Source organism: Nelusetta ayraudi, unplaced genomic scaffold, assembly GCF_046127955.1.
Source record: "Nelusetta ayraudi isolate G7.1 ecotype Tasmania unplaced genomic scaffold, CSIRO-AGI_Nayr_v1 ptg000022l, whole genome shotgun sequence".
NCBI lineage: Eukaryota > Metazoa > Chordata > Actinopteri > Tetraodontiformes > Monacanthidae > Nelusetta > Nelusetta ayraudi.
Window position 1 is genome coordinate 3736879 of NW_027466072.1, and position 110497 is coordinate 3847375.

The 110497-nt window shown below is 45.3% G+C and overlaps 3 protein-coding genes across 4 annotated transcripts; 2 read left to right on the forward strand and 1 right to left on the reverse strand.

The window, feature by feature from the left end:
- The first annotated feature begins 4170 nt into the window (after positions 1–4170).
- Positions 4171–65797, forward strand: plce1 (phospholipase C, epsilon 1). 2 transcript variants are annotated; one of them, XM_076028149.1, is made up of 43 exons: positions 4171–4745; positions 5277–5693; positions 6232–6444; positions 26954–27123; positions 27223–27365; positions 37608–37762; positions 37855–38022; positions 43392–43537; positions 43627–43774; positions 43857–43967; positions 44068–44177; positions 44297–44407; positions 46446–46574; positions 46659–46795; positions 47588–47694; positions 47912–48036; positions 48112–48256; positions 48340–48498; positions 49034–49148; positions 49236–49398; positions 49495–49617; positions 50267–50403; positions 50502–50740; positions 50911–50972; positions 51111–51276; positions 51376–51483; positions 52246–52362; positions 53082–53240; positions 53938–54073; positions 54285–54326; positions 57066–57184; positions 57804–57921; positions 59517–59645; positions 59777–60067; positions 60387–60550; positions 60802–61063; positions 61283–61401; positions 61830–61958; positions 62036–62233; positions 62619–62885; positions 63956–64168; positions 64766–64990; positions 65659–65797. In XM_076028149.1, the coding sequence occupies exons 1-42, from the start codon at positions 4209–4211 to the stop codon at positions 64943–64945; spliced, it is 6987 nt and encodes a 2328-aa protein (XP_075884264.1). In that variant the 5' UTR covers positions 4171–4208; the 3' UTR covers positions 64946–64990; positions 65659–65797. The 2 variants fall into 2 exon arrangements, with proteins under 2 accessions (XP_075884264.1, XP_075884265.1); XM_076028150.1 differs by lacking the exon at positions 54285–54326.
- A 4053-nt stretch (positions 65798–69850) lies between these two features.
- On the reverse strand, positions 69851–78388 carry adam9b (ADAM metallopeptidase domain 9b). Its single transcript, XM_076028152.1, has 22 exons — positions 78209–78388; positions 77849–77946; positions 77600–77676; positions 77414–77492; positions 77252–77328; positions 76433–76631; positions 76268–76330; positions 75903–75974; positions 75614–75783; positions 75420–75504; positions 74155–74285; positions 73700–73871; positions 73506–73595; positions 73210–73399; positions 72937–73048; positions 71949–72129; positions 71759–71845; positions 71546–71651; positions 70739–70880; positions 70542–70635; positions 70411–70451; positions 69851–70283 (listed from the first exon to the last, which is right to left on the reverse strand). Exons 1-22 carry the CDS (start codon positions 78270–78272, stop codon positions 70163–70165), a joined length of 2451 nt encoding a protein of 816 aa, XP_075884267.1. The 5' UTR covers positions 78273–78388; the 3' UTR covers positions 69851–70162.
- A 390-nt stretch (positions 78389–78778) lies between these two features.
- LOC142889424 (poly(ADP-ribose) glycohydrolase) lies at positions 78779–98459 on the forward strand. The gene is made up of 17 exons (XM_076028153.1): positions 78779–79219; positions 79316–79404; positions 79493–80169; positions 80315–80437; positions 80538–80624; positions 80849–80923; positions 83564–83656; positions 84449–84603; positions 87120–87199; positions 87318–87378; positions 87485–87560; positions 89155–89302; positions 93619–93697; positions 94262–94370; positions 95929–96034; positions 97395–97523; positions 98188–98459. Exons 1-17 carry the CDS (start codon positions 79110–79112, stop codon positions 98373–98375), a joined length of 2385 nt encoding a protein of 794 aa, XP_075884268.1. The 5' UTR covers positions 78779–79109; the 3' UTR covers positions 98376–98459.
- The last annotated feature ends 12038 nt before the right edge of the window (positions 98460–110497 follow it).

A 110497-nucleotide genomic window follows, 5' to 3' on the forward strand; every position in this document is an offset into this window, starting at 1 on the left:
CGATGGATTGGACAACCCAGTACATAATACATCAAGTGTAGTAGAAGGAATTGAGGCTTTTCTTGGTCAGTGCACTTTTTTAGTGTTTGTGACCTGGTTCCCGTGTGTGTGTGTGTGTGTGTGTGTGTGTGTAGGGTGAGGGGGTGTGTTCGTGGGTGTGTCAGTGTTTGGAGCCCAAGGCTACACTGGAAAAGACATTTGCTGTCACAAGCAGGTTCACAGTTCAGACAGTAGCAGGAGATGTAATGAACTCTGTGTGTGCAGTGGTGCTGATCTTTTTGTATTTAAAGGGTCGTGGGGGGTGTCATCCTGGATCAGTCCACAGCTGATCTGATTGGTTGCTGTGCTGTGTAGAGGATTTGGGAAAATTTCAAGAAAAACTGGCGACTGCTGTGGTGAAGACGAGCACTAACTGAACAGCTGCATCCGATCAAATCTCAGTCTAAGTCCACCAGTTTGCGCTCAAAATAACCACAGAGTGAAAATGCTACCCAGCTGATCATATCAGAGTATTTTTAAATGAGCTTGATGGCAGGACGCAGCTGTGTATTACGTCCTGAGGCACGGGGTCTGGAGAGTGAGAGCTCCAGCGAGCCGGGACTTGTCCTTGAATTGCCCTTGTGACGCGCAACAGAACAGGTTCACTGACGGACTTTAACGTGTCCTCAGGCGACACCAGCGTTCATGTGACATTTAGAACGTTTGCGTCATTAGTGGCCACATGACGTACAAAGTAAATAAAACAACCAACAACCTTTCCTGTTGTACATTTGATTGACTTGGTTGATTATTCTGGGAAATTGGGAAGAGTAGGGTGTGACGCATGATGGGAGCCTCATCGCGTAAAGGTGCCGTTTAATTCATCAAAAAGATCAGACAGATGAAGGGATATGTAGGAATTGGGATCTAGTTGCTGTAAATTTTCATCGACTTTTCGGCCTGTGCAGTCAATCCAGTGAGATGACAAATGCCTGAGGTTTCATGCTGGCTCTAGCGGACTGTGAGTGCTAGTATAACTACTATCTAGTCATATAATGCAAAGTGGTGCATATACCACACGTACTACATGCAAAGTGGTGCATGTACCACACGTACTATGCAAAGTGGTGCATGTAGTACGTGCACTATTGACATATTTGGAATAAAAAAAATTATATTGTAGAAATACAGCAGATAATTTTTCCAAACACCTTATCGTCAACGGTTCTTTTTTTTTTTTTAGCTATCAGTTTCTTGCTGGTTGTGGTTGAACCGAACTGCACGAGTCAGCAGTGTGAAAGCTGGACGTCATTGTGAGCTCCTATGAATGGGCCGCTTGTCTGCTCCATCCACTTGGCTAAAGTTGTGTCTGTGCAAATCTAGCAGTGAGCCTTGAAATTAGACTTTCAACTGAAGCGGTCGGACACAGCAGTGCATTATTGCGGCCTTATTATGGCCTGCGTGTGCTGTTTGGAAGATTCATGTTGTCTTTAACTCTAAAAATGCGCCAACAGCGGCCAGCAGCAGCCTCTACTGGGTGCAGCCATGCTTTGGTTTTAACATGAGGGTCGGTTAAATACTGTGGCTGTGCACTCTGTTATGTTGGCATCGTGGCTTTAGTCACGGTTCCTTCATGGACAGGTATAGTTCCCAAGTGTAAGAGAGTCTAGTGGACAAAGTGGACTTGGGAACCGAGCCTGGGTGTGTTTCACTCTTGTTACCATTCATGAAATGAACTGCACTTTGTTTGCACTGACATTTGTTTTCCTTATATTACTCTCTTATCAAAGGTGTCCTCATTTTTATTCCTCTTGATCATGATCAGCAAAAATTTGCTTGTGTAATTCACCCCATCCAATCACTGTTAGATACATAGTTGCATCAGTGCGACCAGGGTGCCAAGGTCGAACTCACATGTGCCCTTCCAGACAGTGTTTACACTGACAACAAAAACGACTGGCCTGACCTGAAACTAGATACCAGTCATCCAGTGCAAGTTTATTATCACATTATTAACCAAGCACATTTGATGAACTGAGCTCCAAATATGTTTTTGCAAGAAATGTCCCGTACGCCCTTTGAATTCAATCCTATGGTCTCTGAGAATGCCTGCTGCTCAATCCTGCAACAGGTTTGTAAGACTTGAAGTGAGAAATCATTGGGTTTGTTCTTTTATCTGCTTCATAACAACCTCAAACACTCATCGCTACATACCACCTGTGCAATGAGATTTTGCCGTGAGGGTGATTGGGGTGAATCCTGTTGGGCACTTGTACACCACCAAATAGTGTTTCCACTGACATCATCATCATCATCATCAGTGGGAACTGAAACTGGGCACCGGCCGAGCGTCGGCTGCGCTGCATCGTCCCAGTCGGTTCAGTATTTTCTCATCCGCCGGCGTGTTGCATGAGGTGCTTTGATCTGTGTAATGACTTCCCCGAAAAGCTGCTTCAGTTGGAACGAGACCTCATTGTCAAACAGTGGCTCGATTAAACCTCGAGCCCACGTGCGCTCCGTTAGTCCACGTTTACACTGTCAACACATCGGCTGCCACTGAAACTAGATCAGCTGCTTCTTCCCTCAGATGACACTTTGCACTTTGAACACATCAAAGTGAAACTCAATCCAGTGCACTTTTGAATGGGTGAATGAATAGTTTGTTTTCGTTTACAGTGTAAAATAATGTAATATTATGCAATCATCTAACAAAAATGAAAAAAAAAAACTTCCAAAACAAATGTTCACATTGTATACACTCACAATAAAAGTAAAACAACTCTGTTAATGAAATAAGGAGGAGGCTGAAGCTGAAGCTTATTCTATCCTTTGCAGTCCATAAGATTACCCAGAATATCAGTAATCCAAAATCAAAAAGGAAAAAAAAAAGAAACACAACAAAACAAAACATGGTTTACATTATTCTTCATAATTGATTCGCAATTTAATAATTTATTTTTATAATCATGATGTTTTTTGCCCTTCAATATTTTTTTTAAAACTCAACAAAGATTTCCACATTTTCCAATCGTCACTGATCCCATTCCAAAATTTAACTCCCAAAAAAAGAAACCCATCTATATTTAACATTGGTTCTCATTCTTTCATTCTTTGTAATCTGTTGCGAGTTAATCGTCCACCAAGTACACAGCTGTGAAGTGAACTTCAGGTCTGTTTGGAGGAGATGGAGAGACCCGCCTCATACAAACTTCTTGTTGTCGTCGGTGTCCCAGAATATTGAAAAGTTTTGAAGGGGCGAAAATGGTGTTTTTCCTTCCTGCTCCAATGTTGTTTCAGTCGTTTCAGTCACAATGACTCATGTTGCTTGTATGTGTGTGTGGTGATTTTAGTTGAATAGTTATAGATAAGAAAGTTAAGGTGGTGACAGAAGACGGCTCAGAAGGAACCGGCAGAACAGCCAGAGCTCTTGATGCTCTGTTTAAATTGTTTCTCCCAGAGTTGTTTTTTTTTTCTAATGAAACCATGCTTTCTCCTCTTCTGTTTCTCAGAACCTCAGTGTGGACAACGATACCCATGATGCAAGTCGGAACCAGTCAGAACTAGCAGCCCAGAACACACACACACACACACACACACACACACACACACACACACACACGCTGAGCTGTGACTACTTACTGTACTATCAAGGAAATTCCATCGGCCCTCCAGGATCTCCACCGCAGCTTCGCTATCTGCCCGTTTGTACAGCTGCTCCAGCTACTGTTGCCCGATACCAGCCCCCTTTTCCAGTCAGAGCGCCCTCTTTCTTGGTTATGCTGCCTCGGTCACTTGAGAGGTTGGTGGAAGCTGAAGAAACGGTCGCTCTCTCCTTCACAGTCCACTATGACACACTGACCAGGACCTGAAGTGGATTTCTGCCATTGCCTGAGTGAGGTACGGAAAGTATAGTGCACATCCTTGGGATGAGACAAACTCTTTTCCTCCATAGCCACAATTAAAATTGGAAAAAAAATCCTGCTTCTCATTTTTTCATTTTTATTGTTAAAAAACATTTTTGAGTCATGATTTTTACCGCTACTTATTTTCTATTGCTACCTGATTACTGCTGTTATTGTCAGTAGTAATTTTTAAAGTTTTTTTTGAAAACCAAAATGACCACAAGCCCAAGTTTGTTACATACTGTTATATTGATGCTTACTTGCCATACATTTTTTCGTACAGAAAAACAAGGGATAGACTGAGCCTCACCGGGGGGGGTCGATGCCATGGCGACCGACGGGAATCTGACACGGATGGAGGCTTCGCTCACCGCTCGGCACACTTCACCTCCAGCCGCTGCAAGAAAACCCGGCAGGGGAGTCAAGCATGCCAACAACAACCAGGAAGTCCAGCGATACTCGAACCACCTGTGGCTTTCAAAGCAGAGGAGCAGCCCGTCGCTCCTCTGCTACAGAAAGCTGTCGGACGACAGCAGCGATGGAACCGTTTCCAACGAGGAGTACGACTGTCTGGACTGCAGCGCTAAGGTCCTGGGCGCCGCTCAGAAAGCTCCTCTGGAGCCGCCAGCCCTGAGGACAACCAGCTCGGAGGAGCGACAGGGCGGGGACCCGGCCAGGAACAGAGCCGTCAGAAGCCGCTGCTGCACCAGTCCAAGCAGCTGCTCTTACCACAGCTCTGCGTCCAGCTCGACCTCCAGCGCCAGCCCTGCTGACAGTCCTCACCTGACCTCCAGCCTGGCCCGAGCCAACCCACAACACTCCCGCCGCTGCAGCCTGCCCGTGTCCGTGCTGCCTTTCCACATGGTAGTTATAAACCTTCAAAGGCACACACACACACAGACACACACACACAGACACACACACACACACACACACACACACACACACACACATATTTTGTATTGCATTTTTTGTCAGTAGGGTTCGCAGATTGGTGCAGTGGTTCACCGTGGGGCTTCACAGCAAAATGCTCATAGCTTTGATTCCGACTCTTTTTGCATGAGTTTGCATGCTCTCACAGTGTCTGCGTGGATGATCCTGCTCCCTCCCGCTGTGCAAAGACTGGCATGTCAGGCTGACTTTGAACTCGTCAGTGAGTCTGGGTGGTCGTTTGCCTCTGTGTGGTGACTCGTCCTGGTTATAACCCCTTCCCCCAGGACAGCTGGGATAGGCTGCAGCACCTGAGCGAGTGCAGGATAAGCGGAGATGGGAAATAGACAATGAATGAATGTCACACGCTGGGCCTTTCAGTCAGCAATGATTGTGCACGTTATTCTGCTACACATTGAAAGGTCAACCTACTAAATTCTATTGAAATGTTTTGTTGCTTTTCAGACGTCGCCCTGCCTCTCGTCTCGCTGCGGCATGTCCAGCCAACCGAACTCTTTGGGCTCGTCCCCGTCTGGTTCTCCCCTCGTCAACCACCGGCAGCACCACCACAATGGGCACTCGCATCGGCACCACCACAGGGACGGCTACTCCAGCCTGGAAAGGCTGAACCGAAGGCCGAGGGTCAACAAATGCTCGCGAGAAAAACTGGTTTTGCGGCGGGTGTCTCTGCAACCCGTGACGATGAGGAGTTTCAGGAGCGAGGAGACATCAGGAGACACCAGGACCTGCAGCCACGATGGCAGCAGCAGCAGCAGCGATGAGGAGGATGGAGGCGGTTTCTCGGATAGTGCAGAGTTTATCAGGAGCCGTAAAGAGCGCTCAACGGTCCTGGTGAGGCGGTTCTTCAAGAACAACCAAAAGGTATCCGTGTTTATTGACCATGTAGAGATATAAGCAGATACCCTCCCTCACTGATTTTACTGTCCACAATGCCACATAGCAACAGGCGTTCAGTTTTTTCCCCTGCACCCACTGGCTGGCAGCCGAGGTTCCTCCAGGGAAATAAATCCTGCGCTTCGCTTGTGTTGCGGCTTTGTTTTTCTCTGCTGTCTCGGCAACTGGCAGTAACAATGAAAAGAGAAGTTTGGAAATGGGCTGTGACACCTGTGTGAGGACAGACGATAAAGTTGAGTTGTAACAATAGACGTGCACAAACTGGACTATTAACTTTCCCCATTTTATGTCTTCTTGGATTGGAGCAACCGGTCATTCTTTACAATGAAAGGTTGTTTCAAAAAAGTATTTTTGTGACCTAAAACACCATTAGAATCTGCCACAACACTCTGACGAAATGGCATTTAAAAATACCTGTGCACCTGTGAACTCTTCCATCTTTTGAAGTTTGGCAGCCATAAACAACATGTGCAGAAGAAAAATAAAACACTCTGCTTTTCATCAGGTGACCAAGTCGGTGTGCACCGGTACCAGAGCCATCGTCAAGACTCTGCCGTCTGGACGCATCTCAGAGGAGGTCTGGGAGCTGGTCGACTCCCATGGGTCAGGGCGACCCAGCAAGAGGGAGGTGTGGCCAATCTTGAAGCGCCTCGTGGGAGGTGAAAAGTTCAGGGTCTCCAGAGAGATGCTGCGTCTTGTCAGAGTGGAGCTACATCTGGTAAGAGGAGGACGATTATGATGAAACAATCTCTGCTTTTAAAAATATGAATGCAATGCTAAAATTGCTCACACCTTCTTCTCTGGAACAGGTGTAGAATTTAGACCAGAGACCTTTTCAGGGTTACATAGTTTCAAGTGTCAGTGCGTCGCTAAAAGTGTTTGTCCGCTGTGTTGGAGAAAATCTGGAAACACTCTGCAGACGGAGATGTTCCACCTTCACCGTGTGCGTGATTTTGCATCAGCAACAGCTTGTCCAAAGCTAGAGAGGGCTCTTATTCAACGTGTCTGTGAGTGATGTGGGATTTCCACAGATGAGAAGGCGTCAAAGCTTTTTTTTTTATGTGGTTTTTGCATTTCAAACTGGTTTTGTTCTGCCAGAGTGCTGATACATCAGTGCAGAACAATTGAGCCTGGCGTGTGCTGTTCCATGTCTGGTGTGGAAATTATAGGAATAATTTGCACAGGGCATAGTTTTGACTGAAGATGAACAGACACACGTGCGCACACACACACACACACACACACATACTCACACTCACACCAGACTGGCTCCTTTGTGAAAGGTTGTCCCTGCTGTGGAAAAAATGATTGATTCCGTGAATTCTGCTTCCCATATTACTGAGACTAAATGACTGGCTGTGTGTGCGTGTGAGTGCACGTGCACGCCTGTGTTTGAATGGCCCGAACAGGCCTGGCTTCTGCATGAAAGTTATTGCTGTGGAAACTGGAGAGCGTCTCTAAATGAGCAGGCCAGAGGGACAGAGATACTGGTGAGGGCTGATGGTGGATGGAGGGAAAAGAGGCCGAGTGAGAGTGACGACGTCTGGCTGCCCGCTTATCCCAGCAAGAAAAAGTGTGTTAATCAAATATAAAAAAAAAAACCTCCCCTTGCAGGAGCCGTTTAACTTTAGTCACCCTTGAAGAACAGATTTTCTGCTTTTACAACAAGCCAGTATTTTGTGAGGTTGTCAGTGAGTGCAGGGGGGTGGAACCCGTGTGAGAGGCTTTGAGGACGAGGATCCACTGCTATCAAACAGGATGCTCTGCCTGTTGTCTTTACTTATCGACGTACGGCTTTTTCCTGTAAAAACATAAAAAACACGTGCACGCCAGAACCCATTTCCTTGGAGACGTGTCGCTGCTGGCTGGCAGAGTAAATGTGGTGTACTTGTACTTGATGTGAAAATAACTATCAGCTGTTGTTGTATCGTTACAAAACTTGCATCCATTTGTAATTTTGTCTTTGCCATTTAGCAAAGAATTCCAACACTGACTGCTCTTTTTTGTAGCTTTACATATTCTGGCTTCTTTTTTCCCTCATGTTACCTCTCTCTGCAGTTTCCCATCTCTTGGGATTTGCTTGCTTAATGAGAGTCTTTTCCTAAGCACAGGTTTCCATTCGCTGTGGGGAAGCAGTCCATTAAATTAACAACATAAAATTGCAGGAACCTCTGCCAAGATAAGATCACAGATACTCTGGTCTCATTACCGATAGAAGGTTTTTCCTTTAATATCCCCCAAAAAATCAAATACCCAGTCCCCACAGATATTAGAACAGGGGAGCCATCATGTGCATCTGCCTTTAATATTTTGACTTGGAAAATTCACACGCATGATCCTCAACAGGGTCAGGTTATGTCAAGTTCTCACGTGTGGAGAAAAGTGCTTATGGACCGAGTCTGTACAGATGCACACATTCATGCTTGTGCGCACACTGCAGCGAGGTTCCCGACTTTGCCAAAGTGTTTTTATGACTCCTTTGTGGTCATGGTATACGGGCCGAGCTCAGTCCAGGCAGGGCTGCTTTAATAATGCGCCCATTGAAAGCGAGGGGGAGCTGCCAGCACTTCCCTTGTCAAAACACCATGTGAATTACTCCTGCAAGGGTCAGCAGAGGAGCTCCGACAACACTGAGCAGAAGCAGAGCTGCTCCCCAGTCTATATTACAAAAATATTGTCCTGCCGTGTTGGAGCACTGTGAGTAGGTGGGAGTCGTTCGATTAAAAGAAAATATACAGTGACACTTCTAATATCTACTATTTTGAAGGTCTTGGCATGTAGTGTTTTCTAAAACAAAGCTCTGCTTGAAAAAACTTAGCCCTCTGTTTACAGCCTAGGTTTTTCCTTCCTGCTAAAACTTTGTGACATCACAAAGGGCTGGTTTTACGGCACACTTTTTCTGAAAGTCTGGTCAAGGCGTAAAAGGGTGGAGTTTCCTCACTCACTGGCAGACTACAACCATATGTTTTTGACAATGGATTTCACATAATGCACGACAGCGTGAAAACAAACGTGTCCACTGTCGTCCATATCCCGTTTCTCTCAAACTTAAAAAGTGCTGCATGTTGCTGCAGTGGATGTCGCATTAGCATTCAGTTTGGATTTCTTCTTTAAATGTGTGGGCGTGCGATGGGAGCTGCATTGCTTATGCGGGGACTCGAGGCCGCAGCAACGGAGAGCTGTCACTAGAACAGCAGAGAGTGTTGTAGTCCGCACCAACACCAACCGAGACCAAGACATTATCAAGACTAGAGAGTATCGAGATCGCGACCAGACCAACACATTTGGAGTTCGAGACCAAGACCAGAGCAAGACTTTATATATCAAAGAAAAATAACACCAAAACAGAAAAAAAGTCCAGTCCAAGACGGGACAGAAACCCTTGAAAAGTGGCCTCGAGACCGAGACCAATTTCCAGTACTACAACACCTGCGTCTGGAGCCGCAAACGAGTAAGAGCAACACGTCATGCTGCACCCAGTCGCTGGCTTCACTGCGGTCGCTGAAATCCCTCTGGTTGTTGACATGACTGACATCTGTATCAGTCATTTTAAAGTATGTAAGCCGCCCCAGCTGTGCAAGCACACACACACAGACACACACACACACACACACACACACACACAGACTCCGCCCCCATTGATGGACAGTAGTTTAGCAATGACTCAAGTCGGCAAACACCAGGCTTCCCAGTCCTGCTCTACTGGTTCTTTAGTGGGACCGTCTGCTGCTCGCAGTCACTTCTGCAGTGACGGCTTGTTGCACACTTCAGTTGTATAAGCAGATGAGGATTTATTTTTTCTCTGTCCGCACACACACACACATTTGCATGAGCTCCAAAGCTCAATATATATCTTCTTGCCATGATGCTTCTCTCTACTTGAGCAATGAGGAAACCAACACACGTGCACACAACCATAATACAAACCAATACATAATAACGCACGTTAAGCAGACACGGCTGTCATCACACTGAGGGCTTTTCTCAGTAGGTGTCGTGCCCCCGCGTGTTTATAGCCACAACTAATGAGCGAGCCAACAAAAACCGCAAGATTATATTATGAAGGAGGGACTGGAGCAGAGCAGCAGTGAACGTGAGGGAGAGCGAAGGGGAAACGACAGGGTAACACACTGTGAGAGGAAGAAAGAAACGAGAAAATGAGCTTTAAAACGATGGAAAAAAAGAAGCAGATCTGCCGTGGAGGAAAATTGAGGGGGAACAACGAAGCAGCAAGAAGGTTTCTGCCTGAGGAGAATCTATGAACCTTTTCTTTTACCTAATGCTTGGAATGGCACTCTTGTAAAAGAGTGTTTGTTTGATTATGACACATAGTTGCTTTTTTTCTTGAGAGACCCCTATTGGTAGGAATTTTTGCAGTTGGCACGCTAAATGACGTGTGAGAAATAAGGTGTTATTCCAGGGTAATGCAGCCTTCTGGTGCCATTCTGACTGGATTTAATGAAATTACATGGCAGGTTTGGGTGTCGAAATTGAATGCAAAGGACCTTAATGATAGAATTTTTCCAAGGATTTTACTTAGAAAGTTTTGAAACCTCTATACTTTTATCCTGGATGTAATATCTTTAATCCTAATATCTTTTTAATTCAAGTTTCTCTTCCTCTGGTGGTGCCCAACAAGCTGTCTGGAAACAGTGTCTTTCCCATAAAACATGTGTTTCATTGTTCAGCTTTTTAACCATAAAACACACACACACACAGACACACACAGACACACACACACACACACACACACACGCACACCTGGATTAGAGATCAAACGGCCACTAAAGCCAGAAGCATTTTATTGTTTGCACCTTTTTTTTTTGCCCCGCAATTAGAGCACCGCTGAGTCCTTTAATTTAACTCCGGCCAGGGTTGGTGTCAAGCTGTGTGGTAAGTGACCCTGCGCTTACATGCACAGTCCTATATTCACTTAAATGCTTTTAACCCTGGCGAGGGCTCAGTGGGAATCTGTCTGAACAAGCGATGCTCATAAATACGCTGCTTTCCCACATCCCAGGATGTAGAGTCTCTGGGGACCAGAAAATATTCTTCCCTTTTGGGAGTCTCTGCTTTTCTGTGTTTTCCGTGTTTCCCCAGTGTTGTCTCGTCATTCCTGTCCTAAATCTCAAATTCTACCGTGGGAAATTGACCGAAAATGTGTTTTCCTAAAATGGGACTCATGGTGTTATCTAAACAAATATTGTCAAACACATACTTTTAACCTGTGCATAAAATCCTGTTCGAATTGACTGATGGATTGGCTTTCCAGGCGGTTAGTTACCTGGAAATCCAATCAGTGCAGTGCAATAGCGCAGCTGCAATCTTGGAAGCGGATATTTGCTCTACCTTCTAACTGCAAGGTGAGCGGCTTCAGAGAGGCCTCAGACATTTGACAGGTTTGTAAAACTTGTTTGCCTTCATTAAAAAGGAGGCATAAAAAGAGAGCAAACAAAGCGGCCGGTTTCACAGGCATGGATTTATAACTGCAAACAAAAGTCAAAGTCAAACAGTAATTTCAGTATGTTGGAAGCTCTTTTTAATCTTGACGTTTAGTGTCTGGTGCCAAAGCCGAACACCAATATTGAGATCTATAAAAGTTTATGTAAGCCGCTGGCACCGTATAGTTTGGCCCAACTGTAGAAAAGTAAATGGACTGCACTTAGACAGCGCTTTCCAGCACCTTCACGGAACCCTAAGTTATCTTCTTATATTATCATTTATTGTCAGTAAAGCTGAAATGATGAATCAATTGAATTACACAACAGTTTGATCAAAGCTGAATTGAAGCTTTTTCCCCTTAATTTCACTGCTGCTAAACATTGGTTCCACTGCTGCGTTTCACACCGACGCTTATTATGACGCACGTGACACCAGGGTAGATATTTTCTTGTATGTCTTTTTACTTTAGACTTTTTGTGGTTGTGTTCAAAAAATGGACTAATGGTGGAAAACTTGATCCCTCTGATCCCTCTGCATAGTGCCGAATGTATTTCGACCTTAAAAACTGGTACTTAAGTGTGTGTGTGTTGTTTTGACTGCCAGTGCCACTAATTCACTCTAAGCGAAGTTCGAGTGACTCTGCCTCTCTGGCTAATTGTTGTAAGATGTGTCCCTCCAACCCAGCAACACTGAAAAAGTACTGCAGTTGATTAAGAGCCACCGTGGCTCTTAATCATGTGGCTCTTAATATTTCCGTAATAGAGTTGTCTGGAAGAGGAAATTAAACGCTGTTGGCCTCCTGATGTTGAAGAGATTTCTTATAGTTTCCATCCACTACAGTTCATCAAGTTCATCAAGATAAGTTGTAGGTGGCAGGCAGGTGTTATTCACCACGGCGCAAGATGGAGTTATGTGATAAGATGTTTTTGACAGCAGCGCTTCGTTGCCCTGGACCATCTATTTTTTTTTCAAGAAATGTGGAACGTTGCTTCACACGTTCTGTGTGTTTTCATCTGCTGCTGCTTCTGCCGCTGATTCCTCGATGCAGAGCGCGACTCTTCAGAGTGACGGTTAAAGTGGTGTGATTTTTAAACCTCAGCCTGCATTTGCTAAACCTACACTGCGCTTATTTGTGCTCATCCTTGTGACGAGACGACGACTTTGTCACCACCCTTACAGCCTTTGTTGCAACATTTCTGGGTTTAGGTTTAGGTTCTGTCGTGGCATTTTTAATTCACAAATAGAAAGTATTCAAAAAGACAAATGCAGGCGGTTGAAAACCCAGCGATAGAGAAAGATCAGAACATGTTTTCGCCAGTGAAACCTGTGATTATCAGCTCGTTGGAGAAATTTCTTCTTTGTTTCTGCGCTTCTCTCGTGAAGGCGTTAAAAAAATAATTAGATAAGATATCGGATTAAGGGGGGCTCTATGGAAATTTGTGTACGTACTTGGACACACAGGTTGTGTGTCACACTCTCTTGATCTGGTGTCGATCACCTTAATGTTCTCCCTGTGTGAGTGCTGGGCCACTACAAAAGGAATGTGCCGAGCAGGCCACTCTCACTCAGCTGGGTGTTGCAGCTTAGCCAGAGATTAGTGTGTGTGTGTGTGTGTGTGTGTGTGTGTGTGTGTGTGTGTGTGTGTGTGTGTGTGTGTGTGTGTGTGTGTGTGTGTGTGTGTGTGTGTGTGGTGGGCGGTTGTGTGTGTGTTTCGTCAGATGTCTGCTTCCACAAAAAAAAAAAACAAAAAAAAAAACAGGTAGGGCAGTATCTGGAGGACATATCTGGAGGGCCTTTGTTGCAAGCTATGTCTCTGGCAATGGTGCATATCTTCAATGATGTCATCTCTGCCCAAGGTACTGGGTGTATCCATCAAAAATATCGACAGTGTTAATACCGAGGTTTGGTATTGGTATCGTCACGTGCTGAGAACAATGCTTTTGTTGCAGTTTGTCTTCTAGACATCTGGCAAATTATCCCAACTTCCTCCTCACATCTTCTCCTTCAGTCGGTCTCGACCAGGGGTCACCAAGGTGGTGCCCACGGGCACCAGGTCGCCCGCAAGGACCACATGAGTCCCCCCCCCCCCGCAGGCCTGTTTGAAAAATTGCACAACTCGTTAAGCTGTGTTTAAAATTCAATTTTATCCAATCTTGTTAAGTCATTGTTGATTATTGTAGACTCATTAACTTGATAAGTGTCCCACATAGAGAAGTATCATTATTATTATTGATAATAATAATAATAATAATAATAATAATAATAATAATAATAATATATCACTCAGAGAGTTTGTTATTTCAGGAGACTGTAGCAATCTGGTAGCCCTTCATATGACAGGACCTGTGAAGTCGCTGTCAGGGCCATAAAGGTTGGTGACTCCTGGTCTAGGCAAACAGCCTGGTCCCCCAGCCACGTGTGTAATGTAAGGTAGTTTTCGTTGCGTTGCTGACACTGCTAGATCTATATTTTGTAACATTATTGCTTTTTTGTGATTTTTTTTTTCTTTTTTCTTCAACAATTGTGTAGCAAAAGCGGAATTATCTTATTACTTTTCGTCATATTCAACTAACTGAAGGCAAAGTCACAAAATTCCTCGATGTTCATGACATTTCAAGTGTCTGTGATACTAGCCTTGTATTTACTTGGTTTCGGATCAATACCTCAATCCGCAGTATCGGCCTACTCGGCCGTGGCAGGGGAGCCGCTTTACTGTCTGTTTGATTTCCCCACTAGTCAGTTTTGTTTTTTGTTTTTTTTGTCTGCTGCACTTGTTTTTTTGAAAATCCCAGCCTGCTTCTGTTTGTTTGAGGGAAAGGTGTCAAAAATGCATGTGGGTGGGTTTTTCCCCCCTGCTTTGTTTGGTTAAAATGTGTGTGTTTCCAACTGTGAAAAGGAGGACAATATATGTGTGTGTGTGTGTGTGTGTGTGTGTGTGTGTGTGTGTGTGTGTGTGTGTGTGTGTGTGTGTGTGTGTGTGTGTGTGTGTGTGTGTGTTACGGCCTCTCGCATCCCTGCGATATTGTGGGAAAGTGACTGGCAGCGTGCCGGAGGTCCTGGTCGCTGCAGTGGCGCTCCAGAGCAGCAGCGGCTGTTGAACTGTGCTGCACACAAAGTACACAACCCGGCGGAGAATCTTGACCTCCTCGTGCAAACGCACGCAGCAGAACACAGCGTTTGTTTTTGTGTATTTATATCCGAAGAATGCATGATTTCGTGGCATTTTTAGTACTTCCTGTGAGCCGCACTGGAAGAAAGAGGAAAAAAAAAAAGATGAACAATCCCATGGCTTCCTCTCCAACTGAGTGACTTGTTTCTTGTGTTTCTTGTGAGCTCACCCAAGTTTCATCATCCTCGTGTAACAAATTGCGCAGCCAGACGTGCTGGACTATGTATCACACTGTTGAGGTTCTCCCTCAGACCTGGAGCCGCACTGCAGCTGATTAACCCCTGAAACCACTGACTGGTGTCACTTTAGAGAAGCAGCAGCTGGAAGGACAGCAACGTTTCAACCTCATACTGTAGATGTTTGGATCGTGTTAAACCTTTTTCTTTCATTCATTTTCTGATTTACCAGCATGAAAATGCATTCACTGCACCGCTTTGCACTGAGAAGATTTCTCTTGTCCTGCACTTCTCAGCGTTTTCTGAATTTGTTGTCTGTTTTTGTTAATTTGCTCATCAACTATGTTAATCTCTATCATCTCTTAAATGTGTTTGTTTAAATTGAACATTATTTAGCATGAGCAGTCGCCAGCTGTGATGTATCTAAACACAGCCTTTGCTGCCATCTGTTGGAAAGGAATATATATGTACACATACAGCTGCATTGAAAGTCACCACCCAACACCCGCAACATTTCATCTCTGAGAAAAATGTAGAAAGCGTTCTTCAATAATTAAAATAGCGTCGCTGAATTTTCTGTACTGCTTCAAAATCTTCAACTTTGAAATGTTGTCCTAAACACGATCATCAGGAGAGTAATTCAACACTTTTTCCTCATCAATTGTGTCTTTTCTGTAAGTATAGTGAAATGAAGCAATCTGATTTCAACCATCCTCCAGCTGCTGGAGTGACGTGTCATTGCTGTGGTGAGACTGCACAGATTGCAAACCGCTCTCACTCTGTGGTTGCATGTCCCCCAGGGGGCAGCACAGCTTTTTATATAGACACTCTCTGGAATTGGCCTCTGTGTTACAGACTGCAGACTGCGCTGCACTGAGCCTTGCCGACTGACCTTCATGTCCTCAGCATTTTGGTTTTAAGTCGTAATTGTGTTAGTTTGTGCATGTTGGGGATTGTTTTCTTTTTGAAAAAACGCATTTGCCTGTAAACTGGTAAACGATCAAAAGAAATGTAAAGCAGGGGCTGAGAGAGCCGGGCCAGCTGTTTGCTTTGTTTCACAAAAACCACTTGAAAAACCAATTGAGTTTCCCAATTTTATTAAGGAGACTCAGTCAGAGACACAACGGTCATTAAAACCTCCTCCGCCGCCGCCTCCTGTTGTTTAGAGCGTCTGCTCTGTTACGTCACCGTTCACAGAGGTGGAATCAACGGACGTTGGATCCATTTCCTCCAAACGTTTCATTTTACTGGCCTGATTTTTAAATTCCACTAAAGAAAATTTGCCCTGCTTTGTCAGTTTCTGTCATTTCAAGTCATTGTGAAATTCCATAATGAGACAATTTATTTTTTCGTCGTAATAAAATACCCGCTTGCCTTCTGCAGCAACATAAGGCCGATAAGGTCTTTTCATTTAAACCTTTTATTGACTCACAGGAGCAATTTGCACGAGCCAACCCCCTGAAAATGGAATAATGATCTGCTGCTTCATACGCCACTGTCACATGTATCCTTCTTTATGACGAGTAATTACTGACCAGTGCCTTATTGCGTTTTGATACGTGCAGTATAGTTTATTGCATATACGCTTGTGTCATTTGTTGCCTGCAACGTTGGCCTTTAATTAGGGATTGGCATGGAAACGCAGGCCTGGGCAAAGCCAATCACCTGGGTTCAAGTGGCCATTCCACCGTCTCTATTGGTTATATGGCCCCACGCTGCGTCTGCAGCCAACGCGGCTATTTCTGGACAGTCGTGACACTTCTGAGGCAGTTTGGGATCAGTGGGACAGAATCCGACTTTGCACAAGAGTCGGTTATGAGTCGCCACTTGTTGTCGGTTGACTTGGTAATGTAGATGGTCGGAAGTACAGAAGACAAGAATTACCTTGAGTTGTTTGTCTGCAGGTTTTAGGTGCAGCAGCAGTAATCCAGTCATGTTTCTTCTCCTTTCATTCTGATATCCCTTCTTTATTGATTTCAGATATCATGAAACGCTAATTTATACAAACAATAATTGTGTCAAAATTATGCGTCAAATATTTTTTATCACCTAAGAACAGTAGATAAGTAGATATATGAAAAGCAGGACTTCAAATTGCACACAGTAATTTGGTGACAGTGTATAAAAGGTGGCATCTTTTGAGCTTTTTCTTTTTTTTTTTTTTTTTTTAAAAAAGACAACTTTCCTCCTTAATTTGATCAATTTGACACAATTTGTGTGTTGCATGAAGTCCTTGAGTCCCCCCCCCCAGCTGCATAGATGGACAACTGCAGGTGATTGGTGATATTTTGAATTTGTTTTGACATTTGCAGGCATTTTCATTTCCAGGAATTTATGAACCTGGATGAAAAATTCTTGGTAATCAGTGCGGTTTCACCAAAGTTTCTGAAAGTTTATTCAAATCAGACTGGTGGCATGTGGTGGAGTGGTGACGGTTTCTTTTTGGTGGAAGGTTCAAAAGGTCAGGTTGAAAAATTATGATTGACACACACATTGAACTCCAAATAAACAAAATAATTTTATGATTCGGGACTGTCGGGGTGCATCCACTCAATGCAAGACAGTATTGGTGAGGTGTCCGTGCCCTCTGTGACATCACACAGGGCTGATTTTCAGAACTGCCAGCTTTGGCAGAAACCAAAAATTTAGCAAAGCACAAGAAGCGAAGGACAGACTTTTTTGTTTTGTGCCACGGCGACGCTGTTCTCTCGCTGTACGAGACATCAAAGAGACGGATCGATTGAAATCTGGTGTGTTGCTGCGTCTCCTCCAACTCAACATGTTTACAGCCTGCTGATAAGATCTCCTGTCTGTTCAGCCAAATATGGGGATCTCCGTCGCTGGGGATGTAGCAGGGCGAGCGGTGAGCGTCCTCTCTCCTCACTCACTCCCTCCATCCTCCGTCTTTCTCTCCCCACGCCGGTCGCCCTGCTGGTGAGATCTCTTTCTCTCTCTCTCTCTCTCTCTCTCCCTCTCTCTCTCTCTCTCTCTCTCTCTCTCTGGCTCTCACGCTCTCCTCCACTCAAGCCTCAAGCAGCTCTCACTCCTGCAAGTGTGCGCAGTGGGACTGGAGGTCGGCGGCTGTGCGTTTTGTTTCGTTTCTTTTCTCCCTCCTCCCCCCGCATCCTCCCCCTCCATTTTTTTATTCTCTGCAACACAGCAGCAGCGTCTCTGCGACTCCGTAAGTAAACTGTTTACTACCGCCAGTGCTCGCTGCACTCGGAGAACCACTCCGCCAGCCGAGAGGGAGCATCTTTATCATTCACTCTGCGGAACTGAAACTTTCAGGTTTTCACCTCTTTTTTTTTTTCTTTCTTTTTTTTAAAGCGCTGGTGAGTTTTAGAGCGACAAGATTTAAACCAAAAGTGTTGTGTGAAGTTTAGTTGCAGGGGACTTGATTGCTTGATGCTTTGATGCTGTGAGATCTTGTGCGAGATCTTTGCGTCTTATTTTCAAAAACAATTTTTTTCCACCTGTTTTTGTACCAAAGTTTTCCTTTCGACTTCACTTTGGAGCAGCTGATTTAGGAAAAAAGAAATCTCTCCAAACTCGCCGGCAATGAGAACTTGTGTTGCTCTCACGTCTTCTGCTCTGAGGGCTGCGAAACATTCATCAGGCTTATCTGTGGCTGTCTCACCCGCTTTGTGAGCCGTGATGTTGGAGAGTGCAGGGGCTCGTTTTGGTGTGACATCATGAGAACTGTGAGTGGAGGGGGGGCGGGGGGGGGGGGGGGGGGGGAGTGTACTGGTGTGGAAGGGTCCCGCCGGGTGCTCTGGGTAATGGCTTCCAGGTTGCTCCGGCCCCTGAGATGACCTCCTCTCCGTAGTTTCCCTCAGTTCTGTCCTATCGGATGTAACACATACATCGAAAGTCATTTGCTCCTTTGCCAGATTGCACACATTCCTGTTTCCATCCTGTGCTCCCTGTGGAGTTGGTGGCTGCAAGAATAATGGTTTCTGCACGGGTTCTGTTCGCTTTTGCGCCGCTGCGTACCTCGTTAGTGGCTAATTATGGACAGAAACAATAACAGCATTACCTTGCATTAACAGCACCTCATATGGAATATTAAAGGTGTTGTTTTTGGCTTACAAGGAGACCTGGAATCAGTTAGGGGCTGTGATGATGCTCAGTTTGTCTTTTCCTTGAATTACATTTGCTGTACACAAATGAAATTCATTTCATCCTTTCCTGTTGATTTGTGCTCCCGCTGCACTTTGTTGCTCATTTAAAGCTGTGTTCTTCACTCCTCGCTGGTATTAAAGACAGATGACAGCCAGTGAAGGATTCACGGCTTCACGACTCTCCGTCATGCATTCTCGTCGCCGCTTTAAAAAGGGCAGCGCAGGGTTTGTTCTTTGCTGCTCTCTCTTCCCTGTTGTTCCTCGGTTTGCACTCACAGTAATGCCTTAAGCGTGTTAAAGGTGTGAGGCAGTGCTTGGGAGGCGGGCCCTTCCCCCAAGGACCTGGGCTCAAACAACTCCTTGTGAAATTCATTAAGCGATTATGATTTAAGTCGCCGCTGGCTTCCGTCTTGGTCTCCTCTGTTTTCCTCTGTTTCTTCTCTCTTCTGCCCTGTTGACGTCTCTCATTTTTATTTAAAACCCTGTTATATCCTCCGCTACTCCATCTTTTGCTCCGTTGCTCATCCTTCTCCTCCGTCTCTTCCTGCTCCGGCCAACTTTCCTTGTTGATCTTATTTCATCCCTTTCGCTCCCTGCCACCCCCCCCCCTTCCTCTTGTTACAGCTGTTAATTCATCTGCACAAATTCAATTTCATCATTCATTTTTCTTCTTGCCCTTATTCTTTTACAATGCTCTTCATTAAATGGGGTAATGCGTGCATGTATTTTGATTTACATATGAAACTAGATGACAGTTAGAATTCTGGACCAACCACCTCACAGTGTGCGCTGTTATGAATAATGTCAACATGCTTTAATTGGTTTTATACAAAGTTATATAACAGCTTTGGTCATAAAATACTTAAATGAGTCACTTTATACACATTAGTTAAGCTTTGATTTGAAACACATTTTGATTGGAAAACCTGCTGATTCCACTTCTGGATGTGCTGTTTTCACGAATACATGTTGTTATTATTATTATTATTTTCATCATTCCTGGAAAACATTCCACACACCCACGCACACTTAAAACATCCATGGGACATTTTCAAGAGCCGAAAATTGACACAAGTTTAAAGTCATAGCTCGCTGGAACTAAGATGTGAGTCAGACAAAGAGAGGATCAGACTCAAGCTGCAGACTGACAAACCCCGCTGGGGATTCTCACTGCCCTTGCAGCCTGTTTCTCCACAGTGGAGTCACACAGACAACCCGTCTTTTCTCTCCTGACTCCGTTTGGTCATTTTCGTCTCTGGAGCACGTTTTGCTTTCAGAACTTCACTTATTGTCTTTGCCTTGACTCGGTACAAGAACATGTTATCTCGGTGTGTTTGGGTTAGTGCCTCCAATGTGGCTCGCAGGAGAGTCCAGCATAAACGCGAGGCCTTGAAACTGCTGAAGCTGCATAAAATTTGCAGCAAGATGGGAAACGTTCTTCTAGAAAACTCTGACTTTCGTCTCTGTTTTTGTTTTGGGCTGTTTAACGTGCGTCCAGCTGTGTGCAGTACAATACAACCGTTCAGGCCATGTACTTAATTTTACGAGCTCATACTTCAGACGCTTCTTTTCCAGGCAATACAGACGCCCTGAACGTAGCGTAAATGTGGACCACCTACATCCTCAGACGGTCAATTTTATGTCGCTGCTCGTTCAAAGGTTTAAAAAAAAAAAAAAAAAAAAAAAAAAAGCGGCTGTACAATAAATTATTATATAAGCACATGCTTTTTGAGTGCACACATGATAGGGCGTGTTTACATGGAACCGACATCTGACTGCACACCGCAGATTCTTCTCAGTCAGCGGTGAGTCAGTCCAGGCTCGCTGCTGCAGGAAAGCAAACTTCACCCTCTGGAGTCGGAAGAAAAAACAAGTATGGCATGATGTCAGATGCCCTGCGCAAAGCCTGATGCTGACCAGGATTAGGATTGTGCACGTATACATACATGTATGCAGAAGAAACGGGCAGCTGGTTGCAGATCAGACGGAACTGTTTGGACCCTTTCACGTGGTCTGCTTGGCATGTTTGGACGGGTTTGCTTTACGTCCTGATTTGTTTGGGGTCCAGAAGGGGGCGTTGCCGAGTGTGGTCTGACTCCTGAGATACCAGAGCTGCTGAACATACCTGACGTCTCGCACGGTTTTCCAAACAGACGCGCAAAGTCCATTCTAACGTGCTCGTCGCGTTGGGTGGGCACGGTGCGCAACCCTTCCCCACCACTCCCCCCGCCTCCCACCCTTCATACCCCCCCCAAAGAGCAGCTTTTCTGGCTCCATTTTCACGTCGTTAAAGCAAACTCACACAACCCAAGTAGCATGACACATTTTTGGGAGCGCTGCGCTCTCAGGGGTCAGGGCCATTGCAGTGATTTGCACCATCTTGAGATTCAGACCTGGAATCTAAAGTGAAGTGCTTCAGTTTGCTGAGTTCTGTCTGCTGTGCCAGAATCATCCTTGGTTCGCTAAAAATACTGAGGAATAACGTCTTAGCTCAGGGCTTGTAGCACGAAAAAAAAATACTCACATTGCAATTCTTTGTTGTGTGAATGTGTTTAATTCTACTGGATGGTAAAACGATCTTTCGATTACACTTTCAACCAAGTGTTTTGTCCAGACGCCTAAACTAAGACCTAAACGCTGACATGATGTAAACTTTCTGATCATTTTATTTGGTACAGCGGTTGAGCGATAAGATCTAAATATTTGATTAGCCAATCACAGGACAGCCACTTAATTTGCTCAGGCTTGTAGACACGCTTGTGACGACCTGCTCAAGTTCAAACAGAGTGTTAGAATTCACTACAGAAGTAATTTAAAGTGACTTTGATCTGCTAGAGACTTCACGCAATTAACTGTAGGCTTCAACACAGAAAACTCCCTCACTGTGTGTAGCAACTGTGTGTAGTGAAAAAACAATGTTGATGCCCAAAGTCAAAGGAGTGAGAAAACATGGGTCCATTCTGCTTTGCATCAACAGTTCAGGCTGCTGCAAGTGGCTGCTGGAATAGTAGGAGGACATTTTAATATGAGTCAATTTTTATTAGTTTGTACAACTGCTGTACTGGAGGTACTGTAGGTGCTGTAGGTACTACTCCAGTCACTCTTGTATGATACTGCGTCATGCATTTTTTTAGCCTTGTTTTTTTTACTGCACTTTCTTCTATCATTTATGTTATATTGAACCCTTTTCTCGCAGTTCCTTTCTTCAATGTGCCACGTTTCCGACCGTTCCGCTTCTGAATCCAATGCAGATTGTGGTTCATTTTGCAAAGAAAAAAAATCAACAAGTATTTCAACACGTCTAAAGCATTAAATTAACCGGCGCCCTGATCTATGGCAAAAGTCAGCCTTCGCCAGCATAACCGAGGGAGGGCTCAAGACTGACGTTTCCCCCCGTGACCTCGACTTCAGTTCCACAGACCAGAATAACAGCGTTCTTCAAACACTGACCCCGCAGTGACCTCAGCCTACCCCGGACCCTCCATGATGCGTCTAAAAATAGAAGTCAGTGGAAATGACGCGTTTCGGTTTGATTTCTTGTGGGAGATCATGTTGGGAAACTATTACTGGTTTGTGTACTCCTATGCAATTGCCTGCTCACAGTAATTTGGATGATATCATCTTTATCAGACAGGCCCAGAACTTGTGTGTATGTGGCAGTGACAGTCACTACTTAAACGCACGACTGTTGCGTCCTCTCAGTCGACTGCCTGACCACCTCTTATCATATGGTCTCATCTTCGCAGTACCAGAGAATATTCAGAGTGATTGAAGAGGTGTGTGTGTGTGTGTGTGTGTGTGTGTGTGTGTGTGTGTGTGTGTGTGTGTGTGTGTGTGTGTGTGTGTGTGTGTGTGTGTGTGAGAGTGTGTGTGAGAGAGAGAGAGAGCCTGAGACAGAGAGTGCTGGTCTGGGAAGTGGGTGTCACTGTTGAAGTATGTGTGTGTGCGCGCGCGTGTGTGTGGCGAGCCAAAGACATCAAAGTGTGGAGGTGGAGATGTGGGCTGGTGGGTTTCAGGAAGAGGGTCTGGGGCCTCTGCAGCAGCCTCCTGCGTCGCATACCTCAAGTATGAAATACATAACGGCACTCGCATGAGTCACACAGCACTCGCATGTCTGGGCTCCTTGTGCATGTCAAAACTTTTGCTGTGTGTGTGTGTGTGTGTGTGTGTACATTCCAGCTCAAAGTTCAGCTGATCTATGCGGTGCCCCTGCTAATCCCTTCCCAGAATGGCTGTTGCCAGGCAGAGAAATTACCCAACGGGCCACTAAAGGGACTTAATGGTAAACTCATTCATGACTGCGGGTTATTCGGATTGCTGGCCAGCAGCGTGAAGTCATGGCTGGTTGGTGAAAGTACGTCTGCGTTGTCCGACGCTGAGCGTTAAGAACCGAGAGTGGAAAACCGCCCTGCGGCTAAGTCGGCTGAACAGGAAGTGACAGTGAACAGTGTCGGGTCCGGTCCCTGGTGTTTGGCTGTTTCTTTTCATCATTTTGCTTTGCTGTTTTCAAGAATTCTGTTTTCTATGTTTGCGAAGCCAAACTGGGATGGGAAATTGTAATGCTCTGCCGCATTTTTAGAGGAAAAAGTCCAAAAACCAACAGTGGCCGGACACATGACAAGTGTCATACTTCTGTTTGCTGACGTAAGAAACAGGTGTTCCCTCCGGAAAACAAAGCTTTGCTGTGGCCGGCTGCGCTGGAAATAACCTTTGGCATGAAGTAGCAGCACAGCGTCCACAGCACAGCCAGGTACACCAGGTGCCAGAGTTGCTCAGTGGCACAGTGGTAGACTGGGAGGTCTGATCCCCAGGCTAAAGGGCCTTACACACCGGCAACAAATTTCCACGGAGCGAAAAAGCGGCTGTTATTTTTTCGCTCTTGAGTCGAATTTTGCGGAGGCAAAAAGGCAAACGGCCAGACCTCTGGCCAATCAAAATGATGCTGGCATGTCGATGACATGCTGACCTTACCTCAGATATGTAACTAGTCGCTGTTCCGGATCAATCGACTCTCTTTAATTTGTTCTCTCCCTCTGCAAATGTGGAGCCAGTTGACGGAGCAGTTCCTTCAAATTGTCCGATGGGAATTCCGAAGTACTGGCGAAATTCCGAAGTACTCACCCATTTCCTCTCTCAAGAACAATATTGGGTGCACCCAAAGACTTCTATTCTTTTTCTTTTTTAATTCAACCATCACCAGGACATCATCATTTGTGGATGTAGTCGACTCCACTGTTTCTCCTTTGGTGTGAAAGAAAGAGCGCCAAACTTTATTCTCCTAGTGAATTTTATACGCATATTCGCCTCGCACTAGGCATTTTTCCGTTGTTTATTCACGTCGCTTCACTTATTTCCCGGTGTGTAAGGACCTATAGACTGTAACGATGGTACCCACAGCCCCCCTGCTTGGCACTCAGTATCTATGGTTGGACTTGGGTTAGATCACCCAATGATTCCTGAGGGCAGCGTGGTCAGATGCTGAGGACAAACTTCACATCCTTCGGGCCGGAAAAATCAGTGGGACTTAGCTTTGACTTTGGGTTTGCATAGAAAACAATGACGGCAGACAAATTGAATGGTGGCAGTTTTCTCCTGAACATTTGAAAGGACCTTTTTAACGTGAACACTTTTGGCATAAAAAGTTGTGCTGCTGCTGTGTTTTCATTTGCTATTAATAGGCTTTTATTCATACATGGTGAACAGGTGGCCAGATTGGATCTGCTCAGTCTTTTGTGAACCCCCCCCCTCTGACGTTACAGCTATTACAGGGACGATGTGAGATGAAGTGATTCATCAGAAAGTGTGGTTTCATATGAACACTTTCTGCTTTTATTACTGTCTGGCGCACTGTCGTCTCACACAGTGCGCACATGTCAACTTCAATCTGTCTCACTGGAAGTTACAACCCAATCAGCGCTGCTGTCTGGAGGGCTCATCATTCACCTTCGCTGAGCTCGGGCTTGCAGCGTTTCCTGTACAGACTCTCACACTCACAGTGTAACCTGATACATTGAGCTGCGTTAGTGGAAGCTGACTTGTAATGCAGCCACTAACCGGCAGCGTCGAGACTGTAACTTGCTAGAATGAACGCGATAGACGTTGGCTGACCTGTTCTTACGCAACTGACCCAGAATGCAAGAATGCACTTCTTTCGTGTCATGTTTGCGATGCTGCCTTTAACGAAAAACACGACCAGGAGACGTGATTCACCCACAGAAACATTCAGAATGGAACGATCGTTACTTTTCTGAAAATGTGAGGCTCACCCCTTTTTTATTCCTTTTTTTTCGTCGGCATGTGGAATAAATACCCTGTCTGTTCTGTATTTTATTAGTTTTAAGACGGCTTTGTTTGTGTGCCCTCATGCATAAAGACGGCAGCTGCTCTGAGCCAATATAACGCAGCACTGCAATGTTCTTTAGGGATCTTTTTGGTGCCCCGAGTTACACAAAACTTTTTCTGCAACAGTTTTCTCTTTTATGAAAACAAGCCTAGTGTTTATTGTTGAAATTGACCAACGCAAATTATATTGAAATATCTCGATAAATTGCACACGTATAATGAAAATAAAAATAAAGAAAAATTACATTAACATAATTTATTTTCTGTAATCATGCACAGAATCAGTAAATAGAAGCTAGAATTAAAATTTTTGAAACAATTAAGAGCCTGCCATCTCAATGTGTGTTTTTTTTTGTGCGTTCTCCACCCAAAACCTTCACATCGGTTGCTAGTATGCTGCTGCATGCACTTGTCTATGTGTTGGGCTGCTCAGCTCTTCTAGCTGCCCACTTGTTGGCTTTCTCACTGGCTAAACGTGCAGTCTGGTACATGTCGTTTTCCCTGGGGGTGACCCTGATCTGACAACGGCCTGGCCTACACCCCATCCAGGAAACCCATCCCAGTGAGGCAACAGGCTGGCAATCTATGTGCACGCTTCTGCATGCGTGCACGTGTGTGTGTGTGTTTGCACTGTATGCCGACCGGCCCTTTTTTATACAAACAGGACAGATCTTGGAGTTCTTACATCGCAGTCCTTGCCGTCCTTTACCTGCCTATTTTCCACCCCAGCACTGTCACAATTTGCTGATGTTCCCACCTGGACTATATTTTCTCATTTCACTCACATTACACTTATCCCCACTTTGTCACTCCTATTGATTTTGTTTGCTTTTTTTTTCAAGTGCTGCTGGAGTGCCCACTTACAGTGCCACAAAATGCTGCCCTAATGGCTTTTCCAAGATCTGCCCCAGGGAGGCTGCTGCTTTGGTTCCCTCCAAAATGTAAAAATTAGTTTGAGCTATGGAGTATATTTGGCATGTACAAATGTTTGGAAAGGCAACAATCCCTTGGAACCCTTGAAAAAATTGAGGAAATGATGGAAACTTCTGGTAAAAGATCAAATCATCTACATAAATAGTGTGTTCTTTTATACCTCCAAACTCAGAGTTCAAGACATTTAACATCACCAGGAGGGCCCCCTAAAGTCAGAATCTGGGTTGGGAAAAGAATGGCTGTCTTTATCTTTCTAGCTATCTCATGTTCTCTTGGCCACCGTTATGGGTGGATGTGGATGAACAATGCCGACAGATATCAACCTTCTGTTTTCCGGCTTGCCAATGGAACATTGTGTGTTTGCTGTAGCCTCTCCGTACCTGCCTGTCGCTCCTGCTCTTTTTCTTCACAGTGAATGCTCTTCCTACCAACGGAAATGAATTGCACCAGCTGGAAACAAGCCCATTTTCCTGGGTGACCGCATTTTGTCGTGTCAGACAAGATGATCACAGGACATCATTGAGGACGGACAATCATTCGTCCCCAATGATGTTTCATCTTTTGCTCTTTCGCTTCCTACCTTCTTCGACAGGACCTTGTGATTTTTCTTCACTAAGGACCTGCGTCCCTTGGTCCCAATGACACTTTCTTTTTGCATGTGTGTCTGAGCGGATCTCTCCCTGCCTCTGCTTCCTGTCTATTATGCCCCCTGGGGGCATTTTTCTCTATTCAATTCTCTCTTTTCACACCTTGAACTGCGTTCCGTTAAGAGGAAATTGCTCCCGATAAAGGCAGGAACACGTGTCACTGGCAATGACCTGTGAATCAAATGCAATAGAAAGGTACAACAGCTCCGGGTAAAGGAAATTCTACTGGGACTCTGAAAAATCGTTTCCATTTTTACCTCTGGCTGCTTTTTTTGTTTGTTTTTCCTGAATCATCCTAACATCGTCAGAAATAACCAAAATAAAAGGTTCCTTTCTCTATCTGGTCCCATTATATAAATGAACTGTGGGATAATTGGCCAACGTCTTGTGTCGCCAGGTGACCCGCTATGTCCAGGACAGAAAGGAGCTCAACCTGACGCATCCGGCTGAAAAGCTCCTGCTGCGGAGCCGCGGATGTGCGTGTCGGAGGTCTGCACTCGCTGCTGGTGACGACCCCGCCGGAACAAACTGGTATCACTGCTGGTGTAGCACGTCTCACCCGCCCAGGTAAACATCTCCAGCCACAACCGCCTTTCGCAAACCCATACCAGCGCCATCCAAGTTAGGAGTTGATGGCAGTGCGTGCCGATTCCCGTTCCCTCGCAGGTTTTACCGCGCTTGTCTCCAGAGGACGCCGCTGTGCTCCCTGCTGACCGGAGCCCTGCTGGAGGCCACGACAGCTATCGGCGCCCGCACCGCTCTGCTGTGCCCTCTTCCCCAGGGGCTGAGCAGCCAGGCTGTACTCAAAGGTAGGTGCTTTATGCATCAAGAGGAAGAAAGAAACTAAGATTTAGTTGAGTTGGTGGATTAAGTTCACTATGTCTTTCCTTACTTAGGTCTGCTATGGTTTCTTTTCTGTCCTTTATCTCCCGCTCTTGCTCTTTTCCCCACGTGGCGTCTTCATCCCCAGCGGGTTTCGGTTTTTGAAGGAGCACGTCTGCCCCTGCCCTGTCTCATTTACTTTTCTCTTTATATCCTTTGCAGTCTTTTTTCTCCCCACTCTTCATATCCAGCGTATCCCCTCGATTGCCCATCGCAGATCAGACGTTTGTTTTTTTTCCATGAATAGAAAATCAAAGTCTTGAAATGAAATTTCCAATGAAAAGCAAAGAAAGAACGTGTGTGTTTAGCGTTTAAGCTGTGTCAAGTTTTGTCGGTAGATGGCGGAACAAGCAACACTAGCTGCGTTTCCATTACCCCTGGAGTTGCGCAGAACCTAAATATCGCAATAACAACTGGTAATGGAAACATCTAAACTTTAAAAAACCTCTAAAATATGGCTAAAAGGTTTTGACGCTCGTGTTTTTTTAGACGTATGGATATAGAGGTATGCTGCAAAATTGTCATGGAAACCCATTATTGTATATAACTTAAAAAAATCTTTTATATGATAACTAGATGATTTATCTGCTGTAATATTACAATTTCCATCACTCCAGTGCTTTCGAATGAGATACAATAAGTCAGTGAGAGAGACCGAAATCTGGTGACATTTCATGGTTTTGTGAAAGGGCATGCTCTGTCAGTCGTTCCTATTTTCTTTCTCGATGTATTATCTTTAAAAAAACAACAACAACAAAAAAAAAACAACCGCGCACAAACACGCACGTTGCAATTCGGCCTCCACCACCCCACATGACTTCATCGCACAACCACTCAGGCGCTCGGTCAGTTTCTCGGCTGGTAACCGTCCGTCCACTTTCTCCGCTGCCGCGATGCTACGTATGACTCGGATGTAAGCTGATCCTGACGTTAATTTCCACTGGCGCGGCTCCAGGGGACACGCTGTCTCTGGCAAGATCAAGGAGACTCGCTGGCGCACATATATAACATTTTTTTTTCACTTGTCTTTTTTCTTTTTTTCTTTGCTTGCAGACATTGGACATTTACACACACGTAAACACACGCAAACTCACGGTGCATATCTCCAACGTGACGCAGCGGCCCGTTTTAACGAGCGTTGCAGGAAACAGAAGAGAGAGAGCCAGATCTGCACACACACACACACGCGCGCGTTTGGAAGTCTTGGCAGGACGAGGATTTCACAGTGTCACACACACACATACGCGCGTGCACACACACACACCTGAACACACGCACGCACGCACACACACACACACACACACACCCTCTCTCTTCAACTTTTGTCAGTCTCTCTAATGGAGCAGCTGATGCTACCCAGACGTCGCGCATTACCTTTTAAGACCTGTCCCACCTTCCCTCCACACGCGTGAACTCCACCGCCGATGAACTGGTTTGACTTTTACTGGATCAAACGCACGGTTCCACCTACTTTTACTTTTTTTTAAATGTATGTATTTTTTTTCGCTCCTTGAGTTTTATTTCAGGGCCAAAATCAAAAGAAAATGCTCTTAATTCTCATATTGACTTGACTTTTCTGAGTGTAAATAACTTCTTCCGCGCTGTAAACTACATCTCTGATGACACACGAGATGTTTCATTATTCCCAACTCTGGGCGAAGCGTGTTTCCAATTGTTTTAGTGTACTTGTTGTCTTTTTTACCTTTTATGGTGCTGTTTAAGTCCTTAGTGTTTTCCACAAAATCAGTCCTCGTTTCCCCTGAATTACTATCAGTAAAGCCATTCCTCTGTAATTCAGTTCAGTTTTAAATTCTTTAAAACTCCCAAAACTTCCCAGCAGGTCGAAGAGGTTATTGTAAGCCCTGTGCTTGGTTTTCTCTTCCTATCTAGAACCCACAAATTTACTTAGTGGTCCTGCGTGTACTTTCAGCTGAAGTGGCTGAAGTCATCCATTCCTTCTTTCAAAAAAAGTCTCTCCAATCTTCATTCACATTTTTTCAAAAAGCAATGTGGTCAATTGTTGTCGCTTTTTTTTATTATCATAATTATTATTTCTTGACTTTCATTTTTTAAGTAATGTTAAAATTCAACAGCAGTGTAAAAAGTTATGATTAAAAGTATTGTTTTAATTTTTATACAGTTTCCGAATGAAAATGAGGCAAAAATTTAAATTGTAAAGAGCCATTTATCAGTTTTTATTACATTTATCCAAATTTGTTACTCCATAGTGCAAAACTAAAATCGGAAACATCTATCTCAAATATAACATTTACGGTATATTACTCTTAAGGGTTGCATATCTCTTAAAGTGTCAAGACTTATGTGTGTGTATCCATCTTTATTCATTCCAGGTAAGCTTTTTTATTATTTTTTTTAAAGTTTATACTCTCTTTTTTCTTTCTGAGAGCTGGAGGCACATTCTTCTGAGAATTAGCGTGGATAATCCCCAGACCATCACTGATGTATTCTTAGACTTTGGTTGGGTGCTGACAGGTGAAATGTTCTTCTCACGTTCTGCGCGTGCCGCCTCCTCCAGTAACGGTCTGAAAAAATCTTCCTCCTCCTTTGATGTATTCATATGGCTTATGTCTCCCTGCAGAACCGCAGCTCTGGTTCGCAGGTCAGGAGGAACATGTTGCACATGTCTGGGTCAGTGTGACACGCTTTTGTTATGAGGCTAAACTTACTCCTGTAAAACACAAATGCTGGTGTTTGGTTAGAACACAGTAGGGTCAAGGTGGCGTCTGTGTACGTTTTCATAGAACGCAGGCATTAATACTCACTCTGTCGCTACGATGTTTGTCAGTTGTGAGGGGAGGAAGTGGTTTTTCATGGATGTAACTCTTCTTCCTGAAGCTATTAGAACATCACCTCTAATAGCTTCTGTAATTACGGTAAACGCTGTGTGACGCAACACTTGGAACTCTTTCCTGAAACATAATACGTTTTAATGTATTTTGATTGCACAGGGGCATCTTATCAATGTCACTCATGTCCTCAATTATGTAAATACAGTGAAATGCACACCGCCAGTCCAAACGGGCTGCACTCACCGCAGTATTAAGGGTAGGAACTTTTTTTTTGTTGTTTGTTTCTTTGGCCAAGTATTTCTGTGCACTGCAAGATTGGCAAAGTGTTCTTTCAGGGAAGTCGCTATGGTAGTGGCTGTGCTAACAGGGGTAATAGTAGTGATAATGGCAGTGGGTAGTTAATGGAGAATTAATTCTCGATACAGTGAGGAGATGGGAGATGAGGCGGAAACACACGAGGCGATTCGGCTTATGAAACATTTAAAAACAGCAAAAAAAAACTGCGACGGAGCTTGGAACACCTCCGGGATTCCGTCATAACAATGCAAGTGGCTTTAAGTGCTTTTCATGACCTTGTTTTCACAACTTATCATCCTGCCAAAAAGGAAGTAGGTTGGTTAGCTACGGGCTGCCATCCCTGCCGAGCCCTGGAGACCTTCTTTCTTTTTCTCCTCTTTCTTTTACTCAACATTGTGCATTATGCCTTTTTACTGCCAGCATTCAGGGCCCATTGACGGCAGATGTGGCTGGTGGGGAGTCACTCTCAAAGACTCTCCAAAGGCCCCTTATTGTGTGCGTGACCCTAATTTCTAAAAATAGCCGCCTCAAAAGTGAACCGAAGCGTTTTTCAACTTCACTTGCCAATGACCCAAACTTCTCAGTATACATACTGTGCAAACGTACCGCATGGCTCTTGTGAAATCAGAGATGGTATTTTGATCTAGATAGTGGTTGAACAGTGTTACGAGCGCTGTGGCGAATAACAGAAGCCCTCGGGGTTAGCCTGGAGGAGCTGTTGCTGCCTTTGCAGTGCACAGAACAGATGCACAACTGAATTTTGCCTATGATGGTTGTCATTAAGTGTCATTCCGTGAATGATCTCAATGTCAACTTGGCATTAAAAGTGAGACAAATGACCCAATGACACGAACCATCATAGGCTATTCATAAAGTGTCACAACAGTCTTAGGCACACCCATTAAAGTAAAATGTTACCAGTTTTTGTTTGTTAGTGTTTTGCAGATGCTGCTTCTGCTTCTGTGTTTAACTGACTCAGAATCAAACGACTCAGAATCAAACTTCTTTTAATCACTATCAGCATTATTATACCATCATTACACTGTGTGATTAAATCCCATTGATCAGTCATAATATTTTTTATTTTAAAATTCTAATCACTCAGATATGAATTGAAGCATACATTTTTTTTAATCTTTATCAAATTCTTTGTTATTTCTATATAGAATTTTATTGAAAAGTAGCGCAACAGCAATTACGTATGTAAACATATTGTAATTCCGACGATCGGAATGGTGGCATTGCTGCCACCCTGGGAAAATAAAATGGGCTCAGTATCACGTTAAAACGTGATAGTTTCACGTTTTTACGTGATGATTATCACAAATAACGTGATAATTTCACCTGATAACGTGAAAATGATCATGTGAAGATGTGATAGTATCACGTTATAACGTGATACTGAGCCCAGTTTTTTTTTTTCTAGGGTGGCAACAATGCGCTTCCGTCAGTTTCTGTAGACGCAAAGAAATATTAATTTTACATAGAAAACTTGAGCCCAATTTGTGGCGTGTGAATTACAGCTGTGCGTGATGTTGTCGTGGGCCAATCTGGCCGCTCTAACTCTAGCGTGTGGCTGTGAACTATATGGGGAGGGGGCGGCAGGGGGAGAGGGAGGGGAGAGAGAGAGAGAGAGAGAGAGAGAGAGAGAGAGAGAGAGAGAGAGAGAGAGAGAGAGAGAGAGAGAGAGAGAGAGAGAGAGAGAGAGAGAGAGAGAGAGAGAGAGAGAGAGAGAGAGAGAGAGAGAGAGAGAGAGAGAGAGAGAGAGGAGACAGCAGGGGTTGTTTGCCGACCAGGAGCCGGAGAGAAGCCAGGTGGCCGAGGGGGAAAGTGAGCTCAGACGGCGCGAGCTGGAGCGAGTCCAAGTGAAGAAGTGGGTTTGGGGATAGAGACACAGAGCAGATAGAGGGAGAGAGAAAGAGAGAGGGAGAGAGAGAGCGAGAGGGAACAGCTGCTGGGGAGACGGTGCTCCGGTCGGCTCAAATGTGGACGGAGGGGACGGAGCTGGCCGCCGAGCCGTCAGTGTGATCAGCTGAAGGCAGCGAGCATGAAGCACTCCCACTCCGTGGACCTCAAGCTGATCAGTGAGTAGCAGAAATGTGAGTGTGCGACGCCGGCGCCGTGTCCTCTTCTTATCGTCTTATCGTGCTGGTGTTGGTCTTGGAGATGTGAAGGAGCTGTTCACTGACTCGGAGGACTGGGCTGATTTTCAAGTTATTTAGTAGGGAAAAAAAGTATGCGAGTGATTTTATAACTTTTAAATCTTTCCACAAGTTCTGTTACGTCATGTTTTTGCAGATTTTTTGTCAAAGAATCTTGATTTGTGAAGAACGCTGTTGAGACGTCTGATTGATGCAAGTCAACAGCTTTTTTTGTTGTTTAGTTGTTGGCTGTTTTTTGTGAAAACTTTTTTTTTCATTGCATGAAAACATCCTGCTTTCCTTGCCGTCTTGCGATACCTTAACCCCCCCCCCCCCCACACACACACACACACCTCACCGTTTCAAGTCATCATCACAGAATCACTTGCACTTGACGGTTCTGACTTGCTTGGATGGTGCAGCAGGAGCCCACTGGCCGCCTCATGCAAGCCATCCTACACAGGAAGTATTTGTGCAACCCTCTCGCCACGTTCTCATCCAGCCTGAGAACTGAGCAGAGACACGCAGACACGCGGTGCACATGTTCCGATGCCGCGCCTGCATTCGCACACCTTCGCCTTCGCCAAAGTCACACGTGTGTTCCATCACATTTGTGTCACGTCGTTGTCAACTTGCACCCAGACATGATTCACACCCGTTTGATAGTTTTAGTAGTTTCTTTTTGTGTGTGTTATGTGTGCGGGTGGAATTAAAACACCAGTTGCGAGAGTTTGACCTTGTGCCGCCGGAGCAAAGATAAAAGTGCAAAGTTGGAATTTGGCGTTGCATGTTCAAAGGATATTCTTTTGCGTAGCAAAGACATGATATTCTTAAATCAACATTACCTGAGGCCAAAAAGAATTGCCCTCATTGACTTCAAATAACCTGCAAACCCTTTAATCCAAGATTTATTTTTTTTGTTTGAACTTGTGAATACTTGATTTTAAAGGGAAACTCTGTGACGTAACTGGTTGTCATCAGCAGTCAGACAAGTATTTATCGCCTCTGTTGCTGCTCTGCTTGTTACTGTAGGTCTCGACTGTCTATTTTTTTTCCTCTTATGTTTTACCATCATGCGTGTCTTTGTTTACTGCTGTTTGCTGAGTTTTTTACTGGCACAGACACATACGTGACCTTGTACGTATGTAAAATTTAGCACTGGACTGTCTTCCATATTTGATTGCCTTCTGCATTGGTGCAGCCAGCGAATAAATTGTTGGGTGGTTTATTATTTAGCAGGTTCCTGCTAAATAAATAAACTCAATAATGAGGGGACACCAGAAGGCACAATGTTTGTTTGATATGATGATGTTCAACCGTATGAATTAGCATTTACTCGACCACTTTTCACATCATTAACATTCATTTCTTTTTGCTAATTGTCTTTTTTGGGTTTTGTATTTTTTTGGTTGAACCGTTGAAAAACTAATTGGGCTTCGAGTCCTTGACTCTGGCTGCTTGTGTTGCACCTGTTTGAGTGCCCTACATACTCTGCTGGGGAAGTTGTCAGCTCCGAGCATGTTTATGACAACAGTCTGCAAGTGCACGCAGCGCGTGTGCGCACTCGTCTGTCAGACAGGGATGACCAGGTTCACCACAGGGATTCATTTCATTTTGTACATAGAGTACAACCAGGAAGACCCAACAATTCAAAAGTTGTGTCAAAGGTTTTGACACGACTGTTTCTGCGTTATCTTTACTACTTTCTACACTGTAGATTCACACTGAAGACATCAAATATATGACCAAGATATGTGGATTAATGTGGCAAAATAAAAAAAATGTTAAATACCTAAATATGTCATGTTGTATGTATTTTATATGAAAGGTGGCTATTCTAGATCATCTAAAATATAAAACTTGTTTGAGTTATTTCACGCTTTTTGTTTAATACATATTCCATATGTGTTCATTCCATTAAATCAGAAGTATGTGTCTGAACTTTTGACTGGTCGTGTAGATGTGTTGATTGGATGAGAAACACTTGTTTAATTTCAGTGTTTGATATTCGCTTTGTGTTGAGACCTGTAGAAGAGACACATTACAATTATAGATTGAAGAGGGGTCGTTAATGGCTGAATTATAAAAGAGGCGGAGCTCATGTGAGGGGAAAGAAAATTGTTTGTACAATATAAACATTGTCTTAAGACTCAAAAGCTTCCGTTGCATTGAAGATCATCATTAATCGTCATTCATAATTATCATTATGCAACGCCAGTCATGAAGAGACGGCAAAAGCTACTCTCACAGTAACATTAAAAGATGCTTTTATTAACACGCACACACGTCCTTTACTTGCTGCCTCCACAAGTATCATTTCCTGTCTGAGAAAAATTGTCATGAACAAATTTAAAAGGGAAGTTCAGCTCATCAATTGTAGCCGCTGTTCTGTACAACAAAAGAAAAAAAAAATACTCTCCCCTGCAATAAATGGGCACACATGAACGCCGCACAGAGGGTTTTAGTATTCATGCAGTTTGTCCATGCATAAAAATCACAGGTCACTCACTGTCAATTATTCATGGTTTATGTCGCCCCAGTCTGACAGGGGAAGTGCTGCAGACGATGCAATCATCTGGTTTTCCAAGACGAGTGTTTGAACTGCACAGATCGTTGCTTTAATTTGTCTTCTGAAGATTATATTCAGTATGTTTGGGAAATTAGCAGATCGTTCCATTCACTTTTCTACGTTATCATTGCCTTCTTTTGCTCAGTAAGACTGTTCACCTTTTTGCAACATAATGAACATCCATCGATTCATCCATTTTCTATCCCTGCACCCTCAGGGTCCTTCACGTTTTTTCCCCCCCTAGTAAATAATGCTCATTTGTTTTTAATTGAGTTCCTTTCAGAATATATTACTGTGACTGTTTTCACCCCTGCCTGCCCCCCTTGAATTGGCTTTGTTTGCATATGTATTCCCCATTTTGAAGGACGAGTACATGAATTATTGAGGCGCTTGCATGGTCATGAAATTCAAAAAATAAATAAATAAATAAATAAAAAAATAAGTCAGAGAAGACACTCATTTCCATTTCTGAGGAGCAGCATGCAGAAGCAGGTTGGCGATGAGGAAATATCGCATTGATCAACATGAAGATTCTCTTTCTTTTCTTGTCTCTTGTTACTTTAAAATTCTAGCAATTGATTTTTCAGTAAGAGAGACTAACTTAATTTCTTTTTCTTCTCCCTGTGCATATTTGCATCTGTCTCCTCTGTTCAGAACTCGTGTTTTCGGGAAGACTCAGGGTGTATTGACCAAAATTTGCACCCCGTAATGTAATTTTTCACTTAATACTGAACGCCTCTTGTGTCCCCTCGTCTCCCTCATCTCGCCGGCTGTCATATCCGTTCGTGTTTTACCTATTTTATCCCGTGAAAACATTTTGATGAAGGGATCTAGGTCCAGGCTGTGCGCCTCCCTTGGTGATGCATCGCCGGCCTTTCTGTGGGACATTTAAAGGATTTAGCGGATTATGGCGTCAAGTCCCACTGTGATAGATCGCTCACACCTGCCGCATTGTGTAAACCTCCAAGTTTCCACTTAGTGCGCTGATCCCTTCCTTCCTCTTTGTCACATCTCTGTCCTCTCCTCCAGCCTCTCCACTCTTCCTCTCTTTCTTCAATCATCTTTCTCTCTCCACAACGTTTGCCTCGACTCTGCCTCTCTTCCCCGCTCATCTGCCCCCAACCTCACCTTTCTAATTGTTTCTTTTCATCCATTCTTCCTGCACTCAGTTGACCTGAAGCCACTCACACAGACAGAAGAGTTCATTAGAGGAGCCGTGAGACCGGATCCACAAATCAAACTGTGTGAATAAGCAATTTTTTTTTCTTCTGCAGAGCTGTCACCGTTGTTGCCATCGCAACCTTTTGAGCATCGCAGCGGTTGCCAGGGACAGTCTTTAAGTGCATGTCTGCATATATGCATGCACTATTTCCTAATGTGTGCTCATGAAAGTCACACTAACAGTGTTGTCTCTGAATCTGCCCCCTCTTTTCCTGCCGTTTGATGCACAGCACATCTTCTTTTTTCCTCCAAGGTTACGATCGCTTTCAAGCTGCTCATGAGATCTCCGCTCTTGTGTAAATTAGGAAAGAAAGAATTTAAAATGCTGCGTGTATTAGAAAAGATTATCTCATTACCGTCAAACCGATGCTCAAATATGTGAAGCAGTCACACATATCAAGGATATTGCCGTGAAAAACGACCTAATAGTTTATGTATTCTTCCAGACAGTGTTCGGTATGTGTACCTGGCAAGTGCGCCGCAAGTGAAGCAAGTGTCCATTAATCCTTTTTTTCGTATGCAGTGTGTGTAAAGAGGCCGACTAATGGGCCTGAGTGAAGCCTAAACACAGGAACCAGCGGCTGATCAATGCTGTTTACCTAGAGAGGGAGAGAGAGAGAGAAAGACAGAGAGAGGGAGAGGGAGAGGGAGGGAGAGACAGACAGAGGGAGAGAGAGAGGGAAAGAGAAAGAGAGAGATAGACAGAGAGAGAGATAGACAGACGGAGAGAGAAAGAGAGAAAGAGAGAGAGGGAGAGAGAGAGAGAGTGAGTGAGTGAGATGGAGAGTGAAAGGACAGCGAGTGGACCTGTGCAGCGATTTATGAACACAGGACACTTCTGGACTTTTCTAATAATGGAAAAACAGACCCAGGTTTTATTGAGCTTTAAAAAAAATGTACGGCAAAAGTTAAAAACATTCAAAAAAAATATGATGTCCCATCCTGAAGCCCAGTCTGTTTTTTTTTTTCCTTTTCAGCGAGTAGAAACAGCCTCGGCCATGCTGTTGTTTAACTCTATTTTTCACTACAAGACCTCCAGGTCATTGGTGCAGCGCCAGGAAAAGAGAGCATGGTTTAACCATACTAACTCAATAAATCGTTCTTTTGTCTGTCTTTCTTCCGTCCGTCCAGAACGTCAGCTGGCCAACAGTATGACCAGCAGCAGCTCCCTCTCGCCCAGCCTCAGCGGCATCAGTAAGGAGCTGGTAGACATGCGACACTTGGTCCAGTTCCCGGAGGAGATCGCCTGCATCCTCACCGAGCAGGAGCAGCAGCTCTACCAGCGGGTTGGTTCTCACGCTCGCTGCGCTGAAAGTCGGCATTTGACGTGAAATCCGGTGGGTGGCTGAGCCTGGCATGCTTTTGTGTCCTCGTGCAGGTCTTCCCCTTGGACTACCTCTGTTTCCTCACTCGAGACCTGGGCAGCCCAGACGCTCAGAGCAAGCGCCACCCCAACCTCAAGGCCTCGCTGTCGGTGCCGGCCATGCCCTCTCAGAGCACCCAGCGAAGCAGCCCTGTGGAGGACCTGGTGGCTCGATTCAACGAGGTGAGAGGTCGCCACACTCGGCTGAAGGTATCGCAGAGCATACCTAGCTAACATGCAGCGTTGTATGTTCTCCCGGTGTCTGCGTGGGTTCTCTCCGGGTTCTCCAGCTTCCTCCCACACTCCAAAAACACGCATGTGAAGTGAACTGGAACTGGAAACTCTAACTGTCCAGGGTGTCACCCTGCCTTCACCCTATGACAGCTGGGAGAGGCTCCAGCAGACCCCCGTGACCCTGAGCTCAGGAAGAAGCGGGTATTTAAAATGGATGGATGTATAATTAGGTCAATCTTCCAGAGCGTGAGACCGCACACACCTGCAGTTCACCTTAATGACCTGATGGTGGCTACTCTGTGAAATGGTTTTGTACGTGATTGAAGAAGACCAGAAGAGAAAATTTCAGATGATCACTTGCTTTTCTCTTTGGTTGTGGAAAGCACTTTGATACTTCCGTGTATGTGATTTAGTGATTTATAAATGCAAATGGATTGATTGGTTAGTGTTTTCAGGCTGCCGTGGCTCACCTGTCATGACTCTAAAAGCTTTGATGCTTCCGGGTCTGCGGCGTCTCATTGGCTAGACACCACTAGACTCCCACCGGTGTGGAATTGTAAATATCAATCGTGCAAAATTTTCTATGATTTGAGATTGTGCAGGCTTTTCACCATGTATTTACGTAGGAGTGTTTGGATGAGTAACTGTTCACTCCAAAGCTGCAGATCAGGACTCAGGCCTCTGGCCAGTGAGGTTTAGTGTTGGCCGCAGTGTGCGCCCGGCTAAAGTGAATACAAAGTAAAAGTTAAGCCGATGATGCAACAAGCCTCTTGACGATGAATAGGTATCTATTTACTTTTGCAATGGATCTCAGATAGGAAATGGATCATGCGCTCAAGGTTTGGTATTGTTTTTGTCATTTCTGGAAAGACACTTTTTGCATCTGAGGCTTCCAAATACCGTGGGAGCGATTTGCTTTAGTTCCGCCTGATAGAGAGCAGACACCGTTGCAACCAACACCTTTTAAAAAAACTGGCAGCTCGCGCCTAAACAGCCCTTGATGGATAATCCCTGCAGTGACGAGGAGAAAAATGTTTTTTTGTGTTTGCCTCAGACTGTCCCGTTAGGTTTGTTAACAAGACGACGTGAGACGCGGCGATCCCGATCGCTTCAACCATTTAAAATACGACTCCCTGATGGCCTGGCCTTTAACGAGAGCCCTTATGGAGAATTTGATTCATGTGAAAGAGGACACCCGCGAGTGCATGTATAGTGGGAAAATATCACAGACGTCAAACAGGCCTCTCTGATTGTGCCCTTTGGCGAACCCCTCGTCCTACAATTTGACGTGAATGTGGAAGTTTGTGAAAACAAAACTGGATGGTTCGGCTCGTCACGTTCAGAGTACAAGTCAGCGCACGTGTACACACACACAAACATACTCGTGATCGGTGAAGAAAGTTACTCCCTCCATGTCATTTTTTGGTGAGTGATGTGAAGAGTAAACATTTATAAAAAAAAAAAAAAAAAAGGCAATGCAGCCGAGAAAGAGGCGGCAAGTGATTGATTGGAAGCGATGATGTCATCTTTAAGTGGCGTGATTTTCTCTTTACATCGCGTCAGCGAGAGGAGGGAGGGAAGCACGCGAAGAGAAAGTTGGCTAAATGTGCATTGCGACCATATAAGGGCACGGCGGAGTTAAATGACACCGGTGATCCTGCCGGTGAAGACGCAGATGGAACCCTGAAGCGGCTTCAACTTGAGACGCTCTGAGGAGGAGACGAGATACCGTCGGTCTCTCCGGCTTCGCTCGGGTAGAAAAACACTGTCGGCAGTTGTGGACGGAAGGCTGCGAAACAGCCGCAGTAATAAAAGGCAAGATTTGCATTTGTGTAAATCAGGCTGAAGGCGTAAATCAACAGTCATGATGATGCTGTTTTCTTGGTGAGCACAAAATGAGCCAACAGCAAAATGCTTGAAAGGGGAAGTGACAGAGTGAGTGGAGTTAGAATACAAATACAAAAACAGAAACGTTCTGAATATTTAAAATAAATAAATAAATAAAAATCTTAATTTGTTACTGGGAAAAATTGCAACAATGTTCCAATACTACTAATAATAATGGGGTCATTTTATGCTTTTGCTGTGAAATCAAAAGTTTCAAACCAGTAAATAACTAATGTGAGGATGAATAAATCATATTGGAAAAAATGATTCTTCACAGCTAAGCTCACTTTCCATCAAAAAGGTCAAAGTGATCCCGCTCACACAGCCGCAGTCTTTCTCCGGACTGGATCTCTCGCCGGGACACGATGAACCCTCGACGGTCCAGGGTCCCATTTCTTACCTGCAAACACGACAGACAACATCTCTGCCAAACGCAAATACAACCTTTGATTTTCTCAGCGTTCTCCCTGAAAAAAATTATCAAATTGTGTTCATTTTCTGGCCTTGTATGGGAGTGAAAGATAAGGGGGAAGGAGCTGCAGAGAGAAAGAGAGAAACTTGGAGGAGCTTGGACCCCATTTCTGCGCGTGTCCATATTGTTTAGCTTCGACGGGCTGAGTACGGTGTGTGCTCCGGCGAGTGCGTAATAGTCCTCGGCTCAACCTTGGTTATGTAATTCATGTATCAAGGAGAGAGCCATCCTCGTATTTCAACTAATAATACGTGCGAGGATGGAGACAGACAGACAGACGGACGGACGGACACACACACACACCAACATCAAAGGGTGGGATCGACTCGCCTCCGGTCCAGCGTGCGTGCATATTTTTTTGGGAGGTGATCACAGTAACAACAGTTGCAGTTTGAGGAAATCTTGTGGCTGTCTTTGTCTTTTCACCTTCCTCACTCCTGACTGGCAAGATGCCTTCTTGTGTGTGTGTGTGTGTGTGTGTGTGGGGGGGGGGGGGGGGGGGGGGGGGGGGGAACCGGATGGCTTTTTTTTGTAGTTTGAACAGTCACAAGTCACGTGAAATCCAATTTTTGCAAAACGGATTGAAACCACCTCCGGAAGGTAGTTTCAAATCGCATCGCACAGTTTGAACAGAGCCAGATCCCATTTGGACACTTGCTAAAAACAGTGTGGACAGTCAGCCCTAAAAATCAGATTTGAGAAGGAATCTGATTTGAATCAGATTCGCCTGCAGTCTGAATGCAGCCATTGACCCCTGGGACTTTTTTCTTTTTTTCTTGTTGCCTTAAACTGCGTCATATCTGTTGTCTTTTGTTGATTTATTGATCTTGTCTTCCGGAAAGCTGCTGTGTCTGCATGTCAGGATGGGTCAGTGTGTCAGTATTGTGAGACACTGGACTCTAAGATGGCGGCCCAGTCATTTCAATGAATTTGCTCACCCAGCGCATACACAAAAGCAGTTCTTGACTTTCTTGACCGCATCAATGGGCCCATAGAGCATGTGCAGTAGTACCACTTCCCATCAGGCCTCTGAAACGTACATGATCTCACTGGCCAATCAGAACGATCCTGGAGAATGTCACTTACAGACACGTCAGGACGCAGCCAATCAGAACGAGCTGAGACACAGCAGCACCTCTTGGAATGGTCTTTTTTTCTCTATATTTTAATATGACATATTCAGAAGGAAAACTAGCTCAGATGTTTTTCTCACAGTCATCTCTGAGGCCTCAGCCCTTTTCATGCCCACGCCTCTATCGACCAGGAATGTCTTATCTCTTCCTATTAGATAGGGAGACGATACGAAGACGAAGCAAAGAATAACAATAATAAATTTACTTGACTTAACGATTTCACAATATTTTTTTTATGTAAAGTTTGCGTCATATTTTATTATTATTATTTTTTTTTAAATGACAGTTATGTGCGTGTTTGGATGTAAACTCTAGTCTGGTGTGTTCAGTGGTCTATTATACAGTTTGGAGCTGAGATATGCTTCACATATTTACACTTTTTAATGTTGCAGTCATGTTTTCTTTGCTTTTAAAATGTTCATTAAAATGATATATTTGTCTGTATCGCATGGTAGGTGAGTTGGAGCAGTTTTAAATTTCACTGGAGTGAGCGCTCCATGTGACAGACGGAGCATCTTCTCTACTCTTTGTCACAATATTAGAGCCAATAGACTGACGGTGCAGGGGGTTGTTGTCTTTTTCATTTTTTTTTTTTCGTTTTCATTTTTTCCCACTTGTAGATTGTTGATTAAATTGTTCTGAGAACTCCGGCAAGCATCCTGTTTCATCACAACACTCTTCAAACGACCTTACCTGAAAACCACCGACCGTACCAGCAGTGTTGCGTGTTTCTTTTGAATTTTTGCGTGTGTGTGTGTGTGTGTGTGTGTGTGTGTGTGAATGCACGCACATGGCTTGATTTAGTCCCTGCAAAGTCAGTGCGCGGTCAGAACCTTACATAACCCAGTAATGGATCCTTGCAGTGGGGGTGTGGGGGAGCTCGACCACCTGCAAGGGGTTTAGGGAGTTTGAGTGCGTGCGCTTTCATGTGTTGCTGAGTGTGTTGGTGAGCCTCTGACCCACAGAGACACTAGAGAGCAAGACGGAGCCAGAATGAAACCTGATGCTTTCCTGTCTTGTGGATTGGTGTGTGTGTGTGTGTGTGTGTGTACTTGTACGTGTATGTGTGTGTGTGTGTGTGCGTGTGTGTGTGTGTGTGTGTGTTAGTGTGTGTGTGTGTGCACAAGTCACGGAGAATTTGAAAGGAAGCTGACCCTGATACGTATCTGACTCCTCTGCCGTGTTTTTGACGCGTGCAAGTGACCAGCCGGCACAGAGACAGAGTGCAGCTGATACATATCTGATCGCATTCTTTCTTATTCTTCTTCTGGGCATGTGTGTGTGTGTGTGTGTGCATGTCTGTACGCTAAGCTTGAAAGTGTGTGGTTTTGTGGCACGATGCTCTGCCTACATCACAGTTTGTTCTGTTTGTCTGATGTCTCTTTTTGTTTTTACCAGATTACGACCAGATAAACTCTAACCACTCATTACTGCTTTGTGTTACTATTTTATTAGTTGTGCTTTCATTTATCTGTCTTTATTTTAAACATCAAAATACCTTTTCCTTGCTCTCAGTGCCAGGAGCTGATAAACTGTTTTTTATTTTTTTCTTGAAAATATTCAAATTTCAATAAAGAAATGCACAGTTTTATGACTTACAATTCACCACAGTTTCAGAAGTAGAATTTATATTTTCATTTTGTCATTGTATATGTGGAATACATGATGTTGCAAATCAATCAATCTATCAATCAAATCAATTAAACTCCCTCTGCAGATAGATAGATAGATAGATAGATAGATAGATAGATAACTCCCTTATAAAAGTTGGCATGTGTACCATTTTTCTGAACTGTTATGGTTTCCTGTGTTTTGTGTGTATCCAGGTGAGTTCGTGGGTGACGTGGCTGATCCTGACCGCAGGCTCCATGGAGGAGAAGCGGGAGGTTTTCTCTTACCTGGTCCACGTGGCCAAGTGCTGCTGGAACATGGGCAACTACAACAGTGTCATGGAGTTCCTGGCTGGACTCAGGTTTGAAGACACACTTGCAGAGAATGAACAAAAAGTCTCACGATCTCTGTGAATGTCTCAGGTCAACTTTTTGCCCCGTCATCTCTCAGGTCGCGCAAGGTGCTGAAGATGTGGCAGTTCATGGACCAGTCCGACATCGAGACCATGCGCAGCCTGAAGGATGCCATGGCCCAGCACGAGTCCTCCTCTGAGTACAAGAAGGTCGTGACCAGGGCTCTTAATATCCCAGGATGCAAGGTTGGTTCTTATCTTGAACGTACGCCAGTCGGCCCTGTTGATCTGTTCTGAACTGACTCATTGATTGTCTCCACGTTGCCAGGTGGTGCCGTTCTGCGGGGTGTTCCTCAAGGAGCTCAGCGACGCACTGGACGGCACCGCCAGCATCATCAGCCTCAAACCGCCTCCAGAGAACTCGGAGGACTCGTTAGAGGTAGGACGACGACTTCAAGACATCATCCCAGCCTCCCGCCAGGCTAAACCCAGGAGTAAACTCACTCAATTTACGTCCCACCTCTTCTTCCTCCTTCTAGTTTGTGTCTGACTACAGTGGCCAGCACAACTTCTTGTCCCGCTCTGGTTCCGATGGCTTACATGCCCCGGAGAAAGAGGCCACCGTCAGCAATATCCTCCAGATAATCAGGTAGAAAAAAAAAGGAAGAATGAAAGAAAGAAAGAAAGCAAATCAAAACACGTGTAGTTTGCCTTTTTCCTTTGCTACAGTTCCTGTCACTTACTGTTGTCTCTCTTCACACTCCTCAGATCTTGTAACCGCAGTTTGGAGGTGGATGACACAGACGAGGGTTCCACCAGTCCCTCCTCCACTGGTCCTGCATCCAGAAACAACTCCTTCAGGGACCGCTACCGCAACCAGTCAGTCCCGCTCTCTCTCTTGACCCCTGCTTTTTTTTCCCCAGTTGCCTCATCTTGCATTTGCTTACTCGTCATTTCCGGCATCCTCCGCGACGGCTCGGGGACCAAACAGCAGCATCAGCCTCCCAGAAAAATATTGCGTCTTGTTTCAGGAAACCTTAGAAGTGGGCCGAATCATTTCTGTCCCAGGGTCGTGAACCCGGCCAGCTGTGTGATCTCTGACTGTGTAGGGAATGTTGAGCAAGCTTTCAGTACATATGGCAAAGGCACGAAAGTACAGGACATCATGTATCAGCTGCTTGCATCATGTTTTTTTTGTCGATCTGTGGTCTTACATGGTCATCAGTAGGGCTGCAACTAACGATTATTTTCGAGTTGTCGATCACCAACCATTTTGGACGTATGTTAAACTTGCTTAAATCTTCACACCTGTGTTATGCTGTTGTACTCTGACAGCATATTTTTTAAAACAAATATATCAAAGTAATAACACACAAAGCGTTTATCTTTCACATAGTTGTTATATTTTTCATCGTAAAATATCTTTGGTATATTAATTCACAATGTAAAGGTTATATGCAATGTTTATCACAGTTAAACACCTTAAACAGATTCTTCAGGTTAGTCCGGCGTCTCATTTTAGTTTGGTTTGTTTGTCCAGTGTTTCTGCTGAGTGCACAAGCCGAGTATTAGAGCCTTTTTTCCCCCTTAACAATTACATGTGATGTGGAAACTTTAATACCATTACTATTTATGTTATCATTGTGGCATTTAGCCAGTTTTATTGTGATGTTCATTGTCCAATTGTCTAAAGGTATGAAAAATATAAATGTTGAAAGAGGTGTCTAAATCACTGCGAAAAGCCATTCTGTTGCTGGCAGATTCCTAAAGAGGAACATCTGGCACTCACAGAATGACTCCAAAGCTGGATTTCTAAGGGCAAAACATCCCTTCAGGGGAAAATGTCAAGAAATACCTCCAAACAAAATACATCTAATGCATATTTAACATTAACCTTCATGTATTCTGCACTGCCCATTAAAAAGATACCTTCTGATATTTTGCATTTGCAGTGAGATTTTGATGCCAGATTGACTCGAAGTTGTTTATCACAGTTATTCAAGTTAGATGAATTGGAAGTTATCTTTGACGTTAACACAAGCTGTTTGTATGGCAACAGGAATTGTGGGTCAAATGAGGTGACGACCACGAAGTTACCGCCCGTGTCAGGCAGAGAGAGAGAGACAAAGAAAAAAGAAACAAAAACAGATAACAGGTTAGCTTCCTGTCGGGGCAGGAAGCACGAGAGGTCTGGTACTTGTCAGTGCACTTGTGGAAAATTGCTTAAGGCACAAGGTGGAAGTGAGCTGTGAAAATATGGGGGACTTATTTCATTTTTGAGCTTGTTTGCATTACGGAAACCTGGATTGTCTTCTTTGTGTTTCTAGACAGTTTTGTCTGACTTGAAGTTATTATTTCACATCGGAGCTCAAATAACAGCTCTATTTCATTTTTTTTGCCAGGACCTTGGTGACCGCTGGTCTGTTCAGGGTCCCGGATAAATATTATCTTTTCTTAGTCAAGAGGAATTCTTCTGTTTTTCCTGATCTTTCCCAGTGGCATTGTCTTTTTGACTTTTTTTTTTAATTTCCCTTGAGAACTGTGTGGAAATGTCTCCGACTGCCCTTAATTCATCTCCATCCTGTCCTCCTCCTCCTGCTCTTACTCCTCCTCCTCCTCCTGTCTTCTCCGCCCGCTCCGGTTTACATCCATTTAGGACACCGCCAGAATCGCAGCGGCGCTTGTAAGTGGTGCCAGGAAGTTTTGGGCATCGTCATCGTTGTTGTTGTTGTTGTTTGTGTTGTTATAACACGATTGCCGTTGCAGTGGAAGCAGGAACTAGCTCAGTGGCCTGGGAATGTGCAATGACACATGCATGCTGGCTTTGGTTTTGTTGGGTGGTCAACTCTATGCTACTCTAGATTCTGGATGTTCGGTGGTTTATAATTCTGCTCTCCCGCCTTTTGTCCGTCTTCAGATTCATGGTGGGCGATCTGTCGGATTCAGAGGGCGACTTGTCGTCTGAGTCGCTGGTGAAGGATGAAGAGTTTCAGGGGACGGAGGAGACGCACCGTGCTTTCAGCCACGGCACTGAGCTCATTCCCTGGTACGAAATAACCACACACACACACACACACACACACACACAAAGCAGCGGGCTTCCCTGACTTGTCGTATCTTCCCCCTACAGGTACGTGCTGTCGTTGCAACCAGACATTCACCAGTTCCTGCTGCAAGGGGCAACGGTCATCCACTACGACCAGGACAGCCACCTCACAGCTCGCTGCCTGCTGCGACTGCAGCCCGACAACATCACGCTCACCTGGGGTAAAGACAAAAAGCAGCCGTCTCAAATCATTCAAAGGTTGTTTCAAATCCCTACAAGGTCCCTACAAGGTCCCTACAAGGTCCCTACAGCTGACAGCAGCTTGATGTTGCTGTAGTCAGTAAGAAAGATCCATCCTTCACGTCTGGCATTTCAGGAAAATCTGCCTTTTGTGACGTCATAAAGGGCAGTGTTACGTGACATTTCCAACACTTCTCTCCTCCTCCATTCCTTCATTTTGTTTCCATGTGGAAGGCCCAGCAGGGCTTCAGGAGGCTGTAAACAGAGGGCTAATTGGCTGTGGGTTTTTTGTTTGTTTGTTTGTTTGTTTGTTTTTTGGTGGTGGGGGCAGGGTCAAGGGTCAAAATGCATGTCCAAAACTGTGTGCGAGGCTTAATGGACCTTTCAAATAGAATGGGACCCTTGAAAGACAATGTAAATTGAAAGCTACATATCTCACATTAAGCAAATGATTAAACTATTTAACAAAGGAGGCGAAAGAGAGAGCATTTTGCCCTGATAAGATATCAGTTTATTTTAATACATTTACATGCCTGACTTCCCGCCTCATTACAACCCCTTGCGCAAATAGAAAACAGGCCTCTGTGACATAAATCCCATTTCCTTTGTCATCGTTAGCGGTTCAGACATATTGAAACGGTGTTTATAGGCAGCGGGACGATGGCCAGCGCTGTGTCTTGTCCCTTCTGTGTGTGCACAACATAAAGTTAATGTTAATGCGACTCAATTTCCTGCGTTTCAAACATACCGTAAATGTTGTTGATTTATGGCAGGTAAGCCTCAGAGCGCAGCAGCTTCCCCCACAGAGCCGCCGCTGGGGTTGGGACAGACTGTGGTGGCAGGACTAGCAGAGGGCCTCTTGGACCTCGGAGTGGTGAAGGTTTGTGGAAACAAAACATAAATTGTGTCAAAATACCGATCTCTGCTCCTTTAAGTGAGGAGCTGGAATTTCATGAAGCTTGGAAAAGATGGAAGAAGAATTTCTCTCTTTTTGAATTACTAACCTTTATTTTGTTCTAACAATATTTGCATTTGTAATTGTTGCCATTTGGATTTGTCCTAAAATCATCATAACATTGCCTGACGTCAATGTGCAGGCTGTCTTCCTGGGCCACCAGGCCGTCGACGTCCACACCGTCTGCCTGCAAAACAAGCTGAGCGGGATGACGGTGGAGGCCAACGGCCTCAGCCTCCTGTACGGCGTCAGCACCACCGACAACAGGTCAGCCGGCGCGTCTCTCTTTAAATACCCGCTGGCTCCGCTCGACCTCTCACCCTCTCACCTCTCCACCACTAGACTCCTGCACTTCATGGCCCCCAACCACACGGCCCAGATGCTCCACAGGGGCCTGTCCGAGCTGGTGAACGCGACGAGGAAGCTGAAGAAGTTCCCCGACCAGAGGCTGCAGTGGCTGAGGAGGCAGTACGTCAGTCTCTATCAGGTAAACGCTTCCTCTTCCTCTTTATTATTATCCATTTGTTTGTTATCGATTTACATTCATCCTGCCTCTTTTGTTTGTTCTAGGAGGACGGCAGGTACGAAGGGCCGACGCTGGCCCAGGCTATCGAGCTGTTTGGTGGGCGGAGATGGAGCATGAGCACGGGCGGAGTGGACAAACCCGCCAGCCAGAAAAACAGCCCGCATGAAAAGACCAAGAGGAAGAAGAAGAAGGTCCTCGTCAGGGTCAGTTAAAACAGTCCTGATGTGGAAACATGCAGATGTGCACTCGCAGCTTTGCCGCACTGAAACGGACTGTAGCTGCGTTTCCATTACAGTTTTTTGCAAAACAAAAGCGAGATTTATAAAATTTCGACAAAGTATAATTGCGATTTGCAGGTGTTTCCAATTCTCATAAAATCTTGGAAATATTGGAAATGCAGCTTGTCTCTGCCGTGTGAGTGGTTGTCAAGTGGGTGGGTGGTTACCTGTGTGTGTTCGGGTGGAGGGTTTAATTGACTGCTGCACTTCAGTGAATGTTGTTTCTTTTGTTATTATTGTTTTACTTTTAATTTTTGTCCAGCACCTTGGGTTGCATGTATGAAAGGTGCTTTACTAATAAAGTTCGGTGATGACTTGATGAAAGAAGCACGCTTTAAATCTGCTGCATTACGTTTCTGTGTGTGTGTGTTTGTGTGTGTGTGTATGTGTGTGTGTGTGTGTGTGTGTGTGTGTGTGTGTGTGTGTGTGTGTGTGTGTGTGTGTGTGTGTGTGTGTGCAGGGAGACAGCGGGGACGCCACCGACGACGAGATGGGTTCCAGGAAAACGCGCAGCTGCAAAGAAGGAATATATCGCAACGGGCCCGAGTCCGACAGTTTGGACCAAGACGAGCCAGGTAGGTGTCGGCGTCAGTCACAGCTGGACGGTCGTCCCGCTGAACCTGCAGCCTCGTTCTGACTGTTGTTCACTGGTTCTGTCACAGAGGACAGCTTCCCCGGACCGTTCTCCCTCTCCTCCAATAAAATCCCCGGGCTGCCGGCTGCCTGCTCCTCCTCTTCGTCCTCCTCCACCAGCGTGGCCGGGTCCAACCAGTCCCGGCCGCAGTCCTCGCCCACCCTCTCGGGAGCTGCCAAGGCACAGCCGGGGTACAAGTTTGCAAAAATCAGAGCTGCGGTGAAGATCGGAGCCTTTGGGTTCGGTCAGGCGGAGATACTGACCGTTTACTGTTGTGTCGTTGTCAGGGCGTGGAGCAGCCGGTCGTGGCACGGTCGGGGGAAGGGCTGTTTCAAGGGCTTTCAGAACCTCATGATATCTGACAGCACAATGAGCTTCATTGAGTTTGTCGAGCTCTTCAAGTCGTTCAGGTACCTGCTGTTCTGTCTTTTTAAACATTCAATATATCGTCATGATTGCCTCGAAAGAGACTGTTGCCAAACCTGAGCAGAAGGAAAGACACATAGAGTCCTCAAGTCCATCATTTACATTGTCACATGTAATCAGACTATAGCGGAGAGATAAAGAGACCTGAAACACTGATGGTATTTATTTCTTTTTCTGCTACATGGTCGCTCCCCTCTGTTACATTACTAAAAGACAGTGTGATAAAACAAATGCCTCCATGCTTTCCCAAGGATTCCTCTCAGTATAATATTTAGTTTTTACTATGTTTCCCCCTTGTCAAAATGAATGGAAACAGGGGGTGGGTTTTCCTCTTTTCTTTTCTTTTTTTTTGCACTTGATAAACTCTGGATTGTTGGCATACCAGTACTCCTTTGTGTCTCTGACTGTAGCGTGTCCACTCATCCTCTTCCTCGTATTATCATTTTGAATTCCACGCTTGCTCAGCCATGTTATGGGTCAGAGGAGGGGAAGGTGGAGGCAATATCTTGCCTGGATGTCAAGGGCAGTCGTGCGACTGACTGTTTAGACGGCTCAATAACTCATGAAAAACAGAGAAAGAGGTCATTAAAAGTCCATTAATCTGTCTGGCTAAAATGCGTTTGTCGTCCGCAGCATCCGCAGCCGGAAGGACCTGAAGGAGCTGTTTGACACCTTCGCCGTCCCCTGCAGTCGAGCAGGCCCAGAGTCGGCTCCCCTTTACACCAACCTCAGGATAGACGACAAGGACACGGGGTTACAGCCAGATCTCGGTAGCTGATAGTCACGCACCTTCATCTCTTTTCAACCGTGAAAAATACACGCACGGCATCGTGTTTTAGCTCTTTCTCCCTCTTCAAATTCTCGCCAGACTTGCTCACCCGCAACGGCTCCGACCTCGGCCTGTTCATCCGCATCAGGCAGCACATGTCCGACAACCAGAAGCAGATCTCGGACGCCATCGCGGCCGCCAGCATCGTGACCAACGGGACGGGGGTGGAGAACGTCTCCCTGGGGGTCCTGGGGTTGGGGATCCCTCAGCTCAACGACTTCCTCATCAACTGCCAGCGAGAGCACCTGAGCTACGACGAGATTCTCACCATCATACAGGTGGAGTGTGGCGCCAATTGTCGTTTCGTTTGTTGTTTGTTTTGGAGCGAGCTGGCTGATATTGGATTTATGAATTAAGGAGATGAACGAGAGAAATGTGAGACGCGAGGAAGGAACAGGGCCCGTCTGTCGATAGCGGCAAGTCACTTCTTCCTCTTCTTCTCTTGCAGAAATTCGAGCCCTCGTCGAGCATGAGACAGATGGGCTGGATGTCGTTCGAAGGCTTCTCCAGGTGGAGTGACACACATTTGAATCGATAAACAGTGACAAATTCCCAGATCTGATTTGATTTACTCAATGCGCTTGTGTCACAAAGGGGACATTTCAGTGATTATTTTTCCCAACTGCGCTCTGCCTCCTCCATCACCAGGTTCCTGATGGATAAAGACAACTTTGCCTCTCGAAACGAGGAGTCCCAGATGAAGCCGGAGGAGCTGCACTATCCCCTGTCCTACTACTACATCGCCTCCTCGCACAACACCTACTTGACAGGCCACCAGCTCAAAGGAGAGTCGTCTGTGGAGCTCTACAGTCACGTGAGTGACGGCACCTAACCTTCTCCAAATACTACATCAGCAACTCCACCCCCCAAAGCAGAGCAGAGCTCTTACCCTGCACGTGCGTGTCGACGGCAGGTCCTGCTGCAAGGCTGCAGGAGCGTCGAGCTGGACTGCTGGGACGGAGACGACGGCATGCCGGTCATTTATCACGGACACACGCTCACCACCAAGATACCTTTTAAGGTCAGAAGAGTAATGCAAATGCTGTAAATTGTGCATTGTGTAGGAACGACGCAGAATCGGGGACAGAATTGTTGAGTTGGCCGGTAAAAAAAAAGAATCAGAATGTTTAGCTGTGGTTCAGTTTTTGCAAAGCCCATCATCACTTCAGCCGGAGCAGAGCGGAGTCGAGGCAGTTTTCAAACTTCCAAGTGTTGACTTGCGACGTGTTTGCAAATTCTGTCAACACGATGTTGACTGGAAACGTGTAAATACGCACAAGAACGCTCAAGGCTCGAGATCCATGTGACAGACAAGCAAAACACTGCGATGCTGCAGCTATGGTAATATTTGTCGGCAGGCTGAAAACCAAACGGAATGCCAATAACTAAGACTGCAAAAACAAAAATGAAATCAAGAGAGAATTTCGGGGGGCAGAAATGGATTTTATAGGGCTCCATTTATATTTATCTCACATACTTGGCAGTGTTTCTCAGTGTTTACTAGCTTCTTTTTCACGACAGATATCCAGACATTCCATTGGTTCAGTAAACACACCAAAAATTTTGAAAATAACTAAGAAACTTCCTAACCTCATTCTGTCAGCCGCTTACTCCTGCATTAAGGCTGTGTTGTTTTCACAAGATTAGAAATGGCCATGTCGACATTTCTTTTTATCGTGGCGCAGCAGGATTTCCATAATTTTATAGATTTTTTTTTCATTTATTATTAATGGCTTTTTTGGACTTATTGCCAAATTGCATCCTCTCTCTCTTTGCCCTGCAGGACGTGGTGGAAGCAGTTAACAGGTCGGCATTTGTCATATCCGACATGCCCGTCGTCCTGTCCATCGAGAACCACTGCTCCCTGCCGCAGCAGCGCAAGATGGCCGACATCTTCAAGGTACGGCAACAAACGGAGCAATGGACCGGTTGAGCTTCCATTGGAGTCGGAAAATTTGACCACTTGCAGTAGTTTATTCTAGTTTCCACCGACACGTTGCACATTTGCACTGCCCAGTGGATTCGGATTTTGTAAGGCAGTGGTGGCCACAAAGGGTTCTGAAATTTGAGCGACAGCAGGTGGATTAATTAATTAACTCTTTATTGAAATGAAATGCATGAAATGCAGCTGTTTTATGACTTACTTAGATTTAATATCATTTCTTGAAGTTTAGCGGGACGGATTAAAAACCTTAATGGGACCGCACATGGCCCCCGGGCCGTAGTTTGCCCATGCCTGTTCTAAGGCGTCTTTTTCTTTCACAAAAGAAATTAAAAAAAAATCAAAAAAATCTTGGCACTGCAGATACATCATGGAATATCATCTCGCTTTCATCTTCAACCCAGCTTCCCAATGTCCTCCCCTCCCTGGGGGACTTGACTTCTTTGTGGCCTGATAAAGAGAAGCCTTTCATGTTCAAATAGCTCTGCGCCTCCAGCCGGCTGATGTCATCAGGGGCTTGTTTACTCGAGACGCTGTTGCTGTTTTGATACGGGCGGCTCCTCCTCTCCGCTCGCCTGACTTTGCGCGCTGACCGCGTTGTCGGCCGCCGTCCATTGATGTCTCGCCCAACCGTTCCCTCTGGATCCTTTGCCCTCTCCCCCCACTCCCTCTTTCAGACGGTGTTTGGGGAGCGTCTGGTGACGCGCTTCCTCTTTGAGAGCGACTTCAGCGACGACCCTCACCTGCCGTCGCCGCTGCAGCTGCGGGGGAAGATCCTCCTGAAGAACAAGAAGCTCAAGGCCCACCAGGCGCCGGTGGACATCCTCAAGCAGAAGGTTGGATCTGCTCCAAACGCAACTGCACATAAGAAGTGTGCATAATTTATGTTTCGCATTAGTCGCTTTTAAAAAAAAAATGGCCCCATCAGACACTTGAGCGCTTTTAGTATTTAACGCTGATTTTGTGGGTGTGTGCACAGTCACGCGTAAATTATAGATGCTAATGGATTGTAAAAATGTTCCCCCTGACATTTTCAACCAACAAGTCGCCGAGTTTACCTTCCTTCCATCATGCACCATCAACGTCCTGTGCATGCACTCATCAAACATAGGTCATTAAGGAAATATTGGTTCTTCTCACGCGCATTGTGTAAATTTTGTTTAGTTTTTCAAGATCAAGATAAACGTTATTGTTCACATATTCTGGGCCATTGCCCATGCTGCAGACACACACATCTAATAATACAACAATTCAATACAATACTCGCATTGAAATCTTAACATGGTGCCAGTGTGCAAAAACAACAAGAGAATAAAAAATAAATAAATAGATGAATAGTAATAAAAAATGAAGTGCAGTTATCAGAGCACCAGTCAATCTGACCTTATTTACCAGTTTGATGGACACAGGAATAAATGAATCTGTTCAGTCTGCAGTGAGGAACTCTAAACCTTCTACCAGATGGTCGACTGATTAACAGATTTTCCCCACTTGCGTGCACTGTGTGACTATTTCGTGGCGTTTCGACTGCAGGCCCACCAGCTGGCGCACATGCAGGCGCAGGCGAGCAACGGGTCCCCCGGCGCCCCTTCGCCCGGCAACCACGCCAACGAGGAGGAGGAAGAGGAAGAAGACGAGTACGACTACGACTACGAGTCCCTCTCAGATGGTAAGGACGAGTTGAAGACAATGGAGATGCGAAAACACCATACTAAAAAAAACAAAAAAAAAACAGAACTTTATTTATTCTGCCCCGTGTTTGTTCCTTTAGCCTGCCTCCTTCTCAGGAGTCTCTTTTTGTTGGCACACTATTCTCACTTCCCTCCTTTCTCTGTGTTTTTGTTGTTGTTTTTTGTTTTCTGTGACCTTTGCCCACATAGCCGATGTCCTCACAGCATCCACTGCCTCATATGGCCTGGAAGGTAAATGCAAACGGCTCTGATGCCGTCCGCCGGTGTTTCCATCTGCTCTTGTTTTGCCGCGGCTGCTGTTGACCTTTGGGTGATTCGTTTTGGATTTAAGACCAGTAATCACAAAAAAGGGTCTGCATTCGTACCAACAAGGTTTTTTTTTTTTGGTTCCCACCCCAAAGTTTTCAGCCATTCGTGGCAAAACAACCGGCAGGAAACACTCACTTGTATGTAGACGTGCGTCGATGATCCGCATCACCGCTCCGCACCGATCCATGTGTGTCTTCCCACATGCACGCTCTCTTGTGCTGCCTGTGGACGTTGGGTTGTTGCAGTTCATTTCCATCCGTACTGTACAGTGTGGTTTTTGCAAATTGTTCAGGAAGTTCCATCGTTTGTTTTTTAGTTTTGTTTTGTTTTACCCCTTTGGATGTAATTAATGTGCACACTCTCGGGACTTTGAGTGAACCACCACAACTGCAAGACGTTTTTCTCTCCCTGCATTCCCATTAAAGCTAATCAGATGAGGGCCATCGTGTGAGTTTGGCACAGACGCGCAGAAGCTCAGACCCTCCTTTCGTAATTGCTCATAATGGCTTTGCGATCCCCTTGTGGGAGCATATTTATCACAACACCATTAGCTGCGTTTCCATTACAGTTTTTCTCAAAAATAAGAGCAATATTTCTGAAATTTCGACAAAGTGCAATTGGGATTTGCAGGTGTTTCCATTGAATGGTGTGAAGCGCATAAGCCGTACTTCTTGTAAACTCTTGTCCCACGAGACCCCACTTTGAGGAAGCCTTCTTCCTCATTTCCCTTTCTAATTCCTTGTATAAACCTGCATTTCCTCGTTGTTTGCTGTCAAGAATGGTTGTTATATTTTTCTCTTTGATTACTTGTAAAACATATTCCATTCTCCTCCTTCGTCCAAACATGACAATTTTGCGATAGACCGCTTTATCGATACGTCTGAAAAACCGCCTAACGAGAGCATAAAAACCTTTTAGCCAAAGTTTTGCCAGTTTTTTATTGCAATATTTAGGTTTTGTGCAATTCTAGGGCTAATGGAAATGCAACTACTGTTTAATGTTTGTTCTAATGTGGCCTCTTTTTTATCACGATGATGTCATCGCAGTAACTCCAAGCTTTTTGCCGCAGCGGCTCTTTTTTGTGTGTGCCGTGGCCTAACAAGAATACGTCTCCTATCACATTTTCTGCATTTACAATCATCAAACTGTGCAAACCTTGAACATCAACCAGGAGCTGTTGATGCGTTGTCTGCGCCTGTGTGTTTGGCTTTCTAGTTTCATCCAGTTCTGTCCAGATGTGTTCATGTGACGGAGGGGCGACTGTGTGCCGCGCGGAGGCTTTCCACCTGCGCTCCAGCGCTCCGCTTTTTTTTCTTTTCCTTTCCTTTTCTCGCCGGCGTTTCAACGCAACGAGACGCCGCCTGCTCGACTTCTTCTTCTTCCTCTCTCCCTCAGACGCGTCACCTCCCTTCCTTCTCCCTCCCCGCGCTGTATTTGTCTATGACCTCGCCAGCGGCTGGGCAGCCTCCTGAGGGAACCCAAACAAAGCCATCTGGTTTCTCAGGCCCCTGCGCTGCCCTCGTGCTAAACAACAGACCAGGGGGAAACCACCCTGTCCTGGTCCCACTCCCAGTCCTAGTCCCAGCGCTGCTCTCCTGCTCTCCTCCAGATCCTTGCCCCCTCGGCTTGTCCCCGTCAGAAGAACTCACTGGTGGTGGACCTTTTAATCTTTTAAAACAGGCCTGTTCTGATAGAGTTTGGCCGTTTGTGAGGATAAATGAATGGCTCCTTCTGCCTCCCCCTCTGCTCCTGCTTGACATTAGCCGCCCCAGTAAGTACGAAAACACCAGCGCTGAGCTTGCTGTTTAACAAGGGCGACTCCCCTTCCCGTCTCCTGTCTGGTCCGACCCCCCCCTCCCCCCCCGACCCCCCTCCCCGTGGCTGGCTACCGTCCTCGGGATGACGCCGCGGCATGTCGTCTCTGCGGCCAAAGTGTTTTCAGAAGAGCAGATTCCAACTCGTCAGAGATTAAACAAGTCGGCCAGTGATGAAGAGCCTCTGCCTCGTTCGGAATGATAGATTTCTCCAAGCGCTTTTTGGCCCGCGACGCGCGTGTAGGAGTGCGATGCGAGCGCGAGGGAAGAACCCCCTACTGCTGCCGCGGTTTACGGTCAGCAGGCGCCGCTTCCAGTGTCAGCCAGGAGGGGCCTTTGTGGATGTTTGGCCTGGGAATCTGGGAATGACGGGGGTCTGTGAGTAGTTAGGATGCAGATAGCACTCCCCTCCCCTTCTCCTCCTCCACCCCTCTATCTCTAATTGTCCCCACGTGCAGAGCTCCAAACAAGAAGAATCACTGCTACTTCCACCAGAGAAGTGCAACTTGTTTTTGACCTTTTGACCACAGCGTCCTAAAATCTCGGGAATGTTTTTTGTTTCGAGGATCAACAACTGTCTGTTTTGCCCGCTCAACTTTTTTCTGGTGAAGACGAGGAGATATGCAGCGACTCTTATCCACTTCCTGCCATCTTTTGACGTTTTATGAACCCTTTTAACACCATTTGTATTTGTTGTGGTGTGTAATTTGAAAAAAAAAAACAAAAACAAGCAAACAAAATAAACGTCACCTCTGACTCCAGATACACCAACATAATATTTCCATTCCGCCGCTCTTATGGCACCAGGGAGCCTCTGTAAATCCTCTCCACCATCTTCCCCCTGTAGATAACATCCTGGATGACAAGCCTGAGGCGAAGAGCTCTGCGGACAAAGAGGAGCAGCCCGCCGATGAAATGCCCAAGAGGTTGAAGAAGCCCGATAGCGCCTCGCAGAGCAAAGGAAAGGTACGAATCTGACCCGGATGCGTCGCAGCACTTGACTTGCACCAAACTTGGTGGAGTAAACGAAAAGTGTTTTTTGTGTTTGTGCCGATGGCTGATATTTAATGCCGCTATCGTTTCATTGAACACGACAATGTAATAAATATAATTTCATTTAGTTTAGTAGGGACGTTTACAATAGCAGCGACAGTGCGGCGCCTGTAGCAAGTATGTAAACACAACTGTATGACCAAGCTGTATGCTCATTTTGGGTGCGCTCGGCAGTTGGAGACAGTAAAAACACAACCGCAACAAAGGTTATGCAGAGTGCAACTTTACGACAAAGCTCATGATAGTCAAATGGCGATTTTGGCTAATTTTGCCTGCCAGGCTTTGGAACCAGGCTTTTCACACACACACACACACACACACACACACACACACACACACACACACAATTAATTTTTAACCGCCTGCAGACTCAAGGCCTATTTGTCCCTTGACAATGCAGACATTGTAAAAAATTCCAAAAATCAACCCCCTTAATCTCTCGACTGTCAAGTCGCTCAATTATCCACCACTGTCTCTTGAAGTGACCCCATTTTTTCTCTCCCCCGTCTCACGTGTCCTAATGTGCTGGCAGGTGTTTGACATGGAGCTGGGTGAGGAGTTCTACCTCCCTCAGAACAAGAAGGAGAGTCGACAGATTGCCCAGGAGCTGTCTGACCTCATCATCTACTGCCAAGCCGTCAAATTCCCTGGTACACCTCTTCTTTTTTTTTTTTCTACTACTCATTTTTTTTTTTTTTTTTGTCACATCTCTGGGTGCTGTAAATTCTTCTGCCGGTACCAAAGTGATGAGTTCTCACTCGCACTCTTTATCGCTCTTTTTCTTCTGACATCCTACCACCAGCTGCCCTGTCATCCCCCGTTTAATCCGCTAGCCTGAGTCACCGAGGAGGTCACGCACAAAAAGCCCTCTTCTTCAATTTCTCTTTGGACATTAGATATTCTAGTGTTCCGCTGGGTTCCTCTCCCACACAGGACACCCACTGAGACCGTGATTCACTCTCTCCCCACCCCCCCATGGGAAAGATAGGGTTACATCGTTGTGTTGTCAGTCCCTCGGCCAACGCGACAACAACAACAACGCAGGGAAAGTTTTGATATACTGGACGTTAAGGAAATGTTTTGGGATGTCAGGGATGAGTTAGTGTCTTGGGTTCAAATCTGACTCTCTCTCTTCCTCTCTTTGGCTCTGCTCTCAGCCAGATGATTTGTCATCATGAAAATGTATTTTTCTTCCCGTCTGCTTGGGATGTTTGACTTGACTTTATGGGGATCTTCAGTCCTTCTCCCGTTTAAGTTATTCTGTCAATCCCTTTAAGGCCTTTTATCTCCTCGTTCCTCCGTACTATTGTCAACTCCAGCCTTCTCAAGAATGATGTTGGTCCCCCGAAATCCTAAAATCCATGAGTCTCCACTGTGATGTCTTGTTTCTTAAAGGTCTGATATTATAGTCTCTTTAAACCTAGACCCCAGCAGAGTAGCCTTGCATTAATAATTAGCAAATCAAGCACATAGAGCTGCAGAAAAGATTGGACTTTCCATATGTTTGGAAGGAGACCAAATCACAAACAAGTTGGTGTTGGAGGGCAAAACCAACACTTGGCCAGGTTTGTTTTTTGTCAACCTGGTTGCGGTGTTAGTGAAATATTATTGTCTTTTGTGACATCATAAAGGGATGATTCCCAGGGCCTGTGTCTTTTAGTCGCCACTGAAAATTGGAGAAACCAAACAAAGTGAAGGATAAACTGGAAAACAGATTCTGCATAATGTGGGATTTGTAACTTGCTGCAGGTATTTGAGACAGACAGGATGGTACATGTGAGAAGCTGATTAGACCGGGATTATCTTGCTAGGCAAAACTGATAGAACAGAAAATTGAGCTGAATAAAATGAACACACATGCATTAAATATTTTGCATTTGACGTTATTGTTGTAGTCTACAAAAAAAACTTTCAAAACAAAGTTTGGTTTTATGTGCTAAATGCCTCTGCTGTCATTTTTCACAACCTTATAATAATGCAAAATTATTATTATTATTATTTTTCCTATAACAGATGATCTATCTATTATAAATGCTCACAAACATTGCACAGCATATCATACCACCGTCAGTATTTGCAAACTGCTGTTTGTCTGTAGAACAAATGCACAAGCTGTGAGCAGGCCACTTCCTCGCTTTATTAGAGAAAATGAGAACATGCTATGAATGAGTGATTGCGCTTGTCTCTGCTCAGCATGAATCACCTCTTCCATTTGTTTTGCCTCTGGCTGCGTGTGGGAACGCAGGCCTGTCCACGCTGTCTCCGACCGGCTCCGGCAGAGGGAAGGACCGAGGAAAAAGCAGGAAGTCCATATTTGCCCCCGCCCGCAACACAGCAGGGGAGGTCACCACCCCGAGCCGCACCCCTGGGAAAGGTAGAATTTAGAGCTGGCGTGAAAATGGAAAGATTTATTATTAGCGGCTCCGGCCTCCAGATCTACGGTCTCCTCATGTCTGTCCTCCTCGGTGAAACTGATTCATCTGTTTCATCCTCCCCGTCCTCCAGGGGGCGCTGAGCGGCTGAGCTGGGAGGAGCAGCAGACCTCCCCGGTCCTCGCCGCCCCCACCTCCCTCAGCGCCATCATCCGCACGCCCAAGTGTTACCACATCTCGTCCGTCAACGAGAACGCCGCCAAGCGCCTGTGCCGCCGCTACTCTCAGAAGCTGATCCAGCACACGGCGTGCCAGCTGCTCCGGACGTACCCGGCGGCCACCAGGATCGACTCCACCAACCCCAACCCGCTGCTCTTCTGGCTTCACGGCGTCCAGCTGGTGGCGCTCAACTATCAGACGGACGGTGAGCGCAAGGGAGACGGAGAGATGCTGTGGAGTCACGTGTGGCCTTGTAACCATACAGCCAAAGGGATAGAGCAAAATAATTATAGTAGTTATAATTCCAACATAGATGGGTTTTTCAAAACAATAGTAACACTCAATAGTAATTTATTAGCATGATTTCCTCATTTGATATCAGAAGACGTGTGAAGAATGTGTCGAATGTCTACATTTAAAAAGATCCCTGTGATTGATTGAAATCAATACTTTTGATTGTCTTTTTTTTCCTGGAAGATCTCACATCAATCATTTTGCCTTCATCCTCTATCTGTTCTCCCCAGATTTGCCCATGCAGTTAAACTCGGCTCTGTTTGAGTACAACGGCGGCTGTGGCTACGTCCTGAAGCCGGCGGTGCTGTGGGACCGCAGCTGTCCGTTCTACCAGCAGTTCTGTCCCATGGAGAGGGACGTGGAGAGGATCAGCCCCACCGTCTATTCTCTCACTGTGAGTCACACATGGAGTCGACTGAAAGATCAGAGAAATCTCATCTTGCTATAGTTTCTTCTTTTACTGTAAAAAGAAACATATGTTCGCAGTCAGAAACTGTCTGAAAAAAACCCACTGCACAACGACAGTGGAGCAATGTGACAGGTTGGCATGAAAAAAATATTGCAATAAAATTATTTTAAGAAGAGAGTCCACGTCATGAATGTGTGATGGGAGAGAGTTCCACATGTGTCACACCTCTGTTCCAGATCGTCTCCGGCCAGAACGTGTGTCCCGGCAACAGCGCCGGCAGCCCCTGCATCGAGGTGGACGTTCTGGGCATGCCCATCGACAGCTGCCACTTCCGCACCAAGCCCATCCACCGCAACACCCTCAACCCCATGTGGTACGAGCACTTCCAGTTCACCGTGCACTTCGAGGAGACGTGCTTCCTGCGCGTGGCCGTCGTGGAGAACAACAGCTCGCAGACCATGGCGCAGCGGACTCTGCCTCTCAAAGCCCTCAAGCCAGGTACGACGACTGGCACCGAGCCATTCACAGAACCTCGGCAGGGGTTTCACCTGCACGAGTTGACGAGAACATGCTTATATTTGCACGGTAAAGCTGAAAAAAGAAAAAAAACGAAATGATGATGTAATATTGAGAGATTTTTTTTTTTTCTTTTAAACACATTCTGCTGCTGCAAAAGTTGTCGCATGTGATGATTTGTATTTCACATTTGCCCTTCAGGATACAGACACATCCAGCTGAGGACGCAACATAATGAGGCGCTCGAAGTGTCAAGCTTGTTCATCTACAGCCACAGAGTAGAGGAATGTCCCACAGGGGGCGCTACGCCCTCATCGCTGGTAAGACTTCACCTTAACTGGTGGGATTTTACAGTTTGAGATGGAGCCTCACTGAAGTGTAGTTAGGCTATTTTTAATATCTACTGGTTAACACAATTCCAATGCCGCTTCAATATCCCTTTGTTGCTTACTCAGCGCATATTACTTCATTTGCTTTTATTGCGCACTTAATCCCTTTATTTCTCTCACGTGGGTTCAATATGTGTGGGTGGTGCGATGCACTGTGCAGCGTTTGATCTCCAAACACAAACACTTTAACGCCTCCCGTAAGTGAAGGTCATGACAGAGAAAAGCTAATTGAATTGAAGGCAGATGAAAGGAGCTCGAGGATGCAGTAATATTGGAAATAACAATAAACAATGCTGTTAATGGTGAGTATTCATGACAACATGCACCCTAATTGTCTGCCGCTTCCCGCTATTTTTCAGCTGTTCAGCTCAGAGGAGAAACACATCTCACAGCAGCACAGCGTGACGGTGTACGGTGCTCCAGGCCCTGAGCCGTTCACCGTCTTCAGCGTCACGGCGCAGACGACTGCAAAACAGCTACTGGACACGGTGAGTGCTCCGGCGAGATGAAACTCTTCCGCATTCCCTGAAGGTTTGGTCACGACGAGCCTGCCTCTGTCTCGCAGGTGGCGGCCGCCGCGGGAAGCCCGGCGGACTACTTCCTGTGCGAGGAGAAGGTCCCGTTGCTGAAGGAGCGCAGCGAGGTGAAGCGCTGCGCGCAGCATCGGCCCCTGGCTCCCGAGGAGGAGGTGGTCCGGCTGGTGTGGGGCTGGACCGCCGAGGAGGGATATGTGGGGAGGATCTGCCTCAAAGTCAGAGACGAGGTACGCACAGTTTCAAAAAAGAAGAAAGATGAAAAGGAAAATGCCATTTTATAATCGTCTGTTTGGCTCAATCAGAACTAATAGAAAGTTTTTAACATCTTATTTGGCCAAACAGGTTCATGTCAATATTGGGGGTCGCAACAGACATCAACCTGCAGTCAATGGCTCCCCCTTGTGGTTTATTTGTGTACTTTGCTGCACAAGCTGAGGGTTTGGGTTGTATTCAATTTTTGTTGCATTTTGGATCCGTAGCAACTGTCTATTTCTGTCCCTCTGTGCCTGCCGTGGTTGAAGTCTGCACTGGCCTGACTACACAAGTCTGAAGTCTCGATCATTTCCCACATTATATACACATTCCCCTATATGTGCGTGCTTGTCTTTGCAGAACTTGACTGAGAAGAACACGCTGCTGCTGCAGGGGGAGGAAGAGGTGACTGTGGGAGTGAGAGAAGGAGCTGGAGGATGCATCGGCGGCGGTGGAGGCGGAGGGGGAGGAGGAGGGAGTGGAGGAGGTGGAGTAACAGCAGGAGGAGGAGGAGGATCATCAGAGGACGATATGTTCTTCGTCCAGGTCCACGAAGTTTCCCCAGAGCAGCCTCACACTGTCATCAAGGCGCTGCGCTACAGCACTGCCCAGGACATCATCCAGCAGGTGAGGAGAATACGGAGGCTACGCCTGGCCAGACTCCCCCCCCCCCCCAGGAGGAAATAGAGATTACCATGCCCGGAACTCTTTTGATTGGTCCCTGCAACATCTCTTGAATCGCCTAGCTGTAATTTATAGTACATCGTTTAGATTGATGATTAACAAATGACTGACAAAGAAGAAATGAAAAGTAAAAACATCAAACAATAAAAACATTTAAAACTTCACTTTAAGAACGAGACACTCTGAAGACAGTGTGGACATGAATAACAGCAGTGAAATTTAAAAACCAGAGTGAAGAAATGGATCTGGAGGTGTGCTTTATGTTGTCCACAGACACTACGTATTGATTTAAGTAAACTATTGCCTTTAGCCAATAGGATTATCTTTCAGCCAACCAATCAAATGATTGCGGGTGAGTTTGGGGCGTGGTTGTACCTATTTCCTCCTGGGGAACAACAAATCTCGCCTACGTCTGCTAGCCCGCTAGCTCGCTAACTCAGCTAGAGTTGCCAACCGTCCCTTAAAATACAGAATTGTCCCGTATTCAACAATAACGGGGGTTTTGTCCCTTATTTCTGAGTTGTCTCGAACGTAAATTTAATTTCGATGCAAACGTTTCCATAGAGTTTTCGTTCAAAACCATAGTCTACCAAGCTGCCATTGCGCAACCCACTCACAACATATGCGTACTGGGTGCGCAGCTTGCGTAGAGTAGGCTATGAATCAGGATCGCTTGTTCTTTCGATCTTTATTTATTCCATTCCTTTGTTAAACAAAATAAAAAAGCGATTCATCCTGCACTTTATTAATTGCTGTGTAAAAACATGTTTAGTTAAAACATTTCAATACAATTTAAACATTCAGGCTATTTAAAGAAAGCAGTTCAAACTATGTGGACCATATACTTTTTTTGAAACCTTATTTTAAGTTATGATTTTTATCACTACTGGTGAGCCTCTGGTCTGTGATGATCATGGACCCGAGCACTTTGGCAGGCCTCCTTTGCTTTCCTGGATGAAAGTTGGCAACACTAAACTCAACTTGTCGCTCACACGCGTCCGTGTCCTCCCCAGACTCTGTCCAAGGCCAAGTATTCCTGCAGCATCCTGTCCAACCCCAACCCGTGCGACTACGTCCTGATGGAGGAGGTGACCAAGGACGGCGGCTCCAAGAAGTCGTCTACGTCGAAGCCCCTGCAGCGGGTGCTGCTCGACCAGGAGTGCGTCTTTCAGGCTCAGAGCCGCTGGCGAGGAGCGGGGAAGTTCATTCTTAAACTCAAAGAGCAGGTAGCTCTGAACATTACCGTGTATTTCTAACACAGAGACTTTTTAAATTATTATTATTTATTTATTTATTTCTGCTCATCCCGTGCATCTAACCGAGCCTGCGCTTTCTTTATGCATTTTCTGTCCTGTAAGTCATTTTAATGAAAGTCGTTGAACTAACACCTCCGTCGAGTCATATCAGTGGTCCCATCAACTCTGTCTGTCATTTGTTCTGCATTCTGCCTCTCTCTCGCTCTGTGTTCTGTGCTTGCAGTTGTATTTCATCACCTGAACCTGCTTCTATTAATGCCAGTATCGCTGCATTTCATTTTTTTGTGCCCTCGCTGCTGTCTTTCATTGTGCAATGTTCCTTTTTTTTTGTCTCAATATGTCATCATTAATGTTTCTAAGTATTTGTCAGTTATTTATTCATCGTCTGTCCTGTTTTAATGAGCTGTCTTATTGAATAAAGATTTTATTATTGTTTTTTTTTTAACCGCGTCAAGTTCGTTGGCTGCAAATTTTTCTACCTGTTAAATTTTTTTTTCCGAAATTGCAAGATTCACTTGCCTCCCTTAAAATGCCCCATTCAAACCTTGTGCCAACCTCTGCTTCCAGGTGGTGCGGGAGGACAGAAAGAAAGTCATTTCTTTTGCCAGCGAGCTGAAGAAGCTCACCAGCCGCAGCCGCAGCATGACGACCGGCGGCGGCGGCGGCAGCGGCGGTGTGGACGGACCCGCCCACAGTAAGGATGATAGAGCTGCATGCTGTGTGGCTCTGACAGAGCTCCAGGAGTGAGGTCACACACTTGCCTGCTGTCTGTGCATGAGGAGAGCAACAGAGGTACCTACCGTATGTCGTCTCTAACACCTAACGTTGCAAACCAGCAGAAATGTTGACAGACTCTCTCTATAGCTACTGTGTGTTTCCGTGCAGCACCACTAACTGTGCCAGCCAGTTGTGTATAGAGAGTGGTATACACAAGTGGCGGTTCGGCATGGAATCATTACACTCATGCAGTAACAGAATATTTTCTAGTTTTAATGAGATCCATTGAGATCCACAGTGAGATGCGTGGACGCTTTCACACAGGTAAAGTATTGATTTACACCAAAAACTGGTTGGTGCATGTGAAAGAATAGCAGCAACACAGAGGAACTGTGTGTCCCTGCAGCCTGGTGTGGTACATTTTGGTGCAGTGTTGTCCGTGAGAAGCCCCTCAGAGTTGTCTAACAGTAACACACCCCTAGGACTGGCTGGAGGAGAAAAGTCCTCCTTTTATTTACTCCATTTGTTAGGAAAATATCAGAGCTCCGCCCCCGAGTCTGCCTTGTTTTAGTTTTTGCAAGAAGTTTAAAAAAAAACAAAAAACATATTCATAATAACAATAATAATTATTATTATTCATGCAAGAGAGTCTGGGATGAATAACACAAACATGAAAATGAACAGAAATATGGTACTGCCACTGTGATGTCAGTGTGAAATCTTAACTGTGTGATCCTCCGCAGGGTGTCTGTCTGCAGCCGCGGGCCTGAAGGCCTGGGTGTCAGAGGGAAGGACCGGAGCAGGAAGATTCCTGCACAACTCCTCCTCTTCCTCCTCCTGCTCCTCCTGCAGGGGGCAGCGCTACTCTGTCCAACGCTCCACCTCCTCTCTGACGCCCCCCTCATGGACGCTTCACCTCCTCAGGAACTGGAAGATCCACAAATGAGTGGACGGAGGGACGTTTATCCGGTTTGAAAGCTTCCAATCTTGAAGGGGTTCCAGGGCGTTTCGCCGCGAGGCTCCTGCACACAGCGGCATGCTGGGATGCGCTGCGGGTGGAAAGACGGGATTTTTAGTCCAGAGCCCAGTTGATGATGGGTGTCAGTCTTTTTTTCTTTTTCTTTTTTTGATTGGCTGACTAACGGACAGGGTGGAAAACCTGTTCAGTTCCTCGATTGGTCACCCGCCACCTGGGGTCAGTGAAGGTCGTGCAGGCTGGTTAGCACCGGTTTGTCTCAGTTTATTGGTCGTAGCTGCTGTTATAAACATCAGTGTGTGTGCATGTTATTAGAGATGCAACAAAAGAGCTGTCTGGTTTCCCAATATGAGAGGGTTACATTGAGAGAAAAAAAAAGGCCACATTGAAAGATTTAGAGTGAAGCGTGACAGTTATTTACCCCCAAATAAATAAAACCTGCACCTGCACTGAACTTTTCAAGCCACAAATGTTCTTCTAAAAAGACCCAAACAAACAAAAAACAAGTACGTTTGTCAAGGAAGCAAAGCGCTGCTATTTTGGACCCCGCGTGCAAAGAGCACACAGCAGATAGAGGAAGATGTGTTTGAAAAACAACAAGAAAAGGATGAGAAAGCACAAAGCAGTATTCTGTCCCTACTGTTTTGGCTGAGGGCATTGTGTGTGTGTGTGTGTGTGTGTGTGTGTGTGTGTGTGTGTGTGTGTGTGTGTGTGTGTGTGTGTGTGTGTGTGTGTGAGGCTGACAAGCTGGCTTGTTTAGTTCTTTTCTTACTCTTGTAGCTAGTTCACAGTACTGTAACGGCGCAGCGAGAGCACGAGTCGTTCAGTGAGACGACCGTAGAGGGCGCTGCTGCCCCGCTGCCCAGCTGCCCACATTGCTCTGATAAAGGAACAGCAGCGTAGGGATGCACTAATGTGGAGAAAATATTGATGTGCCTGCCTTTAAAGGCTCAGTGTGTAACATTTAAAGGGATCTATTTCCATTAAATTGAATTTAGATTTTTTTTTTTTTTTTTATGTAGTATTATGCATAAATTGTCAAATTATATATTTTTGTTTTGAGTTTGATAAAGTCACTAAAATAAGATAAATGAGACATCTGCTAGTCGTAAGTATTTACTTACACACAAAGAGTCAACAGATAAGCAAGCAGCCATGTACTGATGTCACAGATATAAAAAGAAAACAGAAATTAGCATCAATATTGTTTGCAATGTGCTATCTGACCGCTAGATGCTGTTAAATGTTGCACACTGGGCCTTCAATGTATTGTGTAGGTTTATATTTGTTTTTTTTTTGTTTGTTTGTTTGTCTTCAAAGCATATTTGCACCAACAGGTGCAGTAACTCATCAACCCCAAAAATGTACAACTTACATTGACAAAATGAGAAAGACAACGAGCTGAAAAAAAGAGTAATTTACAATAGTTTCACTTCTAAATTCAATTATTTTTGTTTCCAACCAGCTGATCTCACTTCAGAATTTTGCACATTTTTATTTCCTCTTGTTGTCTTTATAAATTAATTTGTGTGTTTGGTGAGATTGTTAATAATGCCCAATGTTATGTTATTATTATCACTGTAGTGACTCATATTTTTTTTTTTTTTTTTTAGCTCTTTATTTGTTAATTTCAACGCAGTTATGAACTGAGTTGAGAGAGGAGGCACAAATTGAATCTTTGAACTGTTCATTTATTTATTCCATGTAGAATGGCCAAACATTTAAACCAGGAATTTAAATGTCCCCCACTCAAAGCTTTGTGGACAAAATTAATTTAACTTTATTCGGTTTATTGATTTTAATTCATTTCTCAGCATTATGCCTATCTTTTATGGAATTTTAATGTTACTTTTCTTTCCTTTCAATTTCAATTTTCTTTTAGAATTTATAACTTAATATTTCAGGGCCACTTTCCCTTTATCTTTATTTGATGTGTAACATTTATTTTTCATATACATGAATTTTGCCTCTTTTTGCCCCTTTTAGTGTTTTTAGTAATTCGGTAATCTTAGCCCGAGTAAAGTTGTGCTTGACTTTGAAAAGCACGGCATTTTTAGCACGTCAATATTTGATTTCTATTTATTGTGTCTCCAGTGGAAATGGTAGAAACAAACCACAGCGCCATGCTACTTTCTTTCACCCGAAGCATTTCTTAGTAACAAGTTAAACTTTAGTGCAATAGTGACACTTGTCAGAACTGATGTGATTCACAAACACAGATATGAGGAAAAAACAATGCTGTCATTGAAGACACGAGGACGATGCTTCCTGATAAAGAAGGCAGATTACCGCAAAACAACATCAACCAAGTGACACCTACAGTGGTATTGTAACACAGCAGGTTGTATGAGTGACAAGACTCTTAACACAGCTTCTTATCGCGCCAGTGCAGTGATAAGCCGTCAATCAGTGTGTTTACATGCACGCTAATGTTCCACTACAGGCCAGATTAACAACTTTTTCTGGTTTTATTTCTTCATTCCTCAATTAAATTGGGGATGTGTTGAAAAAAGCAATTTCAAATCACCACACCCAGTTTTTGTGTGTAATGTGGAGGAGGCAAAACAAAATATGTGATCAGGCTACGCAGTAAAATAACCTTGCAAAGGCGGGAATTTCATTTTCGTCGGCCGTCCAAGCGACAAATTTGAAATTCTCGGGATGAGAGAGGATCCTGAAACGTTTTGTGCATGTAAACGCAGCGACTCAGGCCGTTTGTTGGACCCACATTGTGAGGGTACCAGAACTGGGACGTGCTGCGCTTTTTCCAATTTTTCCCATTTCTCTCATAATCCTGGCCCATGTGATCTAAAAAACCTCTGAGGAGAGAAGGGAAGGGACTCCTCCTCATCCGTCGTACATTCTCCACTACATGCTGACGCCTCTCGGGCCGTACCGGGCCGTACCGGGCCGCGTTCCATTTGGGTTGTCCTTTGGAAACCTGCAAACCTCAATTCTGAATGTAACATTTCCTGATGTGTTTGAATCAGACAGATGTGTGCTTGGTGTTTATTTATTTTCTAATGTGAAGCCCTGGTTGGCAACTCTCTGTTTTTGTTTGTGTCGATGTATAATTTCTTGTAAGTATAGTGTTTTTGTTTTTTTTTATTTAAGTTAACAGACCATACTTTAATTTCACACAAATTCATGGTGATGTGTAAAATATATATATTTACATATATATTTTACTTTATGTGTAAAGTATATAGTATAGCGTTCATAATTCTGGCATTTTAGTCTACGGCAGCGTAGGTTAATGCCATTACTTTGTATTTAGGCTGCGTTATTCTCTTTGAAATGTATTTGGTGTAAACGTTAGTGTCCACTGAACTTGACATGCTGTACGTGTTGGCCAACCAAAGGCCCCGTTTCATCTGCAGCCAGCTGTCGTTTCTGCAAGATGTGCAGGAAGCACCGGGAGCGTACATGTGCACGTGTCAGGTGACAACATTTTATCTGTTTACTTGAATTTGAAGAAAATATAACTTGGTAGATGTGTCATATATCTGGACACCAATAAAAATATAAATGCAGCAAACTGGACTAGACTGTGTGTGTTTGCGTGTGTATGTGTGTGTGTGTGCATGCGCAGGCCAGAGTTGCAGTAAATTCCCATCTTTATTTTGACACAGTGGGTCTATTCTCGTCCATCAGTCATTTATTTGTGTTGCCCGTGTTCGCAAATACAATTTGCCTCGACCAGCTTTCTGTGTGAATTTAGGATTCTGTGCTTGTCAGTTCCATCCTTTACTTCTTTGTCTTTGTCTCTGCTTCTCTAAAACTGCAGTAGAAGACTGTCCTGCAATTCAGCCCTCTGTGTACACATAAATACCTATATACTCATATTTATATTCATGTGTGTGTATGTGTATTAATATAAATACAAAATATATGCATTCAATTCAGGTTGTAATTCAGTCAGCTTTGTAAGCAGGTGTACACAAAGAGGAGATTTCAGGTCAAAGGAGTTACTCAGCATTTTATCAGTGAAATCAACAATTTACAATTACAATGTACAGAATTTATTTATTTATCCAACTTATTTTAACTATAAAAACAACTTGCTGACTCGCCCCTGGTTCTAGGACACATCGACGTCATCGATACTGCTGCACTACATCGATACTGCTGCACTACATCAGTACCAGCTGCTCTTATCACCAGTGATTTAAAAGTGTCTCTTCACGCCTCGTTGTTCTGTAAACTCTTTACACGAATGATACAATGAAAAATAAATGTCTGTCAACAACAAAAAACAACAACAAAATACATTAGTTCTGTGGTTGAGGAGATGGGATGGGCCGGGGAACTCCGGGACCTTGTCTGGGGGGAGGCGGCCTCTCAGGATCTCCTGGTGCCGACTTCCAGTAGTCCAGTTCACCGTACCTGAAACTGACAAGTCGTGCGCACAATCATCCCAATCTGCCCTGAAAGCCTGCCTCCACTTTTAAAAACCTGAGGCAAAGAACTGAATCCAAATCAAATAAAAGCGAGGTAGGGAAATGTGTGGAGATCATACCCGGAGATCGGAGGAGACGTAGCAGCCGGTGGATACTGAGGCTGGAATTAGAGGAGAGAAATAACTGGTGAATGTCTGCAATGTTGTCCATTCGACATTGGAAGCATGACGTCGTGCAGCAAAGCACTTACATCAACCGGGGAAGCCAGGGATGGAGTTTGGGTTCTAGTGTGCACGTTCACGTCAGTTTGAGTAGTCGCACTTGCGCTCTGAGCCTTGTGCAACCTGTGACAGAAAGTTGGAGAAGCCAAACCATCAAAGCGGCGTCACGGTAAATATGTCAGTATCTCGCCTGGTGCTCTTCAACGTGAGGCAAATTTATTTTTACTTCAGCCGGCGGCCGAGGCTTCCTTTGAGGCACGGGTCCAGGGCGTCTCTCCTGAACGCGTAGAGCAGCACCAGAACCAGAACTACAAGCAGGGGGAGCGCCAGCAGGAAGAAGATGAGCAGACCATTTCTGAGGGAGTAGTCTGAGATGAAACACACATTGTGCGTTAACAAGAGTTAGACGATGGTGAATATTAACTACGCGTCAATATGAACTACATTTCGTTTTCTCTGTGAATGTCCAAAGTGTAACGCAACGTTTAACAGGAGCGCACCATGAAATAACTAAACCAGAGCATTCCGAGTCACATACTTCGGTGCCACAAAGAGTGTTTTGTGTGCATGTGTGGGGCAGGGCGTGTTCAAAAGGTGGACTGTGCGCGCACAGCAAAGACTTCCCAAATCTGGAGGAAGTTGGCATACTGACAATGTGGTGAAAGCTACGTCAATTCCGCTCAACAACTAAACTTGTTTAGCCAGACGAAGTACCGCCACGTTTTTACAATGTCATCAAACGCCAACAGTGCGCCAACGTCAGTAAAAAACTTAATTGTGGAAATTTCTACGGCAGCGTTGTTGCGTTCATAAGATTAAAAAAAAAAATGATGATAATTTTGATGCTACCATGTCAAGCTTAACGTTCCACACAGTCTGACTCCTGCCATTGCAATGTCAGGAAAGCAGTAAAACAATACAAAACTAAACAGAAGGATTAATGTGAGAATTGTAGTGTTTAATCATTTTCCATGTGCCTGATTCTTCCCACTATCAGTGCCTCCCAGGACCAAACGCGTGAATGTGAACTCACCGATCTGAGTGGGGCCGCTGTTAATGCTGCCACCAATTCCTCCTCTGTTGCAGAAAGGTGGCGCCCAGCCGTTGTTGCAGTGGCAGTTTCCTTCATTGTTACAAACCTGGAGCAAGAATCACAACGTCCAGGTCAGATCGCGTTCTAATTATTATTGTCATCATCATCGTCATTGACTGGTGATGTCAACAGCCTTAATAAAACCCTCCCTACCCCTTGACTGTGACAGGTGGTCTTAGCATCACAGTCCAAGCCTGGCAGCAGGGCCGAGGCGTTGACACACTGAAACTCTATGCAGGTCTGGAAACAAACAAACAAACAAACAAAGGGATATGAGACTCAGTGAGGATGTCAGTTCATCAGCTTGTCCTTCCTTCTCCTCTCTGTTCACCAATGTTTCTACCTTTCCTTCAGCACAGGGGCTGCCAGGGTTGACGTAGGCAGGGTCCAGTACGTCCGGGCCCAGGTTGAAGTCTGCGTTCACACATCTTGAGCCCTGGAACTCCAGGATGCTGACGTGGGAGTTTGGCGGGATGGTGGCGAGGTCCACGTTGGTGCACTGCACCTTCCCGCATTTGGCATTCCTGAGGTGGAGGAAGAGGACAAGTTATCCTCACATACATCATTGATAAAACTATTGGATTAGAGACTGTTTTACTTTCATTGCTGCTGATTTATCTGCATGGAATTTACCTACAACAAATTTATACATTTTCTAAGATAGGATCATTTTCAAATACAATTATTCTAGTACTTAGTTTCACAGGGTTTTCTGGATTCTTTGTATCCACTGCTCGAGTTTAATATCAGAGGTGTTGGGAGATCTATTAATTTACACTCATTTACCCAGAGGATTTCGTTTTTCATCTGGAGGGAAATATTTGTCTAGTTTCTAATTGAACAGTAATTTCTGGATGAACGGTATTTCTGTTAGAATTGGAAAAAGAAATTCCACAAATATTTCCATCACATCTCCTAGAGAATTGCAGCCTTAGGCTTTGATGGCAATAAACATTTAGACAAATTAATAAATTTACTTTAGATGCCTCTGAATCTGATCAGCGACAAAATGGTTTAGCCAGACTAGTTTGCTAGTTTGTCAGTTCTTAAAACTGACCAAAAATTCTTTGCGTAGAAGAAAAAAGATTTGCCATGCTTGCTGGGAAAAAAAAACACTGGAAAAAAGTTTGTTTGTTTTTTTAACTTAGAAATGCAGAATTAGGCGTTGGCCAAAATGTTGATATTTATGTAGCTGCAAAATTTTGAGCATTATTAGGTATTAATGCCACTGTTCATCATTTCTCCAAAAAATAATTCAGCTGTTTAATTTTGCTGAATTTTCCCACTAAGCCTGTTTAAATAATCGCTGGGGTAAAAGGCAAAACACTTACGCCACGGAACATTTAATCGGACTGCCGTTGGTGCTGATGCCACAGTTGCCAAACAGGGTTCCTTGTGTGTTTGCGTGCTCGTAACAAATATCATCTGCCTTCGTCGCCGGATCTGCTCAAAAAACAGGACAAACAAAACCCCATACTGCCGTCACCCACAACTCATCCCAGAGCAGACTGAGTGGGAAAAAAATGAATAAAAAAGGGTGTGTTGCAGCATCCAGCCGCAACGACGGGACAAACATTATTTGCAAATGACATCAGCTGGTGCACCTTGTGCAAAGAGTTCCCGGCACTGGAAGTCGTACGTCTGGCATCGGCCCTCGTAGCAGTAGGCGTCGTGACACGGGAGGCCGTCCATCATGTAGTAGTCCTCAGGGCAGGAGCCATCCTGGCCGTTGCAGAATTCAGGAAGGTCGCAGGTGTCCATGGATTGTCTGCATGGGGTTCCCGCAACTCTGAGCTGAGGAGGAGGAGGAGGTGGAGAAGGAGGAACAAGAAGAAGAACTTCACCAATTCCTTCAATTTTGTTTTTAAGCCCCTCCCTCCTCTCCCAGCTGGACGCCCACCTGGCAGTTGTCGCAGCAGCTGCCGTCAGCGCAGGCCGAGCCGCTGGTAAACCTGCAGGTGGCAGCGTCGCAGCACCTGTTGTTACATTCCTGTGTGGAAATGAAAAAAGAGGGAGGAAGAAAAGTGAGGCCTTTTGTTGCTCTTTTTTTTCCCAGAGACTTGCCGCTGAGTGGCTGGCCGAGTGTTGCTGCACCTCTGGTGAGCCGCAGTCGCACTGCTCGCCCTCGTCCAGCCAGCCGTTGCCACATTCGGCCACGCCGATCAAATCCGACGGGGACGGCTGGTTTCTCAGACACGCCCCTCCACCGCGAACGATCAGGGCCTCAAAGTCCTGCGCGCTGCAGGTGCTGAAGTCAGTGGAACCACTAGGAGGCGACAGGGAGCATTACAATAATGCAAACGCATATATACATACATATACATATATGTATAGCTATGCATGTTGTGAAACAGCGTTCATGTTGCACACTTTTAAAAAAAAAAAGGCTTATGAGTGAGTGAGTGAAATTACAGAAATGCTGAAGGAGGAGAAACGATGCGTGAAAAATAAACATTCTTAGGAAACACACAAGACTCTGGATCAAACATTCATAGCATGTGACCACCAAAGGTGCTGACCAATACTTTCTTTCTGGGCGATAGGTTTACCTGGCGGTAGCCGCCATGATGCAGTTTCCTCCGTCGCACTGGCAGCGCGTGTTGTCGTGATTCATGCCCAGGTTGTGGCCCATCTCATGGGCCACCACGGTGGAGGCATAAACCAACGCGTCGTTGGTGAACTGCGAAAAACATGGGGAGAGTCAGAGCTCGCTTTTAGCAGAGAGTCGATAAAAATGCTGGCTGCAAAATTAGGGTCATAATCATCATCATCATCATCATCAACTACAACAACAACAACAAGAATGCAATAGAGGATGGGTTTTAACAGGAACTACTTTAATAAATGGATGAACAAGTTTAAAACTGAAATATTTGATGATGAAAAACTGAAATCAAAATTTCAGATTTTACTGCCACCCTGGACTCTGGACTCTAACTTCATAAATAATCCAAAAAAAACATCAGAGTCAGAGGGCAGAAGGAGGAACAAACTTGCAGGGTTACCATCAGGCTGGGAGAGGTATGTGGGTGTGGACTCAGTCCACTTGTCTCACCACTCAGGAATGAAGACCAAAGATAAACTAACTAAGGGTGGAACTTTTTTTTTAATTGTCCTTGGAGTTTGAATATTTGAAACAGGGAGTATGGCTCCCTCGCCATTGACACGGTGCCCCTAAGTGGCCTGGTATGGAAGTGAAATGGCAGGGTTGCCTGCCCGGCACCCTCTTGCAACAACAGCTGTCTGGCTCGGCTAAGTTGTTCATTTTAACCAGGAAAGTGAAAGTGTTGATGTTAGCCTGTGGAATGCAAAGTATGTTCTTGTGAGACTGAGCTGGACAGGAAACCAGACCAGAGATATATTTTCCAATTTACTGTTTGGAAGAATTCCTTGATTATTAGGAATTCTTATAGATTTTACTAAAGGCTTTAAAAACTGTTTAAAATAATGCTTTTCTGATCAACTGCCAGCATGTGCTAATTTTAAATACATTATTTTCTTTATATGTTAATTTAACAGGATATTAAAAGTATCACAGTGTACCGAACCCTTCCCCCCCCCACCCCCCACCCCAGAAATGTCATGGAATTAAATTTCCTAAAGATGCTTTGTCATGGTGCTAAATAAGCGGCTCTTCTGCCTGAACCTGTTTGGCCGCTCTGCTGCTGCGTGTGTTTGTGTGTGTGTGTTTGTGTGTGTGTCTGGAGACAGCTGGACTCCTTGTGTGAATAATTCAAAACTGTATCAGTTTCTCTACGAACGCTCGCTCGCCCTGCCAAGCGTCAGGAGTTAAAAGCCGAGACGCTGCACTCACCAAGTTCATTCCTCCAGAGGTGGAGCTGGAGCAGACGGAGCCCACAAAGGCCATGCCCAGGACGCCGCCGTAGCTTCCCTGGCCCCTGACACACAAACGGCAAGGCTCACACTTCATGGTTCTGAACAGCATACATTTTTATTTCATACCATTCAAGGGAATTTTTTTTTTTTAAATAACGACAGGCAACTCACACGATGAGCTGACCGATGTCGTGCCTGATTCTGGGCAGGAGAGTCGACTTCCTCCACTTGACAAACCTCCCCAACACGTCGCCCGCTGTGCCGTCCAGGCCGAAGGGATTTTCGTCCTTGAAAATCACCAGGCCCACCAGCTTCACCTGGATGTTCAGCTGCTTGTAATACTAGAAATAAAAGCCCAAAGAAATAAGGAAAAAATGCAAAAGAACAACAGAATTTATATTTTTTATATATCTATATTTTCTTTTTTTTCCTGCTTTATTCTTTCAAATCAAATTCTCACCCCATCCAAAAGATTCGCCATTTCCACCATTTCCTCCCGGACTGCCGTCTCATTCTCCTTCTTGAATTTGTACTGTGGATTCAAGAATTATTTGCAACATTGAGGCAAATTAGCGCACACCATTGAGAGTAAATTGTGGACACACACACACACACACACACACACACACACACACACACACACACACACACACACACACACACACACACACACACACACACACACACACACACACACACACACACACACACACACACACACCTAGCTATATCTACATCTATAACCACCTAAAAGACGCAAACTTAACGCTCCTTTACATACATATTTGACCACACACACACACACAGACGGACGGACGCACACACCCTGAGGTTATCCACAACCAGCACCAGCTCCACATAACTGGTCTGCGGTAAATTGCGCTTCCTCTGTTGGAAGAGCAAAACATTTTAAACAAGAAAAGGAGAAACATGTTCATTTCCTGTTAGCACACGCCCAGGGCGGCCAATCACGGTGGCCGGAACACACACCCGCAGCAGAGAGGTCAGCGACCGGCCCGGCTCGAAGGGTTGGTGGCCGGAGCCGGGCGACTCCGCGGCCTCGTTGACCACGCCGCAAGTGGCTGGGCCGGACTGGACGTCCGTCAGCAGGTAGAGGACGTGCTGGTTGGTGGCGGACTGCGGCACTGGCTCCAGGCCGTAGGTCTCGTTCCCCAGCTGGATCACACCCCTGCAGAGAAGAGGAGTGAACCCGGCTGCAGTCCTAACCCTAACCCTATAATCACTTTGTTGTGTAATGCGTACTAGGAACTACAAGATGTTCCAGGAAGGATCTTCAACCATTTTAGGAAGAAAAGTATCCAACCATTTTTTTTATTAAAAAAAAACAAATAAAATAAAAACACTAGAATTTTTGATGGACAACAAAAAGAACTTGAAAAAGACAACACACAAATAAATCAATCTGATAATTAGTAATAGAACCGTCGATCAGGCCTCTTATTGTCATTCAGACATAATGAATGTCGGCTCACCAGCTCAAAATAGATCTATATAATTATATAGAATAGGTAAAATGTCTGCAAGCATCTTTGAATTTGTCCATTTGTGCCTCTCTGCTCTTTACGTTTTACATTACAAATGATATAATAATGTGTCCTCTACCAAATTCCTTTGAATTCACAGATGTGTTCATTTCCTATCATTATTATTATTATTATTATTATTATTATTATTATTATTATTATTATTATTATTATTATTATCAAATTGTGGTACGTATTGAAACAAAACAATCATTTTTTTTTCACAAACCAAGAAAATATTTTTTAGCTCTCAGACTTCTCTGACCTGAGGCCAGAGCATGTGCTGAGCGCAACCATCGAATCCTCATATCCCTCCACCTCTCCGTGGTAGTAGCAGTGCGTCTGCATGGAGAAAATAGGCAGTTCCAGTTTGCTCAAGTCACAAAGTTTAAACAAACAAGACAAAGTGAACGAAAGGTACACTCACCCAGGGTTTTGGATGGGACAGCGAGTGGTTCCCAGAGGTGTGGTGTAGATATTGTACAAAGGTTGGCTGTAAAAAGTCTCTGCAAAGTTGAGGAAAGTAGGGCATATGACGATTGTGAAAATGGAGCAATTTTTTTTTATTTTTTTACAACAGGAGAATGGCAATAAATCTAGTCTGTGCCTTCACCTGTTTTTTTGTAGGTGAATGAGGTGCGCTTGGTCCTTTATGTTGAGTGTGTATGACAGTGCCTCACTCCCATCACTCTGGTTTGGACACACACACACACACACACACACACACACACACACACACACACACACACACACACACACACACACACACACACACACACACACACACACACACACACACACACACGTGGATCAGTCAGAATGAAACCTGTGCTGACAAAGACAGTTGACTAGTGTTACCTACCGCTGGCTGCCTGTCGGTGTTCCTTCTCAGTCTGTGAACTGGCTGAGGATACACGATGGAGTACTTAGAGAGTTTTAGGTCCATTCCGTTAAGTATTCCTACAAGAGAGACACAGTTCTATTTTGAGAGTGTTTCGTGGGAACAGGTAAGACTGCATTTCTCCAGGGCAGGTGATACACAAAGAAGAAGGATTACATTGAAAACAGAAACGTCAGAGAGGTATATATTCTATCATATATATATATATTTATCACACTATAAAAGAAGACATGCGGCCAAACTACAAAAAGGCGACGGGCGGACACGTTCAAGATGTCCACGGAAGGGAACTCGACGGGTGAACCGAGTCCAGCGTCTCACCTCCATGGTCGGAAGCTGAAACGTGAAGGAGTAAAAGAGCCGCGAAAACACAATTTCCCGTCATCACGATTCCCGTCAGAGCGGCAAGATATATCCCCCTATATCACCATCAAACCGACGTTGCTGCTAATAAAACTAAGATCACGTCTGGCGGAAAGCGCTCCCCCGCTATTGTTAAGGTGCGTGGCGGTGGGCGGGGCCAGCAACAGGTGAACAACAAGACAATGAAGTCACAGAAAGTGCCGCTGGCCTCTCAACAAGCAAGATCACACATACTGCGCGTGTTCACATAATCGATACTAGTTTAAACTAACTCCACAAGTTTACATGTTTGAGTAAATGGACAGTTTCCTTTTGATTTTTTTTTGTCGGTGTCAATTAAAGAAATTGATGCAATAAAACCACGTGTTGCCTATTAGTGTTTTGTAACCCCCCCCCCACACACACACACACACACTTTAGTCAAGAATAATTGTTTTGTAACTAACACGATAATTTGGCCAAAATGAAACAAGAGTCAGACGTTGGAAGATGCCGCCGGAGATATCGCGTTATTTCAGTTGCTTACGTCACATATCCGGAAGTGTTTAGAGGTTGCTCGCTTCCGTAGAGCGAATGCTATGTTTATAAATAGTTAGGAGTACATTGTGGTTTATTCCGATACTAATTGAAAAAACTAAGGACGTGTACGTTTTGATTTGCAAAGGACGTCTCAAACGGAAAAGTTTCACGCTGTGTTTCCTGACTGTTAATGTTAAATGTTAAGTAGCCGGTGTCGGGGAGTACAAACGTAGCTAGCGTACATGCTAGCTACTAAAGTAGTGTGAGTGTTTTTGCAGCAGTCAAGCATCCTCCACTGGACCGAAGATATGTTCAACGCTACGAAATAATTTTTCTATGTATGGCTAGATATCGCATGTTTGAGTTTTTTGGCATTTTAAAAGGACTGATTAAGAAACAAGTCTTGGGGAAGCAATGCACTTGGCTGACTGTTTCGGCTCCTGCTGTGTTGTGAGTATAATCTTGGTGGTTTCTCTCGCAATTAGTGCCACCTTTTAGAAACAAAATGCTGAAATGTTTTGTGTGCATTCTTGCTCCCCTTTGTAGTATCACTGCTCTGACCGACTTACAACCTGTCACAAAAAAATTCACGGTTGAAACAAGTAACATAGCTTCCTCAAGATCGTTTCATAAAAGTAAGTTTTCAAACAACTGCCCGTGTATAATGGGTCAAACGATTCGTTTGTATAATTGCCACCTTTGTGTTTGTATTTTCTCCCACAGCTCAATATTTATGTATTCAGAAGGCAGGATTTGAGATAGCAACGCGAGAAAGGAGGCACAACAACACAGAGACAAAGATGGATGTACGACCGAAGACTGGGGAAGATGTTCTACGTGGTGTTAAGAGAAAAGGTTCCTTTCAAAGAACCGTCCCTCCTCAGAAACATGTTAGAAATACTCTTCAACAGTGGTTGGTCAAGCCCTCAATAACCACAGTTAAAGCTGAAGAATCCCAAACCCAAGAGAACGCAGACATGACAGATGCCTGCCACACCACATCGGCTCAGTCTCACAAAAGCCAAAAACCTGATCTGTCTGACTCAGACTCAGACACCCAACCACTGACACCCCAAGACCTGCCTCAAAACAGTCCTGAGCCAAAAGCTTTTGAAGACAAACATGAAACGGAAGCAAGCAGCTCAGAGGGGTTCATGAAGCAAAAAACCAAAATAACAGATTTTTTTCCGGGGATGTCAGCCCCAGGATTACCAATTAGACGACGGAAGACGACTGAACATTCAGAGAAGGGAAATGCAGACAAATCTCCTGCCCCTGGTGTGGGCAAACCTGATGTTAAATGGCTGGGGACACCAATTAGCAAGCTCAAGAGAATGTCTGGATGTTTACAGCTTCCTGTGCTGAAGGATGATCCTGGCCAACACACTGTCATGATCAGGGTTTGTGAAATTCTTCCCTTTTTAATACTCCACTATTTAACAATGTCACTGTTTGACAATTTGGAACTAAATCGAAGATGCTAACATCATCAATTAGATCTTAAACAGGTGTTTCATGTGACTTTTTTTTCACTGACTTTGACAGACAGACCTTCTTCAGAATGGTCAAGTTCCTGTTCCATATCCTTCAAAGTTCAATGACACGTGGGACGACGTCCATGTCAAGATGCCTTTTTCAAGCAGCAGCCTGTTTCCTGTAAAAGATGAGGTAATGCACCAAGTTAAAGGCCAGTTGAGCACAGTTCTTGTGAGATGAAAAATGCTTTTGTTGCATATTTTATTAAAATCACCAAGTTTTGTGTCCTCAGGAAACACAAGAACGTGAAAATAAGAGTCGCTGGGAGTTGATCAAGGAAACGCTCAATCAGAAATTTGCAAGATACTTTGAGTTGAAGGCAAGTTGTGCATTGGCCCGTTTTTCTTCTTTTCACTCCATGAAGCAAGTTGTTGTTACCAAATTTAACCACAAGATGGCGTAGTGAGCCTAGGAACTGCTCTCAACATTTGTATTGTTTCCGTTTGCTTGTGCAAATTTCAAGTTGATATGAGAGGTACCGCCTCGCAGTGTCACAGCTTCTCTTATCAAGCTTACGTGATTATTAAAATTAATTTCTTACAGAATGCAATTCTAAAATACAACGCCTCCACTGCCAAGAAGTGGGACTTTACAGCGCTACAGTTCTACTGCACTCAGGTTAGTGGTGAATCTTAAATTATATTTCTGGTTTTCTCTTGTGTTAAAACAAATGAAAGTTTTGGGGTGAAAATTTTGAACATGTTGTCTCTGCGTGCAGCCTGCACGCACCACTCACAGGGTCGCTCAGTTACTACCACAACAGCTCAGTTTATTGGATTCTGATTTATGTTTTCCTTGATGTGCCAGCTGTGCTCACGTTGACAATTTTTAAAGGCTGTGTTTGTGTGATATATGTTTATATAATTTGCTGTTGCCGGGTCCGTCATTCTCTTTACAGGCCAGGGGTAAATGGGCCTGGGTTGTATCATGACGGCCAGAGCTCTGTTGGTTCATCGCTTGTCTTTTCCAGCCTCATTCGGAGTCCATCCATCATCTGTTGTCTTGATGCTGCTCTGCGTCATCCTGTGCAGGGATTCAGGGAGGCTGCGCTACAGTCTGGCTCGTGCATCGGTATAGCGGTGTTCCATTTAGAGAGATGCGCAGCCAACTGTTAGAATGGCCAGATAATAGGTTATACTCTCCTTTTTCTTCATCTCAATACATCTTGTGTTATTTTTCATGAGATCTTAAAATGCGAAAAAAAAAGTACATGCAGCCCTTTTCGCTCTCACGGCGACGTGTCAAATGTGTTCCTGTCACTTTTGCACAGGAACAGTAATGGATTTCACGCGGGGGGAATGTTGCAGCCCTTCAGAGGAACTGTGGCCGTCGAAAGGAACAATTTACTGTTTTTGCCCAAAGGTCGCGTTTGGTAACTTGTCAGAGATGGCTGACATTACATGCGAGGGAATGCTTTATTCCAGCCACACAATCAATTGTGTGTCATGTGTATGTCATAAATCACGCTGGAATTGGACCTGTGTTTGGTGCCATCGTCGCAGGTGGACATAAAACCAGGGCGTTTCCAGGTTTGTTTGTTTTTGGCTCCTCCGGATTTAAATTATTTGCAGTGAAATTCTTATTTTTTTTTTTTTTTACTTCCAAAAATAATAACATTTAGCACAATTTGATTAACCTCTCTGAGGGCTGACATGCAGTAGATGCCTCAGACAGACGCAGCAGCAGGGTTGATTTGGAGTGTCAGGGAGCAGTAGACATGAATGGCACGGAGTGACTGACGGGGCAGGCAGCCTGATTGAATATTCATTTTAACGCGCACACACCTTATGAATAACTGAGAAGCTGTTGACAGACAGCATTGTTGTTGTTGTTGCTGTTGTTGCTGCTTGTTCTTTTTCTGCAGCTTCCCTCTCTTCCTTCCCCCTCCAGCCGGGCCGGTGGCTTGGTTGCTGGGATTTGAGGTGAATGGGCAGAAAGTGCTGGAAGGTGTCGCGCAGACGGCGGCTCTCGGCCCTCGTCGCTCTCACCGCGGCATCGCGCTCGATTACTTTGTCAGTTTTTGCAGCGTGCAGCCGCTGTATAAATTCACATGGGGACTTAAGTTCACTTGATTTGATGCGCCGTCTTATACTGATTTAAAGAGCTGCGCTCACACCACCTCGGCTATATCGGCCGCCTCGCACTGTCAACCCCTCTGCATTTATTGCGCCTGCAGGAGCAGTTTATGATGTCACCCAGGTCATTACTTATGACAGTGTTTAGTCGGGCTTCCTTTGCCGTAATATAAATGTCTGGGGCTAAATCACCAGCCAAGGCTCCTCGCCCCGGGAATACACTGTCCTCTCTGTGGCAAATGCTCGGCCATTTGCATTTCCTGCAGGGTGACTGTTAAATCAGCTGGCGTGGCTGCGCAACCTTGATGAAATTGCCACGGCCATTGATCATTCTGACATTTGGTGGCCAATATGGGTGCAGAGACGGGTCGTGTAAATTGTTTAGAATATGTCTGAGCGCTCGGCCGGTGTCGTCGAGTCACAGATAACTGGTTCGCTGCTCTAGATTTACAATGGGCCGCATATTTTCCCTAAAGCTTCCATCTAATGGATACTTTTAGATCTTTATTTTTCATCCTGGACTCCCTTGATGCAGCCTTTCTAGAAAACCTCATTTAGCTCTCTGTTTACAGCCTCCTGCAAGAACACGCAGTTTTACTTCACTGCAGTAACTGAACGTGTGGACCTTCCACTTGCATGGAGGAGAATGAGAACAAGGCAGTCCACGAGGCGCTCTCAGAGTGGTAGGACCAAAAGCCCTTTGTGACATCACAAAGAGCTGGATTCCAGGCCTGTGTTTTAGCATGGACCTGTCAGCAGAGGTGCAAATAAAAGAAGTGAAGGAGAAAGGTTTCTCATTTCTGACAAGTGTATTGACTGATGAAGTCAGTGCTGCATCATTGGGACCTTTAACATAATCTCTCAATTGTGTTGCTGTGTGTTTTGAAATGTCAGTGTAAAACAGTTATTAGAATTGCTACCAGAGGGGAAGAAATATGACATTTAAAACTCCAACTCATATCTCAGATTTACATGTTATTAAAAATCATATTTCAATATTAAAAGCAATTTTCCTTATTTTTAATCATTTCAGATTATGTGTTGCTTTTCCCTTGGATCAAATACTCTGGTAGAGGATTTTCTGTTTGAATCCAGTCTCTTAATAATCGTCTCCAGCTGCTAATGATGTCACGGGCGAGTTGTGTGGCAGAACAACATGAGCAGGTCTCTTTCTTCCTCCAAGGTCCTGGAGCCTGATGCGGCGCAACATCTGCTGGACTCCCTGCTGCCAGACATGGTGCAATTAGCGCTGAGGGCATCTGAGCTGTGTACCAAGGTAACGGCCATCACTAACCAAAGACACTGACTCGCTGCTGCGGGACGCAGTAGATTACTGCAGTGGGTTCATCCAAAAGGTCATAACTTGACAGATAATCTTTTGACATGGCAGTAAAAAGTGGTGGGGTCAAGGTGTGAAAGCTGTTGGTGGTCATTTGCCTGTTGTTTTATAGTCCTTCAGTGGTCCAGTGATACGTGGCTAATGAGGAGAAAATGGTGTTTTGGGGAAATTACTTTGAATTCTGTCTATGAACCCAGCCATGAGTCATTTCTGTCCAGTTTTTGTTTCACCCTTTAAAAAAAAAATTACATTCTAGTTCTGTTTTGTGTTGCAGCATAAATGTGGGAATTTGGATTTTGTTATAAACACAAATGTCAGATTAACAAGATTTGCCCAAGTTATATGAAATCTGGTTAAAATATTAAAAAAATATATATATTTATAATAATAATAATAGAGACGTGAACGTGCTCTTTAACAGCTGTTTTATGAGTTTTGTCAAAATTTTCAGTGAATTATCCTTTATAATTGCTGTGTTATTCCTAATTTTCTTTTTCGTGTTGAGTTTTTCTCTCACTGCATTCGGCATCCAGAATTTCCTACACAGACGGCAGTGGCGCCAGCCGCTATAAAGCCTGCAGCCTCTATTGATTGTAATCATGATGGCTCAGTCAAGAGGCACAAAGGAGAAGCAAATTAGTCAATTTGCTCAACATACTCAAATGTCTCTTTAGGCAGAGAAACAAATTATTTTGACCTTCCTCAGCTGCGTCCCTGTTCCTCCCCCAGCCGATACCCCTCCTCAAGGGAGGCACCAACCACTCCATCACCATGTCTCAGGAGCAGGTGGCCTGTCTGCTCGCCAACGCCTTCTTCTGCACGTTCCCCCGCCGCAACTCCAGACGGACCGAGTACTGCAACTACCCAGACATCAACTTCTTCAGGTAGCGCACCGATGCTGTGGGTTCGCACACAAGCATGCAGAGTTACACGGCCAGGTTGTGAGGGATGATGAGGTTGTCCATGAGGGGGCAGTACTGTATGCAATATTCACATTGTCAGGTGTTAACGCAGATAATATCATCATTATGTTTAACTGTTATTATAAGGCTACAGTTAAAAGTTAAAATCCCACTGAAGGATGTGAAATTCTTAATCCACATTTGACCCATCCATCCCCATCAAGGAGCAGTGCTGCGCTCCGGTATCATTGGGTGATTTATCCCCCAAATACTGAGTGCCAGTCTTTAGTACGACCCTGCTGGGGATCGAACCCACAACCTCCCAGTTTTAGGGTGGACACTCGACTACCACTAGACCACTGAGCTGGTGATCACAGTGCTGACTGCAACCAAGGTCCCAACGCCTTGTTGACATGGACTTAACTAGACTTAACAAGCAGCAGCTGTGCAGTACTGCCATTGTTGGTTCTATCAGTTGTGTGGATGGAAGGTTCACAGAAAGACAACAAAACCCCACCGAGAGGACTGCAGCGCTCTCCAAGGTGCTGAACATGCTTAGGGAGCTGTCCAGGGTGCTGCCTCTCATCACCACTCACAGTCGTGGACAGGGGGCGCTCTTGGCATTCTGACGTCTCCATGTCATTTCTAATGTAAAGCCTCAGTTATCATGCCTCCTCAGCAAGACACCGATTCCTGTTTAATCTCTCCAAACTGGAAACGACTCTGTGCTTACTCACATAAAGAGAAAGACCATTCTACCTTGGACACAGACATTGAGACTGTGCCCAAAGTGACCAACAATTTAATTGATCTTTCTTCGGCAATTTTTTTTGGTGTCCACTTAAGTGGTGCAAACAAGTTCACATTAAAAATGAAACATCAGCTGCAATACATCTAAGAATTTTGTTAGATAATAGATTTATAGTCTAGAGGACTTTTTTTTTTTTAGCCGTGTTCTGGCAGGTTTTCCAGGAATGTCTCTGTGAGCCTGCAGAGAGGGTCTGCATGGCGTAATGCAGCGTCAGCCTGCGTCTCGCTGCCCAGACTCCGTTGGAATCGCGGCGCAATTACTAAAATGGAACAGGAATTAGATTAACATTGACTCAGACGGCTGCCTTGACAATGGGACGGAGCCATTGGCTGTGCCGCAGGAGGCTGGAACACAGTTCAGTGGCATCAGTATTTCATTCACATGCACGGGCTACAAGGTTGAAAAAACAACTTGTTTTTTTCTGTTTTTCTGCATCGTGTTCCACTGCGAGGAAGAGGCGCAAAGCTTTTTGCTGCTCCGTTTCTTTTTTCTTCTTACAATGCAGACAACTCTTTTCCAATGAGATAACCAGTTGATGAAGTCCACTTCATTTAATCTGATATATAATGTTGTCTCTGTAATTTAAACTATGTCTCAGCAATCTTCTCAGAATATAAATTTCAGGGCAGGGTTTCACTGTTAGTTTACGTTGTTATGCACATAATAAAGCCTCTCACTCTTCCTGTTACATCGTTGCTTTCTGCATATCTTTGTGAGTTGTTGTTTCGACGTTATATAATTTTATATGAATTCTTCTTTCCTTAAAGGCCTTTTTTTTCCTTCTTCTGTGGTTGGCTACTAAAAGCCTGCCCGTCCTGAGTGGCCGGCTCATGTCAAAAGAGGTTGAGCCTGAGGCGAGCACGCCGTGCAACACTTCCTAGAGGCCATGCTGACAAAAAAGAGAAAAAAAAGACGTAAATGCAGGAGTTGACTGGGCTGAATGAGTTTTCCAGACCCCTGAAGGGCTCTCAGTGCTTTTGTCGTTTTTTCATTTTAGCGACATGATTTTTTTTTATACCCCCTCCCTTCTCTAATGGCATGTGAGCCTTGCTGTGGGGTTCTGTATAGAGTTTCCTCCTGAGGTGGACTGGATGCTGAAAGTGCATTCAAACCGTGCATTCCGGTGCACCTCACCACCAGCAGCTTTGTGTGTGTCTTGGAGAGGGGGGGTTGGGTGTTTACCCACTTGCCTCCCTAAGCACTATGTTGCTGAAAAGGGACACTTGGCTTCCTAATGTGTCCTCAAGGAGGGAGCCCTGTTTTCATTTCTGCCCCTGTCTTTCTTTTTTTTTCTTTTTTTTTGTGCGTGTGTGTGTGTGTGTGCGATTGTGGTGAGGAAGCAGTGTGTGTCTGACTGTGATGAAAAGCCTGAGGCGATTCCATTGTAGCACCAACGAAGGGACGTCTACATAATCGACCAGTGAGTGAAAGGGGAGGCTGAGTGAGAGATGAACTAATTTATATCAAATGTTAAGGCATGACTTCACTCACGTGGCCCAACTACACTTTGTGTTTCTTACACACTTGCTGGCCGTGATCAATGATATAAAATTATTTGAAAATACTAATTTTTTTCATTTCTGTTTCCATTGTATAATCTGCTGTCTTCAAGATGTCTCCCTGTGAAAAACAGCTGATGTCTTGGATGAATAAACGATCTAAATTGATGGTTTGCTGTCTCTGCCAGGCTGTTCGGGGGTTCATCTATAACCAAGATCGAAAAGCTGAAAACTCTGATGTGCTATTTCAAAAGTTGCACCGAAGACAGTGAGTGCTCTTTTGTTCAATGTTGTTGTAATTCTTTTGTATTTGCCCCCCAGCACAGTAGTAGGTGTCACTCCGCAGTGTTCCTTCTTCTGAATGACCATTTTATTTATGTGTTCAGCTCCCACTGGACTTGTGACATTCACTCGAAAACGGTTGGACAAGCCTTTCAATTGGAAAAGGTGATAACAACAGCAACATAACTGTCACTGTTAGCAACACCAATGTTTTTCCTTTTCTTTTTCCAATCCTCCAGTAACAGTGAGTCATTTTTTTGTCTTGACTCAGCTCACAGACGAAGCTGACGAGGCTCCACATCACCTGCGAGGGCACCATAGAGGACGACGGTCACGGGATGCTTCAGGTGGGTCGCCAAAGGGTGGAGATCTTCACTTGTGGAAGCTTTTGGGTCATTTTTCAGTACGAAGGGGCTGCTCGTCCACAAACAATGTCTCCTGTAAAATTTCGACAAAGTGCAATTGCGATTTCCAGTTGTTTCAACTTCATGGTGTGAAATGCATATGCCGTAATTCTTGGAAATCCCCCGGGCTGAGATTTATTACGTTTGTTTGCCGTCAGGAATGGTTGTTATATTTTTCTCTTTCTTTACTTGTGAAAAATATTCTGTCTCCTCCTCCGTCCAAACATAATGCGCCATTTTCACTTGAAGTCAACTGGTCACACGACCCCGCACGTCACGACCGCTGACATGTAAATGCAGAACAAGTGTTTCTATGACAGTTTTGCGATATACCTCTGTATCGGTCTGAAAAACCACCTCATGAGAGCGCGAAACCTTTTAGCAATATTTGGGAGGTTCTTCGAAGTTTAGGTGTTTCCATTATCGCGATATGTAGGTCTTGTGTGATTCTAGGGGTAACGGAAACCCAGCTACTGAGTCACTGAGCCTCCGCAGTCTTGGGGCCGGATTGCTTACGGCTGCTGAACGGGTGTCTTTGAAGGGGGGGGGCAGCGTGTGACCCGTCGCAGCGATGGTGCGCTGGGACCCGGGGTCGAGGCCTCTGAGCCTCCCTCTGCTCCCGCCGTCGGGCCCCAGCTTCCTGTGCACTGTCAGGACGGCCGGCTCTGCCTTTCACCTTTTGTTTGCCTCCCAGTTGCCACGAGCTGACAGCTGACGTGCGCACATGACCAGCTTTGGGGCTTCTGCACGCTGCAGCCCCACTTGATGGATGCCCTACTGGGGTGGGGACGGCGCTGACAGCCTGTCAAAGCAGACTTTGGAGTCCCGGCTCTGTGTCCCAAAGTTGAGTGACCGGTTCCGGGAGATCTGCTGTGAAATAGCTGCTTGCCACCAGCACCACCAGCACCACCAGCACCACCAGCGCCACCCCTTTGCAGCTCCTTCTGCGGGTCACGAGGGGTTTTGCTCCGGGGCTGCCAGTGAGCAGCGACTGTCAGTCCTGAGATGAGATTATAATGCATGTTCCGCACGGTTGCTTCTTGACTGAAACAGTGAGTTGTCAGGTTGGCTTCTCAGCTAAATTGATGAAATGTGTTTTGTTTTTTTTACTCCCTGTTTTTCTGAGTTGGAAGCGGACAAAAAATAATAATATTAAAGAAACAAACCAACCTCGACCTTCCATCCTTGTAGTGCTGGACAGGATACCATGGGGATCAGTCATTGGCCAGTTCACGAGCATGTTGTGACTGGAGAGAGACATTAACTCTGCTCTTGTTTTGATATTTGCCACTGGCAGCATCAAAGTGAAGTGCCTTGCCTCCAAGGAACTCGCTGTGACATGGGGGACAGGAGCCTGAGTAATACCGCCACCTCAGGCTGCCTTTCCAAACAGCACTTCAGGAATTCTTTTTCCAGTATGAAAGGAAGGGCTGAGAAGTTTTCAATCAAGCCCACCGCCCCCAATACCTCACAGTGAAAAGTTTTGTTTTGTAAGAATGTGAATTAATGAGTCTGAGGCCTTTTTCTGCAATCACAGGTTGATTTTGCCAATAAGTTTGTGGGTGGAGGAGTCACCAGTTCTGGTCTCGTTCAAGAGGAAATCCGTTTTCTAATCAACCCCGAGCTCATTGTGTCACGCCTCTTCACGGAAGTCTTGGATGATAACGACTGTCTGATCATCACAGGTCAGTACAAAACTAAAAAACTCACCTTTTTTAACGATCTAAACCAGAGAAATACCGCAGATGCCAGCAGTTAAATATCAACTTTGGAAAATCTTGTTCTTTTGTGTCACCGAACTCATTTGTTAAATATTTGTTCTTTGAATTAAAACAGAAATATTTAATTTATTTCAAACATGTGTACAAAGACATAAAATTAGTAAAATGCCATGCAAAGTAAGAAACAGTGTAATCACATATTTAGACGTGTTTGAAAAGTAGTAGGAAGCAGTAACCACTTCAATTCCTACCTCTTATTACCGTTTCTTATTGGGTGTATACAATATATTCTGCTTTTACAGTTATGCAAAAATATCATGTATACGTACTGTAAAAAACGTATAATCCATATAAATGTATTCATACACATATACACTACAAAGTATATAATCAAGAAAATATACATATATACATACAACATATCGGTATCAATGTAGACATAACAGAGATATACTATATAAATATCATTTATATATAAATTATATTTACCTATACACATAGACATACATACCTAAATATATACAGTATGTACATGTTACGTAAATATTTCGTTCTAATCAAATGAAAAATGCCCTACCGTAACTTGCTTGACCTATTATTTAAGACACACACACACACACACACACACAGACACACACACACACACACACACACACACACACACCTTCCACACCGCTAGTTCACCAGATCCTCTCTCGCAGCAAGAGACCGGGACCTAACGATTGGCCTGTTGTCTCCGTCGGTCCTTCTCGGCCGTTTCTGTGTGATTAGCAGCGAACGGAGAGCAGCAGCCGCAGGGAGCTGGAGATTGGCTTGTCCTGATTGCCCCGTTGCTTCTTTCTCTTGAGTAATTCCCACTGATTCCGCTTGTGAATGGCTGCAACAACAAACAAGGTTGCCAGCAGACCTATAGAAAAAAATAAATAAAAAACACCTTGTGGGGTATCCCAGCATGAGGTTGATGGCTGCAGCCCATTCTGTGGAGTCTCTGATTGGCTTTGATGGAAGGATGGCTTGCACTGCTGGTTTTGTTAACAGCATGTCAGTGACTATCAATTATTGTCTTCCTGATGGAATTGTATGTGTTTAAGATCATAATTTCTTTTTGACATGGATGGATTTGCCCACCATTCATACGGCAGATGGGTAAACTGCCGCACTGTTATGTCACAGTGGGCGGGAATTTAACCAAAGGATGAGGTAACAGAGGCTCCGCCCTCCTCATCAGTAGGCCAACCACAGCGTCAAGTCGTCCCTCTCGGCCTGAGTCACCTTCAGACTCCTTGCTGGCCATCTTCTCCTTTCTCCCACTTAACTTTATTAGTGGAGGCCCGGAATGAATTGGAAGTGGCAGGACCTTCCTGGGACCTGCCCCGCTAATGGACTCTTCCATTCCATCATCTTTATTAAAGCCGGCCCGTGTCCCTCCTCCTCCCCGTTGTAAAAGTCCCAGCTGCGTCGCGGCTGTGTGGTAAATCATATTCCCCTGGGATTTGTTTGGCTTACAGTAGGGGAGCTAATGGAACCCCCCCTTCACTCCCGCCCCCAACCCCCACTGAAATTTACAAAAGTGCCCAGGCCTAATTGAATTTTCCTTGGCGGCGCGATACGCAGCTGACATCTCTGGAATGCCGGAGCGTTATGGACGCATGTCACATGATCCAGCGACGACAGTGCAAGCATGAGGCAGAAGATGTGAAGATTTCTTATCTTTTTTTTTCTATTTTTTATTTGATTTTGTTTTATTTCGTTTGCATCATTGAACGATATGGACAGATGATGTTTTTGGAGACGACCTCAGCTTATTGGCTTCTTACTGATCATTCTTGTGGTCAAGTAGAGTGGGTTTTTGTTTGGTTTGCCCTGTTTTTTTTCAGATGAAAACAGAAACTGACAAACAAGACGCGGTTTATTTTCTATGTTTTTTCCACATGAATTGAACAGCCTTTGCCAACATAGTGAATTGTTCCCACCAATGCAAATGCAACCTCATAGCTCTCATTCATTTGTGGCTCTCACTTCAAATGTTCTGCTCTGTATTGCAAACCATTTCTCCATCACAATACATTTGTCTGATTGAAAAAGGTTGTCCCCTCTTATGAGCAAAAGGACAGATGGGAGAGTTTGCTCTTTATGACAGAATGGTGAAGGTCAGACACAAAGAGCTCAAGTTTTGTTGCGCATCAAATACCAGCCAGTCCAGCATCTGATTGTGGCATCTTTCCATGAATATTGTGTATAAATGTCAATGGAACGTGTAAAAAGGTTCGAAGAGCCCCTTTTGAGAGAGTAACTCAATAGATACGTAAATCACATAAATATATTCACGCTGCACACGTAACATGCATCTGGGTTTTGCCGTTCCTAATTTTTGTCCACGATTCCTATGGACTCGTTTCAGGAAGTGTTTCAAACTTATGTGAAACTTAAATAACTTAAACTTAAAAATTCACTTTGTCACACTAATGAGATCAACTCATCGGTAATAGCAGCAGACTCAAACAGTAGACCCAAACAAAGAGGCTTTGTGGGTGGCGTAGACACCAGCCCCATTTTTCATCATCACCTCTTGGTACCGAGTCATAAAAGTCGTGATTGCAAACCAACCCAATGTAATGAGACACCTCTTAAGGGGAAAAAAGACAGCATCAGTAGTCTTTACTTTAGCAGACTGGCTGTGTTTTTGTTGGAAATTCATGCGACTGTGCAAAAAAAAAAGTACCCGTACATATTTTTTTTCCTTTTTCCTTTTATATTTCTTTTTTCTTTTTGAAGAGACCAGTAGAGTAGCGCAAGAGTCTTGAATGAGAAAGAAAGATGTAAATGAAATAAGGTAGTGAACTATTGCAACTTTATTTTCTTTAACGAATCCACATACAAATGAGTGAAAAAAAATGAGTCAACCTGAAGGTCTTATTTCACCAGCAATCTTTGCTGACTCCCTCATAGACCTTCTGCCTGATGAATGATGATTAGCGCAGTGCTGTTGAGTGTAACTCCCTGTAGATTCTCTCTCTCTCTCTCTCTCTCCCTCTCCCCCTCACTCTCTCCCTCTCGTGCCTTCTAATATCCGCCGACCGAAGGTCCCCCACTAATAATCACTGGCCGTATTCACTTAGCAGCGTGAAGTGCCTCAGTGAGTGCTCTCCACCGCCGGCTCCCTAATGAGCACAAACGACTGAATGAACCGAACTGGGGGAGTTGTTGTGTTGAGCCGCTGCCTTCCGTTTAGAACCCCGGTGGTCCCGCTGGTCAGTCACTGCTTCCCTCGTCGTCTCGAGTGTCGCGGCGTGTGTTTGTGTCTGGGGGGATCTCATTAGGCCAATCAACAGGCGCACACACAGGCGCATGCACACACACCCCTCAAGACCTTTGTGTCTCTGGATAGAATCAGTGTTTGTGTTGTTGTATTTATGTATTTGATTTTTTTTTTCCCTCTTCCTGCTGTGTAATTATGGAAGCACGTTGCTGCCACACTAGGAAAAAAAACCAGGATGGGAAACTGATAATTTTCACGTTATTTTGTAATAGTGTCACGATATAATGTGAAAATTATCACATAAAAACGTGAAACTATCCCGTTGTTTGGTAATTGAGAAGGAGCCCACAATAGGACAGCGATTCAAAGGACTTTTGTGGTTCTAGAAATCTAGTTGAATCTAGCTCTATAATCTGTGTGCAGACACGATAAAGCCCTCGCCCAGTGATCTGTTCTAATTACTATGAAACCACATTGATGCCACTCTAAAAAAAAAACAACAACAACAGGGCTCAGTATCACGTTATAATGTGAAATGATCACGTCAAAAACGGGATCATTTCACATTATAACATCATACTGCGCTCTGTTTTTTTTTTTTTTCCAAGGGTGGCATCAATGCACTTCTGTATGTAATAAAGCCCATCCATCCATCCATCCATTTTCCATACCCGCTTAGTCCCGAGCTCAGGGTCACGGGGGTCTGCTGGAGCCTATCCCAGCTGTCTTAGGGCGAAGGCTGAAATAAAGCCCATAGTAGATTTCCTCTGCACCTCATGTGCTTGTTGTTTACGGTTTATATGTTGCTCATGGCTTGGAGTTCAGCGTTGGCACTGCTTTTACACTTTATGTATGTAAGAGGATGATACACACAGAGGTCTAAGCCAAAAAAAAACCTTTCTGAACCAACTCCAGCAAAGCAGCGCTGCTTTGAACCATAATTAAACATCATTACTGTTCTCATCGTCACCAGTTTGTTTTTTTGTGTGCGGCTGATGTCACTGCTTTCTGCCGTCACTAGGTACACAGCAGTACAGCGAATACTCAGGATACTCTCACACCTACAGATGGAGCGGCAGCCACCGGGACACCACTCCCAGGTATTTGTTATTGCATGTATTAAGCTGGCAAGTTCAAAAGTGTGTGAGATGTTGTCTGCATCTGACTAAGCCACTAACAATGAAGATATGATACTGATATTGTACTTGCATAAAGAGGGACGGCCATATTGGGCCAGTATATATCTGCAGTGTTCCAGGAGAAGGGTTTGTTTCACGGCTGGTGGAAGAAAGATTCTGCAATCTGGAATTAACACGTGTGATAGGCTCTCTTATATTTAGATATTTTTCATGGTTTACCTTTAAAAACAAAATGTCACAATTCTTTGACTGACTTTATTTTTCTGGTGCCCGACCTTCTCGTATGCTGATATTAATCGCCTGTCATTGCAAAACTAATTCAGAGGTGCTTTCACTCACATTTCTAAATTATGATGCTTGTAGTGCAACCATGAAATTTTGGTCAATATTTCCTGTCATAGCTTTCAGATGGATGATGATAAATGTATTTTTTTTTTTTTTTTTTATATATATATAAATTTGTTGCTGCCTTTTTACTTTTATAATGATTAATAGTAACTCCAGTGCTTTGCTTGTTGCTTCCAGAGATGAATGGCAGAGGAGGTGCACAGAGATCGTGGCCATCGACGCTTTGCACTTCAAAAACTTTCTGGAACAGTTTCGCCCAGACAGGATCAACCGAGAACTCAACAAGGTGATCTTTGCTTTTTTTCATATGACAGAAAGAGAGATTTGAATATTTTTCTTTTCCTTTTTGTCTTCTCAAACTTGGTTTCTTAGCTGTGTAAATATACCACACTAAGATAAGTACTAAGGTAACGTGCATATTTTCATAAAACTACATATTTGAACAATAGAAACAAAAAAATGTTTGGTTGTATTTGTAGACAAAACACTTTTTTCTGTGAATGAATGAAGCAAAACCAAACTAATCCTTCCCCAGGCTGTTTTTTGTTTTGTTTTTTTTCATTCGAGAAAAATGAAGATGTTGAACTTGTCAGGCCTGTGTCAGTAAGCACAGAGCTGTTTGACAGCCCTGACAAGGACGTGTGAAGAATTCACCGCCACGAAGATCAATCCTGACCCAAGTGTTGTTGATCCGACGCTCATATCTGCCCTCTCAGCGGGAGAATTTATGACTAAGCCAGTGGGAAGATGGGCAGCTGCTCACTATTCCCTCACTCACTATTTTTCTTTAGCATGGGCGTGACGAAACAGATCCCTGCCGTCGGCTCGGGTCGTTCATTTAACACCTTCCGGCTTTCAGAAATGATTTCTCACGCGGTGCGCGACCCGCTAAACATGTTGTCACGTCAAACGCACGCAGAGTCGCGCTCACTGGTTCACGACATTGTATGAACGCATTAACATGTAAAGTCACACTGATGAAATTCACTTTTGGTAAGCAGGTTTGAATTTTTAAGCGACATCAATGCAAAAAAAAACCCCACTATATGTTCATGAATAAAGTGTCAATGCGGGGGGGGGGGGGGGGGAGGAGGGGTGCCTTCTCTGTTGCTTTCCTGATGGACAGCACGGCGACGTTTTGAAAGCCAGGTTCCTCTTAGAGCACGGCAGCGGTGTGGAACGATGAAGTGAGGCCGAGACCTGAGCAGATTCACCCGACAACACAACCTCTCCCTCCCTCACCGCCTCGTGGAGCCGACAGCTGCTTGGGGTTTTTTTTTTTTTTGCTCTTTGCTGGCACAAAAGTCAAGTGGTGGATTTTACACCAGACTGCAAACACTGTTTGTTGCCTTTGCAGAAACATGAACAGTCACTATCAGTCTGTGTACTCATCTCGCAGGCGTTTCCTGGCGCGCAGAACTTGTGTGACATTGTCATATGAATCGCACAAAAGCTAAGAAGCCCATGACTCACAAAACTCCCTTTGGTAAACAAATGCACAAGCAAAAGAGGAACGACGGAAAACAAACCTGTTGGCAGGAATAGTGGCTCAATGGACCTTTATTGGACCAAGAAGAGAGTCACAACTAAGTCTGTTGTTGGACTGGAAGTATTTCAAACTGATGTGATGTCATCATCTGGTGTCAGTGGCAAAATTTCTCTGCCTTAATTGTGCATTTCTGAGACGGAAACACCCGACAAATCCAGTTTCGAGCTGTTGCTGCATTTTCTTCCTTCACGACTTTGTAGATTGACCTCATGTCCTGTCTGTCTGTCTGTCTGCCTGCCTGTCTGCCTGTCTGTCTGTCTGCCTGTCCGTCCCTCCCGTCTCCCTCCACTCTCAGGCCTACTGTGGTTTTTCTCGCCCCGGCGTCCCGAGCGAAGACCTCTCTGCAGTGGCAACTGGCAACTGGGGCTGCGGCGCCTTCGGCGGCGACACGCGTCTGAAAGGTGAGCAGTGACGTGGGCGACTCGGCGCTCTGCACCCCCTCTCTCTCTCTCTCTCACTCACTCACTCACACTCTCTCTCTCTCTCTCTCTCTCTCTCTCTCTCTCCCTCACCCTCTCGCCCCCATACACTCCTGCCGGAGCGCCGTCCCATTCGTCTTCCGGCGGAACGCGTTCATTTAGTTAAGGCCGATGCGTCGCCTTCCTTTTATTGATCAAGTGACAAGAGTTAATACGTTTCATTAATAGTGAAATTGATCGCCGGGCCGAGTCCATCAATCGGTGGCAGCGGTTTGTCTGAGCGGTTAGCGCGGTGAGCAAGCAGCTGAAACATGTGAACGGAGGCGCCTCTGTGTCTGCTAGTCGCTGCGGCTGCGGCTGCTGCTGCGGCTGCTGCTGCGGCTGCGGCTGCGGCTGCTGCTGCTGCGGCTGCGGCTGGCACAGCGCTGCACTGTAAACACATCCATTAATTAGCAATAATAAGCGCTCCACACACATCCACCGCCTGCTAAATGGCACGTCCCCCGAGGAAGGCTTGAGTAATTCCTCACGCCCCCCGAGTTTACCTGCAGCGGCCTCCACACAGCCCACACGTTATTAATTGTCGGGGGTGTTTCAATTTATTTATTTCTTTTTCAAAGCAGGAGGAGAAACTGCTGAGGTGCAGAAACTTTCTGCCGGCTTTCTTGTCCCCCTAAAAACCGTCGATTCAATGCTTCCTCGTCAGCTACCCACATCTTTTCTTAATCAGCGGGCAGATTTCCACCACCTTGAAATATCCACTGGCCTTTTCTGTGGCCAGTTCTCACATCGTCTAAGAATATACGGAATCATTTTAATTGAAGGCAACAGGAACAAGCAGCTCTGAAGGTTCTTTCTTGTCCCTTTATCTGGACTGCAGTGAAGCGGTCTCACAACATTAAATGCCCACCGCCCCCAAAATACCTTCTATAGATAATAAGAAGTTATGTGGAGCCCCGCACATAAACACTTTCACAGTACAAAATCACTTTTAGTGTTCTTACAGACCTGGGAAGTGTCTGTGTGTCTGTGAAGTTCAAGCTTTGCTCAAAAACGGTGGTGAGCCCAGAAGCTTAAACCCCTGTGACTGTGGTAGAGGGTTCAAATCCCAGTCAGACCTGCAAGTCTGTCACTGCACTTGCAAAGCTCAGTCTAAATTCTTGCTTGTTGTCGTACGTCGCTTTGGATTTAAAAGATCCAAAAAAAGATCCACAGACATTCCATACAAGAACGGAATGCCTGCCAAAGAAAAAAAAATCTGTGTATCAGAAAGGATTTTGTGTTTTTTTTTTTTTTGTTTTTTGCACTTTCACTATCAAGACATCTTTTCCTTCCCTCCCAGCGCTGCTGCAGATGCTGGCAGCTGCCGAGGCGGGCCGGGACGTGGCTTATTTCACCTTCGGCGACAGCCAGCTCATGACAGATGTCCACGACATGCACTCCTTCCTCAGTCAGGAGAACATGAGCGTCGGTAAGGCAGACCAACCATCTGGTCCGCTTCCTGTTTAGAGTCGCAACCTGCTTTTTTCCCCGATTCATTAAACAATAACGAGATTCCGCAGCTTTCTAGACGCCGGTCTGGTGTTATAGTCAAGACCGCACGAACCAAGACCAAGACATTATCAAGACTAGAGAGTATCGAGACCAAGACAAGACCAAGACTTAACAAGAAAAACAGAAAAAAATGACCAGTATCATTTTTTTAAATTCAAGTTTGCTTCTAAATCCAACAGCAACGTCTCTTTTCAGCAAGGTAGCTTTTAATCATTTTCTTTAACATTTTGCTGCTTTGCCAACTATTTTGAACCATTTTCAAAAAAAACAACTTTGCTTCAAAAAAATAAGTTAACTAGGGATGAGGAGGCAGGGCGTCACTCTGGCTGTCACAAACAGAGCATAAAACGGCAGCAGCTGGATTCCTTTCCATTATTATCATGTCATTACAGTGTTGGCTGAGTCTTGATCATAAGCCCCAGTCCGAGACCGAGAGCCTTAAAAAGTGTTCTGGAGACCAAGACCAATCTCCAGTACTACGACACTACGCAGGAAGTTGCAGGGCTGCAGAAATTCGGTAGTGCAGTTGGCATATTTTAATGACGACATCAACAACAGCGACGTCCTCTTCCTCTCGCCAGGCGCCGTGTGCAGCCTCCTGGAGCGCTACTACAGCTCCGTGTGCCAGAAGCAGCTGACTGGGCGCCCTGATCTCAGCCTCTACGCCTTCATCTACCGACAGGTCAGCTCCTCCCCGGCGCCGGGCCACGACGACGCCATCGACGGCGCCTTGGCCAGGCGGCGCAGCCCCCCGGCAGACAGCTGTTGAGGTCAGGTGGCCGATGAGTCACCGCGGCTTTATTGTCGTGAAAATAAAATATGAAAGCGTTCTGCCTTTTTAGACGTGTTTTTTTTTTAAAAAAAGTTTTAAATTCTGTTTATCCCAAACACGCAACAAACAGATGAACATCTACCCCCACCCCCTCGTCTGCCTCGGCGGCAATGTTCATTTCACCGCCAGCGTGTTCAAGCCTCGATATGCCGCGATCGTAATTTTAATAGTGAAACAAAAGGTTGCCATCCATCTTCTGACTCTGTCACGTATAGCCTCCTTTGCACTCGCACATATCCAGACCTAATTGAATCGGCTGTCAGGAAAAAAATGAAACTATAAGGGGACGGCGGTAGCAGCAGTTTGGGTGTTTGTGAGGCTTTAAGTCGCTGCAGCTGCAGGAACACTGAGCGATGTGATGAAACGAGCACCGCCGCACCTGTACGAATCACTCTCAGTTTTATTTTCGCATTAAGAATTTAGATTTTGGTCGAGTCATGAATCTATTGTTATGAGTGGTGACACAAACATAATTTGAGCTCAATTAATTTGCTTGGTTTGTTCATTTCTGCTGGTCACGTGCCTTTAATTGTAAATTTGTTATTTCTAGGAAATTTTAATTGTTGTTCATTTGCTAGATTGGAATTGATGGGTTTTTTGAGAAATATATATATACATATATTTTTGTCAAATAAAATAATTTCCACCTAATTCTTCAGCCTTTCTGTCCTTGATATGTTTTATTATGCAGAAAATAAAACGCCACTAAATCATCTCCAGGACAATAAAGAAAAGAAAAAAATGCAGCCTCGCCGTTTATCTCCCCCCCCAGCTATGACTTCACCCTCCCACTCACCTTTAATAAGGTCACACCTTCTATGTAAACTGTACATGACACCTCATTAAATAAAGAGTAGATGGGAGAACATCCAGTCATGGTTGCTAGTCCGCCGGAGGGGCTTCTGGGTGATTTCTGCTGCCTCGTCAAAGGAGGAGCAGCCTTCAGCTCCCGGCGTCAGCTGCTCCGCTTTGGTGACGCATTTTAGGTCGCAGTTGTAATTTAATGTAAAAAAAAATACTTTTCAGATTTAAAAAAAAACAAGGACAAAGTTAAATTACTATATTTAGCATTTAATGATTAGTCATTACAGACACTTTGATTAGGCTTTTTCTAAACGCTTGTTGCATTTGAGTTTAAATATATTGCGGTCAGTGGGAGTTGATTGCCTGAAAAATTTGCTTAATTGTTTTTCCACGAACTGGGACAAGTGAATGAATTAGTTTTAGGTGTTTGGAGAACACTTGGCACCAGGTGCCTTCCAGCTTTGGGATCGGGGGGGGGGGGTGAGTTGGAGAGTGTGTGGGGGTGGGGGGGTTGGAGAGTCGGGGGTGTCTCACTCTTTGAGGCGTGCTGAGTTCAGAAAAAGCCTTTGGTGGCGTCTCTCCCACCGGGATCCGCCGCAGACACACGTGGCTCTTCTGCATTGATCCCTCTGACAGTGCGGCTCCCATGGGTGCCTTTGACCTTTCCAGCTCCAGTAAGAGTAACTAACAGTGTTTAGAAACATGATCATACTAGGACATGATGGCACTGCTTTGTCTAGGATGGGGAGGGGGTGGGTGGTCTCAGGTGGACAATAGAACTTGTATTTAATACTGAGCCAAACAGTTGACGGATAGTTTTGTGTATTTATATTATGGTTGTTTGAATGAGAAAACTTCAACTAACTCGTGTTTATTTAGTCATAAACAACTGAGAAAATGATCTAAGGTCCCTTAGTTCGTTTTCTTCACATCTTTAGTTTTAATTTTTGGCTCACTTTGCACGACCAAGTCGAGGTCTGTATGAACACTGAATATGACAGCAACTTACTGCAACTTTCCAGCTTCCTGCTAAAAGCGATGCCTTGTTGGAGCTTTCACGTGTGGAACGAAAACAAAGCAAATCCATCTACGTGGGCCACAGGTGTGTCTTTGAAGTCCATTTTCTTTCTGTTTAACCCTTTCAGCCGTCTTTCTGATCAGAATTCGAGGGAGCGTTGGACGGAGGGAGCGAGTGGCTCCATCAAACAACCTTTAAACATTTCAGCTGTTCCGCAGTCCCTTAACATGAGCTCTCGGGTGTTATTCTTCATTCTCTTGTATGAATTATCAATAGTCCCCAGGGAGCAAATAGAAATCTTCAAACAGATCATCACCGGATTCTTTTTGAAGCCGCAGTACCACTTGCGCGCACACACACACACACACACACACACACACACACACACACACACACTTGACTCTTTTTGCTTTGTTTCAATCCAAGAGGAGGGTCGGCGCTGCGCTAACACTGCTCTATTATAAATGGAGCGGCCTGTTGGTATTCTTTACGTGCTGTTTATTTCTAATTCCTTTCACCATTTTTGATCACCGGCGGGGCGTCCCGCCAGCGATTGGTCCAGCTATACTTGGTTTTCTTGGCTGCGGATAAAAGGCGCAATCGGCTGAATATTGATATGTTTGATGAAACCCCGGGAGCTTTGGCTCACATTTGTTTGGACTGGAGACATTACACCGAAATAGGATTTGTGGTCATGAGAATCCCCTCGCTTTTCATTTTCAGCCCTAATTATTCATTCATACTTTGTTCTCTCCTTGATTAGAATGTAATTATTAAAAAAAAAAAGAAAAAAGATGGATGCTGCACATTACTGAACACCTGAGGGCATCGGACGACTTGTGGGACACGTCTTGTTTGCGGTTAGCGCTAATCTTGGAGCGTCATGAATTATTACTCTTTACCATTTTATTTATGCCGGTTCGGACGCTTGAATACAAATGTGATCAATGCTGACATCAAAAGGGCCGAAAAATGAGATGCTCAGAGGCCGGACCGAAATTCACTCAGTTGGTAAATTATTGTTATTATCATTGTTATTATCATCGCAAATTAGAGCAATAATAAAAAGAAAATATAACTTTTTTTTGGGACGGGATGTTATTTTTTCAGACACAGAGCTAAATCAATTCTTTGCCGTCCTATTCAAGCCAAAAAACCTCTCTCTCCCTCATGTTGCCACCTTGGCCGTGCGCTCACGTGAACTCATTGCCACCTAAAGTGTTTCCAGCACATCCTCCGCCGTGTCCTCTGTGGAGCCTCGGCAGCGTCGCTGCAGCAGCCACCGTTTGATGATAATTGCCGCCTTCTCCTTGGGCCCCGCACATGCTGAGACGGTTCCTTGTCCGAAGGCAGTTCCTTCGCCATCCTGGGAAAAAAAAAAGGCCAAAAAAAAAAAAAGAAAACCTGCTTGCATTGTCTTTTGCTCAGTCTAAATGGCCTGCGGCTGAGCGTGTTTGTGGAGGGGTTGGTGTTGCTCTTAAATAAAAGCTGCTGTGGAGGAGGCGGGGGGTGGCGGTGGAGCGGTGGTGGGGGGGGGACATAAATCCGACGCGGCTGCAATTATTTATTAGTGACAGCCCTCCGTGGCCATTTCACTTCAAATGTTTCCACCGCCATTGATCCGAGAGAAAGCGATCCATTTTTACGCGATGGCCGGAGCTTTTAACCAAACGGCGGCGGCCTCGCGAGGTCAAGGATTGAGTGAGCCAAGTTATTTTTCCTGCCCGCGTTATTAGATTGCCTATCTATCACCGGCATTGTGCTTGTGATTGATACCGAGCCCCGGCTTGAGAGAAAAGCCGGAGCCGGTGAGGAGCAAGTGGCTGTAGGTAGAGCAGCCGTGCAAGGGGGGGGGAGATTTTGTTATTTTTGTCTGTGTAATAACTGACCGTTTTTCATCCCATTGCTGGAGATAACAGACGAACTCGCGGGAGAAACGACTAGTTTGGCAGTTGAGCTGATTTACAAACTGTTCTATTAAATGGCACCAAATGTTGAATCACAATCCAATCGGCATTTATTACTGTTAATTACCACTTTTTTACCATCAAGTTTAATTTTAAAGGCGCCTGGATATGAACTTTCAAGTCCCGGCATCCGGCAGATTTTATGTGTTTTGAAGTCGGTGGCATCTTTTTTTCGGGTCTTTAATTGGACACTTGTTGCCGCTTCCTCCCACAAGGTGGGTCACACCATCTGCTCCGGTGGCGCCCAGGACCAATCAGAATTTCAAAAGGGGAAAGAAACCGAGAGCCTAATTCCTGGCGAGGGGTTTCACAGGGAAGCCAATTAGGAGCGCGCGACGTACCACGTTCTCGGAAAGTTCTGACCAGTTCTGCTTTTTGCTGGAGTCCAGTATTGACTGGACAGTCCAGACAGTCCAGTCAGAGGCCTCACTCAGCCTTCCAAAAAAAAAAAAAAAAAAAGCTCCGAAAAACAAAGTTATTATTATTTGTGTTTACTCAGTGCTTGTTGCGTCACCAGACAGATGTCTCTCTCTGGTCTCTGTGGTACCTCAGGCAGATGTTTTCCCAGCTTTTTCCTCTGCCTTGATCATTTCCTGGACATTCTTGGCTTCCAGTGTGTTCCAGGATCATCACTGGCACGGCGGCGGAGTGCTGTGGAGAACTTTTATCGTTATTTCACACTCCAACAGAGCTTTATTTATTTATTTATTTTCTAGCTGACTGAATTAGTGTTGATAGTGTACTTATTAAGCATAAATGAAAGCGGGGAGGTGTCCATCCCCCCCTCCCCACAACCCTCTGGACCGGAAGCTCTGGATTGGTTGTTTGCTGTGTGTGTCAGGCCTGTGTGCTGCTGGACTCTGGGGATTGGCTGAGCAGAGCGGCCCGAGGTGATGGCCTGTCACATGTCCACGCAGGACCGAGCTGACCGTCGTCACCTCCCTGCAGAGTTTTGGGATGGCTGCAGCCGTGTTGGGGGCGTCACTGCTGCTCCTTGTGTAACTCGTTTGGGGGTCTGGAATAATTCTCCACATTTATCGTTACTCCTGATGTTTGAAAGAGCCGAGGCTGCGTCCAGGATGCTTTTTTTCCCAGTAGATTTCCTGGTTAGAACCAGAAACCCCCCTCTGGACTCCTTTTTTTCTCCTCCCTTTGAATGTTAATTTGATCTCATCACTGAAACGCCCCGCAGTCCTAGCGCAGACATCCTTTTCCTTCGAAACTCAAATGAGAGCTGCTGAGGGAATTGCGAGTATCTTAACTCAGGGTTGGGGGGGAGGAGAGACGGGGGGGGGGGGGGGGTAGATTCAACATCTCGTGATCGAGCCTGCAGCTGGATTCAGTGGTCCTGGCCAGTTCTCCTGCGTTCTCAGTTGGATTGCGAGGGTGAGACTCTTAAAGTTCCAGCGTGTAAAATTAGCCCTCATCTACCCTAAGAACGGGTCTCATATTTATAAGAAATATTCATGTAGCAATAAGGGTCTTGCTCCTAGTTAGCTGCCATCTTGCACCGCCATTCATTAAGGAAGCCTGGTATTTATAGAAGCCCACCTGACGGTACCATCAATACGAAAGGCGCCGTCAGGTGGGCTTCCTTAAAACATTTTACACACTGGATCTTCATCGTGCCCTGTGAGTCGCTGCCAGCGGATCTCTCCTCTGGCTGTTTGAGAGACTGAGATCAGCCGACAGTCTGTCTCACTGTTGGTGTAATTGTAAACGGCGGGCGACAAAAGCCTCTCCGTCACCGCCGCCACTGCTGTCTCCCGGGCCCGTTTCCCCCTGACAAGTGTGCTTTGAGGAGGCCATAAAACGGCGGCGCCGCCATCCCTCAGCCCTGCCTCGTCTCACCTCCGCACCGCTGGAGGGACCCGACGGGCTCATTGGCGCCGGTGCAGAGACGCATGCAGATGACACGAGACGGCAAACAGTAGCTGCGTTTCCATTGCAGTTTTTTCGTAAAATAAAAGCGATATTTGTAAAATTTAGACAAATTACAATTGCGATTTGCAGGTGTTTCCACTTAATGATGTCATGCGCATCAGCCGTAAATCTCGTAAAGTCTTGTCCCGCGAGATTTTACGAGAATTACGCTTGCTTTTGTTTGCTTGTCAAGAGTGGTTGTTATATTTTCCTCTTTGATTCGTGACACTTTTGCGATACACCTCTACCTGGATACGTCTGAAAAACCACCTTGATGAGAGCGTAAAAACCTTTCAGCGATATTTGAGAGATTTTGCGAAGTTCAGGTGTGTCCGTTACGATTTTTTTATTGCGATATTTAGCTTTTGCACAAATCTAGAGGCAATGGAAACCCAGCTGGTGACTCCACAGACAAACAGTCCGGCATGTCCAACAGGGAACGGAGGAGGTTAAAAAAACTGAATTTCATTTTAGCCGTCGTTTGATGTTTGATTGTTTTTACGCGTCGGACCTTTTCTCCTCCCGCCGCGCCGTCGCCCCACTCTTCAATTACCCCGGCAGCCCTAAAAGCCCTCAGTTGCGTGTGTGTGTCTGTGTGTGTGTGGAGTGATAGATGGTGGCGCTGCACGCAGCGGTGAGAGTGAGATTGAGGGTGAGACGGTCCGGCTCTCTGTCACCTGGCGCCGCTCGTCACAGCTGGAGCCGCTGCTTCACAGCTCCTCCTCGGCTCCTGTCTCGTCTGCATCGAAACGACTCCCCCCCCCCCACACACACACACACACACACACCCCACACCCCCACCCCTCACCACCACCCTCGAAGAAAATAAACTAACAGAAAAGAAAATTTTAGGGAAAAAGGTAGGAAGCAAACCTGTTAAAGTCACTACCGGAGAAAATGGCTCACATCTGTGTGGCCCATTAGCTCCCTAATGTCCGTGTCGCATTTCTCACATTATCATTTCTTTGTGCTTGAATTAAGTTTATTTGGGAAAAGCTCCCTGGTGCACCGTGCAGGGAAATGTGTTTGTTCATCATTTTTCCACCCCTGCCGTCTTGTTTGCTTAAGCAGCGTGTCGCCAGGCAAAGTTTTCCTGGAGGCAGTCGCTGCTGTTTTGCGAAACTCATGTTGTCTGCATCTACTGCCAGATCTCCCCAACTGAACCCGACTTTGGTCCAGACTTGCCCCTTCAATTTGAACGTGGAACTCAGGTTACCAAACCGGGACAAACCTGAACATGATCACGCAAAGCCAAGGCGAGAACATGGTTGGTGGGGTGAGTCTTTGTTGGAGCACGCACAACACTGCGGCATCCGGGGCACACGGCAGTTCTACTAGCGCTAACAAGCTTGAAATGTAAGCTTGTGATAAATATCCAAAAACGGCGGCTACATCTGTGAAAGAGGTTTTTAAGGCCACAGGTCTCAGTTTTAGATTGTTTCAGTCACTCCAGACTCCAGCGGAGCTGCCTGATTGATGATTAATGAGAGAAGGAAAACTTGCAAACACTTGAAAATGAACGATTTAGCCCTCTGTTTACAGCCTCCTGCAAAAACGCTTTGTGTCATCCTCCCGCTAAAACACATTCAGACGATTGGAAGATGATTTAAAGGAGTTGGCCGTGAGGCGGGCTCAGAGGGCGGAGCGTCGAGTGTTGTATCAAATGATATGTTGTGCCCTCTGTGATGTCACAAAGGGCATCCTTTAACAAACCATCTCTGAAAGGGGGAGCAAGCACAAGAGCTACGTGATGAACTTTGACAGGCCTGAAACAAATTAATAAAAGTAAACTGCTCCTTTCAGGACCTTTAAAAAGTTACTGAGCTGCAAAGATTCTCTCTCTCTCTCTCTCTCTCTCTCTCTCTCTCTCTCTCTCTCTCTCTCTCTTTCTCTCTCTCTCTCTATGGCTATTGAGTCTACCTCCACTCGGCCATCTGTTGAAGCTGCGTTCACGCTTCTTAATGGTTTACCCTAATTGGCCGTGTCAGGAGGCGGGCGGACGGACGCTAGCTTTGCTTTAGTTAACGGGAGCCTGCGAGCGAGCGAGTGCGGTGGTCCCAGCAGCTGCAGGCAGCTGCGGCTCTCCGCAGGGCTTCTGATCACCCCCCCGCCGTCGGGGGAAACACTTCTGCTGAGACAGATGTCCACGTGGGAGCCGTGCGCACTTAATGAAGCACAGCTTTTTTTCTTTTTTTTTTCCCCTATTTTTTTAAATTTTATTTTAATCGGCACTTCCTCTAGGTCAGCCCCTCCTCCCCCTCCCCTCCTCCTCCCCCTTCCTTTTTTTTTTTAACCAACACCAACGGTCCCTCCATCTCACATCTGGCTCGGCGGATTGCAGGACCCCTCTGAGGGATCGGGGGAGGGGGAAGTGGGGGAGGTCTGCCTTCTGCAAAGTGCTCGTCTCACACGACCACGGTGTCGCACTGCAAACCGATGGCGTTCTATTTGCCGTGGTGACAGTGCGGCTATTAGCTGCCTGGTGGTGCTTGTTTTTTTCTTCCCCTCTTGTCAAGAGTTATGAGATTTCCCTCAGAACTCACGGCCGGTCGCCTGCATCGCTGCGAGAAGGTTGTGAGGACGAAGAGGAGGAAGCGGCGCCTTCTAATGAGCTCCTTCCATCTCAGCCTCCTCCTCCTCCTCCTCCTCCTCCTCCTCTTCTTCTCCCCACTGCTGTCGCCCTGGATCAGCTCACATCTGGCCCACATGCAGCCGGCGCCGAGTGCCGCTCTTCATGCTGGACGCGGAGGCCACGCGAGGCGGGCGGTTGTTACTGCGATGTGAGGAGAGCGTTTAAGCGGCCGTCTCCCCGCGGTGCCTCGCTGGATGACTGGCTCAGCTCGCTGACGGCCTGGCACAACCGCTTACCTTCTCGCCGCAACGCCGTGAAACTTCCCCTCTCGTCTCGGCCCTGCGTCGCTCTCTTCCTTCTCTTCCTCCTCTCGCGCTGCTCCAGATCCAGGCGCCGGACACGTGCGCTCTCACTTTTCACCACCGCCAGTTCACGGCTGTGTGACTCGTGACATTGGAGGAGTAGTTTGGTCAATATTTCAGCCCGCTCCACACTAAACGGGAAAGGTAAAGCAGGTTTGCTGTCATTGCACATTTTGTTCGACGAAGTTGCGAGATGAAAATGAAAAAAACAGCCGCTGTGACGGCGCCACTCGGAGGAAACTTTGACGGTGGGACTAAGCCGGTGCACCCAAAGGAAATCCACGTGAACGTGGGAAGAACGTGCAAACTTGACACAGACAGAGTGATCCTGAGCGACAGTCCAGTGTCTCGAACCCGGGACCTTCTTGCTGTGTAGTGGCAGCCCTGGCCACTGTGCCTGTTGCTGGTGGAGGCCTGGGTGACGCTTCCTTCTTCTTTCATCATCCAAACAGCTGTCAGTTGTGGAGAGTTTCACCCAGTGGAAGAATAACAAAAAAATAAAATAAAAAACCATGAGTACCAGAGCTGAAACAATTAATCAATTTGACCGATTTAAAAATAATAACTATAATTAGATTATACTTTTTCTATAATCATTTTTCTTCTATGCTTTTTTTTTTTTTTTTTTTTCCAATTTCAGCTGGTTCTGGAATGAAAGCCAAGTTGTTTGTCATTTTCACAATTTTACTATTTTTCTCAAGTAGTCGTTCAATCAAAGTTAATTGAATCAAAGAAATTAATCTATAGATTAATCCATGAATCCATTAGAAGAATAATCGGTAGCTGCAGCTCTACTCCATTGATGTTTTCCCTCGTCATCACAGTGATTTGGTTTACACACTGCCACAACTTGGGATACTGGCCGAAGCTAAACGGAAAGCATCTCCTGTCTCAGAGGCTACGTTGGATGTTTTAGGTGACGAACACGTCGTTAATGTTGCCGTTTTAAAACAAACTGGACTTCTATTGCTTCTAAATGCATCAAATGCAATGTTTTGCTCGTCTTTCATTGTTTTCCGTTGCTCTGGAGCGCGTGTCTGCGATTGCAGGATGGACTTTTTTCTCTCCTTGACCCTCAAGAACGTTCACTCCATTAGAAAACGTCACCAGAGCCTCCGTAGACAAAGGGGTGAGTAATGAACAGGTGATTTTTTTGATCTAACGTGAACCTTCCTTTTAAAGCCAGTCCTTTCAGCAGGCTTTTAGTCCTCAAACAACTAGCTGCCCTCTGACTCCAGCCAGAACTGGAACCCTGGGTCGTCTTTGCTCACCGTTCCAACTCAGTCCGCTTTATTCGCCGCCTGGGCCAATCAAATTAACTCTGGACGTTTTGGTGAAAACCCATCGGCGTTGGGAGATGTGTTGCAGGGTCAAAGCATAAATCACCCCACCCACTCCCCCACCGGCAGGCCCGGACACGCATCCACCATCGAGATTTACTCACGGGGCTCCAGCTATTTGGATCCTCGGCGCCAGGTCATCCTCAAATTGGTTATTGATCCTCCAATCACAAAATGAATCATACATTGCCGCCACTGTTTTGCTACTACATTTTACAGTAGCGGTGCTCTGTGCTCACCGCTGATGTGCTGCCTGGAGATGGATTATTGTTTTTGAGAAAGGGAACAAGTTCCTGCTCTAAACAGTGAGTCAATAGGATTTTTCTAAAAAATAGCTAGAGAGAGCGAGAGAGGAGAGAAGAGATACTAGCTTACGAGCTGTCATCCAGCTGAAGCCTCATTACGACGTATCAAACCTGCCAAGGAAACGGTGGCGACAGTCGCTGGAGAGAGGCGCCGCTAATGTGGTCATTAAAAAAAAACCTAACTGCAAACGATGATGTGTGGTTTAAGCGTTTACAGCAGCGCAGTAAACCGCTAATCCCAACATTTGACTGTAGTCATGAGCGGGTACAAGTCGTATTTTGGCAAATCTTGTTCCCGGCACCTGAACTTCCTCTCAGAAGGTTGACTGTCGTCGTTATCGGCCACGTTATCGGTACGATGATAAAATTCAGTTTTCACTTCTTCCGTTCGTTTCAAACTTCACGGATTTCATAGAAGAAGCTTTTTGCTTCTCAGCCGGATCCCTCCGTGCTTTTAATAGGGCTTCACGTCTTCTCATTCTTCTTTCCTCCCCACCTTGTTTCCCCTCCAATTAGGCTCCTGGATGGTGTGTAAATGCAGCTTCTCCTCCCCCGAACACTTTCCTCATAAATGCCAGTGTGGCCATTATCAGAATTCCTCTTGTGAGTGAAAGGAGACGGCGATAATACGGAACTCTGCCTTAATTGAAAGATCGTACGCCGGCTGAAGGATTTTCCCTTTTGAACGTCTTCTTAAATGTCATTATCTCACACCCACCGAGACAGTGGGGACTTTTTCGGCTTTCGCAGAGAAAATGTCAGCTTCTCTTTTTCTGCAGCGCCAGATCATCGCTACACAATCGTCCCAATTTAGCTGCTGTGTTTATTAGCGGCGGCGGTAAACACACTTGGCTGACAGCTTCCGGGGGAACTAATTGCCCGTTGACTGGAGTCAGATTGTAAATTTTTGGAGCTTTTAATACGATATTTCCATGAACATGTTCCTGTTTAAGAGGCTCGTTATCACCGCCCGCTCGCTCATTGGCACGTGAAGCCGCTGCTTCGCCCTGACGGGCCTTAAGGGCTTTCAAGTGAAATCTTGTTTGCGATGCTTTCTGTGTCTGGCCGTCCAGCCTCACCGAGCTTTGATTTCTCGACGGACGGCTGTGCTCTCTTGTCCAGTCGATAGCAGCCAGCAGGTGAGGCTCTGCCCTGCGTCTGTGTCGTGGCAGACTCTTATTAGCGCTAATGTTCTCCCGTCACCCGCCTCCAGGTGGCCTTCCGCCATTGATCTCAGCGCCAGATCCTGTGGCGGGCTGCCGGCCTCGGCCTCGGACGCGCGAGCTCGATGTGCCGTCGATAGACTTGGCGACAGGACACCTGGCGTTGGAGTCGCACAGAGTCCACGCTAGATTGTGATAGCTCTTGTATTTAATTCCCACCTCTTCAAAGCAGACGTCCGCCCTTCAGAGTCGACGTCTGCTCCGGGTTTCTTCCCACTGGGGAGTTTTTCCAGGCCACTGTTGCTTCATGCTGCTCTGGACTGATCCGAGGGCTGCGAGACGCCTTTGGCTGTAATTTAGTTTTTAATTTAAAAGTTGTTAGATAGATTGATAGATGTTTCAGTTTCAGATCTTTTTGTTCTCTTTCCAGTGGAACAGCCTTTCCTGATTGATTCGTTATACACAGAAACAATTCCTGTTCCTTCAGGACACTGCAGACTTAGCCCGCTGTTCACAGCCCTCCAGCTGAAACTGATGCTCAGTTGGCCCGCACACGTGTGCTAGGGACAAAAACAAGGTGGTCTCAGTGGGCGGCGCCAACACCA

Bases quoted from the DNA above. Each gene is read 5' to 3' on its own strand.
- plce1 (XM_076028149.1), top strand. From the start codon at position 4,209: ATGGCGACCGACGGGAATCTGACACGGATGGAGGCTTCGCTCACCGCT. The intron at 46,575-46,658 runs GTACGAAATAAC...TTCCCCCTACAG, and splicing joins GGCACTGAGCTCATTCCCTG to GTACGTGCTGTCGTTGCAAC. The intron at 50,404-50,501 runs GTAGCTGATAGT...AATTCTCGCCAG, and splicing joins GGGGTTACAGCCAGATCTCG to ACTTGCTCACCCGCAACGGC.
- adam9b (XM_076028152.1), bottom strand. From the start codon at position 78,272: ATGACGGGAAATTGTGTTTTCGCGGCTCTTTTACTCCTTCACGTTTCA. The intron at 71,846-71,948 runs GTAGAAACATTG...GTTTGTTTCCAG, and splicing joins GCCCCTGTGCTGAAGGAAAG to ACCTGCATAGAGTTTCAGTG. The intron at 70,284-70,410 runs GTATGATCTCCA...ACGACTTGTCAG, and splicing joins ACGTCTCCTCCGATCTCCGG to TTTCAGGTACGGTGAACTGG.
- LOC142889424 (XM_076028153.1), top strand. From the start codon at position 79,110: ATGGCTAGATATCGCATGTTTGAGTTTTTTGGCATTTTAAAAGGACTG. The intron at 87,200-87,317 runs GTGAGTGCTCTT...TTATGTGTTCAG, and splicing joins CAAAAGTTGCACCGAAGACA to CTCCCACTGGACTTGTGACA. The intron at 97,524-98,187 runs GTAAGGCAGACC...TCCTCTCGCCAG, and splicing joins TCAGGAGAACATGAGCGTCG to GCGCCGTGTGCAGCCTCCTG.